At 47.3% G+C, this 139,944-nt stretch overlaps 7 protein-coding genes and 1 pseudogene across 11 annotated transcripts; 4 read left to right on the top strand and 4 right to left on the bottom strand.

Moving 5' to 3' along the window:
- Positions 1-11,819: 11,819 nt before the first annotated feature.
- On the top strand, positions 11,820-16,641 carry Dbndd2 (dysbindin domain containing 2). 4 transcript variants are annotated; one of them, XM_076849212.2, is made up of 4 exons: positions 11,820-11,894; positions 14,114-14,260; positions 14,448-14,585; positions 15,971-16,641. In XM_076849212.2, the coding sequence occupies exons 2-4, from the start codon at positions 14,122-14,124 to the stop codon at positions 16,174-16,176; spliced, it is 483 nt and encodes a 160-aa protein (XP_076705327.1). In that variant the 5' UTR covers positions 11,820-11,894; positions 14,114-14,121; the 3' UTR covers positions 16,177-16,641. The 4 variants fall into 4 exon arrangements, with proteins under 4 accessions (XP_076705327.1, XP_076705329.1, XP_076705326.1 ...); XM_076849214.2 differs by lacking the exon at positions 11,820-11,894 and adding an exon at positions 12,285-12,568; XM_076849211.2 differs by lacking the exon at positions 11,820-11,894 and adding an exon at positions 12,418-12,499.
- A 7,553-nt stretch (positions 16,642-24,194) lies between these two features.
- Pigt (phosphatidylinositol glycan anchor biosynthesis class T) lies at positions 24,195-33,836 on the top strand. 2 transcript variants are annotated; one of them, XM_076852045.1, is made up of 12 exons: positions 24,195-24,416; positions 24,593-24,770; positions 26,956-27,083; positions 27,382-27,482; positions 27,643-27,729; positions 28,271-28,358; positions 28,467-28,564; positions 28,655-28,820; positions 29,793-29,993; positions 31,800-31,965; positions 32,078-32,161; positions 32,978-33,836. In XM_076852045.1, exons 1-12 carry the CDS (start codon positions 24,230-24,232, stop codon positions 33,228-33,230), a joined length of 1,737 nt encoding a protein of 578 aa, XP_076708160.1. In that variant the 5' UTR covers positions 24,195-24,229; the 3' UTR covers positions 33,231-33,836. The 2 variants fall into 2 exon arrangements, with proteins under 2 accessions (XP_076708160.1, XP_076708159.1); XM_076852044.1 differs by having other exon boundaries at positions 32,960-33,836.
- Positions 33,837-79,847: 46,011 nt separating this feature from the next.
- Wfdc2 (WAP four-disulfide core domain 2) lies at positions 79,848-85,492 on the top strand. The gene is made up of 4 exons (XM_076849209.1): positions 79,848-79,926; positions 80,503-80,643; positions 83,708-83,854; positions 85,358-85,492. The coding sequence occupies exons 1-3, from the start codon at positions 79,848-79,850 to the stop codon at positions 83,851-83,853; spliced, it is 366 nt and encodes a 121-aa protein (XP_076705324.1). The 3' UTR covers position 83,854; positions 85,358-85,492.
- A 1,416-nt stretch (positions 85,493-86,908) lies between these two features.
- On the bottom strand, positions 86,909-88,864 carry Spint3 (serine peptidase inhibitor, Kunitz type 3). Its single transcript, XM_077109096.1, has 2 exons — positions 88,792-88,864; positions 86,909-87,084 (listed from the first exon to the last, which is right to left on the bottom strand). Exons 1-2 carry the CDS (start codon positions 88,862-88,864, stop codon positions 86,909-86,911), a joined length of 249 nt encoding a protein of 82 aa, XP_076965211.1.
- Positions 88,865-97,279: 8,415 nt separating this feature from the next.
- On the top strand, positions 97,280-98,538 carry LOC143394937 (CCA tRNA nucleotidyltransferase 1, mitochondrial-like; annotated as a pseudogene).
- Positions 98,539-102,677: 4,139 nt separating this feature from the next.
- On the bottom strand, positions 102,678-107,364 carry LOC143394936 (WAP four-disulfide core domain protein 6A-like). The gene is made up of 4 exons (XM_076849502.2): positions 107,274-107,364; positions 105,988-106,119; positions 103,297-103,464; positions 102,678-102,682 (listed from the first exon to the last, which is right to left on the bottom strand). Exons 1-4 carry the CDS (start codon positions 107,362-107,364, stop codon positions 102,678-102,680), a joined length of 396 nt encoding a protein of 131 aa, XP_076705617.1.
- A 2,600-nt stretch (positions 107,365-109,964) lies between these two features.
- Positions 109,965-115,349, bottom strand: LOC143394521 (eppin-like). The gene is made up of 4 exons (XM_076849208.1): positions 115,259-115,349; positions 113,820-113,951; positions 110,521-110,689; positions 109,965-110,013 (listed from the first exon to the last, which is right to left on the bottom strand). The coding sequence occupies exons 1-4, from the start codon at positions 115,347-115,349 to the stop codon at positions 109,992-109,994; spliced, it is 414 nt and encodes a 137-aa protein (XP_076705323.1). The 3' UTR covers positions 109,965-109,991.
- Positions 115,350-120,708: 5,359 nt separating this feature from the next.
- Positions 120,709-136,588, bottom strand: Wfdc8 (WAP four-disulfide core domain 8). The gene is made up of 6 exons (XM_076849501.2): positions 136,491-136,588; positions 129,097-129,272; positions 125,017-125,157; positions 123,586-123,753; positions 121,721-121,861; positions 120,709-120,848 (listed from the first exon to the last, which is right to left on the bottom strand). Exons 1-6 carry the CDS (start codon positions 136,586-136,588, stop codon positions 120,709-120,711), a joined length of 864 nt encoding a protein of 287 aa, XP_076705616.2.
- Positions 136,589-139,944: the final 3,356 nt, after the last annotated feature.

The following is a 139,944-nucleotide window of genomic DNA, read 5'->3' as shown; positions in this document are numbered from 1 at the left end:
TAAGTTAAATTATCGGTCATTCTGGTAGCATGAAGACCAGGTGCTGTCGGGTTCCATCTGCACAGAATGAATCATCCCTTTGTCCAGCATATTTACACTGTGTATGTTTTCTGTTCCTTAGTCACCTAGTAGCCATCTCAGGTATCAATAAGATCAACTATCTTGGTATTGCTTGTGTTCAGGTAACTTATTTTACTTAATAATGGCCCCATAGCACAAGAGTTGTGATGCTGGCAGTTCAGATCTGTCTATTTTGAGAAGAGAGAAGGGGAGAGAGAGAGAACAGATATACAACATTTATTGTAGCATATTATATTTTATTAGTTATTGTTAATCTCTTATTTTGCCTAATTTATAAATTAAACTTTATCACTGGCATCTATGTATAGAAAAAAATATAGTCTATATACAGTTTCAGGCATCCATTGTGGGGGGGATGTCTTAGAATACATCCTCCACAGATAAGAGGGGACTACTGTATTCTGTTGAAGATTTTTGTGGGCTATTTTTATGAGAGCTATGGGTCCCTGTTATATGGTACCTTTGAAATGGCATAGTTCTATATAAGAGTGGATTTAAATTAGTAATAAATGTATATTGCAAACTCTAGGACAACCATTTAAAATTTTTAAAAACAAGTGTAGTTGCAAGCTGAGAGAGAAAACAGAATTATGTAAAAAATGCTCAATTTTAGCTGGGTGAGGTGCTGGCACATGCCTTGTAATCCCAGTGACTTGGATCCCAAGTTCAAGGCCAGACTCAGCAATTTAGTGAATTGACTCAAAAATCAAATGAAACAGCTGGGGATTAACTCCCAGGTACATGCCCCTGGGTTCAATCCCCAGTACTAAGAGGGAAAAAAGCTCAATTGAAACTAGAGAAAAAGGCAGAAAAGTGGGAAGGAAGAAAAAAGAACCAAAGAACAAGTGCAGCAAATAGAAAAGTTCCAAACCTGGTAAATATTAAGCCAGTTATATGAACAGCTCTATGCTCTGGAATTCCACAACCTGGATGACATGTATCTATAAAGTGTTTTGTTACATTTTATTTTGGAACTACCTTCAACTGGTTTGGTATCAAGGTAATACTGGCGGTTTCCTCATAAACCCTCTCCTCTTCTGTTTTCTGAAAGATATTGTATAGAGCAGCCTAGCTATACCAGTTAAAAGATCAGGATTGTTAGAGAATATTAAAGAAAAAAAAAAAAACAAGACCCAACTAACTATATGTTACCTAAAAAGCCTACTTTAAACACTAATCATAAGAAACCTGGAGTGATTATATTACTCTCAGAGAAAGCAGACTTAATTTTTTTTTTTAGTTGTACATGGACACAATACCTTTATTTTACTTATTTATTTTTATGTGCTGCTGAGGATCGAACCTAGTGCCTCACACATGCTAGGTAAGGGTACTACCACTGAGCTACAACCACAGCCCTGCAAAGCAGACTTTAGAACAAGGAACATCAGTAGGGATGAAGTCATTAAATGATAATAAAGGGATCCATTCTCTTAGAAGACATAACAATCTTCCATGCATAAGCCCTTATCAATAGAGTGCCAAAATGTATGAGGCAAAAGTGGGTAGAGTTCCAGGGGAGAAAGAGAAATCCTACTCTAGTGGGAGACTTCAACAACCTTCTTTATAACTGATAAATCAAACAGGCAGAAAATCAGTAAGAACATAGATGCCTGATGCTACCATCAATCAACTTGATCTAACAGGCATTTGTAGAGTAATTTAACCAATAATAGCAGAATATACATTCTTATCAAGCTCACATGGAACATTCTAGAGAACATATTCTGGACCATAAAATATACCGGAACAAATGTGAAAGAATAGAAATCATACAATGTATGTTCTCAAGTCACAATGGAATCAAACTAAAAACCAAGATATTTGTAGATTAAACACCACACCAGTAAATTATACATAGATCAAAGAAGAAATTGCAAGAGATATTTTTAAATATTTTAAACTAAATGCAAATGACACTATAGTTTATCCAATATGTGGGATGCAGAATAAACTATGCTCAGAGGAAATTTGGTATTAAATGCATATATGTTAGAAAAGAAGAAAGATCTAAAACTGATCTGAGCTTTCAACCTTCGGAGATTAAAAAAATAAGAACAATTTAAGCCTAAAGAAAGAAAAAGACAATAAAGAATTAAAAAGTAGAGGACTGGCTGGATGGCCCACACCTGTAATCCAGCGGCTCCTGAGGCTGAGGCAGGAGGATCTCAAGTTCAAAGCCAACTTCAGCAATGGTGAGGCACTAAGCAACTCAGTGAGACCCTGTCTCTAAACAAAATACAAAATAGTGCTGTGGATGTGACTCAGTGGTTGAGTGCCCGAGTTCAATCCCTGGTACAAAAAAAAAAAAAAAGTAGTGCAAACTGGGTGTGGTGGTGCACACCTATAGTCCTGGATACTTGGGAGGCTAAGAAAGAAGGATCACTCCACGCCTGGGGAACAGAATGAGAACCTGTTACTAAATAAATAAAGTAGAACATAAATCAATGAAATTAAAAACAGGATGACCATAGAGAAATCAGTGAAACCAAAAATTGATTATTTGAAAGATAAATAAAATTTACAGACCTTTAGCCAGGGTAACCAAGAAAAAAAGAAAGAAATCACAATCTATTATTAATATTAGAAATGAAAGAAGAGTCATTATTACTGATCCCATGGACAATCAATAGGATAATAAAGGAATATTTTGGACAATTATATGTTCTCAAATTTGACAACTTAGATGATATGTGTCTATTGTGTTTCATTATGTATTTTTTTTTGGTACGGCCTTAACTGGTTTCGATATCAAGGTAATACTGGTCTCATAAAACAAGTTAGGAGGTATTCCCTCCTCTTCGGTTTTCTGAAAGACATTGAATAAAGTTGTCATTAATTCTGCTATAAAAGTTGGAAAGAATTCTCTAGTGATACCGTCTAGGCCTGAAGATTTTTCTTTCAAGAGTTGTATGTTGCTGCATGTGGTGGTGCACACCTGTAATCACCGCAACGCAGGAAGCTGAGGCAGGAGGATCACAAGTTCAAGGCTAGCCTCAGCAATTAAAGAGAGGCCCTAAGCAACTTAGCAAGACCCTGCCTCAAAATAAAAGCATAAAAATGGGCTAGGAATGTAGCTCAGTAGTAAAGTGCCCCTGGGTTCAATCCCCAGGATACTCTCCACCAAAAAGAATTAATTTTTTTAAAAAGACTTGTTTGGGTTTTTTTAAAACTATAAATTTCATTTTTTTTCATAGTTATGCGGCTACTTAAATTACCTATTTCATACTGGGTGAGTTTTGGGAATTTGTGCTTTTCAAGGAATTGGTCCTTTTCAACAAAATTGTCAAATTGACGTGTATAGAGCTGTTCCTAATCATCCTTTTTCATCTTTTAACATCTGGGGGAGTCTGTAGGATATACTGTTTCATTCCTGATATTCATAATTGGGGTCTTCTCTCCTTGTTCTTCGTCAATCTTTTTTTTTTTTGGGGGGGCGGTGTTTTATAAGTGTTCCAGTCCAGAATCAGAAATCTTCTTTTAACTTTTAATCCCTTTATCCCTATTTATTATCCCTTTCTGATAATAAACCTTTTTAAAATGTGCGGATCACTTTGGGTATTATTGAACCTCACTGTCTTACACCAACTTGAGACAAGCCTTTCTCCACCTTAGGTTTCTGCTGAGATGGCCAAGTGACAACAAACGCCTTCAGGCTTCCTAAGGATCCCTGTTGTTCAATTCAGAGGGTCTGTGGGGAGTCCTTCAAATTTGTTGGAGCTCTTTATCTGACTGAATCTTACTCTGGGGCACTGCCTTAAATCTTTCTGAGATGTTAACAAAAGATTTAATTGTTATATTCTCAACAGGGTTTCCGGCAGTGCCCTGGATTTGAACTTTGCTAGGAAGCTCTTTCTTACTTTGCTGTCATTTGCTGCTGGGGAGGAATTTTCTAAACCATGAAGCTCTCTCATGTTTAACAGTCCTTCCTTTTAATTCGCAGCTTCTCAACCTCAGCACTGTGGACATCTTTGTGTGTGTACAGTGGGGACGGGTGGTTGTTTGAGAGGGGCTCCTCTGTGCATGGTGGTATGTTCAGTAGCATCCCTGGCCTCTACTAATTAGATGGCAGTAGCAACCTCCCCAGCTTTGACAACTAAAACTGTCTCCAGACATTGCCAGCTCTCCCCTGGGATAGTTCTGTCTTCTGAAAACTGTTGCTTTAGTTTCTCTCTCCATCTGCACTTTACTATAAGCAGCAAGAAACCAGGTGGTTCCTTCAATGCTTTGCTAGGAAATATTCTCATCTAGATCACCCATTCGTTAGCACATTTTGTGTTTTCCATTTTACTGCAGGTAACAGGATTGCTAAACTTTGTGCTTCAACATAGTTTCCTATAGTATTTACCTGGCTTTTCTGCCTGTCCCTACTGTAATTGTATCAAAGGCCGAGGCTTGTGTTTACAGCTTCTTCCAAGCACTTGAGGCTCACTGTATTATTCTGAAAGACCACTCTCCAGTTCCTGTGCCACGACACAATTTAGAGTACTGGGACTAGCAGCACCCAACTCCAGTACCAACATCTCTATGTTGTCAATTGCTGCATAGCAAATGAACCCCAAATTTAGCAGGTTAAAAGAACCTGCTTTTTTGTATCTCAAAGTGTTTGAGCATCGGGTATCCAGAAGTGGTTTATCTGAGTAATGGCTCTGCCTCCAGTCTCTCAGATTTCAGTCAAGCTAACTTGCCAGGGTTGCGGTCATCTCAAGGTTCTTAGGGTGACTGTTTTTAGAGTCACTCCTGGATGATGGCAAGCCTTAATTTGTCACTGGCTGGTGACTAGAAGCTTCTGTTCCTTGCCATGTGGGCCTCTATAGGGTTGCTGACAGTAGAGCAGCTTGCTTGCCTTAGAGTGAGTGTCAAGCAATAAAGTGTGCACCTGAGACAGAGGCTGCACTTTTTAAAGCCTGGATTTTAGAGGTAACATACCATTAATTCTGCAATACTGGTTGGTTACCCAGCATAACCATGATATAGTAAAGGAGAGAACTGCAGAGGGAATGAACACTGAGAACTGTTTGGGGGGCTAACTGCTGCATTTTAGTTTTATTCAATTCAAGATTTTTTTTTTCTAATTTCCCTCTGGACTTTGTCTGATTCATGTTTTCTTTCTTTCTTCTTCTTCTTTTGGTGCCAGGGATTGAACCCAGGGGTGTTTAACCACTGAACCATATCCCCAGCTCTTTTTTCTTTTCTTTTCTTTTTTTTTTTTTTTTTTTATTTTATTTGAGACAGAATCTTGCTAAGTTGCTGAGACTGGCTTTGAACTTGCCATCCTCTTACCTCAACCTCCTGAGTCACCAGGATTACAGGTAGGTGCCACCAGGCCAGGCTGACTCATGTTTTATTTCTAAGGACTAGGGGTATTTTTCAGATATCTTTGTTATTATTTTTATTTTAACTCTGTTTAATTCTTCTAAATTTGTTGAGGGTTGTTTTTATGTCTCAGAATATGATAGGTATCATTAAATGTGAATATGCAGTTGAAATGAAGATTTATTCTGTTATTGTTGGGCAAGGTGTTATGAAAATGTAAATCAGGACAAGTTAGTGATGCTGTTAAGGTTTTCTTCTTTTAGACTGCTTATTTTATTGATTACTGAGAGAAAAGTGTTGCATTCTCTAAGCATTGAATTCTCTGGATTTTTCTATTTCTTTTTTCAAGTCTAGTGGTTTTTACTTTGTCTTTTTGAAGCTCTGTTATTAGGTGTGTATGTACTTATGATTATTAAGATTTCTTGGTGAACTGAACATTTATCTTTTTATAATTTCCTTCTTCATCCTGGAAATATTCCTTCTTCTGACACCTACTTTGTCTGATATCAATATTGTGACTCTGAACCTGTCTGATATTAACATTGCCACCTGTAATACCAATGACTTGGAAGGTGGAGATAGGAGGATTGCAAGTTCAAGACTAATCTTAGCAGATCAGTGAGGGCCCTAAGCAACTTAGCAAGCCCCTGTCTCAAAATAAAAAATAAATTTAAAAAGGGCTGGGGATTTTGCTCAGTGGTAAAGCACACCTGGCCTAAATCCTGAGTACCCCTGCTCCCCAAAATCACATATATATATATATATATTGCCACTCCAGCTGCTTTGACTCCATTGGTATGGTTTATCTTATTCCGTCCATATACTTTTTTTGTAGTATTGGGAATTGAACCTAGGACCTCATGTATGCCAGGAAAGTGTTCTTGCCTGAACCACATCCCAAGCCCTTCACTCGTTTACTTTTTAAAAATATATATATATATTTCAGTTGTTGATGGGCCTTTATTTTTTTTCTTAATTTATATGCAGTGCTGAGAATCAAACTTGGTGCCTCACACATGCTAGGTAAGCGCTCTACCATGAGCCACAACCCCAGGCCCACCCATCCATTTACTTTCTTTCTTTCTTTTTTTTTTTAAATATCTTTATTTTATTTTTATGTGGTGCTGAGAATCAAACCCAGCGCCCCGCACATGCCAGGCAAGCATGCTACCGCTTGAACCACATCCTCAGCCCCCCATCCATTTACTTTCAACTCATATAGATTTCTTTATGTGTAAAGTGCTCTTATAAACAACATATTATTGCCTCTTATTTTTTCCTAATCTAATTTCTTCTAATTGGTTGTCTTTTTATTAATACACTTGGATTAAAATTCAAGTCCATCTTGCTATTTGTTTTTATCTTTTCATTCTGTGTTTTTTTCTTTTTACCTTCTTTACCAAATTTGGGTTGATTGATTATATTTTGTCATTGCATTGAGCAGTTTATTATTCATAGCACAACAGACAACATGAACATCAGAATACTTGCATGGGTTCCCCTGGCCCCGCGTGCCTCGGGTGCTGCAGTGGGTACAGATGTATGGCACATACACATGGTACACAGGTGGGGGAGTGCTGTAGCTCAAGAACTTGCTGTTTCTTGCCAAGTCATAAGCAAGTCTTCCTTGGTCTAGGAAAGACATTCTCATCTCACAAAATTTCCAGCTGTATTATATAATTTTGAGCAAGGACCCAGGTGAAAAAGATGACCTTGGCATCTCAACAGATTCAGCTAGGCACACTGAACACAAGAGGCCCAGGTAGGGCAGGGGATGTGGCTCAAGCGGTAGCGTGCTCGCCAGGCATGCATGCGGCCGGGTTCGATTCTCAGCACCACATACAAACAAAGATGTTGTGTCCGCCGAGAACTAAAAAATAAATATTAAAAAATTCTCTCTCTCTCTCTCTCTCTCCCACTCTCTCTTAAAAAATAAATAAATAAATAAATAAATAAAATTCTCTCTCTCTCTCTCTCTCTCTCTCTCTCTCTCTCTCTCTCTCTCTCTCCCCATCTCTCACTCTCTCTTTAAAAAAAAAAAAAAAGAGGCCCAGGTAGAATGCCTCCCAACATTTATTATTATGTAATATTTATTTATATAATTACTTACTTTTTCACAGTCATTAATTTTTTTGAAATGAATTTTATTGTGTATTATATACTTAAGGTATACAACCTGTAGATAGTAAAATGGTTACTACTGTGAAGCAATTAACATGTCTATCACTCATTATGGTTATACATTTTAACATTTTTATGGTTGTATGTTATCTGTTCATCATTGGCTTATTACTTAAGACTTTAAAAAATTTTAGTGGTCACCTTTGCATTTATTATATATACCTATATATATGTACATATGTATAACATACAAATTTTTTTTAGACAGATTCTTAGTTGGTGAGGCTGGCCTCAAACTTGAGAGTCTCCTGCCTCAGCCTTGTAAGTCACTGAGATTGCAGGAGAGTGCCACTGTACCCAGCTATAATATATATGTATCTTTAATCAGTTTATTTTCCAATAATATTATACTACTTCTTATGTAAGATAAAGGCTCTTCAATAGCATATTTTCAATTCTCAAACCTATCATTTTTATATTGTTTTTGCCATACATTTTACTTTTACAATATATGTGCTATAAACCCACAATGCCTTGCTATTTTTTTTTAGTTCTACATGGACACAATATTTTTATTTTGTTTACTGATTTTTATGTGATGCTGAGGATCCAACCCAGTGCCTCACATGTGTGAGGCAAACGCTCTGCCACTGAGCCAGAACCCCAGCCCATGCCTTGTTACTCTTGCTTAAGACAAGCAATTATCTTTTAAGGTGATTAAAAATAAGAAAAATATCTCTTATATTTACTTTTATCTACTCATTTACAAGGACCTTCACTTCTTTATTTAGATTCAGATTACTCTCTGATACTTTATTCCTTCTACAGAACTTCCTTTACCATTTCTTCCAATGCTAATTTGCTGGCAATTAATTTCCTGTTACTGTTTACCAGAAAAAGTGTATCTCCTTAAAAATTTTCACTTGGCTATGAGCCAAAGCTCAGGAGTATGTGCCCTTTGTCTCTATAGTCGTCCCTGACTGTCTTGTTGGTATTTACTCTTTTTTGGATTCTTTGAGTTTCTTAGCTCTGTGGTTTAATATCTTTCGTTATTTTTGGGAAATTCCTGGTTATTATATCTACATATATATTTTTTTCTCTGTCTCTTCTTCTGGAATCAGAATTACTTACATTTTAGCTCTTAGAGTTAGTTCTGGTTTGGTTTCACTTTTCTCTTTCTGTTTCAGCTTCAGTCTTCTGATTTGATCTGTCTTTAAGTTCACCAGTTCTTTCCTTAGCTGTGTTGAGTTTACTGACCAGTCTGTCAAAAGTGTCCTTCAAACCTCTGGGGTATGTGGGTTTATTTCTAGCATTGCTGTATGACTCTTCCCCCTACCCCCTTAGTACTAAGGATTGAACCTAGGGGCACTTTACAACTAAGCTACATCCCCAACCCTTTTTATTTGAGTGAGGATCTCTCTAAGAGGCTTAGGGCCTCACTAATTTGCTGGGACTGACCTGGAACCTGTGATCCTCCTGCCTCAGCCTCCTAAGCCACTGGGATTACGGGCATGTGCCACCATGCCCAGCCACATGACTCCTTTTTATAGTTTCCATATCTCTGTTAAAATTCCTCTTCTGTTCATTTATATTATCTACATTTTCATGTTAGGTAGATATCATCTTACACTCTGTCAGGTAACTACAATATCTGGGTTTTGCATCTGGTCCTGCTGATTGTTTTGTCTCTTGACAGAAGGGTTTTTTTTTGTAGTTGTAGATGGACAGCATGCCTTTATTTTGATTTGTTAATTTTTATGTGGTGCTAAGAATCATACCCAGTGCCTCACACGTGCTAGGCAAGCACTCCACCACTCAGCCACAGCCACAGCCCAAGGTTTTTTGTTTTTAATGTGTATGTGTGTAGTGATTTTTTTTTTTTTTTTACTGATTTCTGGACATATAGTACATAGAACAGTAAAAACTGAGTACAGTTGAGTATAGCATTATTTATGCCTGGAAATTGTCCTGTCTCTTCTGTTGGGCCATTAGTGTGAGGAATTAAGTCAGTCTTGTGAGGAGTTGAATTAAGTTTGGGTTTTGTTGTTTCTCTCATTATTTCATTGTCTGCAATTCCCATGGGTTTTTTGCTTTCAAGTTAGCTGAAATGGGCTAACTGGGCATTTAGCAATTCAGTGAAAATGTTAGTGAACTCTTCTTACCCTCCTGCATAGAGACTTCAACTCCTGCTTTACAAGGATCTAGTGCCTATATCCCATCTCTTCTTGGAGGTTCCTGTTCCCGCTTTGAAATTCAGGTTAATTGTTCACTCTGCAACCTCAACTCTGATGGTTTTGACAGCAGTTATGATTTTGTAGATTACTCAACACGCCTTAACAATTGTTATTAGTGTGTTAACAATGCTCTTCCCAGCTTTCTGCATCCTGGATGGGAGCCAGAGTATCAAGCCATCTACTCTTCTGCTCTTTTCAACTCCTTTGGCCACCAGCTCCTGGCCTGCTGCCTGGGTCTTTCTCTTGAGAGACGCACTTCCAGCTTAGCAGCCTGAATTACTTTCAGCTTGGATGCCCCCTGCCTCTGACTATTCTTGTGGCAAACAACTGACAAAGAGAAGGAGCGGAGGTTCCTGATCTTTCATCATCTTGAGTTCAAAATAATCCATGGAGTCCTGTTCCCAGGGAGAACATGGGAAAGGTGACTTTGGGAGCTGAGCTCCATCTACTGTATTCCTGGCTTGATTCCATTCTTCTGTGCTAGAAAATGGACCACATATCTCTTCATCTATCCATTAATGAGAAATAGGAATCAAAGTTATTAAAATATTTCTTGGAAGATAAAAATTACAGCAGGGTAAAAAAGAAATAGGCTAGGCTAGTGGTTACAAGCAGTCTCTGGGTTGAAATTCCAGCTCCATCGAGTTGTAGGACCCTGAACATGCTCCTTTACCTCCCTGTATCTCAGTTTCTGTACTGGTAAAGTAATGATAGCAATTATCTCATAGGAGTGTTAAGAGAGTTAATATATGTGAGCACTTATACTAGTAGTAACTGGCACATAATAAGCTCTGTAGCAGTGCTAGTTAGGACTCCCTTTCTATAATTTCAGAATTTGGTGGCAGAGCGCAGTTCCTCTCCTTTTCCAGAACCTATTACAATCAAAACAGCTAAGGTTCATTGAGTATCTCTGAAGCGTCCAAGTCCTGTACAATGCATTTTGTATGAATTATCTCGTAAAAGGTAGGGTTTGATTATTCCTGGTTCATAAGAAAGAAAATCAAGGATCAGAGAAGTTAAATGCTTTCCCAGCTGGACAGAGACTGCAGTAGGTTCACAACCCAAAATGGGTTGACTACAGTGGTGGAGCTCTTAACTACTTAATTTGTCACCTCCCACAACCTAATTTCCATTCTGGTAGACTAGTGGGAGAGCTGCTTGCTGTATTTATCTCACGGGGTTGTTTGGAGGTCCTAAAACATAATAGAAGAGGCAGTAACTTAGTATTTGTAGCACGCTGTTCCCCTGACAGGAAAACCTGATATGGTTTTTCACACTCCTGGCCATCTCTTTACACATGCCCCTCTCCCTTTCTGTTGGTTGAACTCATTTCTTCAAGACTCCGTGTCTGGATTTTTGTCTAACAATGGAGGGATTTGAGCTGAGGGTGGCACAACATCCATGTGCTCTGAAGTGACAGTTGACTGTTGTGTGGGGAATGGAGTGTGACAGGGCCAAAGTGCACAGAAAAAATAGATAGAAGCTACTATAGTGGAGGGCCAAGAGAGGAATGGTGGATTGGAAAGTTACTTAGGAAAAAGATTCGTCAGGAAATGGAGGTGCATTTTAATGTGGGCGGTGAGCGAGAGGGAGGTGCTAGTTTCTCTTGTTTGTTGAATGAATTATCGAGTGATTCCCCCAACCCAGAGTCATCTCGGACGGACATCTCCTCACACACAGCCCCGGCGCTGGCCGTTCCCCATCACAGCTCCGGAGCTCAGGCGACAAGGGAATGGGTGCCAACGGAGGAGGAAGGAAATGGGAACACAGACTAGGTCCAGGAGCTGCTAGATTGGAAACTGCTAGCACTCCTCTGAGCCGGGATGTGCTGCGAAGGGGGAAAGCATTTTTCCTCCGCCCGCAGTTTCCTCCTGGCACCTCCATTCCTGCCAAACCGGAGGTCCAGCAACCCCCTTAGCACCGAGGAGGTGTTGGCTCTTTGCCGGCGTCTAGGGGCGCGGCACAGCTGCACACCCCCTCCAGGCCTGATCCGCCCAATCCCGGGTCCACCCCACCCAATGAACTGGTAGCTAGGGCGGCGGCTCTGCCTTCTCCGGAAACCAGGAATCAGGGGCAACAGGGTGAATTCCCGGGTCAGGGGCTCGTCCCCTGCGACGCACCTGCCTCACTGGGCTGCACAGGGTCAGTGCCCCTACCCCCTTCTGCAGGTCCCCATCCTGCGTTCTTCAGCGTGCGCCGGCCCGACAAGTGCGCGCATAAGCGTGGCAAGTGCGGCTGAGGGTGCCGCGAGTTGGGGAACGGGTGCGTGCGCGTAGTGGTTGCGTGGGCGCTGCCCGGGAGTCGGAGAGCACAAGATGCGTGGGCAGGGAGCCGGCGCGGGTGCCCGCTGCGGGTCTGCGTTGGGCGGGGGCGCCGCAAGAGCAGTGCAGCTGGCGCAGATCGTGCGCGGCGTCGGTGGCGAGGTGGTGCGCGGAGGAGTGCGGCTGGTAGGAGGGAGGAAGGATGCGTGCCGGTAACTTTCTGCCGGCCCTGCAAGTGCGAGTAGTCGCGCTCCACGGAGCTGCCTCCGGCCGCCGGGCGAGCGCAGAGCGAGTGTGCCCGCCGCTGCCCCTCCCCCACTTCCGCCTCCCGCCTCTTCCTCGTTCCCGGCTCCCAGGGCTGTCGGTCCCCGGGGAGACCCGGAGGCGCAGCCCCACCCCGGCCGGCGCGGCTCGCTCCCACGCCCCCGCCGCCGCCGCCTAGCTGGAGAAGACAGACTGAGTCAGCGGGGGCGCCGGGCGCTGCAGGTAGGGCGGTGGGCGCAGGTGACTCCAGGGACAACGGAGGGGACCCGAGCACCAGTGGAAGTGCCGGGGGTGGGTAGCGCCCTCCTTTGACCCCTCCCTTCCCCCCGCGGACGCGGCGTGTCCCTTTTTGGGGAATTCTTCTTCTGCTTACTCTAGTGCGGGTGGGGCTGAGACAGAGAGGGAGTTCTCCATTTCACTGCTCCTGCCTGGTCCCCTGGCAGCCTCCTGCCCCAAATCTCTTCACTCTTTCCCCAGCACCTGTGGTCGCGTAAACAACTCCCTTGCTCCAGTCACGGCTCTGTGGCCCCAGGTGGGCAGCCCGTTCAATCTGGTGAAAGCAATGGGGTCAGGGGGAGGGGAAAGAGAGGGGGCGTCCCGGAGCCCCCGTCCTGTCAGTTCCCCCTGGGTTTCTCCCTCCCCTTCCCCCCTGCAAGCGCAGACGGCCCCAGGGGCCCTGGATATTTTTAGCGTTGTGACCTGGGCGGCAGCTCTAAGAGCCTTTCCCAGGAATCGGCGTCAGCGCCTCCCTTCTCCGTGGCCGAATCGAATCGCGGCCACACTGGCTCCCCGTCGTAGCACTCCCTGGCCTGCTCGGGTTTGGATCTGTCTTGGGCTGGCCCCAGAGCCTTTGGAGCAGGCCCGAGCCTGGGATAGACTGAGTCCAGATGAGATGGCCGTGGAGGATGCGGATGCGGATGTAGTCCCAAGCTGGAAACTACCCTGCCCTGGTGATGGGTTCAGAGCAGAATGCTAGGAATGAGATTGAATGAATGGAAGTGAATGCACAGGGTCTGGACTGGCCTGGAACTTTTGGTATTCTGGAAAGCTCTCAGCCCTGGGAGTCAAGAGGCCTGGCCTGAATTGGACCCACGATCTGCCTTTCCAATTCCTACTCATTGGCCAGTAGGGAGATAAGATGGTGAGATGTGTCAGAAGAGGGGAACAAATAAAGAACTGTTGGAGTTCATAGACAAGATGGTGGTTCTCTAAATAGCTCACCTTCACAAGCCGTGTTTTCAGGAAGGTAGGACCACTGTACCTTTTCAGATGGGGAGACTGCGAAAGATATTTTCCTTAGGGCATCCAAGTCTGAAAGATAGGTGACTTCAAAGCAAGAGTTTGGAGGTGATGGGGACGATGTGTGCGTGTTTAAGTAAAGAGGGGAGAGAAGAGGGGTTGCACTAGTGGAAGAGGACCTTCTACCCTACCATCTCCATCCTATCCTCTTCCCTGGCCTTCTGAAGGGACTTGGGTCTATTAAATGGAGAAAATATCATTTGGGCTGGACTAGCCTCCCCAACCCAGTCAGAAGGGCATACTATGAGAGTTGGCCTTTGGCTGCCTTCCCTGAATACAGAGAGCCTTTTCTGGTGCCTGGAACTGGCATCCCCTTTGTAGAGCTGGGGCAAGCTCTGCCTCTACATAGGACTTGAAGCTTGTAGGAAGGACTTTGTTTCAGAGCAGGGGAAAGAGTAGCTGAGGCCAGAGTCGTCCAGCTGGAACCAGAAACCCCACTGCTGGGATGCTGGCTGCTGTGGGGTTCCTGAGGCCCAGGTCCCACTGTTGTTTTTCTCAACTTCACAGCTGTACTTGTCTTGCTTATTATCTTTCCAGGGGCTGACATGGACCCAAATCCTCGGGCAGCCCTGGAGCGGCAACAGCTCCGCCTTCGGGAGAGGCAGAAATTCTTCGAGGACATTTTACAGCCAGAGACAGAATTTGTCTTCCCTCTGTCCCACCTGCATCTTGAGTCACAGAGGCGTAAGTTCCATGTCCTGAGGTGCAGTTTTGGGGTAGTGTGAGGAGGGTGTCCAGGGGGTCCTGCATCTCTGGGGCCATATCCCTCTTGTGTTCTTAGCTGGATGAACTTGTAATCTGATGGGTAACTCTGAGCATCCTGTCAGCTTCATCCTAGGTCCTCCTGACTTATCCCCTTTTTGATCCATAGCCCCCATAGGTAGTATCTCATCCATGGAAGTGAATGTAGACACACTGGAGCAAGTAGAACTTATTGATCTCGGGGATCAGGATGGAACAGATGTGTTCTTGCCTTGTGAAGATCCTCCACCAACGCCCCAGACTTCTGGTATGCCTCTGCTTTAGGGACTTGGGAACCAGTTTACTGGAGCTGAATATTGAGGCTGCACAGCTGAACTGGGGAAGAATTCAAGTAGGGACTGGAAGTGGGTGTCTGCCAGTGAAATAGCTTTCAGTTCTGATTTTAAGGAAGTTGACCCTGAGGGGAAACTGGGTTATAAATTCCTAGGCCAAAATTCTAGGATTGGCCAACCTCCTTAGCTTTTTTAATTTTGTATTTGTGAAACTAATGTAATTACTGCAATAAAAATAATGTAAAAATATAATTTTTAATTAGACTAGTGATTTTAGTCATTATTTACTGAGCACTTTACTAGGTTCCTAATACTGTGGTAACATCCTTTATATATAAGTTATTTCAATACTTAAAATTTCCTATCAGGGCAGGTATATAATCTCCATTTATTTTCTTTCTTTCTCTCTTTCTCTTTCTTTCTTTCTTTCTTTCTTTCTTTCTCTCTCTTTCTCTCTTTCTCTCTCTCTCTCTTTCTTTCTTTCTTTCTCTCTCTCTCTCTCTTTCTCTCTTTCTCTCTTTCTCCCTTTCTCCCTTCTTCCTTCCCTCCCTCCCTCCCTCCCTCCCCCCCATTCCTTCCTTCCTTCCTTCCCCCAGAAGAATGGAAATAGTCTCCATTTGGGGGCGTGGGGTACTAGGGATTGAAACCAGGGTGCCTAACCACTGAGCCACATCCCCAGCCCTTTTTATATTTTATTTAGTGACAGGGTCTCACAAGTTGCTTAGGGCCTTGCTAAGTTGCTAAGGCTGGTTTTGAACACACCATTTTCCTACCTCAGCCACTGCACCTGGCAATACTCCATTTTATAAGAAGGAAATAAGGCTCAGAGAAGTTCAGTTACACTGTAGCCAGAAAGTGGAAAAAAGGATCACCTGATTCCACGGCCAGTGTGCTTAACTTTAAGATACTCTCTTATTTAAACCTGCTCCTGTTCCCTGATGGCCTGCTATACCAGGTATTGTTTAAGCATTCTCAGGTTTTATTCTCAAAACCTTTTTGGAATGTAGGTAACCTCCCCCCTTTATTTATTTATTTATTTGTTTGTTTGTTTGTTTGTTTATTTATTTTTACATAGGAAGAGTAGAGTCCTTAGGAGGGAAAGTGACTTGTCCAAGTGAATGATGTACATAGAACTTGAACTCTTTCATTAACTGACCTGACTCAAGCCCAGACACGGTGTAATGATGTGGAAGGACCTGGGAGCCAGGAGATGAAGGTCCTAATCCTGGTTCTTCACCAGACTGGCAGATGATTTTGGACAAGTACCTGCCCTCTCTGGGGTTCAGTTTCTCTGGCCAAATAGCTCTTAAGAGTCCTCTGAAACCATTTGTGGTTCTAACCAGTTCTTCTCTCTGGGCAGGGGTGGATGACCATCTAGAGGAGCTGAGCCTGCCATTGCCGGCGCCAGATAGGACTACATCCCGGACCTCCTCCTTGTCTTCTGACTCTTCCACCAACCTGCATAGTCCAAATCCAAGTGATGGTGGAGCAGATACACCCTTGGCACAGTCTGATGAGGAGGAAGATGGGGGTGATAGAGGAGCAGAGCCTGGAACCTGTAGCTAGCAGCGGCCCCCTGCTGCAGACTGACCAAGCTGGCTATTCTCCAAGTGGGACCCTAGGCCCAGCCAGAGCTCTTCAGAAGACCAGACGCTACGCTTACAGTCAGCACCAAAAGGAGGGGAGGATGGTGGGATAGTGTACCTCTCTGAGCGTTAACCCTCTCCTGCTTTTCTGCTAACCTTTTCCCGCTGCAACCCTTCCACCAGTTTTTGGCTTACTTCTGAGGTAGGACTTTTAAATATGGGGAGTTGGAAGATGAGGAAGGACAAGATGCTATTGCTTTTCTTAGCACTCCTCCCTCCCTCAAATTATCCTGTAGTTTTCCAGTAGAGCCTCCTGAACCAGTGTCTCTAAGTGGATGTGAACTCCTTAGCACTCCATATGAGGTGGAACGCCAGTTATCCTGCCTCCTTACATCCTTTTTGGAACAAGACACAGTATAAATAATAAACAAAAATAATATACCAACCATTCCACTTCATTTTTCACATCATAGAGATATCCAACCCACTCTATGTCTACTTTCTCACCAACATCATATCCCCATCACTCATTGACTCCATTTTGGGGGGGAGGGGCCGGGTACCAGGGATTGAACTCAGGGGCACTCCACCATATCCCCAGCCCTATTTTGTATTTTATTACAGACAGGGTCTCACTGAGTTGCTTAGTGCCTCACTAAATTGCTGAGGCTGGCTTTGAACTTGGGATCCTCCTGCCTCTGCTTCTCAAGCTTCTGGGATTATAGATGTGCGCCACCATGTCTAGCAACCCTATTTTTTTTTTTAAGAAATATTGATTGAATACCTGCTAGGTGTGTGGAATGCAGTTCTGAGCAAGACAAGCTATATCTCTGCCTTCATGGACACAGAAGGGAAAATTCACAGTGTATTAAGTAGCAAGATGAAGTACTACTCTGGTAACAGAAAATAGAAGCATTTTAACCTAACTTGGTTGATAATTGAAGAGTTGAGGTTTTAGCAGAGATGTGAAGGATGCTTAGGAATTAGGCCAGGCAGGGGCAAGGGCTAGGCAAGCAGCAGGAGCAGCTTGTAGAGACTTTAAATGGGGAGAATGTATCCTTGAGGACCTGAAAAGCATTTGGTTTGGCTAAATTGTTGGATTTGAAGACAAAATGGGAAAGGGAAAGATTGACAAAGGTACCAGTTGTGTTGTGTGTGCCTATAATCCCAGCTTGGGATGCTGAGGCAGGAAGATTTCAAGAATGAGGCCAGACTGGGCAACTTAGACCCTGTCTCAAAAAATACAAAGGTCTAGAGGGATATAGCTTAGTAGTAGTGCACCTCTGGGTTTAATCTCCAGTACTGGGGGGAAAAAAGATTGATAAAGGTCAGGTGCTTTGAAGCCTGTTCCAGGTTTCAATTGGACTGCCAGTGAAGATCATGACTTAAGATATAAATATATTTCCTCATATGAAAGAAGTTCAGGGGCTGAGTTGTGGCTCAGTGGGAGGCACTGGGTTTGATTCTCAGCACCACATTAAATAAATAATAAAGGTTAAGGAAAAAAAAAGTCCAAGGATGCAGGGCTGTAGCTGTACGGAAGCTCTGTCACTGAGAACTGGGCTCCTTTTTGGTTTTTTGCTCAATTGTTCAGGACACATGATTTTCATTCTTATGGATACTTCATGTATAGGATGGCTGCCAAAGCCCCAGCCATCATGACTTTGAAACTGACAGCAGAAGAAATGGATTTAGGCAAAGAGGGCATAGCCTGATGTCTTTTCTCAATTTATGAAGCATTTTTCGAAGTTCTGAGCAATCACATCTATTTTCGTCTCATTGGCCTGAACTTGGTAACACAGGAAATGTTTCATTTGTGGATATTTTATAGACAGGGACACAGCATTAACTAAAAGAAAGGAAATTCTGGGTTTTGGAAATAAAATAACCCTTTCAAGTTCCTGAATTACCAATGCATCTGATTTTTGTACTTCCTGTCATCTCTGAGAAATATCCTGGCTGGTGGAGAGCTGGAATAGTCCTTTGACAGGGTACTCTGCTGTCTTGACAGAATCAGGGTTTTGTTACTAGGAACAAGAGGACAGTAGTCATTGGGTAGGTAATGAGCAGTTTACATGTTAAGAGCTGAACTTTATTGGGAGTCATGAAGGATTATAAGTGGCTGGATTTGCATATTTAAAAGCTAATTCCGACAGCAGTATAGAGAGTATTGGAGGACACGCTCAAGACAGATAACCTGTGTGTGTGAGAGAGAGTGGTGGCCCTGAAGACAGCAGTGATGATTAGCTTACTTGGGTTGAATTGGGGTGTAAACAAGTGATATTATTCATTGAACAGATATTAACTTTTGGGATTTAGCATGTGCAAGACACTGAGCATGACCTTATAGATGGGGTTGGGATGGTTGGGTGGACATAGTCTCTGCTGTCATGAAGTTATTGTCTAGAGGGGGCCCAAATGTAAAGGTGTAACTATGACAAATTCTAGGAAGGAGTTGGCCTATTCAGAGAGGTCCCTAGGGTATTTCCCTTGAGGAAATGGCACTTGAGCTAAGATTTGCTTGAAGAGTAGGAATAAATGAGGGAAGAATGGCTGGAAGGTCTCTTGTGGAATAAAGATTCAAGGAGTTCAGAAGGAATCCCTGGAAACCAGAAGATGATCACAGCCATTCAGCCAAGAGATAAGGCGCTAAGGTGGAGAAAAGTGGAATGAAAGAAGATTCAGGGGGCAAATTCCAAAAATTTAAAGGGTGAATGTGAAAAGAAGGAGGAGTCAAAAGTGCCACCATTATTTCTGCCTCCTACATCAGGATGGGTTGGAGTGCTCTTTACCAAGATGGGAGTTTAGGAGAGAACCTTGTTTGGGAAGGTTATCAGTTTGTTTTAGACATGTTGAGTGGGAACCTGGATCCATGCATGTGGAATTTGGGTGAGAGGATTGGGCTGGAAGAATAAATAGATAAGTTACCAGTGTACAGGTGGTAAGTGAAGCCAGGGAGTGTCGAATGAAAGGGGGACCTGGCCTCAAGGAACATCAGTTCATGTCTCACGTTCTAAAAAGTCATTCCACTTCTCTTCATATATCAAACACCAGCCATGGATCAGTGACCTTCAGCCTAAAATCCTAAAGTTCTTTGTGTTTTCCAGTCTGAGTGACAGGGCCTCCATCTTCCTATTGTCTCATCCTGCTTCTACCCCTTTGGGAGGCCATTATAAATTACCATTCCTAAGTGCTTTTCCTAAAGAGAGAAACTCGTGCGAGCTCCAGGGATGTAGGCATGTCCATTAGTGTTTCCCTGTCTCTAGGAAGCTTGTGGAATGAGTACCTTTTTGTCCAAAAGTCTCTGGGTCCATGTTGAGATCATTCACTAAACTGGGCCAAGGCCCAGTCTCATAATAACCTTGGGGATTTTTCTGGGTTGCTTATGACTTTTCTGGACTCAGAAGAGTCTTTGTCCTCTGGTGCCTTCTCATGTCCTGACCCTTTCTTTAGCAAGGCTCTACCTCCTATCTGACTGGCCAAGCCTTCTCTTGGGCTCTGGATATGCAGTACTTCCCAGATCTGGAATCAACCCCTTCCCCTCCAGGGTGAATGATGGGAATCTGTACTGGTTTGGTGGCTGTCAACATTCCAATAAATTTTTTAGTACCCCAAGCGCACAATGCTAAGATTGTGGGGTTTGGGACAGGGATCCTGACTGGAGAGACAGCTGCAGGCCTCTTGAGGAGCGGAATTGTTTGTGAGTCTATGGGAAGCCTTCATTTACTACTATGAGCCCAGGCTCTGTCTGGAAAAGTCTAGGGTCAACTGAGACCACAGGACCACTTCCTGGTTAAGACAATGACCTCTCCTCCTGCCAAACCACAGCCAGTTGGCTGGCCTTCAGAGGCATCATCTCCAGCTGACTGTTTTATTGAGGCCACAAAGTGCCCTTGGAGATGGGATGATTTGGAGCCAATTCCAATTCAAGGAGCCTAGCTTTCAGTCTCCAAGCCATAGTGTGGCTTCTTTCTGTTGCTTAGACCTATGACTGGGTGGACATCCTGACAGACTCTGGAGAGGAGGGAAGAAGACAAGTCATCATCATAGAACTCTATATTTTGGAGGAAATTCGAGGGACTACAGCTCAGAAGATTCCCTTGAAAGCTCATTGTAGCAATCCTCAGGAGAACTTGACTCTCAAAACAGCATGGCAATGTGGGGGAAAAGACAGGACTGTGGGGATGTTGTCTTGCTCCTTTGCTCATTCAGTGTTGAGTACACTGCTGGGTGCTAGTCACTTGCACAGGCAACCAAAATACTAAGGTGACCAAGAACTCTTCTAGGAACAGATACAGCCACAGACTATGGAAATATAAGGTGATGAGTGCTAGAGCAGAAGTACCCCAGGAACTGTAGCCCACTAGTGGGCAGAGTCTTCATTGGAGGTGGCTGGGTCATGAATGATGGGGACAGTTCATTTCAAAGAGAAACAGTAGAGCACAGAAATACAAACTATCAATGATGGCAGCTGCCTTTAAAAAAAAAAAAAAAAGTTATTTTGCAGGCTGGGGTTGTGGCTCAGTGGTGGAGCACTTGCCCAACATGTGTGAGGCACTGGGTTCGATTTTCAGCACTCATATAAATAAATGAATAAAATAAAGGTCCATAAACATCTAAAATTTTTTTTAAAAAAAATTATTTTGAAGTTGGTAATGTAGACTCTGGTTCCACCACTTACTGCAATCAAAATGGAGATAATACCTACCTGATAAGAAAATGGTATTATTACATTCCAGATCCTACACGTACATAATTTCTAATCCTAACAGTGACTCTGAAAGTATGTTTCTCCATTTTGCAGATGAGGAAGTAACACTGGGGTTGCTTTTGCTCATATGGATTAAAGGCTGGTAGGGATTTGGCCTTCCTACTATTCCAGGAACAGTAAATGCAGGCAGAAATGAGGACATGAGATAAGGACATCTTTTTGACACTTCCTTCCTCATTGGTTGGGATATATCTTGGCAGACTTGCCAGATACCAAGTTTGGATCTTGATAGAAAATATGGCTGTTTACCTAAAGACCATTTAAAAACTCCTTCATGAATATATTTCCCATAGGGCATATTAAATTCCAAAGAGGAATGGTATTAAATTCCTCTTCAGAATTTAACATTGGAACTCCTACAACTCGACAATAAAAAGGAAAACAAAGCCAGGCATGGTGGGCTGTAATCCCAGTCACTCAGGATGCTGAGGCAGGAGGATCACAAGTTTGAGGCCAGATTCTGCTACTTAGTGAGACCCCGTCCCAAAATATAAAAGAAGTCTGGAAATGTGGCTCTGTGGCAGTGCCCCTGCGATCAATGTCCAGTGCCCCTCACAGACACAAACACCAGAAGGCAGGCCAGTAAAAAAAAAAAAAGAAGAAGAAGAAAAAATGGGTTGGGCACAAAAGATTTTTAACAGACTCTTTCACAACAGACGCTATCTGAACAGTAATAAGCACATGTATAGATGCCCAGCATCCTTGTTACCAGGGAAATACAAATTAAAACCACAGTGAGATAACACTACATGTATATCCAAGTAGATGAAATTAAAAGATCCCCAAAATTAAAAACATGAAATGTTGACCAGGATGTGGAACAACCAGAACTCTCACATTATTGTTGGTGGGAGAATAAAAGGATACATTTTGAAGAAAGATCTGAGTTTCTTTTTTTCCCCTTTTATTTTCTCCCCCCTTCATTTTTTCCCCACTGACCCGCATCCCCATCCCTTTTTTATATTTTATTTAGACACAGGGTCTCACTGAGTTGCTTATGGCCTCTCTAAATTCCAGAGGCTGGTTTTGAACTCGTGATCTCCTGCCTTGGCCTCCTGAGCTACTGAGATTACATGGTGTGGGCCATTGTGCTTGATAGCCCTTTTCATTTTTTATTTTGAGACAGGGTCTCACAAAGTTGCCCAGGCTAACCTTGAATTTGCAATCTTCCTGTCCAGCATCCTAAGTAGCTGGGATTTCAGGCATGTGCCACCAAGCCAAACCCAACAGTTTCTTATAAAATTAAACATACTCCTTTTTTTTTTTTTTTTTTAATGGTACCAGAGAGTGAATCCAGGGGCATTTAACCACTGAGCCACATCCCCAGCCCTATTTTGTATTTTATTTGGAGACAGGGTCTCGCTGAGTTGCTTAGGGCCTTGCTAAAATGCTGAGGCTGGCTTTGAACTCACAATCCTTCTGCCTCAGCCTCCCAAGCTGCTGGGATTACAGGTGTGCCCTGCTCATACTCCTCCTCTTTGACCCACACTTCCACTCGTAAATATTTGCCCAAGTGATGTGATAAACACATCTACAAAGCAACTTGTATACATAATAGCCTGGTTCCTAATATCCCCAAACTTCAAAGAACTCAGATGCCTATCAACAGAATAGATAAATTATGGCTTATTTATACAATGTAATACTGCACAGCAATTAACAGTAAAATCTGCTGATACAAGAACATGGATGAGTCTCAAAAATGTTCGCCCCATAAAAAAAGCCTTACCCCCAAAATATATGTGATAATTTCATTTATATTCAGTTCTAGAATATATTACTATGGGGAGAAAATCACAACATTGTTTACCTCTGGATTGTAGAGTAGGGATTGTGTAAGAATAGGAATTAGCCAATTTTCTGGGGTTTGGGGGAAAATTCTGTATTTGGATAGGAGTTAGGATTACACAGGTACATATATTGGTCAAAACTCAACGTGGGGGCTGGGAGTATATACTCAGTTGGTAGAGTGCTTGCCTTGCACGCACAGGGCCCTGGGTTCAATCTCTAGCACCACCAAAAAAAAAAAAAAAAAAAAAACTCAATGTGCACTTCAGACATGCACATCTCACTGTATGTGAGCTTTTTTGTTTTGTTTGGGTTCTAGGGATTGAACCCAGGAGCACTTATTTTATTCCAGATCCTGCATGTACATAATTTCTAACCCCAGCAATGACTTTGAAAGTAGGTCTATTTTGCAGAGGAAAAGGAAAAATCTACATCCCAATTTTTATTTATTTATTTGAGACAGGGTTTCCAGGGCCTGGCCAAATTGCTGAGGCTGGCTCCCAATTTGCCATCCTCCTGCCTCCAATGTCACTGGGATTGCAGACATGATTCCCTCAAACCCAGACACATACACACCATCCACCCCTGCTGCCCACTGCCACCCACCGCCACTGGCCCTGTAGGTGAGCTTTACATCAAAAGAAAAATGTACATGGCTGGCTGGGGATATAGCTCAGTGGTCTAGTGCTTCCTACTAGCTGGAGGCTCTGACTTCAACCCCCATTCGTGTATGTGTGTGTGTGTGTGTGTGAGAGAGAGAGAGAGAGAGAGAGAGAGAGAGAGAGAGCTGGAGAAGGAAAAATGTGAATACTGAACTCATTAATGTTATGCATTCTGAACTATTTAGATAGAAATATACTAATGTCTGGTTATTTTAAAACGCATTAAAACCAGATGGATTAATGGATTCTAGAAGGTTATGTGATCAAGTACAAGAATGGTAAAATGTTAATAGTGTCGTCTAGGTGAGGGGGAAACAGGTGCTCATTCTTTCAATTTTGCTGTAGGTTAGAAACTTTTCATACCAAATAACCAGTTAGTTATTTGGGGATTTTGCAGCAAAACTGTCCTACGAGGAGGTAGGTTTGGATCAAGCAAGTCCAGACAATCTGAAGCCGGCCTTTCGTGGGGCTTGCAAAAATAATGGACCTTTTTCACCGTTTCCTTAACTATCAAGCGGCAAGGCCGCGCTCCGTATTATTAAGCACTTTCTGGTGGGTGGAAACACCTCGAAGTGGACGGGTCCTCAAGCCAGCCCCTAGCCCCGACATCTGCCCATCCACTCCCGCGTCCTCTCGGTCCCGGACACCCCTCGGCCCAGGAGGAAATCACTTTGACTCTCGGGGCGGTAGCTGTAGCAACCGTACCCCAGCTTCCGGGACTGAACCGGAAGTCACTTCTCACACGCTCTTCTTATTGGTCGCCGGCCTTTCGTGGGAGCGGGCGCCGCTGGGAGGCGGAAGCGGCCCCGGGCATGGCGGCCGCCGTGCCGCTGGGTTTGCTTGTGCTGCTGCTCCTGGGGCCTGGCGGTTGGGGCCATGCAGAGCCCCCACGCGACAGCTTGCGGGAGGAGCTCGTCATCACCCCGCTGCCCTCCGGGGATGTAGCCGCTACGTTCCAGTTCCGCACACGCTGGGATTCGGAGCTGCAGCGGGAAGGAGGTGAGAGGGTGAGGTCTGCCCGGAGAAAGGTTTCTGTGGCGCCTGCTCTGTTGGGAAGGGGGGCTCATCCCTCGGTGGAGTTCTGGACCCTGGGTGTGGGCCCTATGCATGGGCCACACAGGTAAGGCTCTCGATTAGGCGAGGGGCTCACCACTCACCTGCTTTCTCTCCCCCAGTGTCTCATTACCGGCTCTTCCCCAAAGCCTTGGGGCAGCTGATCTCCAAGTATTCTCTGAGGGAGCTGCATCTGTCATTCACGCAAGGCTTTTGGAGAACCCGCTACTGGGGGCCACCGTACCTGCAGGCCCCATCAGGTGCAGAGCTCTGGGTCTGGTTCCAAGACACTGTCACTGAGTGAGTGTCTACTTTGCGTCCTATTGCATACCATGGAATGTGGCAGGGAAAGATGTTTCATTCTGCCACTGCTTGGGCATAACAGTTCCAGTGGACTGCGACTCATGGGACTGGAGCTGGCTTTGCAAGTAACAAATGGGATTATCTTTGAGTGGCCTGCTTTACTTTGCTGAATAAACTTATTTCTCCTAATTCTTTCAGACTTGAGGTAGCACATATATATCCTTACAGAGGCAATAAATGACTGGTGCTTTTTGGATGTAAGTCTGTAGAAACCTGGCGAACTGATTACCTTTTTAAAAGGTGTTCATATTTTCATATTCATATTCAAGTACCATCAAAATAATAAGGCCAAACAAAACATGTTTGTGGGCTAGAATTGACCTTCAGGATGCTAGATCTTTGTGTTAGAGGAATTGCTGTTTGCTGGGGTTGGGGGAGCACAGGCACATCCAATGACTGCTGTGGCAGTTCTGATAAGAGTACAGCCTTTTTTGGTTGCAGAGATTGCATGCTATGCATGGGCCACACAGATAAGTAAATTGGTAAAGGTATAAAAACATTGATAGAGCCAGGCACTGTGGCACATGCCTGTAATCTCAGTGTCACTGAAGGCTGAGGCAGGAGGATTGCAAGTTCAGATTCAGCCTCAGCAACTTTGAGAGGCCCTAAGCAACTTAGTGAGACCCTTTGTTCTGAAAACAAAACACCCAAACAAACAAACAAGGGCTGGGGATGTGGCTCAGTAGTTAAGCACCCTTGGGAGCTTGCAGACAGGAACACTTTGAATTTTCCTTGGTACTCCCCCCCAAAAAATTGGTAGAAGCATAGGAATGAGAATTATAAAATGAGTATGGCAGACCTAAGAGCTTGTGTGACAATCTGAAAAGGACAGCCATCACCTATGATTTGTTGCCATGTAGCAATAGAGGCTTAATGTGGTCAGACTCATTAAGCAAGAGATACCAGAATTTAATGTGAAAACTGACATATTTAAATATCAAAAAGTAATTTAAAATTTTTAATAATGCTATGTGGGTCAGTGTTGTGCACTTTCAATAAAGCATGGTTAAGGAGAGTTTGGATAAAGCTTTCAGGCTTCAAGGATTGGAGTAATGGAAAAGTACTGAACAAAGGATTATCAAAAACTTCAGTTGGTAGAATGCTTGCCTCAAATGCACAGGCCCCAGCACCACAAAACAACAAAACTCCACTACAGCATCAAAGCAATCTTAGACAAGCAGCAAGCAGTGATAGCCCCCATCCCCCACCCCACACCCAATTGGCCAAAGTTTTTGCTCTTGCCTTGACTCTGGCTCCCTTGCCTTTACTTTCTGTCTGCTCTGTTGTCACTGTCTACCCTCGGTGATAATTGCCTATGATATTGAGCTGAAGTTCAGAATTCTAGTGCTTATTGAATGTTATGCTTTTTATTTTTTATCTAGAGAATAAATCTCTTAATATTTCTATAAGAAAAGATACCCAATTTAATAGGAATAGTTGTTTTCCCCTTGTTCAAGGAGATTTTTGGATATAAGACTTCCCACCTGAGGAGAGGACCAGGACTTACCTTCCTGCCCCTAGTATTCACAGGGCAGACTCTTGCTTTGCCGGCCGAGCACACTCGGGGAGGCTCAGTGAGCTGATGTCTGCTCTGAAGTAATAGAACACTCTGCATGGTGACTGTGGAAAGTGCAAAGATGACCCACACTAGTTCTTGTCAAATTGCACACTGCCTCGTTGAGGGGAAAAGGTACTTAGGACAAGATACTACTGATAACCAGGCCGTCTCCCAGAGTGGACCTTGGATGCTCAGAACTACAGCAGCACAGAGGAGGCTATGCTTAAGGAAGGCGGGAAAGGCTTCCCGGATGAGGGGCCAGGACGCCGAACCTGAAAGATGGGCAGAGAAGAGTGAGGAGGGCAGTCCTAGGCAGGAATCCACCTGAGCAGAGATCCATGGCGATGAGGGCTGTCCAGAGGAGAGAGGACGGAGAGGCTGAGCACAGTGAGGCCAAGAAGTGGCTGAGCCGGGCAGGGATGTTGCTCTGACTCTATCCTCTGGCCTGTCTAATGATTGAGAATCCAGCCTCCTTTTACCAAGGGTTTGGAGGCTTGCTGCAGGCTCTGGGTAAGGGAGCCAAGGCAGCCCTGTGACAGTGATTGGGTTTGTGTCTCCATCCAGTGTGGATAAGTCCTGGAAGGAGCTCAGTAATGTCCTCTCAGGAATCTTCTGCGCCTCTCTCAACTTCATTGACTCCACCAACACAGTCACCCCCACAGCCTCCTTCAAACCCCTGGGGCTGGCCAATGGTGAGATAGTCCCTGCAGTCCTCCTTCCTGGAACCTCTGCCCAACCTTCTCCTCCTTTCCCCTCAGTTTCTTCCCTCCTCAGCCTGGGCTTGATCTAAAATCCCTCCAATGTGCAGGCCTCCGGAAACCCTGCTCTCTCTGTCCCTACGTTGCTCCCGGCTGCCCCAGGGGTCAGTGAGACTGTTTGGATGGTGGTGCTAGAGAGGGGTGTAGAGAGCAGGGGTGGTCTCCCCGGTCTCTGGAGTGGGTCCTGAGGGGCAGGGCCCCAGGCCTCCCTGACAGTATCTATTTCCCTCAGATACTGACCACTACTTTCTGCGATATGCTGTGCTGCCGCGGGAGGTGGTCTGCACTGAGAACCTCACCCCATGGAAGAAGCTCTTGCCCTGTAGTTCCAAGGTGAGGCCGGGGTGGTCTTAGTGTGGGTGGGAGCCCCAGAGAGGGGACAGAATTGGCCCGTTTGCAGCCTGGTAGCCAGGGGGCATTTAAGAGAACTGGTGCCCCATGCCAGGTGCTCCATGTAGGTCTCTGACCTTTCATCTCTTCTTGCCTTGTCTAGGCAGGCCTCTCTGTGCTGCTGAAGGCTGACCGCTTGTTCCACACCAGCTACCACTCCCAGGCAGTGCACATCCGCCCTGTCTGCCGAGTAAGTCATTGGAGGAAGAGGGTGACCACCATATGGGGGCTCTGAGAGAAGGTGTAGGTACAGATGTGGCCCATTGTCTGGCTCTGGTTGAATGAGAAGTAAGTGGCAGATATGATAATAGTTATGTGGGGCATTATCCATGCACCAAGGAAACTGCGTGGTTGCCAGGCGAGTACTCAGTAAATCTTAATCATGGAGCATTGTGGTTAGGAACAGAGCTGTGTGAGTACAACTGCTAGCCCCGTGCCTTGCCAGCTGGCATGACCTTGAGTGAGTCATTCTGTTTCCCTGAGCCTCGTTCTCTTCTCTGTGAGAATGGTAGGAGAATCAGCTCCTGGGCTGCTGTGACAGTTCATCAAAGTGATGCACAGAAAGTCATCAGGGTCTGACTCAGGGTCAAGTGCTCAGTAGTGAATGGGAACAGATCATAGATGTGAATATGCATGCACAGATGAGGGTTGTGTCCGATTCAGAGTCCTTGAGGCTGTGTGGTTGGATGAGAGTGAGGCCCCTCACTCCTGCCATCTGGCCCCTGTGGTAGAATGCGCGCTGTACCAGCATCTCCTGGGAGCTGAGGCAGACCCTTACGGTTGTGTTTGACGCCTTCATCACAGGGCAGGGGAAAAAAGGTAAGCTGCCCTGGCAACTTGCCTCCACCTGCCCACCCATCCCTACCCTGCCTTATCTGTGTGGCCACCCTTACTAGGCCCTGCTCAGCCCTGCTTTCTGATCCTCAGACTGGTCCCTCTTCCGGATGTTCTCCCGAACCCTCACAGAGCCCTGCCCCCTGGCTTCAGAGAGCCGAGTCTATGTGGATGTCACTAGCTACAACCAGGTATCGAGGCCTCCAGCTACACCCCCTCTCCTCAGGGCCAGCCTGCCCCTCTGCTGGTTTCTCAGCCCTTTGTGGCTTTTGTATTCCCAGGACAATGAGACACTGGAGGTGAACCCACCCCCCACCACCACATACCAAGACGTCATCCTTGGCACCCGGAAGACCTATGCTGTCTATGACTTGCTTGACACAGCCATGATCAATAACTCCCGCAACCTCAACCTTCAGCTCAAGTGGAAGAGACCCCCGGAGAATGGTGAGTGGGCACGTGAGCAGGCCATCAGGGCCCCCAAAGGCTAGAGGAATTCTTTCTCCTAGGGAAACACTCACTGTCCTGTCTTTGCTAGAAGATCTTAGGGCAGGCAGGGGGCGAAGAAGGGAGGACAAGAGGTGGAAGGTAGACATGATCAACGCATGACATATGTGTTGGAAGTGCTGCAGCAGAACCTCTCAATTTGTATAATTAATGACTTTATATAATCATTTTTAGAAGTCATAGGGTTGCTGGGCATTGTGGCACCTTCCTATAATCCCAGCATTCCAAGAGGCTGAGACAGGATTGCAAGTTTGAGACTAGCTTCAGCAACTTAGTGAGACCCTGTCTCAAAAATAAAAAGGACTGGGATGTGGCTCAGTGATCCAGGGCCTGTGGGTTTAATCCCTAGTACCCCAAACAAAAACAGAAACCCATTAAGACCAGATCTCTGGGGTCATGTGTTCCTGTTCTGACTGCAGCTCTTCCAAGCTGTGTGACTTTGGGCAGTTCCTAACCCTGTATTCAACTGCAAAACAGGGACAGTAGTACCTGGTGGATTGGATGTGATACTTAATGTGAAATGTGGCGTTCATTCATGTATTCATAGGTATTTTTGAATTTGTGCCATGTGCCTAGATATAGAATGGTAAAAAAGAGGATGCTGCATTCAAGAAACAATAGGTATGGGACAAGGGAGGCATCAGTTCCTTCGGACCCTGTGCAGTATTACCCAGGGAACCGGCAGGATGTCCTGAGCACACCTGGTTTGGGTTGGAAGGGGGCTCAATGTTGGGCGCATGAGCACTTTGTAGATAATAGTAATCCGGTTGTCCTCTCTTGGGGGCCCAGGCAAGAGGGGTGATTCCAGAGCCCAGGTTTTCTAGTTCTAATGGCAGAATTTTTCCCCATCTGCTCCCTGACTTAGCCCTGACCTTGTCTTTAGGAGCTAACAGGTGCTCCTTTTCTCTGCAGAAGCCCCACCAGTGCCCTTCCTCCACGCCCAGCGCTACGTGAGCGGCTATGGGCTGCAGAAGGGGGAGCTGAGCACGCTGCTCTACAACAACCACCCCTACCGGGCCTTCCCGGTGCTGCTGCTGGACACTGTGCCCTGGTACCTACGGCTGTATGTGCACACCCTCACCATCACCTCCAAGGGCAAGGAGAACAAACCAAGTGAGGAGCTGAGTCCCAGCCAGACCCCCCAGCTCATTCTCTCTCCAGGACCCCCCAGACTCTCATTTTTCAGGGTAGTTCCTGAAATACCTCTGAAGGCCTGCACAGGCATGAAGAGTTAGGAATCATTTGGAAAATGGAGCAGAAAGCCTCAGTGTGTCGTATTTGGAAGTTGCTTATAAAGCAATACAATGAAAACACACAGCACTGGTGATTCTTGATAGCACAGTCTGAGGGCAGCAGCTTCTGATCTTTTCACTGACTTTCTCTTCCTGGAGCCTTGGGCACATCCTGTGACTCACAGCCTCATTAAGATAAGAAAGAGATGGCAAGAGAAATAGGTCTTGGAAGCTAAGAAGGTGGCAGAGTTCAGGGAGATGGCTTTCACCTCTTGGGAGGGTAAAGAGGTGCAGATTTAAAATTTAGTTTTTACTTTCTGAGGAGATGTTGGTATGTGCTGAGTGCTTTCTGTCAAGTGTCCAGCACAGGCTCCAATGCCCTGTTTTTCCTTCATGTTGGGGGAGATTGATTTAGGAACAGGCTGTATCGTGTCCCAATGAAAAACTAAAAATCTTTAAATAGCTCTGTTGCCTCCCATAATTTCAAACCTCTTTTTGCTTATTTTCAGCATCATTATTTGTGCCATCTTCACAATATCAATTTCAATCATCCTCCCCAGATATTTTGTTTGGGGTTTTGCCTTTTACTTTGGAGAACTTCAAACACATACTGCTAGTGTGACAAACCCCTCTGCCCATCACCCAGCTTCTGTGGTCCCCAGCTGCCTGGCATTTATATTCATCTTTCTCCTCTTTTTAATCTTTTTTTAAAAATATCTTTATTTTGTTTATTTGTTTTTATGTGGTACTAAGGATCAAATCTAGTGCCTCACTCTGACACTGAGCCATAACCCAGCCCTCTTTTTTTTTGTAATAAGTTGGTTTGGTTATTTTTTTGCTGACACTTGTTAAATAAATCTTAGATGTCGTGTCAACTCATCTTTAAGTATTCAGAAAAAGGACTTTCAAAAACCATAACTGTATCATTATCACTCCTGCTTTCCCCTCTGGTCTTAAACATAACCTTGTATAGTTGTTCATTTGAATTGGGATCTAAACAAGGTTCTTGCATCACATTCGCTTGATGGGTCTCTTAAATGTCTCATTTTTTTTAAAATAAACTTTGAGAGTTTTAGGTTTAGAGAAAAATCGAGCAGAAAGTGCAGAGTTCCCCTCCTCCTCTCCTTCTCGATTTCCCTTCTTATTCCCGTCTTGTGTTTGGTGTGGCACACTTAAGTCTCTCTAATCTCGAGCAGTTTGCTTGGCTCTCTCTTTTTTCCCTCCAGTGCTGTGTGTTTGTTGGAGGAATGAGGTCATTTGTGGTTCAGAATGTTCTACATTCTGGATTTGTCCTTGTACTGGTGTTCAACATGTCCCTCCATCCCCTACATTTCTTGTGCATTGGTGATTAGATTTAGAAACTTGATTAGATTTTTGTCCCATATTTTTGACAAGAATCCCCAGGTGGTCCTGTGAACTTCCTTACATCAGCATTAGGTGTCTGCACCCCAGTTTTAGGGATGTGGAGAGTGGGTAGCAGCCTGCAGCATTCCTGACCCATCCAGGACTGCTTCCTGGGAATGTGCTCTCCCTCTCTTGAGACCTTGCTTCCTTCCCTACCTACCTGGCTTCCGTGATCCAAAACCCACCTCTTAGGCATCCAGATTGTGGCCCTCAGGCAAATGGTAGAAACAGGTGTGGGTAGGAGTCTGACCCAGGAGTGAGGGATGGTGGACCTTTGTCTCAGGTTACATCCACTATGAGCCTGCCCAGGACCGGCTGCAGCCCCACCTCCTGGAGATGCTGATCCAGCTCCCGGCCAACTCAGTCACCAAGGTCTCCATCCAGTTTGAGCGGGCACTGCTCAAGTGGACTGAGTACACCCCGGACCCCAACCACGGCTTCTATGTCAGGTGAGATCCATCCCCACAGGCTGTCCCCCACCTTCCTGATCTGCCCTATGCCACTTACCCCTTTGTCAGGGAATCAGTGAGGAAAATGAGCCATGTCTCTGCTTTTCTGCAGCCCATCTGTCCTCAGCGCCCTTGTGCCCAGCATGGTGGCAGCCAAACCAGTGGATTGGGAAGGGAGCCCCCTCTTCAACACCCTGTAAGTGACCAGGCCCTTCTGATGCACTGCCCTCAGCTGCCTGCTGGGCATTGCGCAGGTTCCTGCGGGGTAGGTTGGTGCAGATGTTACCTCTTCCAAAGTAACGTGTGGGTTCCACCCAGTGCTAGTGAAAATCCCAGCAGTCCCTGGTTCTTGTAAAGACTTTATAAAATGATCCTGAAGTGCTTCTAGAAGAGAAAGTAGGTGACAGTGGCAGTGCTTCAGCCCTCATTTCCTCCCTGACTCTCTTGAATGGCTGTCTAATGGAGCACCTCCCAGCTGTTTCAGAGCACATCAGGGAAACAACAGCGAAGAAATCAGCCTTGTTCCTCTCCTCCCTGTGCCACAGTCAGAGCGGAGGCTGTTCTGGAAGGGATAGATGGAGGGGTTTGGAGAGCAGCCTGTTGGGTTATTTAGGAACTTCTTTAAGGAGCATCATTTAGGCTGAGGCTGGGCTCAGAGAGGCAGCCGCGCACCGCCAGGCCCAGGCCCAGGCCCAGGCCCTTTCCTCCCTGGCAGCACCTGGCGGCTCTCCTTTGATGAGGCTTAGGTATTGGCTGTCCTGTAAGGTGCCTTCTGTTGAAAGATTTTGAGGCTCAGCAATTTAGCGAGACCCTGTCTCAAAATAAAAGATTTTTTAAAAAGGGGGCTGGGGATGTGGTTCAGGGGTTAAGCACTGCTGAGTTCAATCCCTGGTATTAAAAAAAAAAAAAAGATTTCAAGGCTGAGAGAACCTTGGTACACTGGCCACCAAGGCTGCGGAATGACCCTGAGGGGAAGCACCCCGTCCTGCTTCAGCACTCCTGCCCTGCCCAGGTTCCCAGTCTCTGATGGCTCCAGCTACTTCATACGTCTCTACACCGAGCCGCTGCTGGTGAGCCTGCCGACGCCCGACTTCAGCATGCCCTACAACGTGATCTGCCTCACGTGCACCGTGGTGGCCGTGTGCTACGGCTCCTTCTACAACCTCCTCACCAGAACCTTCCACATCGAGGAGCCCCGCACTGGCGGCCTGGCTAAGCGCCTGGCCAACCTCATCCGCCGTGCCCGCGGGGTCCCCCCACTCTGAGACGTGCCCCCAGCAACTGCAGCTGCCGTTTGTCTCTGGGATGGGTGGTGGTGACCCCAGGGTTCTTCCTGTCACTTGCTCTCCTCAGAGTTGGCTTTTGAACCAAACTGCCCTGGACCAGGCCAGGGTCTAGAGCTGTGCTGTCCAGTATAATAGCCATGAGCCATATGTGGCATTTAAATTTAAATTAAACTAAAAATGTGTTCACTCAGCTGTGGTAGCCACACTTCAAGTGCTCGGTAGCCAAAAGGGTTAGTGCCACTGCATTGGACGGTACAGAACAGTGTTTCCGTCATTGCAGAAAGTTTGGTTAGGGAACCAGGCGTGGTGGCATGTACCTGTGATCCCAGTGACTTGGGAGACTGAGGCAGGAGAATTGCACGTTTGAGGCCAACTGTGCAATTTAGCAAGACCCTGTTTCACAGTACAAAATAAAAAGGACTGGGAATGTGGCTCAGTGGTAGCATGCCCCTGGGCTCAGTCCCCAGTACTGCGCACGCGCACACAGTGCGGTACTGGCTTGGGTAGTAGAGTGTGCTGGAGAGTTTGTATCACTGTGGTGGTGGGATTTACTGACTGTGGAATAAAGATGGCTACTCTTCTGGTTCTTTGCCTCCTCTCCTTAAGGCCCCGGATGAGTTAGGGACTAGGGCTTGTATGCTGGGTGACCCAACAGGACCTCCTACCTCCCCCACCCCACTGTCACCAGAATGCCGCTGTCTCGTCATCTGCTCCTGCTTCTTGCCTGTCTCTCTGATGTGATTCCCAGAACTCCCCGGGCTTGGCTGTTAGTATTTCTATAAGCATAATCCCTGACTGAGTCATTCTGTCCTTGGTTGGGGGCGGGATGGAGGGGTCGGGGGTCTTAAGAACCAGTCCTGTCACCTGGGTAGAGGGTAGAGGCAGGAGTGGCGCTCCCACCTTGGTGTGCCTCAGAATCACTGGGGTGCTTGCAAAGTAATGTGGCCCAGGCTTGGAATATTTACAGGATCCTCAGGAGCTTGTGCTGTGGGTGGTCCTTAGACCACCCACCGGGTGTGAAGCCTGCCCTGCCCCCTCCTTATGCAACCAAATCCCTGTAAAACACGTCCCTGGGCAGCGGCCTCCCCTGCTCTGCCTTCTCTCTCCCTCTGACATGTAGGCGTCATCCTGACAGGAAGCTTGGGGTTCCCCTCCACCCCAACCACTGAGTTCCCCTGGGTGGCAGTTTGGCCTAGGATGCCCTGTTCCCCCGACGACCACCAGCCCCTCGGCTGCCTGTTTGCTTTTACAAAGCCAGATGGCACCTTGCTGCTTCTGGGAAGTTCCCTCCCGCTGCTGCCTGCAGCCAGAGCCTCTGCTCCCGGAGCCCCACCTGCCCTCTGCACCCTCCTATCACCTGGCTTCCCTTACTTGGCTTCCTGGGCTTCCCGGAAGCTCAGGGCTGTTCTTCCTCAAGTACAATCAACCCGCAGTGGCACAGGCCAACAATGGTGCCTGTCATTTACTATGGTCATAATAAAATAAAAGAGGGCTGGGAGTGTACCCCATGGTAGAGACCCCGGGTTCAATTCCCAGGACTACGAAAAAGAAAGAAAGAAGGCTTCGTGGAAGGAGACAGCTCTGGGCCACCTGGGAGGGAACAGCACTGGCCATGCAGGGAAGCTGGGAATGGGGCCCTCCCTCCTGCCTCTTCCCAGCACTTCTTGCTCCAGACGGGGCTCTGTTCTTCCACCCTGTCCTCAGTGCCTGGCCATCCCTGCCCACTGCAGGGGAGAAGCCTGGGGCCAGGGCCCTCCCAGATCCTGCTTTAGGGGGTGTGGGAAGGGGCCCTGCTGCTTCCTGGGGCCCCCAGTCTCAGAGCCCCGGTGGGGAGGTTGCGGGGGGGGGGGGGGGGGGGGGCGGGGGATCCTAACACCACCAGGGGGTAGTTGTGGCCAAGTCACAGGGGACTCAGCTCAGTGGTAAACACTCCTGGGTTCAATCCCTGGGAAAAGAAAATAATAATAGGCTGGGAAGGTAGCAGTAGAGTGCCCCTGGGTGGTCCAGTCCCCAGGGCCACAGAAATAAATAAATGCAGATAAATATAAACACACACACACACACACACAGGCTTTCACTGAGTCAAGAAACCTGCCAGGCCAGACTGGCCGCATCCCAGTTCCCTCAAGATGGAGGAATGGACAGGGGCTGGGGATGTGGCTCAAGAGGTAGCAGGCTCACCTGGCATGCGCGAGGCGCTGGGTTCGATCCTCAGGACCACATACAAATAAAAAATAAAGATGTTGTGTCCACCAAAAACTAAAAAATAAATATTAAAAAAAAGACAACCCAGATAATCCTGGATTGAGAAAAAAGTGTTTTTTAAAAAAAAAAAAAGATTGAGGAATGGACAAAAGCCGGGGTGGGGTGGTCAGGAGGGTGTAGACTGAGACTCTCACATCTGCCTGTAGATGCCCAATGTGTGGCTAAAAGCAGGATTAAAAACTTGGCGTCTCTGCCTCCATTTTGTGTCCACCTTCTTTTCTCTGAGTCACCTTGGATTCCCAGAACCAGGTCGAGGTCGCACCCAATTAATAGCTTGTGCTGAGTGGAAACGACTCCCCCAGGCAGGAGCAGTTGTCTTATCTGGGACAAACCCCGCCTGGCCAATCCTGAGATAACCACAGCCAAATCAAGCTGATCCATATCCTCTGTCCGGCAGCTGTAAAAAGCCACCAGTTTTGTGACCCCCAACCCTTGTCCTTACTCCCCTTTCTATGGACCCTTTCAAGGCCTTCCTGGGGCAGCTGTGCTGGCCGAAGTTCCTGTCCTGCTTTCCGCCATGGCCTCTCCTGCGTGGTTTTGGGTGAGAGACCCGAGTCAGGCCTCCGCTGAGGACCCCCTGACAGTCTTAGGTGATCTAGATGGGCCCCTGGCAAACCGCGGAGATAGCAGGACACCTGAAGGTCGCGGGTGGGAAGGGCATTTCAAGGACACCAGTGACAAGCTGGGGGATGTGGCTCAGCAGCAAAAAAAAAAAAAGAGGGAGGGAAAAAGTCACCTAGGACATTGCCAAGGACAGCAGTGTCACGGATATGACAGTCTGGAGAGTCCCTGCTTGTGGCTTCTAGTATTGCTGCTTCCTTTTCAGCAAGGGGACATGGTTGCTGGTGTAGGCTCAGAGGACTGGGTTTGGGGGGAGATGAGCACAGTAGTTGGGCCAGTCCCCAGCTAGGGTTATATAACAACGACACGTTGTTCAGTCTGAAAAAGAAGAAAACCCACACAGAGATGAACCGTGAGGACCTGAGTTCACTCTGGGTGCGGGGGAGTCCACCTGGGCATGCCAGGGCTCCCTGAACTGCCCCTTCCCTCGCACACCCCTCTAGAACCTGTTTCCCGCTGGGCAGGAAGAGCCTCCCAGGGCTTGAGCTGTAACCAGGTGGCACAGAGCAGCAGGCCAGGCCCTGGGGACAGACTGCAGGCTTCCAAGGTGGATACCGAGGGCCTAGAGGGTCAGGGTGAGGGCTGAGCAGGTTCAATTACCCATCCTGACCCCTGAGAGCTGCGGTACCTGCAAAAAGTTTTGCAGGACAGACCCAAGGTCGTTGCGGGAAGCTGCAGGTACTGCAGCTTTAAGAGCTTCCAGGGCCAGTCCAAGAAGGTTAGAGGTGGCTCCAGAAGAGGCCCTGGGCGGGGACGGAGGCAGAGCCAGCTATAGGGTCCAGGACTGTGCAGGCGTCGTCTTCCGGTGCTCTTGACCTTGGTCTAATGGAGGGGACACTCGGCCCCCTTTGTGGATGGTCTACTGGTGGCCCCGGAGCCAGCGTCAGCTGAATTGTTCACCCAACCCCCAACACCTAGGTCCTGCAGGCCTCCTGGTCACTGTCACCGCCCGGTGATCACTGCCACCCTGACTTCCACCATCTCTGCCACCACAGCCATCCCCAGTGATCCTCTCATTACCATCTCAGCCCGGGCCACCACCACCACCACATATTTTATTTATTCATCATTTATTTCTTGTGGTGCTGGGGATTGAACCCAGGGCCTTGCACATGCTGGACAAGTGTCCTACCACTGACGGCATCCCCAGTCGCATCACCACAGATTCTAAAGGCCTCCCTGGGTAACTCATCCTACTGTCTTTCTTTTTGATACCAAGGATTGAACCCAGAGGCACTCTACCACTGAGCTCCATTCCCAGCCTTTTTTTACTTTCTTATTTTGAAATAGGGCCTAAGTTGATGAGGCTGGCCTCAAGCTTGTTACAAACACGCGCACCCCAGTCCAGCATGGGTACAGTGTTCTGAGGTACCACTTGACCTCTGAGTCACATCCCCAGCCCTTTTTAGTTTTTATTTTGAGACAAGATCTTGCTCAGTTGCTTAGGGCCTCTCTAAATTGCTCAGGCTGACTTTGAACTTGTGATCCTCCTGCCTCAGCCTCCCGAGCACTGGGATTACAGGGGTTCACCACTCACTGACCCAACTTTCTTCCTACCTCCACACCACCACTCCCCATAGCCTTGCTCCCCATACACCTCCAGCACCCTTGTCACCACTGTCCCAGGTCACACGTTGCTCATTTCCATCACTGCGATCACTCCCGTATTAACATGATCATCTGTGTCATCGTCACCACCCTCACCAACTCGCCTCACAGCGGGTCATCCTGTCACCACTGTTAATCTTCCTGCTCTACAGGAGACTTTCTCTATGGGGAGTCCTGTTGATCAATAGCCAGGTGCAAGCCCAGTGACCAGGAGGCTGAGGCAGGGGGATCCCAAGTTCAAAGCCAGCCTGAGTAATGTAGTAAGACCCTGACCTAACATAAAAGATAATGGGGGTGTGGCTCCGGGTGAAGCCTCCCTGGCCAATCCCCAGTGCAGGCCTCCAGCCTCTCTGTGGTGGCCACCCTGCCGATCACTAGAGCCACAGCGCTCCCCTACTCACTGCGTTGACATTGGAGACACGTTGGTGGGCCACATGACAGAAGGGAGCAAGAGGGGACATCTGGGTAGCTTCTGCTCTCTTGAGATTGGCTACAAGGGTAAGGAAGGACAAGGAGTTCTGTTATGTGGCCTTTTAATGAGCTGGTGTAGCCCTTTTTTCTGAACCCTCTTCTCCCTAAGCGCTGGCCTAGATGTTGGCACACTTTGCGTTATCTCAACAATCCACAGGGAGGGCTTTGCTGCCTTCACTCCACAAAGGAGAAAACCGAGGCTCGGAGAGGTGATTCTCCAAAAATCCTAAAACCTATAAGTTGGGGGCTGGGGTTTGAATCCAGATCCAATTCCTACCCCCACCCCAGCACCCTTGAGGTCTTTTCTGAAACTGCCAGGCCCACTGGGCAGAGGCAGGGCAGGGAGCAAGTTGGCTGCTGAGCCCCACAATGCCCCACAGGGCTAGGAGGCTGGACTCCGTCTGCTGCCTGGAAGGACATTCTGCTCCCCTGGGCTGGGGAGTGACTTGGTTTTCATTTCTTGGTGAGGAAGCATCTGGGCAAGTGTGAGCTTGGGGTAATTGGACTTCTGGTCTGGAGGGACTGTGCACCTTGGAGGGGTCGCTGGGGCTGCTGAGTGAGTCCCCTAGGACTTTGTCCTCCTCTGGAATACCTGTCTTCAGCCTCGTCATGGCCGACTTGAGTCCAGAGGCCTTTTTAAGTGACCCTCTGAGGCCTCCATTTCCCCATATGTACAGTCAGTGGGTACGAGGATGGCCTTAGGCCTTAGCCTAAGCAACTCCATTTTAAAATCTCCACTTTGAAACCTGCAGTCTCACCAGGCACGCCTACGGAGCCCTCCAATAAGATCATCAGGCAGAGCCCTGACATAAAAAGTCACTTCTCCCGACCCTGACAGCTCAGAGTGAAGTCTCTCTGTCCTTGCCGCGATAAGGAGAAGAGGCAAGAAAATCAGGTGGGGACCAGCAGAGGATGCTTTAACCCCAGGGCAAATGACATCACTGAGCAATTCAGTAGCAGCTGATAAGGACTGAAAGGGTGGTCAGAAGGCCCAAAATTTAGTATAAATGATGAGGCAGATGAACAGGTGTTCGGCCAGCAGCCACTGAGCCCTCCCGCTGAGAGCCTGGTGAGGACCTGGACTGACATCCCAATTCTTCTCATCATTTGCTGATCCTCTGCACCTTCCTCACCGCTCTCAAACTCTACAGCCACACCTTGACCTGGTGAGAGCCAGGACTTCTCCCTATGACCCTCTCCTCAGCCGGCTGTCAGCCCCACGCCAGGAGAAGCCTGCCTTGGCTCCTGACCTGGTCACCACGGTCTGAGTGAGTGGGCACCTACTGGACTCAGAGCCTAAGGCTGGAGACTTCTGATAGGACACTTGAGCTTAGCACGCAGAGGGAATGTCGTCCTTAGCCTGTCATGAGTACGTGTGTTTGCAGTGCCTACAATGAATCTAGCATTGTCGGCTGTGATTGATCATGTCTAGCTCAGTGCCCAGCATTAAGGATTGTCCTTTTCTTGATTAAGAACCTATAGAGTGAAGTTGTAGTGAGTGATTTGAGTGAATAAAGCATTGGAGCAGGCAGAAGTGCTGGACAGTCTTTATCTGTCCCCTCGACTGCCTGAGTCGCACCTTTGCCCAGCGCCACAGTGGGCAGGACAAGCTGGTCCTCAACAGAACAGCGCGACAGCTCTCCACTCAGCTGATGTTGGCGTCCACCCAGGGCCTCCTGCTAGTTGCCTCAACATCCCAGGAGGGAAAACAGCGCTTTGTCTATTGATTTATTTATTTTATTTTGAAATAATGAGTTTATTGTTTTATATGAATATTCAGACCCATTTTAAGAGATCAAGCTGCACTGAGTCGCAGAAACCAGGAGCACTAACAGCTCAACGATTCCCCCCCCTTGTTCCTGCTCAGTGTGGGCAGCTCTGCCCTGGCCTTTGCTTTATCCCAACGACGTCAATCTATACTCTTTCATGTTCCCCTTACTGTGTGGGAGAGCTGTCATATAATTTAAAAAAAAAAATTGGTAATTGTAGGTGGACAGAATGCCTTTATTTTCCTTATTGATTTGATTGATTTGATTGATTTTAGTTGTAGATGGACACAATACCTCTATTTTTTAATGTGGTGCCAGGAATCGAACCCAGTGCCTCACACATGGTAGGCAAGTGCTCTATCACTGAGCCACAACCCCAGCCCCTCATTTATTTATTTTTATGGGTGCAAAAGATCCAGCCCAGGGCCTCACGTATGCTAGGCAAGCGCTCTGCCGCTGAGCCCCAGCCCCAGCGCAGTCTGTCATTACTTTATCCTGAGCCCCGTGAGGCTTGCTTGTCCAGGCTTCCTGGTACCCGGCACAGGTGGGCTGAGGGAGGAAGGGACGCCCCGGAAGGCCCATCTACCCCCCGGCAGCCCGGACGCAGCTTTCTCCCTCTTCTAGAAATCTTAAGGGCATGTTTTATGGCCTTTCTCTGTTCAGCAGCAGGACTTTTGATAATCTTAAGTGTTTCTCTGTGTTTCGGGCACAGGGGCCCCGAATTGAGAGGGCCTGTCTCAAAAAATCTGCTGCAATTTAAAAACATGTCTGCATGGGCTGGGGATGTAGCTCAGTAGGGCAGTTCTTTTTAAAATTATTATTATTATTTTAGTTGTCAATAGACCTTTATTTTCTTCAATTTATTTTTTTGTGGTATTTTTTTGTGGAACCCAGTGTCCCACACCTGCCAGTCAAGAGCTCTGCCACTGAGACACAGCCCCAGCCCTGGTGATAGAGTTCTTGCTTAGCATGTGCAAGGTCCTGGGTTCTATTCCCAACACCACACACACACACACACACACACACACACACGCACGCACACACATAAACGTAGAATAAGATTCTGCAAATCTTAAAAAAATTACGAACTCTTTGACATTCATCCCACTGAGAATTGCGGTCATTCCCCTCCCCTTGAATCTGGCTGGCCTGCTGACTGCATCACCGTCAATAGGATGCACTGGAAGAGGTGCTGGGATCTCTGGGACTTCCACAGGTGCTTGCTCTGGGGAAGGCTGGTCACCTGGAGAGAAGTCTGAGACCTCCGTATGGAAAGGACACCCCAGGAGACACTCTGGCCAACAGCACTAGCTGAGCTCAGCCTTCAGCCATCTGCCAAGGCCCGAGACATGGGAGAAGAGCCATCCTGCGCACTCCAGCCAGCCCAGTCACCAACTGGTGACCACTGGTCACCTTCAGATGACACCATGAGGAACCAAAGAATTGCTTTTTGACTGATCCTAAATCTCTTCCTCCCCTCACCTGGCCCTTTCTCCTCCTTCTCCTTCATTTTCTTCCTGTCTTCCTATTCTTTTTCTCCTCCTCCTTGTCCTCTTCCTTCCTCTTCTTTCTTTCTTTCTTTTTTTTCCTTTCTTTCTTTCTTTCTTTTTTTTTTTTTTGTTGTTGTTGTTGTTTCTGGGGATTGAAACCAAGGGTGCTGTACAACTAAACCTCATTTCCAGCCCTTTTCATTTTCTTATTTTGAGACAGAGTCTCATCAAATCTGAGGCTGGCCTCCACCAAATTAGAGTCACTGTGTCAACCGCCAACAAGATGGCGCTGGGAGACCAGGGGCTGGAGCTGACCCTGCTGCCTGGGATGGGAACTATGCGGGGAATCCCTCCAGTTGCAGGAGTCCAGGTGAGGCCCTGGCAGGATTCCAGATAAGCCTCTTGCCCAGGGACACTGGCCTGACACCTGCTGCCTCTGGCAAGTGGGTTCACCCCCATTCCTGCAGCAAGGCCCTGTGATCAGTGGTGAAGGGATCCCCCTCCCACTGTCTTGACAGGGTCACAGTGAGGATAAACGCTGGCAAAGCCTCTCTGGCTGGTGGGTGACCGAAACCATGAGACTCTTTTTTATGTAATTGGGACTTTTCATTTTCATGTTCATGTTCCTGGCAGGAGGCGTGAGTATGTTAAATGCCTCACCGGATTAAACTTCAGATGGCTAGAACACAGCAGGTAGTCATGCCTTGAAGGCTGTTCCGCTACCCCTCAGCATATCGAGGACAAAGTAGAAGGCTGCTCCTCTATCTCAGCACATTGAGGACAAAATTGATAATGGACAACAATCATTCTCCGAAAGGCCAGAATTTCAGGCACCACATTGATTATCTCAACCAAGAACCCAGGCCCATATCTCCGGCCTCTTAGAAAGCCTAATCATCATGCTTATTCACAAAGCCCACCTTATGTAGTTTCATCCTCAATTGAGGAAAGTTATGTTAGACACTTAGGAAAGTTAAGACATATAAGGATACATTCTCCTCTTTTCTATAAACCCTCTTTTACTTCACATAAGGATTTATAATGAGCATAGTTAATATCGGCGGTAGTGGACTGATGTTTAGAAATTACTTTTTACTGAGAGAGATAACAAAGATATAAAAAGGAGTGCACTTGACTAAGAAACAAAGAACCTCTTTGAGAGAGCAGTTCAACCAGTTTTGTGAGAATAAATGTTCGAATTAATTAAAGTAGCTCTATAAGACACATTTTTAGAATAATGTTACAAATATTATTCTATTTAGATTCTTGGGCTTAGAATTCTTAAGTTTTTAGTTATAATGGATTTCTGATATGCCTTAAGAATGGTTTATAAACTTTAGGATATTTTAAGTATAAGACTTAAGGAACTTTTTTATTTTTTAATTTTTTAATATATATTTTTAATATTTATTCTTAAGTTTTAGGTGGACACGATATCATTATTTTACATTTATGTGGTGCTGAGGATCAAATCAAGGGGACTTTTTTAGATGGAAATTTTACATTAAAAATAAAGTGCAGGTGTACTTTAAACTTAAAGGTCAATGATAGGCTAGGAGACTTTGAGTCTGGTTACGTAGTTTGGCATCAGTTAATAAGAAAATAATATATCTTGGGGAAAATACTACATCTTGGGAAAATCTGAAAAAGGTTACATCCTGGATCAATGTAAATTGATGTTACACTTTTCTATGCCCCCTAATGATGGTTAAGGAAATGTCACGTCTTGGCAAAGTTTTGAAATCGTACGATCAGTGACGTATTCTGAATCCATAATGATAACAATGGCAATAAAAGATGACCCAGAGCAAGCTGCAGGAGAGCCCTCTCTCAACGAAGGACTCCTGTCTCATCTTTTCCGCCGACGCCACTCATCCTTCAGGACTCCCTGGACCCCGCTAGGGCAGGACCCCAGCAGAGCAAGGTAGCTTCATCTTTTCTAACTTTATCTTCTTTTTCCTTATCTATCTTGTGGTGCTGGGATGGAACCCAGGGCCCCACGCCTGCTCCCTGCTCACACTGGGCTCACACTGGGCTCCATGCTCAGCCCCAGACAGCTCGGTCTTGAACAGACTTCTCCAGGTGCCACAGAGAGCCTGCACGTCCCTGGTGGCAACCCCCTGCTGTTCCTCAGGAAACCAACTCTTGGCTCTGGAGGGGCCTCCCTGTCACTCATTTCAGGTTGACAGGTGACACTGGTGCTCCTGTCACCTGGTACCTGGTGCACCTGGCTTCCTCACCACTTGAGGCCACGCTGGCCCTCTGGCGGTGGCTTGTGTCACCTCTCCCCTGCTGACCAGCTCTGGACACAGGCAGCTTCCTCCACCCCTGGGACCTGTCCCCTCTCAGAGCTGTCCCTCCCCCTGGCCCCTCTCCCCTCACCTTCCTGCCTGCTGATGCTGCAGCTTAAAGGTCACCTCCTCTCAGGCTGCACCTGAGCCCCAATCTAAGTTGGAACCCGTGAGTCCTCTCTGAGGACCTTCTTTTTATCTTTTAAATGCCATGATTTGTATTTGTATGAGGGTCAGGCATTGTTGTTTGATGAATGACCTCCCCAGCTGGACTCCAAATCCCACAGAGCTGGGGCTCTATCTGGCTCATTCAGGATCCTATCCCAGTGCCTACCACAGCATCCAACAAAAAAGTCTAATACCTGTGGTTTGTCTTAATTAGTAAAAAATACTTTGGTGGGAAGGATTCCAACAACGTAGGGACCAAAAAAAAAAAAAAAAAAAAGTAAAGCTATGTTAAAGGAAGGAAATATAAATTATTAAAAGTTATGATATTAGTGTAGTAAGACCATGGATCTCGTTTGTTATTTTTTATTTTAGCTTGTTTAATCGTTTATGATTTAAAAAAATAAAAAACATTTAAAACAAATTTGTACTATATAAAGTAGAGCTTTCATTTGAAAAATCTTAGCTGGGCCCAGGTCGCAGGCCTATAATCCCAATGTCTCAGGAGGCTGAGGTAAGAGGATCACAAGTTCAAGGTTGGCCTCAGCAACTTAGTGAGACCCTGTCTCAAAATAAAAAATAAAAACGGCCGTGGCTGTAGCTCAGTGACAGAACACCATTGAGTTCAATGCCCAAGGCCACACACATACACACACACACGCACACGCACACGCACATGCACACGCACACGCACACACGAACCGTAGAAGAAAAAACAGCAAAGAAAAGAAAGCAGTCCCCACTGTATGGTCTTATTTACTCAAAAAGCATATAAAGAGGCAAATACCTGGAAGAAGAGAACTGTTCCTCTGGGAGTCTGGAGTGAGTGTCCAGTGAGGGGTGCCCTTGGGGTGCCCTTGGGGTGCTGTTGATGGTCTGCAGAGTCACTGAGATATAGATTTATGCACACTCTTCTGTATACATATTATATTATGTGTCAGTAAATATGGGGGCAGCGGGGAAATTGATCCTGTCTCCTGCGGCATTGGAATCTTCTATCTTCTGACCTCCAACCCCACCCGTGTGTGTGTGTGTGTGTGTGTGTGTGTGTGTGTGTGTGTGTGCGCGTGCTGGGGATGAAACCCAGGGGCACTGGACAACTGAGCTACTTTTTAAACATTTATTCCTTAGTTGTAGGTGGACACAGACACAATACCTTTATTTAGTTTTTGGGTGGTGCTGAGGATCGAACCCAGGGCCTCACGCATGCTAGGCAACACTTTTCCTCTGAGCCACAGCCCCAGCCCCTTTAGCCTCTTTAAATTTTTTTTTTAAATTTTTTAGAAGTCGTTGGACACGATCCTTTATTTTATTTACTTATTTTTATGTGGTGCTGAGGATCAAACCCAGGGCCTCGCACATGCTAGAGGAGAGCTCTACTGCTGAGCACAACCCCGGCCCTAGCCTCTTTTTATTTTGTGTTTTAGGGCAGGGTCTCACTAAGTTGTCCAGACTGGGGATCCTCCTGCCTCAGCATCCCATGTCTCGGGGGTACTGGGTCTGCCATCTCCCCTGCTTCTATGGCTCTTTTTTTTTCTTTCTTTTCTTTTTTCTTTCTTTTTTTTTTTTTTTGGTACCAGGGGTTGAACACAGGGTGCTTTACCACTGACCTATATCCCAGCCCTTTCTATATTTTATTTTGAGACAGAGTCTCACTGAATTGCTCTTCAAACTGTGGAGCTGTGGAGGCTGGCCTCAAACTTGTGGTCCTCCTGTTTCAGCCTCTGGAGTGACTAGGATCACAGGTGGACACTGCCATGCCTGATTTTTTTTTTTTTTTAAAGAGAGAGTGAGAGAGGAGAGAGAGAGAGAATTTTTTTTTAATATTTATTTTTTAGTTATTGGTGGATACAACATCTTTGTATGTGGTGCTGAGGATCGAACCCGGGCCGCACGCATGCTGGGTGAGCGTGCTACCGCTTGAGCCACATCCCCAGCCCCACCATGCCTGATTTAAGGGATTAAATATGCTATAATAAAAAGAGGAAAATGCCATGATTTTACTAGACTAATATAACAATTCAAATATTTTATCTTCCCTTCCTCCAACATATCTTTTTTGCTTGTCCATTTGCTGACTAGCTTCCTCCCAAAGTACTTTTTACTAACCAAGGCACACACAAGCATTAGTTTTGTTGGATGCTGTGGTAGGAAACTGGGATAGGATCCTGAATGAGCCAGATAGAGCCCCAGCTCTGTGGGATTTGGAGTCCAGCTGGGGAGGTCATTCATCAAACAACAATGCCTGACCCTCATACAAATACAAATCATGGCATTTAAAAGATAAAAAGAAGATCCTCAGAGAGGACTCATGGGGTTACAACTTAGATTGGGGCTCAGGTGCAGCCTGAGAGGAGGTGACCTTTAAGCTGCAGCATCAGCAGGCAGGAAGGTGGAGGGGCCAGGGGCCAGGGGGAGGGACAGCTCTGAGAGGGGACAGGTCCCAGGGGTGGAGGAAGCTGCCTGTGTCCAGAGCTGGTCAGCAGGGGAGAGGTGACACAAGCCACCGCCAGAGGGCCAGCGTGGCCTCAAGTGGTGAGGAAGCCAGGTGCACCAGGTACCAGGTGACAGGAGCACCAGTGTCACCTGTCAACCTGAAATGAGTGACAGGGAGGCCCCTCCAGAGCCAAGAGTTGGTTTCCTGAGGAACAGCAGGGGGTTGCCACCAGGGACGTGCAGGCTCTCTGTGGCACCTGGAGAAGTCTGTTCAAGACCGAGCTGTCTGGGGCTGAGCATGGAGCCCAGTGTGAGCCCAGTGTGAGCAGGGAGCAGGCGTGGGGCCCTGGGTTCCATCCCAGCACCACAAGATAGATAAGGAAAAAGAAGATAAAGTTAGAAAAGATGAAGCTACCTTGATCACAGGGCCTTGCTGCAGGAATGGGGGTGAACCCACTTGCCAGAGGCAGCAGGTGTCAGGCCAGTGTCCCTGGGCAAGAGGCTTATCTGGAATCCTGCCTGGGCCTCACCTGGACTCCTGCAACTGGGAGGGATTCCCCGCATAGTTCCCATCCCAGGCAGCAGGGTCAGCCCCAGCCCCTGGTCTCCCAGCGCCATCTTGTTGGCGGTTGACACAGTGACTGATATGATACTTTCACACATTTTAAGAAGGATGCAGCCGGGGGCAGTGGCACATGCCTGTAATCCCAGCCACCTTGGGGGCGGAGGCAGGAGAATCACAAGTTTGAGCCTGGATAATTTATAGAGATCCTGTGTCAAAAAAAAAATAAATAAAAATAAAAGGGGACTAGAATTACAACTCATGACACAGTGCCCCTGGGTTCCTTCCCTAGCACTAAAGGAAAATAAGAAAAGAGAAGAATCATCAGATCCCACAGGAGACACGGTTAATTTGGCTTCCTTCTCCCTGTGCTTACTGAAGTAGAATGTCACACGTGTGTGGCAGAGTATGCATAAATGTGTAACTCAATGAATTTTGCAGACTGTCACCAGCGCCCTAACAGTACCCTATTCATTGGACTTTCACCTCAGACTCCCAGAGGAACACTTTTCTTCTTTTAAATGTCTGTCATTTTAAATGATTTTGAGTAAATGAAATCATACAATGGAAACTGCTTTCTTTTCTTTCTTTTTTTTTCTTTTACTCTGTGTGCGTGTGTGCATGCGTGTGTATGTGTGTGTGTGTGTGTATCTGTGCGTGTGCCTGTGCTGTGCACCTCTAGGGACTGAACCCAGTGGTACTCTATAATTAAGTGACATCCAGGCCTTTTTACTTTTTATTTTTTGAGACAGCTTCTCTGTAAATCTCTCAAGCTGGCCTTCAACTTGGGATCCTCCTGCCTCAGTCGCCCAAGGGGCTGGGATTACAGACACGTACACCCCAGTCCAGCATGGGTACAATTTTCTGAGGTACCAGGGATTAAACCCAGGGGCATTTAACCACTGAGTCACATCCCCAGCCCTTTTTAGTTTTTATTTTGAGACAAGATCTTGCTAAGTTGCTTAGGGCCTCTCTAAATTGCTCAGGCTGGCTTTGAACTTGGGATCCTTCTGCCTCAGTCTCTTGAGTTGCTGGGATCAGGTTTACTTTTTTAGAAGATCACTCTGGTTGTAGCATGAAGAATGAGCAACTGGAATTCAAGCAAAATATTAAACATCTAAGAAGTGAAATAAAATTCAAGCTCTCCCCCCAACCCCTTTAACTTTGGATTGTATCTGGGGACTTTCTATCTCAGAGTTCAACCCTAGCCCTTTTTATTTTATTTATTTTGAGGCAGGTTCTTTATAAATTGCTGAGGCTTTGAGAATTTAAAATGCTCCCGTTGCCACTTCCTGAATTGCTGGGATTACAGGTGTGCTCCACCATACCTGATATCAGGCCAATTTTATTTATTTATTTGGTACTGGGAATGGAACCATTGAGCTACATGCCCTTCCCCCTATTTAATGTATTTGACATATTATACATACATGGAGCATAGCTTCTCATTCTTGTGGTTATACCTGATGTGGAGTTACACTGGTCATGTATTCATATATGGACGTAGGAAATTTCCCCACCAGTTTCTATCTTTTTATTTTGAGTCAGGGTCTCAGGAAGTTGTTTAGGGCCTCGCTGAATTGCTGAGGCTGATGTGGACATCCTTCTGTCTCAGCCGAGTCGCTGGAATTACAGGCGAGAGCCACGGCTCCTGGCATCAAGCCAGTAAACACACACACACACACACACACACACACACACACACACACATTTGTAAATATATTTAATTGTTGATGGACCTTTATTTCATTCATTTATTTATATGCGGTGCTGAGAGTTAACTCGGTGCCTCACACGTGCTTGGCAAGTGCTGTATCACTGAGCCCCAGCCCCAGCCCTCAAGCCAATTTTAAAAGAATGCAGACGAAGAGACTTTTGCAGACTCGGTCCTGGAATGCCGTGTTCCTTATCGTATCTTCAAGATCTTTCCATTCCGCACCTGGCCCATGCAGGCGCAGTGATTTCCCAGTTAATCACGGTTTTCGTTTCCATTGCAATGAATTGAAACAAGCTCGAGAAGGCAACGCGGGTGCCCAGGTGCAGGGGCTCTTAAAACTATTCCACGTGTCCCCATCCCCGCCCTTGGGGAGGCGACCTTCCGGTGGGAGAGTAGCAGCTCTTGGAACACGTGCTCAGCACCGCACGCTCCAGCGGGGAACGCGGCCCAGCCACCAGCACTTGGGGATGGGGGAAGGGGCTTCCAGTGTACGCTCCCTTGGAGCCGCGGGAGGTCCGGACCCCAGGGGCTCAGAGAGCAGACTCTCCCGGTCTCCAGGGTCAGGCCAGGCCCCAGCCTAGGGGGCGGTGCAACTCCAGGTGGGGTCTTTCCGCCCCCCGGGTCGGACCGGGTCGGCAGCTTCTCCAACTGGAGCTGGACACTCCCCTGGGGCGCCGCGCGGTCCGCCAGTGTGGGCTTGCGCTGGCCGCGCCTCTTCCCTAAGGTCCCCGTCTGTGTCCGGAGAACCCCCTGCCCGTTCCCTGTGGCTGATCCACTGGCTGATGATAGTAGTAGGTAGAAAAGGATGGTGCGTCTCAGCTCTGGGGGCTGCTGTGGGGTCTGGCTTCCAACTACCCCCGGCCTCTTCCTGGGCGTACATCTACCCTCCATCAGGCCTGAGTCAGGCCCAGGCTTTTCTGCTGGGAACTGGTGTAAGTCATGGTGAAATGTGAATTACGGAGCTTGGACTACCCAGAGCATTCTCCGTTCCTTAGTCTCAAATGCTCGTCATAACTTTCCTAAGAAATAGGTGTTGATTTTGAAAGCAACCTCGTTTTACGTACGAGGGAATGGAGGCCCCCAGACAGTCATTTGTCAAACCCAGGTCCACTTTACTGTGAATGAAATATGTGCTCTTCAACCCGGGCAGGCCCTGCGTGATACTTTTTTTCTAGCATAAGCTAGGAATTAAGGCATTTCTCTCCCAAGAGTGTTGGGGATTAATCAGTGGGTCTGGGTGGTTCAGATGCAGACCTGAAGGATCTTGAAGGTGGCTGGGTGGGAGTAACATTGTAATGACCATTTAACCTGGGCGCAGCACAGGTGTGCAATCCAGGTACAGTGAAATCTACACAGTTGCTTAATTCCCTGAGGAGGTAGGGGCTAGCTCCTTCATTGTTGCAAAAGAAGTCGAGTGACTTGCACTGAGGTTTCCAAGAAGCAGGGTAAAGGTTCAGGCAGAGGGGCGTTTCAGTGGGAGAGAGAGATTCTGGGGTTCCTTTGTGACCCATCTCTTCCTGATCTTGCCTCCTCTTCCACTTTCCCCAGGTTCCTCCAGGGTCCTGCAGTTTTCCAAAATGTGGGAAAGGCACCTTCTCTCTTTTTGGGGGGGATGATGTGTACTGGGGATTGAACCAGGGACACCTTACCATTGAGCTACATCCCCAGCCCTTTTTTTTTTTTTTTTTTTGAGATGGGGTCTCACTAAGTTGCTTCGGGCCTCACTAAATTGCTGAGGCTGGCCTGAAACTTGCAATCCTCCCACCTCAGCCTTCAGAGTTGCTGCCTGGAAAGCACCTTCTCTCTGTCCACTCCTTTGCCCACCTCTGGTCTCTTGCTCCTCAAAAGTACCGCCCAGCAGCTGATTTCTTCCTTCCTTCCTTCCTTTCCTTTCCTTTCCTTTCTTTCCTTTCCTTTCCTTTCGTTGTAGTTGGACACAATACCTTTGTTTTATTTATTCATTTTTATGTGGTGCTGAGGATCGAACCCAGGGCCTTGCACACCATAGGCAAGCGTTCTGCCGCTGAGCCCCAGCCCCAGCCCCAGCCCTCCCCCCAGCCCCAGCGCCCTGGCCCCATCAGCAGCTGATTTCATAGGAGAGGAAACTGTGGTTTCTGAGGCACCTGTGGGGAGGGTAGCAGCTCAGGCCTAGCCCAGAGGTTGCACTTGAAGGAAATGCCAGGCGACTCACCCTGGTACTGTGTGCAAAAGCATGATTGTTGAGCCTTTTGGGGAAGCAGGCGAGGCAGGAATGCTGGGCAGGTGGGAGATAAGGCAATGGGTGGGTGGGACCCCAGCTCCTCCCCCTTCTGCTCTCCTCCCATCACATGAGTTCCCACCCCTCAGCTTGAGTATGAAAAGCTGCCAGTCCCTAGGGTCCCACAGCAGCCTCCCTCCTTCTCAGGAAGATGAACCGGCTCTGTCTCTCTGCGGCTCTCCTGGTCCTCCTGGCCATCTTGGTGATGGGCACCAGTTCCCAAGGTAAGTCCTGGCTCACCTCTCCTAGGAGGTCCGTAGGAGAGCCTGAAGGAGCAGGTGTGTGTGTGTGTGTGTGTGTGTGTGTAGAGTCAGATCTCTCTGGATTGTTCTTGGGGAATTAGGATGTTTTAAACCCATTTTGTCCCAGATGTGGAATACCTATAAAAACAAATTGAGCAACAGATATACCACTTATGGTAACTCTGAAATAATTATTATATTCTTAGAGGACTATTCTGTTTTTTTTTTTTTTTTTTCCTTTTTGTACTGGGGATTCAACAAGGGGCACTTAACCACTGAGCCACATTTCCAGCCTTTTAAAATATTTTATTTAGGGACAGAGTCTTGCTGAGTTGCTTAGGGCCTTGCTAAGTTGCTGAGGCTGGCTTTGAGTTTGCAATCCTCCTGCCTCAGCCTCTGGAGCCATTGGAATTAAGGTGTGCACCACCGTACCCAGCCAGGCCATTCTTTGGAGAAAAGTAATAGGTGAATGATTAGAGTGTTTGAAAATACTTTTAAATCCATGTGAAAATGGCATAGATTTTGCTGCAAAAGTTACTTGTAGATGTTCAAAGGAACAAACTAGTACGTACATAGTGGACATGGAATACATAAGATTTATTCATGAAAGTGTTCTCTTGGTTTTCAACTTGATTTCAAGGAATTGTATTTATTTTTGTTGTTTTGTTTTTGTTTTATTTTTGGTATCTAGGGTGGAACCCAGGGATGCTTTACATCTGAGCCACATCCCCAGTCCTTTTTATTTTTTATTTTGAGATAGGGTCTGCTAAATTGCTTATAGTCTAGCAAAATTGCTGAGGCTGGTCTGAAACTTTCGATCCTCCTGCCTCAGCCTCTTGAGTTGCTGGGTGTGCAACAGTGCCTGGTTCTTTATATTCACTGGGATAACATACAGTAATGTAGCTAGGGGTGGGTGGTCCAAGCCTGGAATCCCAGTTGCTCTGGAGGCTAAAACAGGAGGATCATAAGTTCAAAGCCAGCCTTAGCACTTTACTGAGACCCTGTCTCAAAATAAAAGAGTAACAAGGGCCAGGGATATAGTTCAGTGGTTAAGCACCCCTGGGTTCAATCTCTCATACCCCCCACCACAAAAAAAATAAATAAATAAATAAAAAATCCATATATGGGGCTGGGATTGTGGCTCAGCGGTAGAGTGCTCGCCTCGCATGTGCAAAGCCCTGGGTTCAATCCTCAGCACCACATAAAAATAAATAAATAAATTAAGGGTATTGTGTCAACTACAACTAAAAAAAAATATTTTTTAAAAATTCATATATATGTGTATAAATATATATATATAATTCCCCCCACACTCAATACCAGTTATTGAACCCAGGGGTGCTTTACTGTCACTAAAGTGCTGAGACTGGCCTTGAACCTCCCCCCTCAGCTCCACAGTCGTGGGATTCCAGGTGTGCACCACTGTGCTGGGTTCCATCCTATGTTGATGCATTTGTGTTCAAATGTTTGTAGAATTGAAAATGTAGGACTAATGGGTTTTAACTCCAGGGTTTTAACATCATGACTCTAAAAAGTTTACCAGGGCTGCTGGGCACGGAGGCACACGCCTGTAATCTCAGCGACAGGGGAGCTGAGGCAGGAGGATTGCAAGTTCAAGTCCAGTCTCAACAATTTAGTAAGACCCTCAGCAACACAGAGAGACCCTGATTCAAAAAGAAAGGGCTGTGGATATAGCTCAGTGGTAAAGCACCCGTAGGTTCAATCCCCAGTTTTAAAAAAAAAAAGTTTATCATAGCAAATGCTTATCAGATCCTGGACCCCTCTCTGAGAAATTGTCTGTTCCTGGTCTTTACCCTCCCCGGCCTCGGCCCCTTCCCTGAAACTCCCTGTGGTATAGAAGAGTAAATATTTAGTTTCAGTTCCCAGTTCCTGGCATGTGCCCCTGGAACTCTTGGCATTTACCGTCCTGTGTGCCACTGGGTGACTGAAGGGAGACCCTCCTCCCCCGCGGGGTTCCAGACCAACTTGGAGGTCAGAGAGCCTGAAGTTTCAGCCCTACCCCTGATCTCCTGGGAGGCCAGGGGGCTCCGAGATTGAGTGAGGTCACCAAGGGCTGATGGTCAAATCCATCATGCTGCAGTAACGGTGAATAGACCCATAAGGATGGATTTGGGGAGCTTCCAGGTGGGTGAACACTTCCATGCGCTGGGCGGGAGGCGCGCCCTGGGGAGGGCATGGAAGCCCTCACCCCCCACAGATCTCTTCCTTTGGGCTGTCCCCGAGTTGTGTCTTTCATAATAAACTGTGACAGTAAACAAAGGGCCTTCCTGAGTTCTGTGAACTGTTCTAGAGTATTGTCAAAACTGAGATGGGCTGTGGGGCCCCAGGTTGTCTAGCCGGTTGGTGGGTCAGTAGTATGATCAGCCCCAGGAACTCAACTGGTGTCGGGGACGGACCGCTGGCTCAGGACGGTTAACTTTATTACCTGGGGTCACACAGCCCTTGAGTGGCACCTTAGAGAACATGTAGTCTGGGGGTTCCCATGTTGCTTCCAAGCCCTACGGTGTACCCAGAAGGGAAGGGGAGGGACAAATGGGGGCGGGGGCTAGTGAGAACGCTGAGGAAGGGGCTCTGGAGCCCACGTCCATGGACCTTCCAGACAACTTTCTTGTGGTCAAAGCTCATTTAAAAGTGAAGTTTGCTGCTAAAAGGGTTGACTGCCACACTCAGCGTCGGCTCCACTCCTCACCAACACAGGATGTCACCGCACACAGTGTTTTTCTCAGTCCAAAGTACACTGCCACCATTTTCCACTGTCAATAAATAGTCTCCCAGAATATTATTTATTTATTAGTTTACAAAGCTTGTAATATATTTTGTAATATTTACTTTTTGAATTATAAAAAGAATATAGACTCATCATAATAGTGGAAGAGAGTAAGATAAAAAGAATTTTTTTTTTTTTAAACTGGGGATTGATTCCAAGAGTGCTGTACTACTGAGCCACATCCCCAGCCCTTTTGATTTTAGGTTTTGGTACCAGGAACTGAACCCAGGGGTGCTTAACCACTGAGTTACATCCCTAGCCCTTTTTAATATTTTATTTAGAGACAGGGTCTCGCTAAGTTGCTTAGGACCCTCACTGAGTTGCAGAGGCTGACTTTAAATTTGTGATCCTCCTGCCTCAGCCTCCTGGGCTTCTGGGATAACAGGCATGCACTACTGCACCGGGCTCTTTTAAAACTTTTAATTTTATTTGTGTACTGGGGATTGAACTCAGGGGCACTCAACCACTGAGCCACACCCCCAGCCCTATTTTGTATTTTATTTAGAGACAGGGTTCTCACTGAGTTGCTTAGAGCCTCACTTTTGCTGAGGCTGGCTTTGAACTCGCAGTCCTCCTGCCTCAGCTTCCGGAGCTGATGGGATTATAGGTGTGCATCGCTGCGACTGGCTAAAACTTTTTAAATGAAACAAACATGAGTAAAAGTAAAGAGAATAGTATGATAAACCTTTATGAACCCATTATTCAGCTCAAATAATTGACATACAAAGAATACTGTTTATATATTTTCTCCTTTTTTCCTATATTTTCTGGAGTTTTTAATAATAAAATCTCAGGGTTTTTTGCGGGGGCGGGTATCAGGGATTGAACCCAGGGATGCTTAACCACTGAGCCACATCCCCAGTCCTTTTTAAAAAAATATATTTTTTTTATTTAGAGACAGGGTCTCACTGAGTTGTTTAGGGTCTTGCTAAGTTGCCGAGGCTGGCTTTGACTCAATCCTCCTGCCTCAGCTTCCCAGGCTGCTGGATTTACAGGCCTGCGCCACTGCGCCCAGCTCAGGCATCATTCGAATTAATCAGCAAATGCTTCCCTGAGGACGTATGGTTTATTTTACATTATCACCATCTCATTGCCACACCCAACAGGGTCAATAATAACGTCCCAGGAAGCAGGTTGTCGCATTTCTACCCTTCCCCCATCCCTGTTGCTGGACTTGCCAGGTTTCCATCACTTGCTGTGTGCCTGTTGCTGTGTGACCGTCCTTCCTAGCTGACCGAGGGCCTTCTCTGTTCCTGCAGATGCGCCGCCGGCCTTCTGCCTGGAGCCTCCCTACACGGGCCCCTGCAGGGCCTCGATGAGGATGTTCTTCTACAATGCCAACTCGGGACACTGCGAGACCTTTGTGTACGGTGGCTGCAGGAGGAAGAAGAACTCCTTCCTGATGGAGGAGGAGTGCATGCGTGTCTGTGGGGGACATGGCCGCAGCGCTGGTGAGGCTCGCGATGGCCTGAAGGCGGGGTCTGGGGAAGGAGGTGGATGGGGGACCCCACATGCCCCACAGCTGCTCAGCGACTCTCAGCCTCCGGGGCTCTCCTGCCCTTGGAGGAGGAGGTGGCGACCTGCCTGTGAACCACAGACTGGCACGTCCTCCTCAGTCCGCTGGGCAGAAGGTCACTGCCAGAAGTGCCTCGACAGAATCCCCACCACCTCACCTGCTCCCCTGTCCCTGCTCAGTGGCTCTGCGCCTTCCCTACCCCGGCTTGGAGGATTGCTCCCTTCTTGTGGGTCCCCTGGTGGGCGAGCACCTGCATGGCTCATTTCTGAGGTGGCCTCGACCTGTCAGGTGCAAGGATCTGTTCAGGATCCTTCGCGCAGAACCCCTGTCCTCTCCCCAGGGGCTCACTGTTTCAATGCTGTCGTATCCAGTAGGTTCTAAGCACCCGATAAGAACCCTGTGCCTCTGTGTTCTTGATCCCTCTGTTCCCAGCACGGTCCCAGGCACAGAGGAGACAGTCCCTAAGTATTTGTGCAGTGGATGAGTGAGTGAGCATGTCTCCTGACAGGACACTACAGGGCCAGGGGTTTGCCTGCAGGCCCCAGCCCTAACCTTACGCTCACCTCTTCCCCAGATGGCATCCAGCTCTGAGCGTCAGCCATGGCGAGCGGTGGTGGCCCGGGCATCTTCCAGAAAGAGATCTTCTAACCCCTGTGATGTGGGACATATTTGCTGTCTTTGTGACTTTAGATGCTCTGGCCTTATATTAAACCAACTGCAATGGATTCTGTTGTTTGGTGCTTTAATCAATGGGCAATCTGCAAAAATGGTGGTGTTGCCCGTTGTTCTGCTGAGCCCTGCCAGTTGTGGGAAGCAAACCCCATATAGTGTCATCTGCTTCTTAATAGAATTCTGTGCTACATAAAAACCTGGGTGATGCTTCAACATTAAAGCTTTATTTTATTGAACCCAGGTTGCTGAATCACTGAGTCACCTCCCCAGTCCTTTTTATTTTGAAACAAGGTCTCCTTAAGTTGCTTAGGGCCTTGCTAAATTGCTGAGGCTGGCCTCAAACTCGTGATCCTCCTGCCTTAGCCTCCCAAGAATCTGGGATTACAGGCATGCACCACTACACCCAGCATGGTCTCTGTTTTTGTTCCACTTATTTTTTGGTACTGGAGATTAAACCCAGGGGCACTCTTATTATGGAGCTATACCTCCAGCAACTTTTTATTTTTTATTTTGAGGCAGGGTCACTCTAAGTTGCTGAGGTTGTCCTGGAACTTGTGATCCTACCACCTCAGTCTCCCGAGTGTCTGGGATTACAGGAGTGCCATCTTGCCTGGTTTATTTTATTCATTTATTTATTTTTTAGACCGGGTCTTGCTATGTTGCCCACCTGGTCTCCAGTGATCCTCCTGCCTCAGCCTCCTAAGTAGCTAGGACCACAGGCATGCACCACTGTGCCTGGTTTCTCCTGGAATCCCTCAAGGAGAAAGGAAGGAGCCTGAGGCTCAGTTGACCCCCGCCCCTGAGCTCCCTGAGGTTGTTCCTGTGTGTGGACGGAGTAGGGGTAGTGACCCGCTGTTTAAGTCCCATCCCTCCCAGTTGCCCATGGAGCTGGGTCCGTGCTTGGCACTGACAGCCATCATTTCATTGCCTCTCTCTCTGAGGAAGGGTGTGTTTTTGTCCCTAGTTTACAGGGGTGGGTGTCCTAGTTTCCCTGCGCTGCCATCAAAAAATGCTATCAACGGAGTGGTCTAAATAACAGCGGTTTCTCCCAGGGTTCTGGAGGCCAGAAGGACAAGGTCAAGGTGTTGACAGGGCCATGTTCCTTCCGGGGGTGTGAGGGAAAGGTCTGTCCCAGGCCTGTGTCCTCGCTTCTGACTTGCGAATCTCTGCAGGATGAGAAGACACCCGGTCTGTCCCCGTTCCCCTTTCCACAAGGACACGCTGTGTTGGATGAGGGCCTGCCCCAGTGACTGCATCTCAGCCTGACTACCTCCATAGAAATGCCCATCTCCAAATAAGGCTGCATTCTGAGGGCTGGGAGCTAGAACACCACTCTGTCCTTTTTGGGGGCAAAAAATTAAACTCACAGCCGTTAAGTGGCAGAACCCAGGCTTTTGTCCTTTGGCAGGAGAAAGGCTGCAGAAGTTGAGCGCTCACGGGTCCCAGAGAGGCTGTCAGCAACCTAGTGAGACTCAAATAAAAAAAAAAAAGGGCTGAGGATGTGGCTCAGTGGTCTAGTGCCCTTGGGTTCAATCCCCGGTACTGAAAAAAGAAGAAAGAAAGAAAGAAAGAAAGAAAGAGAGAGAGAGAGAGAGAGAGAGAGAGAGAGAGAGAGAGAGAGAGAGAGGGAAAGAAAGAAAGAAAGAAAGAGAAAACAAACAAACAGCACTTTAGTGTCACCTCCTGGAAGTGCACCCCAGGAAGATCCCGTCCCCACCCCCAAGAGGGCCACAGTCTAGGTGGGTCCCAGACTTCCTTGGGGGGACCTAGTGCGTCAGTGATAGCCTCAATCGGGTCCAGTTCCTGGAAGAACCGCCCATCCCACTGCCTGGCAAATTTGTGGGGAGGTGATTCTCTTTGGGACAGATACCCCTTCTTCGGCCTTTAAAGAAAGGCACTGCCCACCCCCTTGTGGCAGCAGAGGGAAGTGCAGCTTTCGCCCTCACCCAAGCACATGCCCCGCCTACACTGGAAGGTCTCAGTCTTTGGGGAACTGCTTTCCAAAGACTTTCTTTTTTCTCAACATTGGTATTGAACCTAGGGCATTGAGCCTAGTAGGCAAGTGCTCTACTGCTGAGATATATCCCCATCATTCTCTCTTCGATAGAGAAATTGAGTTTATAAATCAAAATTCATATGAATAATTAATGTAAACTATGTATTCACCCACGGTCAACAGGACAGACAAAAACCTCTGCTCTCACAGGGTGTGGTTGCTTGCAAGAAAGCTGGTCAGCACTGAGCAGATGATGACTAATGGAGAGGCTGATTGGTAGAGGGAGCACGCAGTGGGACGGGCGAGCTGCAGGAGCTGGCTTCTGCGAGGGAGGTGGCATTGAGGGTGGGCCAGCGGGAAGATGCCCCTTCAGAGCTCCCACTGCTGAGCCCTGAGACAAGCAGAGCAGAGACGGAAACACAGCAGCCATGGGTGGAGCACAGGCACAGACGGGTGAGCAGGAAGGCGGGAGAGATGGATCAGGAGGCAGAAGTGGGGGGCAGATGGCTGGAGCCTTGGGGGACAGACCAAGGGTTTGGGGTTTATCTGAAGGAGGAGGAAGCACCTGGGCGTCCTGGAAGAATGTTTCTGGAGAGGGATGGAGGGCAGGGGTGGGCCTGAGGCACCCTGGACTCCGCAGAGGTGGGGAGGAGAGGTCAGGGGTAGAACCCATGGGCTCTGCTCAGTGATGCTCGTTGGGAGGGGGGGTGGGGAAGAGGAAGGAGTTGAGAATGGGAAATAAGCAAGTCTTTGCAGGAAGAACCAGAGTTTAGTTTTGTGTGTGTTGAGTCCCTGGTGACTGAGGAGCATCTGCTGAAGCAGTTGGGGACATTGACTGAGCCATCCCTATGTTCAGTGCATATTTATTAAAGAGAGTATTTATGTGGTGGTGATTGAAAGCACAGACCAAGCCGGGCCCACTGAGCAGGGCCCAGGGAGTGGCCTGTGATCCCAGCAACTGGGGAGGCTAAGGCAGAGGGATTGCAAGTTCGAGTCTAGCCTCAGCAACTTATGTGAGACTCTAAGTAGCTAAGTGAGACCCCGTCTCAACATAAAAAAGGAGAAGGGCTGGGGATGTGGCTTAGTGATAAAGTGCCCCTGGGTTCAACCCCTGGTACAAAAAAAAAAAAAAAGAGGCCCAGACGAGGTTCCGAGTCTTGGCGATTGTGCCAGGAAAGTGCGCTCCAGGAGGCAGAGACCCTGCCACTCCCCCGGCTCCGCTTCTCCTCATCACTTGCCTCCCCTGTAACGTGGAGTGGGGATGTGGCACTTTCCTCTTTGGTTGTTTCTGAGCCCAGGAGGGGTTCACGCGGTTCATGTCAGACTAGAATAGTGCCTGCCCCAGGGAGGACTCAGCTGAGCTGGGCATACCTGGCCGGTCCTGATTCCTAGGTCACAGGTGTGAATACGGCATCCAGGTCCCCACCCTCCTGGCTGACATTCCAGCAGGAGAGAGTCCCTGAGTAAGGGACAGTGAGTGTTTCAGAGGGACAACCGCTATGAAGAAAGTAGCGCAGGGTACGGCTTAGGCAGGAGTGAGGGAAGCAGCCAGGTTCCTGGGGGGTGCCGAAGGGAGAATGAATGCAAAGGCCCCAGGTTCCTCGTCCGGCCTGGGAGGGAAGGCAGGGAGGGCTCTGGAGCGCAGTCAGTGGCGCCCATGGTGGTTCCAGGTACAGTCAGAACCCCCCAAGGGCGGGGAGCAGGAGTAACGTGATCTGATTTGTCAAAGATCACTGACTGCCGGGGAGAGAGGGTGGACACCAAGACTGGAGCAAGTCTGGAATGGCCGCGACCTGAGGCTCACCTGTGCGCACAGCTGGGCTGGAACCCAGGAACCCAAGGTCACCTGAGATTTTCAAATTCCGTTTTACAGTCATGCTTCTCAGACAAGTTTTCGACAAGCACCAAAGATAACCCCCTAGCACTTGTTGTGAGCCTGCACTGTGCTGCCTGGGACTGGTACCTGCTCAGCCTTTGTTTAATCCCCTGTAAAAAGGGATGGTAAGATCTGTCCTCCTCCTGGCTCAGAAACCCGGGCTGTTGAGATTAGATACACCCCAGGGGAGAGAAGGCCCAGCCTCTAACCTGGTGCTGCCTTTCCAGTGTGCACTACCTGAACAATCCCAAGCTGCAGGGGTTTAAAGAGGTCCCTTAGTTGGGTCTCCAGAAACTTGGCAGAAACAAAGCATCTTGGGAGGACTTCACATTTTAGGACAGATATTCTTTTTCTCCTTCTCCTCCTTCTTGGTACTAGGGATTGAACCTTTATCACTGAGCTACGTCCCCAATTTAAAAAATAAAATTTTAAAATATTGAGACAGGGTCTTGCTAAGTTGAGGTGGTTAGTCTCGAACCTGGTCCTCCTGTCTCAACCTCCGGTCCCTGGGATGACAGGCGTGCACGACTGTGCCTAGCCCCACAGATAACCTTCGAAGGGACCTGAGTTCTCTGTCAAAAATCAGAAAACAAAAGGGAAGCGAGGTAAGATGGACAACAGGCAGCGGCCACGACAGTGGGACGAAGCCCAGGAACCCTGAAGACCTCGGAGGTGTCGCACCAAGGGGAGAGGACGGAGAGTGTCAGGGACAGACGCTGGTTAGACTAGTAAACAGCAAGGAACTAAACGCACGGAATCCAAGTCGCTGGCCCTGTCTGAAGGGAAAGGAAAGGGAACTGGCCGAGAGGCAAGGAAGGCTCCTCAGGCCCCACTGCGTCCTGACTCCAGCTCCCCGAGGGCCGCCCACGCCGGCTCCACAGGTGCTTGCCGTGTGTTGTTCTTTATATTTTCAGCATATATTTTCTCATAAATGCTGTTTTGCTGTCTACTGTTTCAGAAAACCAATAAAAACGTAGCTCGGGCTGGTTCCCTCTGATGTTGGAGCGGGTCTGCCCCCTTCCCCGTCTGGGGCTGCTCATGTTGGGTGAATACTGGAACCCACTTTCCCCCACCTTCCAGATCTGGGGAGAGGATGCCTGTCCCCCTACAGTTCCGCGTGTTTCCAGTGAGTTCATCTAGGCAGCGGGAGTCATCCTACCTGCCTCCATCCCCACCACTGGATTCCCAGAGCACTTAAAAACATTTTTTATTTCACCGCAACTGCCAGTTTCTTGGTGTCTCTGGCCCACGGAGCCATCGGGCCCCCAGGACAGGCTTATCTCTTAATCACTGCTCCATCCCTAGCGCCCAGCCCTCGGGAGGACTATACGGTACTTGTTTGGGATGGACCCCAAACCCGCTGCCTGCCCTTCCTGAATCATTAAGGGGCTCCTTTCTCCTGACTTTGGTCACACGCCAGGCCTCTGACCACACAGGGTGGGCCACCTTCCTGTTGCTGTAACCACCATGCCTGACACACACACCCGGAGGGGGGGAGATTTGTTTGGGCCGTGGTTTCAGAGGTTTGAGTCAATGATTCACTGGCTTCGAGGCAGGAGCCTTGTGGTGGAAGGGGGTGGTGGAGGAAAGCTTCTCAGCTCATGAAGACTGGGAAGGAGAGGCAGGCCTGGGACAAGATGGAGTCCCACAGGCCTGGCCCCCGTGGCCTACATCCTCCACCCATGTCCCTCCGGTTACCACCAGTTGTCCACTCCAATCAGTGACCCATCAGGTGGATCAGACTACTGATGAGGTCAGCGCCCTCCTGGTCCCACCACTTCCCCAAAGCCCCGCCTCTGGACCCTGGGGCCATGGGACCCACGCCTTCCACCAGAACATTCCAGATCCAAACCTTGACCCTGGGGTCTCCTGTGTCGCACCAAGTCACTCATTACCTGAGATGTGCGCCAGAGGCAGCAGGAGGAGTGGTTTTGAGAACAAACAGAAGGAAGAACCAACAGGGGCAGAAAGCTTCCTGTGCTCCTCAAGGTCCCTCACACCGGCCATCTTTGGCCATCCCATGGTCACTGATTCAGCCTGGCCTCCCCAGCCCCCTCCCTGCATGACACCCACCTCCTTGTTCCTGTCAACTGTCCCCGTGCTCCCAGTCGAGGAACCCACCGGAAGCCAGGTCCTGCATCATCTGCCACCACCCTGTCCCCACCCCTGTTTCATTTCTCCTCCATGGCTCTTTCCCCAGTCACACGAAGCCATTTCCACAAAATCCCCGTGAGTCTTGGCTCGCGCTCTTCTCCATTCCTCCGCTGACAAGGAGACTCCTGGCCCCTCGGGAGCCCGCCCCTCTGGAAGGCCCCGTCTGTTTCCCCTCTTGAGTACCCGACCCTGGGCCTTCTGCCCCTTCCCTGTGTGAAGTGTCTCTTCCCAGGACACAGAGCTCCTGGAGGGCAGAGCCTGTCTGGGGCAGCATGTGGGTGCCCCTAGGTACTCAAGCCTGCAGACTTGCTCTAAGGTCCAAGACAGGCAAATGCCAGTCATCGAGGGGGTCTGATTTGAGAGTGTGGGGGTTGAGAGTCATTTGGACTCAGTTCCCGTGACTTAATCCTGGTTTGGGGGAGACCACAGACCAGGTGAGAAAACAGGCACAGAAACCTAATGGCTGGTGGTCTGCTGAGCAAGGCTGCCGGGTCGGCCTCCTGGGAGCCAGGAGCCAGGCTCCGGGCTGGTGGAGAGGTGGGGGTCAGGACTGCTCCCGGGGGCACCTGTTTGCCCTCAGTGCATTAGAGAGGCTCCAGGCCGTTACCAGGAAGGGAAGCCAGGAGCGGGGCTGGCCCCGAAAATACAGCTGGGAGAGAGGCAGCGGGACGTGTTTTCAGCTGAGAACACAGGGCAATGGTCTCTGTGAGGGGCTGAATGGCCTCCCCACGTTCAGAGGTTGAAGTCCAGTACTCCAATGTGACAACAGGTCCTTATTGAGCCATAGGGACTTTACAGAGGAAATCAGGTTGAAATTTGGACATTGGGTGGGCCCTAATTTAGTACGACCAATGTCCTTGCATAAAGAGGGAATTTGGAGACCAACAGGTGTCCAAGGAGAGCAGCAGGTGAAGATGAAGGGGGAGTCAGCGATGCTCCTGCAAAGCAAGGGACGTCAAGGATCACCCCGAATGTCCAGATGCTGGAGGAAGGGCATGGGACAGTCCTGCCGACGCCTTGATTGGACTTCTGACTATCAGAACTGAGAGAGAATAAATATCTGTTGTTTAAGCCACACAGTATGTGGTATTATTATTATTATTATTATTAGCAGCTGTAGGAAAAAAATACAGTTACTGTCTGGCTATGAGTGATGGGCAATCTTTGCTCCTCACTACGTGCCCGTATTCTGGGTTCCTGGCTGGAGGTATGACATCCCCTGAGCCATGATCCTCTTTCTCATGGCAGAAAAAGGAGGTCAAGCTAAACCTTTTAAGCACAAATATAGCTCACGAATACTCTAGTGCTCTGCAGTGGAGAGTGTTGTGTCCTGCTGATGTATGTGACACATCTCAACCTGTGCGTTTTGGAGGCCAAAGCCTGTGGCCAAGCCTGTGACCTCTTTGGAGTGAGGCAGGACGGCCCAAGGAACAAGAATGTGATCTGCACTGGGGGCTGTTGGCCCAGGAATTGAAAACGTGACAAAGTCGTTGTAAAGGAATCACAGAATATGTGGTAAGTCATGAATTACTTCCTTGCCCTCTGTTTCACAAATAGAGTGTAAATTTAAAGTAATGTTTGAGTGGTTGCATTTGAAGGAGTGTTGGAGATCTGAGGTGTGAGGGGAGGACCCTGCGTTCAGACCCTCAGCAGACTGGTGAGACCTGGCTGCTCCGTGGGGGGCAGTTGTTTGGAAGTGCTGTAGTCCCCAGGCTTCTCCACAGGGTTACGCTGGATACTGTGGGAGATGGAGGCTGCGTCAGGGAGACCAGCCGGGTGGTGGGTGCTGGGTGGGGTACTGGGTGATGGGTGCTGGGGGGGTACGGGGAAGCAGCAGGGTGGAGTCGGGCCTGAGCAGGGGCCTCCCCCAGCCCTCTCCAAGGCTCCGCCTTAGAAAAGAATCTGTGGGGATACAGGTATTCCGAGCAGCAGGAAGTCTGGGGTCAAGTTCAGCCAGCACAAGGGGATCCTGGGAAGTCCTGCTGCTGGAAACCCGGCCAAGGTCATACCTAGGGACCACTCCACGAGGCTGTCCCTGGCTGCCATGAGGAAGTCCTCCATCACCTGCAAAGAGGAAGGGTGAGCCTCGGCTGTGTGCTCCTTCTGTAGCCTCCAGAATGTGAGAAAGAGGCCCTCTGGCTCCTGTAGCTCTGGGCGAGGCAGGGCCAGGCCAAGACCCAGCGACAGAGGGTTTGCCCACGAAGGAGGGGTGCCCCGAGTGTCCAGTCACAGAAGCACCTGCTGCCCCTCCTTGGCTATCTGACATGCACCTTCTTCCCAAGCTCATCTCAAAAGTAAGTCTCCCAGCGGCGCCCACCCGAGCCTTACCACCCCACGGCCGCACCCCTCCCTGAGGGCGAGAGGCACCCCATGGCTCTGCGGATGACGTCCTCGACTCCTGGTCCAGGCGTTTGGGATGTCTCTTCCTCCTCGGTTTTTCTTGGTTCTCTATATTTTCAAGGATGTAGGATTAAAGCGAACGGCTACACCATGCCCTCCAAAGTGTGGCCCAAGGACCCCAGGGGTCTGCGAGGTCCTTGCCCAACTACACATCTGGGGAGGCCATGCAAGAGACCCATGCAGAAGCCAACGTGGGGACACAGGGCATCCCGTGAAGCCAGACACTAAAGGTCTGCGAGTGTGGGACACGAGGCCACTCTCCACTCACTTTGTTTTGTTTTGAAAAATAGAGTCATTTTTGACTTTTTAAAAAAAGTTAACAGATTTATTGTTTTTAAATGAATCAGTACTTTTTGAAGTTATTGGTTTTAATTTCTATCGTGGTAAATGTTGATATAACTAAAAGAAAAAATCTGTGGATTAAGTTCAAAAGGGGTCTAAGCTGGGCATGGTGGTGCATGTCTATAATTTCAGCAACTTAGGAGGCTGAGGCAGGAGGATTGCAAGTTTCAGGCCAGCCTCGGCAACTTAATGAGGCCCTAGGCAACTTAGTAAGACCATGTCTCAAAATAAAATATAAAAAGCACTGAGAATATGACTCATTGGTAAAGTGCCTCTGGGTTTAATTCCCAGTTTTAAAAAAATTAAAAAATAAAACAAAAATAAAAAGTGTCTAACAGCCTGTGGACAAAACCTTCTGTAGTAGGTGGTCCCTGTCTGGCATATTCTCATGATGCCACCGGGGGCTTTGCAGGTCTCCAGGTCATAAGGATCTTGTGCTCATGCTTGTTACCGAATGTTCACATGAATGTTCACAAAGACGGCTCTTGTCTCCCTGGGCATCCCGTCTCCATTCTCAATTTTAAAAAAGGGGAAAACCCCTTTTTAAAATTTTTCTTTCTTTGAGTTTTATATTTTTATTTGAACACAGAGATGCTCAGCAGAAACCTCAGCCTGTGTGCCGTGGGTAGATCTGTGTCTCCTGACCACTCTTAGCTGCAAGGGAGCTGGCAGAGCCCGTACTTTAGCAGAGTATTTGTTACTGCACACAATATTAGGCTTTCTTTTTGGTGAGGGTCTTGGTCGATTTTCTGTGGCTAAAATAGACATCTGAGGTTTAATAATTGATAAAGAAGCTTGTTTTGCTGCACAGTTCTGGAAGCTGGAAAACCCACTATCAAGGCAGTTGTCTCTGGTGAGGGCCACACGGGCTTCTGTTCATGATGGGAAAATGGAAGGGGAGCAGGAGCACAGGAGAGGCAGAGCCCCGGGCAGCCTGGCTGTGTGACGGCTGCTCTCCGAGGGAGATCCCACCCATGAGAAGGGCGTCACTCCTTTGTAAAGACCTGACTGCACCTTAAAGGCTCCGCCTCCTGTGTGTACTGAAACAAGGTTCCAACACAAGAACTTTTGGGGACACATTCCAACTGTCAGAGTTATGGTTTAGACGTGTGTCCCTCAAAAACCTGGTCAGTGAACTGATCCCCGATGGGATTGACTGAGTGGCCCTGGAGGCCTGTGGGGTGGGCTGGAGGAAGAGGCTCCTGGGGGCGGCTGTGGGGCATATGTCTGTATCTGGCAGGTGAAGACCTCCTCTGCTTTCTGATCACCACGTGAGCCCTTCCCTCTGCCTCACTCCTCTGCCGTGATGTCCTGCCTCACCTTGAGCCCGAGGAATGGAGTCGGCTGTCCACGGACTTAGATCTCTGAAAGCGTGAGCCCCCAATAACCCTCCCCTCCTCTGTAGTTGTGCTGGTCGGCAGTGGAAAGGCTGATAAAGCAATCAGAGAGGAGGAGGATGGTGTCTGCAGCCTCCCTCGGGGAGGTTAGGAGGCAGAGAAAAATTATTTGGGGCATCATGAGCTGGCGGGAGTGAGTGAGGAAGGTCCAGGCCCGAGTCTGCTGAGCAGGCCCTGGAGCCGGGGGTGGTTAGATTGGGGTCTGGACTGTTCTGCTAAGGCCCGTGTGTTGAAGGCCTGCTCAGCGGCGCAGCAGGTTCAGGGTGGGAAAGTGGCTGCATCCTGGGGCTCTGGCTGCCAGTGGGCTCCGCCTTTGAAACCTGCATGGACCGCGAGAAGGTGAGACGTGCTGGAGGAGGCAGGCGTCTGCCCCGGGAGGTGGGTCTCCTGGCCCCTTCCCCTCTCTGCGTCCCAGTTGCCATGACCTGGACAACTTCCCTCCACCCTTCATGCCCCTCTGCCACCAAGTTCTGCTTCTTCTCAGGCCCAAAGCAAGGCAGCCAGCTGCGGACTGACCCTCAGAAACTGTGAGTCAAAACGTGTTTTTCCTCTAATATTTTGATTTTCTTGGGCTCATTGGAAGGACATGAAAGGCATCTTTCTTCCCATTTCTTGAGGACTTGCTCCAAATGCAGAGGTTTTCTGGCCTCAGGGTGCCCAAGAATTCACAGAGAAGCTGGCTGCCGAGATAGACCTCTGGGTCCTGCCCCTGGTTCTCAGATGAGGAAGCTACAGCTCAGAGAAGTTTAACAAATTGCCCAAGGTCACACAGCCAGTGAGTGGCTGAAGTGGACTTTGAGTGCAGGCACTGAGCTAGAGAGTCTATTCTTGGTTCTGTGCCCTGCTGCCTCAGGAAAAAATCAGAAGAGTACTGACACATGAACTGAAGCTGGAATCCTTTCTAATTAGCTTGGACCTAATTAATCCTGGCATGCTTCAAAGATGCACGGGAAGGGAGGACTTTGCAAGGGGACCTTGACTGACTTCATTGTTGTACCCCTGGGGGCGTGACTTGATTTGGAAAAGTTAGAAAAAAGCGGGGTGGGGGGCATCTGTGGCATCCCAGGACTTCTACAGCAGTCCACACCTGTGGCCCCAGCAAGAATGTCCAAGTCACCTGACTGCATTTTGATATGCTTCCTTTTTTTTAAATTTAAGTTTTTGAAGAACTGCAAGAATATATTTGCATAGTCTGAAAATCAAAACAATACAACCGTGTTCATTTTTGGGGGTGGGTATCAGGGATTGAACCCAGGGGCGTTCCCACTGAGCCACATCCCCAGCCCTTTATTGTATTTTATTTAGTGACAGGGTCTCACTGAGTTACTCAGGGCCTCACTAAATTGCTGAGGCTGGCTTTGAACTCGAGATCCTCCTGCCTCAGCCTCCCAAGCCAAGCCACTGGGATTACAAGTGTGTGCACCACCGCGTCCAGCTAACATTTACATTTTTTTTTCTTAAAGGGCAGAAACTGCATGAGCTTTTCTGAGCTGGCCTCAGAAGTCATGGAATATTACTTGTTCTCTAGTGAAGCACTCACAAACCTGCCGAGATTCAAGAGAAGGAGACAGGGAGCCCATCTCTCAGTTGGAGGAGGGCCAAAACATTTGTGGTCATGTTTCAAAGCTGCCACCACACTCGTGGCTATAGGGTGAGAAAATCTCATGGCTCCCAGCAACTTCCCTTTGGGATGGATGTGGCTTCAGGATAATTACAGGGAAGCCCATCTTTCCAATCCATTGGAAAGGAATGGCCAGAGTCGGGGTGGGGAGATTGGCATCCTGCTAACAGTGAATCAGTGACCCTCAGCTCCCAGTGACTGTGCCTTAGGGTGGCAAGTCTGATAAACCACACCTGTCTTCCAGACTGACCAGCACCAAGGGATTCATCATCCTCTGATGAATCAAAGGAGCCATTACTGTCAATCCTTTGCTAAGGCAACGGCAAAATTTCCCCTCCTATGATTCCAATCTTCATGACTGCCCTCTTATAATCTGTTCTTCAGAGCAGCTGGAGTGGTTTTCGAGGATGATCAAGAGATGATTTCATACCCAGCCTCCCAGCTCAAGTTAACCTTCCACCTCCATTGTTCCTGGAAGACATTGTGCTGCTCGTCATTGCCTTCGGCCAGACACACAACCTTGTCCCTGCTCAGCTCTTTGATTTCATTTCCTTTCACTGGGTTCCAGCTACACTGGTTTTCCTACTGTTCTTGGAATTCACCAGCCTTGTTCCTGCCTTGAAGCCTGGGGACTCCTGAAACCCTGGCCCCCAGGTGACTGTATGCAAGGACCTCTCACCCCACCCTTTCCTGGATCCCTTACCCCCAACTTACAATAATGTGACCTTGCTTCATTTTCGTTATAGCAGCATCCTGTCTGCAACTTTTTTTTTTTTTTTTTTTTTTTTTTTTTTTGGTACTGGAGATTGAACCCAGAGGCACTCAATCACTGAGCCACATCCCAGCCTTTTTAAAATAGTTTATTTAGAGACAGGGACTTGCTGGGTTGCTTGGGGACTTGCTGAGTTGCTGGGGCTGACTTTGAATTCACAATCCTCCTCAGTCTCCTGAGCTGCTGAGATTACAAGTGTGCACCACTGTGTCCAGCCCCATCTCTTTAATTAAAAAAAAAAATTGAGATAGGGTCTTGCTGGGGCTGACCTCAAACTTGTGATCTTCCTGCCTCAGTCTTCTAAGTTACTGGGATTACAGGTGTGCACCACCACTCCCAGCTGATATTTTCCATTTAGAAATTTTTTGTTTATTTTCTTCACTAGAGAGTTTGGTTTATGAGAGTAGAGATTTTTTTATTTTATTTTATTTTTACGCAGTGCTGAGGATTGAACCCAGTGCCTCACATGTGCTAGGCAAGTGCTCTACCACCGAGCTACCCCCCACCCCAGCCTGAGATTTTTTATTTTTGATTTATCACTGTCTTGGTCATCTATTGATGTGTAAGGAAACACCCCAAACCTTAGTAGCTTAAAACAACAATTCATCACTATTATTTCTAGCTGGATTTGTCTCTTTGATTCCTTTGGTCATCTCTCCAGAGTTAACGACTTCTGTTGCGGGTGATATAATGTATAAGGCATTGCTTAAAATGTTGGCATTGCTGTGAGCCTGGTCTCTCGCTTACTAGAACTCAGAATTAAAGCTCTGGCTGTTGCTTGTCTCAAGCAGCCTTCTGTTTCCCAGGAGAGGTCCTACCCAGGCTCTCGCTCCTCCAGATCAGGGTAAGTGTGTGTTAAGCTAAGAGACATGCTCTCAAACGGGTTTAAGTGAATTTCATTTTTTGGACAACATACGTGGCATGTTCTGCCCCTGAAAACCGATGCCGCCACTTCAAGGAAATCATGGTCAAAAGAAACAAGGAGCTCGAGATGACATTGGTGCCCTTTGCACTAAGTCCCTGTGTGGCATGATAACAAGCAGCAACCAGCGTGGTGACAGGTAACACGTCCACAGGGATTGCCAAATCGGTTAATGTTTCCCATTTCTAAACCCTCCTTAAAGAAAGTCAGATTCAGGGGTCACAATGTCCTCTGCGTCATCCAGCAGAGCAAGCGTGTCACCTGGGTTCACGTTCTCATCAACAAAGATCTGGTCCTTTTTGAAATCAGCAAGGACGTGATGGATCTGCTCGGCAGCTTGTCAATAGCAGGTGTCACCCTTGGGCCTTGGGCCTTCAGTTCTGCTCTGGTAGATTTCCTGCAGTTTCCCAAGTATTTCTTTCTTTTAGCTGTAGTGGACACGACACCTTTATTTTATTTTTATGGGTGCTGAGGGTGGAGCCCAGAGCCTCAGGTGTGCTAGGCGAGCGCTCTGCCCCTGAGCCCCAGCCCCAGCCCGTTTTCCATGCATTCCGTACAGGCTTCTTCTGGGAGGCTGCTTTCTCGTAAGAGATGGTGGTGACGGTATCAACACCAGTGGTCACTGTGTTTTGTACCTTGTTCTGGGGGACTCTCAGCAGAGGCTGCTCCAGCCGCGAGTGCGTCCTGTGTGTTGCTGTCCGTCCTATGTGTTGTTGTCGTCCTGCTGGCCAAACCCCTCTGTCTCCAGGATCACCCTTTGTGGTCCTCTGGACCATGTAAGTGTCAGAGAACACATCATGCTGTGAGGTCCAGGCAGATGACCATGACGGCTGCAGGGAGCCACTGTGGTCAGACAGCAGGAACCAGAGCTCCGAGCTCCGAGCCGGCTCCGTGCACCCGAGCAGTACTGAGGGGGCAAGGAGGGGCAGGAAAGGGAGGATTTATGACCTCTCCTGGTCCCGTGGTTCCCTGGATTGTGGGGGAAGTTCCACTTAGGTTCTCTCAGGAGTCGGAAGGTGGCTGGGGCTATGTCACCTGAAGGCTTGATGGGGCTTGAACCCCCAGCCGACTCCCTCGTGAGATGAGCATTGGCTGTTGGTGGGAAGCTCAGTTGGGACTGTCACCAAGGAGCACCTGGTGAGCTCGGGCATCTCCCAGGATGGTGGCTGGATTCTGAGAGGGATGTCCCTAAAGCTGTGCATGCCCCCAAAGCTGGTGTCCCAAGAGGCAGGAAACGGGAACTACCAGGCTAGTGAAGGCACACCGCACAACTGGCACATGTTACTTCTGCAATGATCAGTGGATGGAAGCACTCAGAGCACGTGCTGGACTTAAGTGAGTGGAGCCGGGAGGGCTAGGGAATGTGCAGAGGAGGTACGAGATGAGAGACTGTGTCACCACAGTCTTTAGAAAATGTGATCTGCCACGTTGTCGTTTCAACACCCTCTACGGCATCGGATGTGGAGGGCACAGTAAATATTTGTTTAATGAGTGAATTAAATGGGAGGGGTCAAATCTTGTACAAAAGAAAATTCCCAGTCCACAGGTGGAAACTGACTTACCTTCTTGTGTCTTAGCCTTCAGGGTGAGACCACAAAAACCAGAACTTACCTGCTGCATATTGCATAGATTCTGCCCCACGATGGACTTTTCCTCCACACTCGGGGGAAATCTGACTGTAAGTTCCTATGTATTGGCTGCTGGAGGCTGTTAGGAAAGAAGACTCTGGGGTTGGCTCCATTAAGGAACATTTTTTTTTAATATATTTTTTTTTTTAAAAAAGAGAGAGTGAGAGAGAGACAGAGAGGGAGAGAGAGAGAGAATTTTAATATTTATTTATTTTTTTAGTTCTCGGCAGACACAACATCTTTCTTTGTATGTGGTGCTGAGGATCGAACCCCAGCCGCACGCATGCCAGGCGAGCGCACTACCGCTTGAACCACATCCCCAGCCCATTAAGGAACATTTGATGGGACAATGAACCCCCAGGGAAGTCTGTGCAGGACAGAGCAAGGGATATGGCTGGAAGTAAAAATTGGACTCCCATAAAAAGTCGGGCTAACGGTTCACGTGTGATGGCTCACCAGTGACTTGGGAGGCTGAGGTAGGAGGATCACAAGTTTGAGGCCAGCCTCAGCAACTCAGTGAGGCCATAAGCAACTTAGTAAGACTCTGTCTCAAAATAAAGAGGTAAAAAGGGTTGGGAATATGGCTCCATGGTTAGGCACCTTCTCAGGCTAAGGAGATTGGTCTGTCCTGTAGGCGGTGGAGAGCCTGTCAAGTTCACCGTCAGGGAGTTCCTGTGGACAGAACAGGGCCCTAGGAGACGGTTTGGCCTGGGGTGGAATCAACATGATGTCTTTAAAAGTCTCATAGGTACAGAACTAGTTTTGCATCCTAGCTCAGTCACCCGGTCATGCCTGAGTCCTGGGCGAAGGCTGTGACCTCTGGGTTTTCCTGAACCTGGCAGGTAAACATAGCCACCTGGAAGACTTGTTCTCTGGTTTAAGAGAGATGATCAATATCTAGTGGCAGATCAGAGGAGGAACTTGGTAAGATGAGTGTTATTTTTAGACTGAGTTTATTCCATTTATTCATCCAACAAATATTTATTGAGTGTTTGCTACCAGGAAGTGCTAGACACAGGGGCTAGGGACACGGCAGAGAACTGAACAGCGTTCCTATTGGCACAGAGTTAAGATTCTAGCAGGGAGGGAACAGTGAATCCACAGCTATGTGCTGTGACAGCCAGCAGGAGCACTTTGGAGGAAATGAAGCAGAGTAGCCAGCGGAGTCCTCTTGAGGAAATGCTATTTCAGCAGAGACTGGAATAAAGGGAGGAGGTCCAGGCTAGTGATCTCTCTGGTGGAGAAGAATTCGGGCAGAGAGAACAGCGAGTGCAAAGGCCCTGTCGGGGACATGCTTGTGATGTCAAGGAAGAGTGTGGGGACCCACAGAGCTGGAGTGCGAGTGAAGGGGAGAGGACCGAGAAACAGTGAGGGAGATAGAAGCCGGTGTGTGTGTGTGTGGGTGTGTGTGTGTGGGTGTGTGTATGTGTGAGAGTGTGTGTGTGTGTATCTGTGTGTGTGTGTGTGTGTGTGTGTATCTGTGTGTGTGTGTGTGGGTATGTGTGGGTGTGTGTATGTGTGTGAGAGTGTGTGTGTGTATCTGTGTGGGTGTGTGTGTGTGTATGTGTGAGAGTGTGTGTGTGTGTATCTGTGTGTGTATGTGTGTGAGAGTGTGTGTGTGTGGGTGTGTGTATGTGTGTGAGAGTGTGTGTGTGTATCTGTGTGGGTGTGTGTGTGTGTATGTGTGAGAGTGTGTGTGTGTGTATCTGTGTGGGTGTGTGTGTATCTGTGTGGGTGTGTGTGTGTATCTGTGTGTGTGTGTGTGTGTGTGGGTGTGTGTGTATCTGTGTGGGTATGTGTGTGTGTGTGTGTGGGTGTGTGTGTATCTGTGTGGGTATGTGTGTGTGTGTGTGTGGGTGTGTGTGTGTATCTGTGTGTGGGTGTGTGTATCTGTGTGGGTGTGTGTGTGTATGTGTGAGAGTGTGTGTGTGTATCTGTGTGTGTGTGTGTGTATGTGTGTGTATCTGTGTGTGTGGGTGTGTGTATGTGTGTGAGAGTGTGTGTGTGTGTATCTGTGTGTGTGTGTGTGTGTGTATGTGTGAGAGTGTGTGTGTGTGTATCTGTGTGGGTGTGTGTGTGGCGCTCAGGGCAGGACTTGGGATTTGGTCCCACATGCCATGAGCTGTCCCTGGAGGAGCCAAACTGTACATAACCTGACAGTAGCCTGCAGCTGCCCTGTGGAAAACCAACCCCGAGGATATGATATTTACTCTTTCTTTCCAGGTACCAAGTCCTCCTCCAGGGCCCTCCTAGGATCTGGGATGTAGCCAGGAACAAAATGAAACCAGTCCTCAGCCCTCAAGGACCGTTTATCCCACAGTGCGACTCAGTCAGATAAACAGATAGTAAAATAAGATGTTCCCTCCGATGGTAATAGAGCTACGGAGGAAACGGAACACAGAGAGGAAATACAGAGGCTGTCCTTTAAAATTGGATCATCAAAAACAAAAGGCTTGGGGCTGGGGATGTGGCTGAAGCGACAGCGTGCTCGCCTGGCATGTGTGCGGCCCGGGTTCGATCCTCAGCACCACATACAAAGATGTTGTGTCCGCCGAGAACTAAATAAATAAATAAATATTAAAAAATTCTCTCTCTCTCTCTCTCTCTTAAAAATAAACGAATGAATAAATAAAAGGCTTTATTGAGGATGTCTGAGCGGCTTTTGGGGGGAGGGGACAGGAGGGTTTCAGGCAGCTGGAGACCAGCAGGGACAAAGCGTGAGGCGGATTTCAGGAGGAGTGAGGGGCCAGTCTGGCTGGACAGTGGAATGAGGACAAGAGGCTGTGGATGAGGCTGGTCAGTTGGATGGGCCATCGTGGCCCGGGAATGAGACGGGAGCCACAGTGGGGGGGTGGCACAGAGGAGCACCAGGGTCCGGCCTGCGGGTGACAGCACTGCTCTGGAGGCAGCAGAGGGAGGGTTAGAAGGAAGGCGGGGGAAGGGAGAGGTGCTTGGACCAGATGGGATGGCGGAGGCAGTGGATTCTGGAAGGATTCGCAGAACTGAAGGCAGAGCCAGCAGGGCTGCCCACACTGCTCTGGGGAAGAGAGAGGGAGTAGCCGAGGACAGGACGGCCGTCAGCCTTTCTGGCCTGAGCACCCGGGAAACAGGGTTGTCGTTTACTGAGATGGAAGAAGCAGGTGAAGGCGGTGACGGAACAGAGAATGTGACCTTGAAGGTGCTGAGCTGGGGCAGACAGGACGCCTGAGCGGAAATGCTCCAACAGTGGCAAAACCGCCACTGAGGCAGAAAGAGGAGAAGGGAAAAGACACCGCGTGCCCAGACTCAGAGAAGGGGTTGGGCATGGAAATCGACACAGACTGAGCACCTACTATGTGCCAGGTACATTGCTGGTGCTTTATATCATGATCACAAACAGCTCTTTAAAGGTGCCCACATTTTACATATGTGGAAACAGGCCAGAGGAGGTGAGGGGATTGCTGGATACCACAGAGGGCAGAGTGACGTCCCTGTCCTCTGGTGGAGGTGGAAGTCAGGAGTGGAGAGAATCCCTGAGGGTAGCGAGGTGTGACCCAGGGACACCCATGACCACTTACTGAGTCGCGGCACAGGGATCTTCCTGAAGCCGGAGCTCAGAGGGCTAAACTCTTCTCCAAGGTCACCTAGCCTACGATGGCAGGAGTTGACAACTCAAGACTCTGACTGCAAAGCTGTCCTCCAAACAAGAGGGTTTAAAACTGTCCTTAAAGGCCCTGGAGAGCCACAAGAGGAGACTCAAGACACTTCAAATAACAAAGCTCTCTGCTCCTCATGGATTTTTGCACTGAAATCATATGAAACAACTTTTTTTTTTTTTTTTTAATAAAGGATTCGGTTTGAACATTGTTACATTTATTCCGTATTCCACAAAGGCCTTACTGTGAGGTAGAGGAGGATGGAGGCTGGAGAAAAAGCCACTGAATTTAGAAATGGGGAGCCTAATGGTGGCCTGGGTATAGGGGGTCAGCACACTTTGGTTGCTAGCAACAGAAACCAACTGGCTATAGTAAGCCGAGACGGTATTGAAATTCACCATGAAAGCAACATTGAAGGAGCTTTTCGAAATGCACTCAGGAGGCCATTAGGAAGCCGTCCCTGTGGGCTTTTCAAACTGGTGCTAGGAATGTGAACTTTGGTTACCCTTGCCCTCCGACTGCAGGCATCTTGAACAGGCGATTGCATTGTGCCCAGAGACTCAACGTACCTATCGGGAGGTCTCAGGACTTTTGCTTTATGGACAGTTTTAACTAAGCATAAACATTCTTTTCTTTATCTTCCCTGGGTTACGCTAGCCTCTGTTATTCAGTACCGGATCTTTCTCAATTTCAATAGAATTCCCTACAGAGAGATTCTACCTCTTTTTACTGTTTGCCCATTTAAGCCCTGACTTCTTTGGAATATTGACTCAGAGCTCTCTGAACCTGTGTCTCCTGAGTTACAATTACGAAGGCTCAAATAAACACCTCTTTACTTCTGCAGTTGCTAAGTTCGCACTGATCAACAAAGAAACTTATGACAATGGTGCGGAGATGTACTGGGTATCCATTCTGTCTTCCTAACAGCTCCTTTAAGTTAGCTAGGGCTGAATTCGAGTACTTGCAACCAATAGCACTAACTGATTTGGGTTAGCTCACAGAACTGAAGGGAAACCTAAAAAACCTGGTTTTGAAAGGATGGTAAACAAGGAAGAACTGAGGCCTTCCCCGGGCACCTCTGAAAGAGCTCAGGTCTTTTGTCCTTCCTTGTTCAAAATGAAAATTCCAGGGACAACATCTGATCAGCTATTCTGTGGGGACAGGTCAGGCACTTTGATTGACAGCCCCCCCTGCCCTACTATCCTGGTAGACAAAGTTTCACTTTGCCAAACCCAAATCAGGGCACTTTATCAGAAAAAGGATAAACAGATGGTAGGAACAAAACAAAATAGCCAATATCCCCAGAAAGAGAGGAGAGAGGGAGGTTTCCATAAAATGAAATTTGATTGAGTCCAACAGTTCAAGAGGACAAGGCTCCATTGTATAGTTAAAGACAGCTGCTAGTTCCTGGGAATTTCTCAAATCTTCACCATTAACTTGTTTACGGTCACTTTAGAGTAGGCGTGGCTACAGGTGACTAACATTGCCTCCCTTTATAAACTTTTCCTTCTTTCCTTTACTATTTCCTTCCTCTTCTTCCTTGATAAATATTGCTTTACACTCATGAAGTCATGTCCAAAGTTTTGGATGTATCATCTATTTTAACCTTGGATAGTTCTGTGTGTGGAAATGTGTTTGTTTGTGTGATACTGAAATAACTGGGATTGCATGAGCAAAAAGTATTGCTATCTTCCTTCTGATTTACTGGCTGTGTTCCCTTCGGTCAGTCACTTTGTCTACCTGAATCTCCACTTCTTTACCTGTAAGATACTCCATGAGATTTTTACATACATGCAAGCTTACTGAGCACTTACTACATGCTCATCTACAGGTTACAAGGTAAATGCCCTCACTGGACAAGCAGGTAATATCAACTGAAGTAGCTGGGGGCAGGGCATGTGAGACAATAAGGAACAGTGGGGATAATGGGGAAATGGAAAGAATGCTTCTTTCATAAAGAGAGTGGCTTCATTTAACTCTAGGTCACAACATTCATAGTGTGGTCTCTTAACTAGCGGTATCACCTGGAAACCTCTCAAATGCCCGTTTCTATCCCAGGCCTATTGAATCAAAACTCAGGGGAGTGCCAGGCACAGCGGTGCACATCTATAATCCCAGTGACTCTGGAGGCTGAGGCAGGATGATTGTAAGTTTGAGGCCAGCCTCAGAAATTTAGCAAGATTCGGCAATTTACCAAGACCCTGTCTTAAAATAAAAAATACAAAGGAATGGGGACTCAGCTCAGTGGTAAAGCACCCCTGGGTTCTAACTCCAGTATCAAAAATAAAAACAGAAACCAAAAAACTGCAAAACCTCTGGGGGTGGGGTGGGGTGCTGCAACCAGTGTTTGAACAAGCCCTCCAAGTGATTCTGACACAGGCTGCTCTGAGACCCACACTGTAACTGAGGGCTGCTATGTACAGGCTGCAGGACCAGGCTGCCAGGTCTTGTACTTTTTCCAAGAGAAAAAAGAGGTTTATTTTTATGTGAAATTCCCCACGTTTAAATCTTGGCAACTAATTTAAATTTTAAAAATGTACTGTGTGGGCTAACAATACATGCGCTATAGCTGGATTTGCCGCCTCTGGTCTCTGCTCTTCCCTTTAATCCTTAGAATAATCTTATGAGATGTCATGATGATGCTCATTTTGTGGAGGAAGACGTAGGTCCTAAAAGTGAAGTGCTCCTCAAAGTTACAGCCAGAAAATGGCTAACCCCGACGTGAGACCGGGATGCATTTGGTTTTAAAGTCTCTGCTCTTTTTACTTATGCAAAAGAGAAAACAATATGACTTTTCATATTGTGGCTCTGACACCGCAAAAACTAAACATCTGATGCCATCGACCTATGAAATGTTCTTTCCATCCTTCTACCACCCCACCCCACTTCCTGAGCCTCACACTAATCCGCATTCTTTTAAGAGTGAGCCAGTCAGCAAGGGGGGGGGGGGCTCGAAGAGGTGGGAGGGGCGAGGCTGGCGGTTTCCTGGCCAGGGGGTGCTGGATAGGTCCTGGACAATCAGCTGGCAGCCTGCTGGGCCACAGGCTGAACCCAGGGGCTCACCACAGTGTCCTCTGCCGTGCCCTGAGTGTCGGGAGTTTGCCCAGGGCTGCGTCTCCCCCTGGCTCTCGCCCTCCTGGCTGTTGACTGTTCTGAGCTCAGAGCAAATAGTCCTGGCCCCTCCCTACAACGGCATGTGTCCAGGGCTGAGGCTGGGCCTGGGAAGCTGGGGGAGACATTCTCAGACTCTTTCATGGACACCCATCATGGGAACGGTGGCTCATTGTACCCACATCAGCAAACTACTCACCCGTCCTCCTGATTTTCATTGTTCCTGACCCCTCTAGCCACCAGCAGCAAAGACTTCCCTGGGTTTCCAGAACCTCAGATTACTGGAGCAAGAAAAATGTTTGAAGGCACTTCTTTCTAACTCCCTTGGCAACTGTTTTGACATTTACCACCCTGGATTCTAAAGCTCAGTATATACAGTTGTCCCTAAGTATCCCGGATCCCTGTGAATATCCACCCACAGATGCTCAAATCCTGCATATAAAAAGGAGCAATATTTGTATGTAGCCTGGGAGCATTTCACATAAACTCTAAATCCTGTATAGATTGCTTAGAATACCTACTGCAATGTAAATGCTATGGAAGTCGGTGTATACTGTATTGTTTCGGGAATAATGGAAAGAAACAAGTGTGTACACATTCAGTACAGGTGCATTTTTTTCCCAAGTGTTTTTCATCCAATGTTGGTTGAATGCAAGATCATGGAAGCCATAGATGTGGAGGGAGGGGAGGGGAGGCTGTACTAAACAGTCTCCTTACCTGTTACTGAGCACTAGAGGCCACTTATGGAGCACCTATTGTGTGCCAGGCCTGGGGTTCCTATGTCAATCAGTGTGAACTTACCTACCAGGAGTACATACGTGTTCCACGGCAGGTACATTAATGTTGTAGATGAATGTTTATGTTATAGATGACAAAATGGTCGTTCTGAACGGAGAAGTAAGTCACTTGAAGACCCTCGGGTGGAAAGTGATAGAGGTGTGTCAAACCTAGAAACCAGAGCTCAGTGATTCCTATGGACTACTTTCTCTATCCAAGTGCCCATGTGTGTATGCACCTGGCGAATATTTATGATGGAGTGAGAAAAAAAGCCCCCAAACAAGGCCTGTAGGGAGAGATCTGGGGTGAAATAGCTTGGTGAGGGGGGGGGCGGTCCTAAACCTCTGTACATCACTTTATCATATCCAGTTGGCAAGAATAACCCTCTTGTCAAAGGCTGCTGGGAAGATCCATGAGCTCAGGAGCACGGTACCTGGTGGCAGTCGACCCGGATTGAGTGGTTGACTCAATAGAAATGCACCCAGCATGGCTGGAAATTGCTGACAGTCTTCCACCTCCACGGGCCTGTTCCTTGTCAGATGGGTTCATTTATCACCGACAGGCGCCATTTCTACAGCCTGTACCACCCAGCCCTCCACCACCAATCCTTAAACAGGGATCTGCACTCTGATCCCACTGACCCCAAGTCCAATCACTTAATCCTCAGGGTCTCTTGCCTCCCTGTGGCCTTGCCCTTTCCCCCTCCAACCCTCAGCCTTGGACATTCCAGGGAGGACTCCAGTGGAGCCCTGGGCTTGGACTGCGCTGGCTTCCCGCTGCCCTACCCTGCCCTCAGGCCCCAGGAGGGAGGAAAGGAGGGGGGAGTGGACAAGGGTCCGGCTGCAGCTGGTCGAGCTGCTCCTGGCCTGGAAGCTGCTTAGGTTCCTGGTTCCCACCGGGGCCAAGAGTGACACCTGATCCCGGGGGATTGTGAAATGGCGTGAGGTGGCAGTGCTCCCGCTGTGCCCATTGGGCTCTTAGGCCCCCACCGCACCCCCTAGCTCGGCCCCGCCCCTGCCCCCCGCCCCCCGCGCGCGCGGTTAAATCCCCCCACCCGGCTGCAGCTGCACCTGCACCCCGCCCCGGCGCAGCACCATGCCTGTCCCTCGCCTCTGCGCGCTGGCCGCCGCCCTCCTCCTTGGACTGCTGCTGCTGGGCCTCCCTCCGGCTACAGGTGAGTGGGGCGGGGAAAGGCCGGGTGCCCAAAGGGCCGAGCCACCTGCGCAAGACGGAGTCAGACAGAGGTGTAGCCTCGCTGGAGGCTGGGGAAGTGGGGATTCTTGGGGCGGAAGTGGGGACACCCATGAAAACTAAGATTTGGTGATCTCTGGGGCCTAAAGCTAGTGACCCTTGGAGCTCGGGGTGTGCAGCCAAGGTCCTGGGGGTGGCGAGACTACCAGGGGCTAAAATTTGGAGGGGCGGGGCGGGTGCAGAGGGCGGAGACGGTGGCTGCCCTGGAGCGGGGAGCCGTCTAGACGCAGGAGGCTCCCAGGCGCTCAGGCGTGCCGTCCCCTGAGGACTGAGATTTGAGGATTTGAAGCCACGCCTGGGGACCTCCTGTACTCCCAGGGCTGGGGAACCCCTGGGATGGTGTGGGCCCTCTGGGAGCTTTTAGAGGGCGCCCAGGGCCGGAAAGTGAGAATGCCAAGGAACTGAGGTTTGGGGGTCCTTAGAGTAGGAAGCGGGCATCCTCTGGGACTGGGGCCCGGGCCCCCCGACTGACCCTCCTCCTGACCTCGCCCGTCCGCAGGCGCGGGGGAGAGGGCGGGCGTGTGCCCGCAGCTGCCGGCGGACGTGAACTGCACCAAGGAGTGCCTCTCGGACAGCGACTGCGCCGACTACCGCAAGTGCTGCCAGGCCGGCTGCGGCACCGTGTGCTCCATTCCCAACGGTAACCCCGCGGCGACCCAGGGTGACCCAGCGGTGACCCAGCGGGGACGGGGCGGGGCCGCGGAGGATGCGGGAGGCGGGAGCGCCGCGTTCTGGGAAGGGGGGCGCCCCTACCCCCGGGGACCTCGGAAGATCCAGGCGGGTGAACCAGATCCGTCCAGCCCGTCCTCCCCGCGTGGGCGGCCGGGCGACGAAGCGTCCCCGAAGCCAGGCGGAGGGCCAGGGCGGTCCCCTCACCCTGGCTGGATTCGGTTCTCTGGTGCATGACGGCTTCCGGGCACGCGCAGCGGGACATTGTTCCTGGCAGCCTGGGGACCCGCTGCGGTTTCCTTCCCGGCCGGCCCGCGCCTGCGGGAATCCCGGGCGGCCTCCGAGCTGGGCGGGAGGTCCGGCGCCGGCTCTCAGCTGTGCCCCCCTGGGCCTCCCCACCCTGGGGAAGAGGGCTGGCAGCCCGGGCCGGCGAGACTCGCAGGTTCCTCCCTCTGAAACTTCCCAGATTAGAGGAGCCCACATCTTGACCTGTAGACGCGAGCCATGGAGGAGCCACGGTCCTGCCTAAGGTCGCATTGCCATCCCGTGGCTGAGAGTTCAAGTTTTTAAAATTTATTTTTTTATTTTTTTTGTGTTTGCTATTTGCTGGCCGAGAGGTTTGAAGAATGCCAGGACCTCTCCCTGGGACCTTATCCTCCTTCTTAATCTTTAATTTATCTCTCTTCCATCCTAAGTACCCAGAAAGGGTGCCGAGGGGCTCCGTCGGGGTGCTCGCCGGGGCGCTGCCCTCTGCACCAGGCTGTGAACTCTGATCTGGGCGAGATGTGGCCTTGGCATGGAATCCAGGCTTCTCATTTCCCAAAGGGAAAAACACGAAAAGCAGGGATACCATCTGGGGGAAGGGGCACGCGTGGGAGGGCGACGTGGGAGACCAAGGTTCTGTAATTACTGGTCTTTATCCAGAATACAGCCTCTGCGATTTTTCCTCTTGGTTATTTCCCCATCCAAATGCCAGCCGAAGCTGGGAACTGGGAGACCCTGGACCCTGTGAGGAGGGCAGCGGGGGTGGGGGGTGGGGGGTGGTGGGGGGGTGGAGGCGGGCTTGCCCACTAGGGGGCAGCATCTCGGTGTGGAGACCTCTAGTGTGGACCTGAGAGGGAGGACCTGAAGACACGAGGACTGGGAGTGGGGGTCAGAGGCAGAGCCAGGTGGAGGGGCCAGGGGTGTTGTTGGGTGGATAAGGAGGACAGGCCAGAGAGCTGCCTGGGTCGGGGAGAAGCCCGGAGGCTGGGATCCCAGCCCTGGCCTTTCCAGGTGTGTGATCTTGAGCAAGGTGCTTTATCTCTGAGCTTCTGCTTTCTTGTTTGCACAGTGGGATTGATGTGAGGGCTAAATGAAGTGGACCTCGAAGTGTCCCAGTTCACGGGGACATTCTGTGTACTTAACAGAGCTCTTCCCTGTTTATGCCCTTTTAGTCCCAAGGCCACCTGTTATTGAGAGCTTCTGCCCTTTTCAAGGGAATGGGTTTCTTTGTAAGGGAGTCAGGACTCTGTCAACCAGGCTTGAGGTCACCTGCAGCTGATCAACAAGTCCTGGGCCTAACTTTACATTTGGCTGATCCTGGCTTCCTTCTCCCTGACCCAGAAGCAGAGTGGGGTGTGTGTGTGTGTATTATAGAAGGCTGGGCTCAGGTCTTAGTTTACTCCTGAGCAGCAGGGTGCTACTGGGTGGCACCTCTCTAGGCCACGTTTTTCTCATGCATGATATAAATAGGGTTAGAAATATCCCCTATGGCTGGGTGTGATGGCCCATGCCTATAACCCCAGTGACTTGGGAGGCTGTGGTAGGAGGATTGCCAGTTCGAGGCCAGCCATAGCAACTTAGCAAGACCCTAAGCAATTTAGCAAGACTCTGACTCAAAAGAAAAAAAAAATATATCTTTGTGTGTGTGTGTATATATATATATGTATGTGTATATTTTATATATATATATATATATATATATATATATATATATATATATATGAAGGCTGGGGTGTGGTTCAGTGGTAAAGTGCCTCTGAGTTTAATTCCTTTTACCAAATAAATAAATAAATAAATAAAAGAAAAAGAAAGGAGAAAGAAAAAAAGGAATATCCCCTACAATGGAAATGGAATGGCTCATGTGAAGATTAAAGGAGATAACAGGTTTCCATAGAGAGCACACAGCACATCTCTGCAGTGTTTGCTCTAGTGTGCATGTGTGTAAGGATGTGTGGTTTTATCTGTGCATTAAGTATGGAGGGCCACGGTGCTGAGTGATTCTGATTGGCAGTGAGTCAGTGGAAGTGAGTGAAGAGCAGGTTGAGTGTGTAACTCCTCTCGTGTGCTCAGCCCATTGGGTGATCCTGCACTGGGTCACCAGCCATGCCAGGTGCTGGTTTTAGCAACAGGTGCCCAGGGGGCTGGCACACACACTCCGGAGCTAGATTTCCTGCGGTTCAAATCTTGCCTCAGTCCTGTGTGACCTTAGACAACTGAACCTTCCCTGTTAGGGAGGTTAACAGAGAGGGGAGGAAAGCAGGAGCATCCCCGGGGCTCTTTCTCTGCCTCAGTTTCCTCCTCTGCACAGGAGGAACTATTCACAGGCCCCTCCTCCTCTCTCAGGGGTTTTGTGAGGACCGAATGAGCTAATATGTGTCAAGTGCTTAGAACAAAGCCTGGCCCACAGCAGGGGTGAAGTCTTTTTAATAACTGCTCATTATTATTACAAAGCAGTTTGCTCTTTGGGGGGAGAAACAATGTATGTTTGCTTCCATTGCTTTTGCACCCACCCCCTGAGGCGCGTGACACTGACACCTGAGTCATGAGGGATTTCTGGCCCCAGTCCACAGACGGCAGAGCAGGGACTCAGCTGGGGGCTTATGATTCTGAAGCCATCTGGGCGCAGAAGGACGGAATTGCCCCCAAAATCAGAATTCCAAGGCAGCTCCGCAGTCTATGAGTCAGGGTGAGGGGCCGTGGTGGATCCTGCTCTGGCCGTCACCTCTCTGCCCCCCTTTGACCTGCCTCCTCTTACTCCTTTTTCTACCCAGAGAAGCCAGGTTCCTGCCCCAATGTGGACTTACCCCAGCTTGGCATCTGCCAGGACCAGTGCCAGGAGGACAGCCAGTGTACTGGCCCCATGAAATGCTGCCGTAATGGCTGCGGAAAGGTGTCCTGTGTCACACCCGACCCCTGAGGTAGGTGAGCAGAGAGGAAGGTCATGCATTGAAATCCAAGGACAAAGGTGCCCTCAGCAGGTTGAAGAAGGAGACCTGTGCACATGCTCTGGAGCTCACGCGTTGGACTATTTATTTACTTTAGTTCATTCACAGTTACTGATTGAGTCGTGTGCTCTGACCACTCTGGGGCTCTGGGGATGCTCCATGAGTGAACAAATTGACAAAAATGTCTCTCGGGTGGGGTTTACAGTCCAGTGGGTGATAAACCAAATAAGTCAGCAAGCAGATTTTGCAGCATGTTACAAGGAGAAAGGGCCCAGGGGCGGGGAAGACAGGGGACAGCGAGTGAAGGCCTCACCAAGAAAGTGGGAAGAGAGGGAGGACACTGTGGGGATGTCCAGGGAGCGTCAGGTACAGGGAGCAGTGGGTGCTAAGGCAGGAGCATCCCTGGGGTGGATCAGGGTGCAGGCAGGGCAGAGAGGTGGCTGGGATGGAATGTGGTGAAGGCAGGTGGGACAGAAACAAACCAAACGCTTGGTTGGCCCATTGGGTGACCCTGCCCTGTGTCACCAGCCATGCCAGGTGCTGGGACGCAAAAGTGACCATTGCCCATCCCCAGAGCTTGAAGCCCAGGAGCTGAGGCGGATGGGTGGATGACATGCCCAGTGCCCATAGTCAGCTCCTGGTGCCGCGGGAAACAGAGGAGGAAACATAACACAGACAGGTGGGGGCGGTGGACAGATGGAGCAGACCAATGGGGGGAGGCTTCCCGGGGCGGTGACCTGAGCCACAACTAAAAGGTGAGTAAAAGGTAGGTGGCCCTGTGCAGTGCAGTGGGGCAGTCGTCGCAGGCAGAGGGAACAAGAGGAACTTGGAAGTGCCCTTTGGTTGAACACAATTTCAGCAAAGGAACCTGAAGGTCACGGATGAAAGCCATTGAGTGTGCAGAGGAGAGACCGAAGCCTTGAGAGGGAGGACCTGTCCCAGGTCCTGCTGTGTCAAAATGTGCTCTTTAGTGGTTAAGAGGGAGCCGTGGTTTCCCCAGGGCCCAGAGCTCTCCTATGGTGCCAGCCACATGGGTGGGTTTTGCAGGCAGGAAGACCCAGGTTCAAATTTCAGCTCTGACATGTAACTGGCCTTTTCACCTCCCCGAGCCACAACTGTTTTGCTTCTAGAATGTGAATAAATGAGATCTATTTGATCAGCTCATCTCAGCTTAGTGTGTGCAATGACACGCAATGGCAGTTCCTGGTGGTAGAGGGATTCCTAGCGGGGTGAATGCCCACCGTCCCTCAGGAAGGCCACAGTGGGACAGGATATTCCCAGGTGCGTCCTGGGGATGATGGGAAGCAGAAGAGATGAATCTAGAACCTTCAGAAAATTGCAAGCAGTTGAAACTTTGCTGTGTATGAGTGGGATGGTGGGTTGGGAGGAGTCGGTCCAGGATTTATGTGGCTGCTACTCCTGTCCAGTGTGATGGATGTCATTTTTGATGCTATTGTTATGATTTTCTTCCTCCAGCTCCAGCCACCACCAGCCTGAGGAGTGGGGAGGGGAAGCTTCTGCCTAGACACACATCCGGCCCCCTCATGGCCACCCTCCCTTCTTGGTAGCCTCTGCACTCCTTCCTGGGCTGACCATGGCTTCTCCCTTCTCCTGCCAATAAAGTGACTGCTTTCAGCATTGGTGGCGTCATAGCTTCTGTTCTTATCATCCTGTCTCTGTTTCCCGTCACTTGGGTTGAGGTGGGTGGGGCAACCAGATCGTCCAGGCATGAAGTCCAGGGAGGGCTTAGCTCTGACCCCTGGATTCAGGCCTTGACTCCACATGGTGAATGCGTGCACCTGTCCTGTGAGGTTGGTCATTGTCCTCCAAAGGTGATGAATGAGAAAAGAGGTCAGAGAAGAGATGGAGTGCCTCCAAAGTCACTCCGATTCACAGCTGGGCATCTGATGATAGCAGCAGCATGGGCCATGTGCCAAACACACTTGGCTTGTGAGGTCTCCTGGCTTCTCAGAATCCTCAGAATAATTAATAACCATCCCAAGTTACAGACTGGGACTCCAAGAGGTTACTTAGCCAAGACCACACAGAAAGAAGGTGGTGCCGCTGGAGGTCAGATCTGATTTTCAGAGTGACTCTGAGGTCTGTATGTGCTGCTCATACAGAGCACCGCACAGTGCCTGGCAGGATGTATGACGGTGAGTGCTCCTTGGACAGTGGGTAACGGCTCGGGTGGGCTTAAAGAGAGCCCTTGAATGAGCCTGGCAGGTGAAGGGGATGCCCAGGTGAACATGCCTGCTTCCATCCTGCCCTCCAGCCCTGAGGACAGGGGAGTCTGAGGGAATGATGGGGAGAGCTTCACGGTGCGTGGGAAGGGACACTTTGGGATTAGGGGTGTCCCCATCTTGGGGTCTCATTGATTCCTCTCGAAATAAATGAAAAGAGAACCTCATGTTTTTCTCCTCTCCCTCCAACTAGTAGCCATTGTCCTTGCTTAAGGCAAACCAAGGCACCCTAGGACCAGGCTTTGTAGTCCTCTCCCGTGTGGCGGGAAGGTGTGGCATGGCCTAGTGGACAGGGGCTTTCACACAAACTCACTCATTTTCACTTAAAAGTGGTCTCAAATTCCTTCAAGCCCTCCCTTCTCTCCCTTCCTTTCCCAGTTTGTGTTTCCTTTATCCGTGTCACAAGACTCCAGAAACCCTTTCCTTATCTAATTTAAGCCCTTTAAATACCAGGTTTCCACATCCACTCCCCTCCCCCTTCCAAAGCTTCATCTTCCAATGGGTGAAGCAGTGATTCACAGGAAGCTGAGAATGGCTCTCTAGAATTCTGTGCCTGTGTGTGTGTGTGTGTGTGTGTGTGTGTGTGTGTTACAAAGAAACTCTTGAGACTTTAAACAGGATGTCCACATTTGTATTATTTCAGGCCCAGAGATGAGATGATCTTAGGAACACGTGGGGACAATGAATTTGGGGGTGGGAGAAGGGATCTCTCATGGTGAAGGGGGTTTGAAATGCCTCTAACAGCCCTGGCGCAATCCTGACTCCGTGGCGGGCTGTGAGGAAGTCACGTGGTTTTGCAGGCTTCCTCACACAGAATTTTCTCCCTAAACCTGTTGTCATTTCCTTCGCAGCCCCCGTAGAGAAACGGCTCACACTGGTTTTCCTCCATTTTGTAATACCATCTGAACAAGCCCGCGCGACAGGAACCCTTCTCCAGAGGCAGATTGCATATGCTCGGATCTACAGAGAGAAAGCAGTTGAGGGCCGCCAGACCTTCCCCTTCCCTTGGTCCAAGCCCCTTTGTCAGGGGTTGAGATGACCCAGAGCCCAAGAGTGAGGCTGCCCGTGGCAGCTGTGCCCCGTCCCTCTCCTTTCCAGCCCACGGAAGTTGAAGATTCCATTTCTAGAAGTTGCCTGAAGGAGTGCAAATCCCACACTTTATTATCATTATTTTTCCCCCAATCGACCCACGTGGTTTTATTCTAGCTCAAACTTCCCTTTAGGCACCCTGTAAAACTGTGATCACCAAGGGGCCAAGTGACTTTTCCAAATCGCTTCACCACTTGGGGCCAATCTCATCCTAGAGGTTGCAGCTCACGTGTACATTTGTTTGTTTGTAATGTTAAGAAGTCGAACTGGGGCTGGGGTTGTGGCTCAGGGGAAGGGGGGACTGGGGTTGTGGCTCAGCGGGAGAGTGCTCCCCTAGCATGCAGGAGGCCCTGGGTTCAATCCTCAACACCACATTAAAAAAATAAATAAATAAATAAACAAAATAAAGGTATTGTGTCTAACCAAAAAATAAATAAATAAATAAATAAATAAATAAAAAGAAGTTGAACTTCACATCTCCTGGTGCCTTTCAAGATCTGATTTCCTAGAGCAAGCTTTCCCAGGCTTCCGTCTCTCTCATGGTCAGTTCTAGAACAGACAGCCCCTGGGGAAAAAGTAGGTTTTGAACCTGAGAGCAGGGTTTAGACTTGACTCAGTAACTTTCTAGCTGGGTGACCTTGGAAAAATGAGCTATCGTTCATTTTCTTTCACTGTAAAATGGGTCTCTAATATCCACACTGGAGGCTTTTTGAGAGGTTAGAGATAACCAATAAAAATCACTGATAAACAGTGGCTGTTCTTAGATGGTTTCTTAGTCAAAAAAGCCCTTGAGCCCAGGAATGTCATCCGGCTGTTTCTGCGGTCCTAGTGCCTAACGGGGGCCTGGCTCTTAGTTCTCAGTAAATATTTGTCTTCAGAGAACAATAACTAGGAACGCATCTGGGGCTGTGTCATAAGTTCCTTTGTACTCTCCTTGTCACCATCTGAGTGGCTTTATCCTTGTATTTACGCTTCACACAGCTATTATGACTTCCAGTGTTACATGAAGAAACTAAGGTCAGGGAGATCAAGTGCCTGTCCTGACATCCTGCTGGGAAGCGGGGGACCTAGAATCAAAGCCGGCATAGACCAGCTGCACAGGTGTGCGGGGACTCCAGCCACCTTTGTTGTGATAGCATTTCAGACAGCAGCCCTGGAGGGAAAGGTTCAGCTCTGCCTCCTCCCCCACTGCAGGCTGATGGAGGGTGAGGGGTAATGGAAACTCAGGAGGGAGCCCTTCCTGTAAGGAAAGCTGATTCAACAAATCTCTCACCTTTAAATCTGGGCCACCACGAGCCCAGACTTTGGAGCCCCCTTTCCCGGCTATACTTTTCCTGTGACGCCTTATCACCTACATGTTATTATGTGTGATAGATACTCTGTGCCTCTCTCCCACTAGAATAGGAACTCCACAAAGGCAGGACCTTTGGCTTCCAGCTTCAACCCCAGCACCCAGGACGGTGGCTGTACGTCACACAAGCTCAGCATACATTTGAGTGTGAGGTGAGGAACGGATTCGGTACAGCTGCGCCTCTGTCCTAGTCCCGTCCACTCTGAGATCCCATGTTCCACACTCACCTTTTTCTGACTGAGTCTGAAGCTCTTGGCAGGTGAGAACCAGGAGAAGTAAGAGAGACGCCTGGAAGCCCATGTTCTCGCCCAGCCGTGGCCCAGCCTAGCACTGCCTTTTTAGAGAGAAAGGGGACCAAAAAGGGGTGGGGATGACCCCATATTTTGCTTATTCACTCCTAATTCCTGCTTTTCACGGGGGTAGCTGCCTCTGGAACAGAGTGTCCCGAGCACAGTTCTGCCTTTCTCCTCCTAACTTATCTGATCTGGCCACCAAAGCCAATTTGCTACCACTGCAGGGTGAAAAGCCCTTTTACCAATTCTAAATCATGCACCAGATGCCTTTCTTTTCCAGGAACCATGGAAAAACCTCTTTCTAAAAAAATTTCTAATTTGTGTGTGTGTGTTTTTTTTTTTTTTGTAAATTGAAATATGCTTTCCACATTGTCTCTCTAATCTACATAGGAAATCCTTGAGACTTAGGACCCCAAGCTATGGTTTGGATATGGGTTGAGTGTGTTGCTTAAGGTTTGAATGGGGTCCCCAGTGAGGTGAGGTCGAGAGGTGGGGGAGCCTTGACGGACGGGCTTAACGGTCAGGAGGTGAGGTCACAGGTGCTGCCCTTGGAAGAGGTCCAGGACTATCTCGGGAGACCCCCGCTCCCTTGACAGCAGGTTTTTCCGGAGAGAGGACACCTGGCCCCTCAGTTGCCCAGGCGTCCTCTCTTACCAGGCACATGCCCCCTGTGCCCTCTCCCATGTACTCCTGCCGAGACACTATCTGCCACATTGGACACAGCCAAGAAGGTGCTCACCAGAGGCCAAACGGAGAGGGCCACCTCATCTTGAAAGACTTCAGCCTCCAAAACTGTGAACTAAAATAAACCCCTTATAAAATAGGTTACCCAGCTGGGCACAGCGGTGCACACCTTGCACACCTGTAGTCCCAGAGACTCAGAGGCAGAAGGATCACACGTTTGAGGTCAACCTGGGCAAGACCCTGTCTCAAAACAAACAAACAAACAAAAAAAAAATAAAAAGGGTTGGGAATGTAGCTCAGTAGTAGAGCACCCTTGGCTTTAATCCTCAGTACAAAAAAAAAAAAATTAAAATAAGTTACATAGACTTGGACCTTGCTATAACAAAGGAAAATGAACTGATATGCCCAGTTTTGTAGATGAGGAGAGGTTGAACTACCCTGACCATTGATAGCAAGTTTCAGAACCAGGCCTGAGACCCAAGTTTGCCCACTCAGATGCTTTTGTGTCTCATTCAACCCACAGATATTCATCAAGTGCCCTCAGTGCACTGGGCAGAGTGTCAGGTGCAGCCTCTGTACTATCCGGATGCTCCAAGGGAATTATGGAAGCAGCAAACATACATGGTATGAGGTCAGAAATGGCTACCCCCTTGGAAAAACAGCAGACTTAGTATATTTAAAAAGAAATGTAAAAGCTCAGGGTGAAAGGAGAGCCCAGCTTTGGGTGGTTCAGGGTGTCATTCTGTCTGGAGACACATCCAGCCCTGAGTCCAGGGTCCAGCACATGTCCCACCTGACTCCTCTCCTGGATCCAGTTGTTTTTGAAAGGCAAAGCTGGCATGGCTTTGTGGGACTTAATGAACCTTGGGTTTGAAATCTGAAGTTGTCCTTGAATTCAGCTACTCTTCTTCTTCTTTTTTTTTTTTTTTTATCATCATCATATTTCTTTTGTTACTATTATTTATTTATTTATTTTTGCAGTATTGGAGATTGAACCCAGGAAAGCTAGGCAAGCACTCTGTTACTGAACTAAATCCCCAGTCCCTATTTATTTATATTAAAAATATTTTTTTTCCTGTGGTCGTAGATGGACAGCATGACTTTATTTTATTTACTTATTTTTATGTGGTGCTGAGGATCGAACCCAGTGTCTCACATGTGCTAGCGAGAGCTCTACCACTGAGCTACAGCTACAGCCCCCTCACCTATTTTTTAATTGACAAAAATTGGGTATATGTGACCTGACTAACATGCTACTTAACATATGCATTATCTCACAGGCCTATCACTGTGTGTGAGTGTGTGTGTGAGTGTGTGAGCATACTTGCACTTGCAGTGAGAACACTTAAAGCCTATTAGCAGTTTTCAGGTGTACAACACATTGTTAGTAACTATAGTCATCACGTTGTGCATTAGATCTCCACAACTTATTTCTCTTATCCGACTGATATTTTGTATCCTTTGGCAAATGGGTCTCCAATCTCCCTCCCCAGATCTGGTAATCACCACTCTACTCTCTGCTTTGAGTTCAGTCTTTTTAGATTATGTAATAAGTGAGATCATGCTGTATTTGTCTTTCTGTACTCCTTATATTTCCCTTGGCGTAATGTCCCCAGGTTCATCTGTGTTGTCACAAACGACAGAAAGTCTTTCTCTTTAAAGACTGAGCAGTGATCGTTGAGCTTCCATGTTTTCTTTATCCAGTCCGTCTCTGATGGGCACATTAGTTGATTCTAGTACGGTTACTCTTGACCTTGGGCTAGTCATTTATCTTCTCTGAGCCTCAGTGTTTTCTTTTTTTTAAGCTATAAATCCAGATTAATTATGCTAATTTAGTATACTTCCTAGAATTGGTGCAAAAATTCAATGAATATTTAAATGCTCTGTACGTATGAGATGCATGCACAGGTATGTGCCATTTGTGAGTGTGTGTGGCGTGATGCTTTTTTGCAGCTAAGCGTGCTGACTGGGTCAGCTCCATATTCGAGTCCTACAGCAATGTGTTCCCACCTTTGCACATGAAACCCCCTGAAGCCATGATGCTTACTCCTTGGCCACTGCCTCTTCCAACTACAGTCCACGTGCTTCTTGGTCAAGCCTCTCATCATATGTTGATCTTTACTATTCAGGAAAAGGAAAGGCAGGGGTGCCTATGGGTGCTTCTTGGTGGGGAGCTCACCATCGAGCTCTCTCTTCTGGAGCAGCTAGCTGGGGAGCAAAGAGCTGCCTTTAACACACTATTCAGCCCAGGGACAGTTGCAATGTCTAGAGACGGTTTTAGATGGTCACAAGTTGAGGATGAGGAACACCTACCTGTATTAGTGGAATGGGTAGAGGCAAGGGATCCTCCTAAACATCCTCCAATGCTCAGGACCCCCCCCCCCCCCCGACCCAACAACAAAGAGTTATCTCCCAAGTGTTAATTGTGCTAAGGTTAGTACACCCCACAGAAGAGTTATGGATATAAATATTTTCTAAAAATATCAAATATTTCCATCACTGGACTGGGGATGTAGCTCCATGGTAGAATGCTTGCCTAACATGCATGAGGCCCTGGGTTGGATCCCCAGCACTAAAAAAATTTTTTTTCATCATTAACATTGTGTTAACGTCTCAGGACAGTGGGAGGCAGTGCTCGATGAGGGGTGCCTGTACTTATTTAGTCAAATGAGCCTTGCGAGTCTTTGAAAAGCAGGCATTGTGTACCCAGGTTGCCCTGGGGGAGCTGTGATCATGACTCAGTGACTTAGCCTGTCTTCAGATGATCTGTTGGCAGTGTCTTTGTCATTCCAGAAGATGGAGGCCAAGGACAACATTTATTAAAGGCACATACAGAAGCTGGCAGGCACGTCTTGCTAGTTACCTTGCATTTACCAAAGTAGTCTCACCCTATGGCAGCCACATGTACAGCATGAGTGTAAAGAATACTTAATTTTGATTGAGACCCATTGATGGTGGTGTAGGGACGGGAGAAGCAGATGAAGGTAGGATTTTAAAGAATAGTTTCCCCATTTGGGTTCTAACCTCTGTATAGCCTTCATCTTTTCTAGAAGGAGAAAGGGGACGGACATCCTATGTGCACCTACTAGATGTCAGGCTGTTTGCTGCTTTGCTGCCGCAGTCTGGCTGGGCACAAATCACGAGCCACTCACAGCTTTGTAGATTCAAATAGCAATTCTTTATTCCCGATCTCACACTGGCCGTCTACAGACACGTTCTGGGGAAATCCACATTCTCTGCCCAAATCCACACCTCCACTGGGCTTCTGTCTCCCAAAAATACTGTCTGAATCCCGTGAGAACTCAAGGGGAACTCAGGCAGCAGGATACGCCCTATTCCCAGCAGGAATAACTTTCCTAAACCTGGAACGCCCTAAACCCGGATCCGCCCTGGTCCTTGAGCAAGGTCACCTTACATGCAATGTCACTGCAAAATGTCCTATTTCCACGAGTCCTTCCACTAAGCTACATGGGGTACGCTGGCAAGGAAATTGTCATACCTACTTGGCTAATGGCTCCCAGCACTTTGCCTAAGTAAATTTTCATGAAAAGTCCTTGGACAGATATTACTGTCATCCCTATCTTATCAAACAGGAGAACAGGTTGTAGGAAGGGGCCCTGCTTGTACAGTTATCACGATCACATACATGCCAGTAGGGTCTGTTTTACTTTATATATGCTTAAAATACATGTCCAACCAGGCATGGTGGCACGGACCTGTCATCCCAGCTACTCGGAAGGTTGGGAGGAGAGGATCTTGAATTCCAGGCCAACCTGGGCAACTTATTGAGATGGTGTCTCAGAATAAAGTAAAAAGAGGTAAGGATGTAGTTCAGTGGCAGAGCACCCCTGGGCTTAATCCTCGGTATCAAAGTGAAATGAAATAAAAATAAGATAAAATAAATGTTCAGAGTGGAAAAATAGGGCTGGCCACTTTAAGAATAGATTCAATTCGTGCTTTCAGAAATTCAAGTGGAATTTTTAGCATAGGATAAATTTTAACATTCTATGACTAATGGCTTGAATGACTAATGCTCTACTCCAGAGTAGGGCAGACAATGTCTGTAGAACTCAGGAAACTGACCATAAAATATGGGGAATTCCTATCGTGGGGGGTTCAGATTGATCCTTTTCCTGGCAGCTGTGCCCCTCCAGGGTTTGCATCTCAGTGGTTGAGCATATAAAGAGGCATCTGTTGTGTGCACTGATAACAGTACTCATCCTGATTGTTACGGAACATCTTGTTCATACTGGGCAGTGTGTTATGCATGTTACATAAAGTCACCTTCTGCGATCTTGATAAACACCGTACAGCTCAAGTTTTATTGTTTCACATATTTTGAAGATGAGCAAACCAAGATCTGGGGAAGGTCTGAGACATGCCCAAGTTTACTGAGTTTGCTGGTGGCTTGACTTAGATTCAACTGGAAGTTTCTCAGACTCTAGACCTGGTTAAGTCATCACACCTAGTCCTCCCAGCCCCTTCTCCTGCAAGGGCCTCTGTCCCACAGTGTGACCCAGGCCGTTCGTCACTTTTCCTATCCCAGGCAGACCGGATTCTCCTTGATCAGCTCTTGTGAAACTTTTGGTCTTTATTCCTCCTAGAAATGGAGTCTGGTGGAAGGAGAGGAAAGAAACTCACAACATAGAGAGCAGGGTCTGGGGGGGTAGAGGGATCCTGGGCTTTGGCTACAGACAGGTGTGGGTGTGTATCATTGACACACTTCTGTATTCACCCACATATTTACCATTTCTGCTGTTCTTTATTCTTTCTTGTGAATCCAAATTACCATCTGGTAATTTCAGTCTGGTCTGGTCTGAAATAAACAGATTTTTGTTGATATGGGGAAGTCTTTATTTTCTTTCCTTGGAACTTTTAGGTGAGTAATTGTCAATCCACATGCAGTTGTAAGAAACAATGCAGAGATCCCTAGTACGTTTTATCCAATTTCCCCCCATGATACTCTTTTGTGAAACAGCTGGGATACTGACATTGAGACCATCCGCTGATTCCATCCAGATTTCCCCAGTTTTACTAGAACTCCTGTGTATGTGTGGGGGGGTGCATGTAAGGACTTAGTTCCATTAGGGTTTGTCACCTGTGTGGATCTGTGTATCCACCACCACACCCCTGACACCGAACAGGTCCCTCACGGCAACCATCTCCAACGTTGTCCTTTCGCACCATGATCTCCTCCTCCCCGCCCATCTCCTGGTCCACATAGTAGTGCCTGGAAACCACAAGCCTGGGCTTCCTTTCTAAAATTTTATCATTTAAACATTTTAAATGAATCGACTCCCACGTATTTAACCTTTGGGGATTGGCTTTTTCCCCAGCAAAATTCCCTGGGAATTTGTACAGGTTCTTCCCTCCACCAGTGCTCGTTCCTCTGTGGGGTTGGGAGTGGCCCATGGAAGCTCCGGGCTTTGTTTAGCCCCTCACCTGTTGAAGGACATCCGGGCTGTCTTCAGTTTGGGGTCATGATGAATAGTGCTGTCATGAGCATTCACGGGCAGGATTCCATGTGAACACTCGTTTTCATTTCTCTGGATAAATGCCCAGGAGTGAGATTGCTGGGTGGTATGATAAAGGAATACTTAGTTTTACAAGAAATGCACTGATTTCTGGGGAAGTGCCATTTTACATTTCTAACAGTGATCGGCTTCTCTGCATCCTTGTCCTCATTTGTTGTTATTGTCACTCTTTTTTAAAAAAAACTTAGACATTTTGATGTGCAGCAAATAGTGATATCTCATTGTGATTTTAATCCGCATCTCCCAAACGACCAATCATGTTGAATACCTTTTCATGTGTTTTTCATATGCATCTCCTTCTAGGCAAAACATCTGTTCAGATCTTTGACCCATTTTCTTATTGAATTGTTTGTGCACTATTGAGTTTTGGGAGTTCTTCGTATTTGATAGTCATTAGCTCTTGTTGTATGTATAGTATATTGCCTTTATTTTTAAAGGATATAAAGAATCATTCATTCTTTGACAGTTTTTTTTCTTTCAGCATTTTGACATTTCAATGCTTTCTGATTTCCATTTGTTTCTGATGAAAACTGAGCCATTTCAATGAGTCATTTTTCTATAGTTTTTTTCAAATATTTATTTGTTCATCCCAAGTTTGATTCTAATGTGTCTAAGTGTGGTTTTCTTTATGATTGATCTACATGGGGTCATTAAGATTCTTGAAACTGAAGTCTAACTGTCATGCAAGAATAAAAGCTTCATAATTTGCTGTTTTACTTTGGTAAATTTCCAGTGCCTTGATTTGTTTTTGATGCTTTTATTCAGTTTTACACTTGATTTCTGTAGTGAGGAATTACTTGGCGTTTTTAGGTCACCATAACTCTTCCTCAAATACAAGTGGTTCCATTACTTTCTGGAGGTGCGATATGTATAAACATGTGTTGTGTGCATCTATCCATGTGTTTCTGTACACGTGTGGCTGCTCTCTGTTGTGACTTTAAGGTGTGCATTTGTACTCAGTACTTGCTCAGGCTGCTCGCCACCCACCTGAGAACTGCTGCTCTCATTTTCCCACAGTTCACAATTGCATGAGCAAGTTAGCTAACAACAACTAGAGCCACTATCTTGAACCCACTGGTTTGGTGCCATTTTAAACAGTGCCTTCTCAGGCTCTCAGAAATGTCCTATTTGGATGATGAATTTATATATGCATTTGAATTGTCACTTTTTTTTTGCACCAGGGATTGAACCTAGGACATTTAACCACTGAGCCATATGCCTAGCCCTTTTTTGGATTTTATTTAGAGACAGAGTCTCACTGAGTTGCTTAGTCTCACAACCTTGCTTTTGCTGAGGCTGGCTTTGAACTCATGATCCTCATGCCTCAGCCTCCCGAGCTGCTGGGATTACAGGTGTGCACCACTGCACCTGACAAGTTGTCACCTACTTTGAAGGTAGGCCATCTCTCTTTCCTCACGAGCACTCATGTCCAAATGTCTCGCTTCAAAATTCAGATGTAGGGTGGGAGCTGAGAGCTAAGCATGTGATAAACTCCATTTTAATGAAAAAAATCTTGCCTATATATTTCACAGTAGGACTTTGTTTCTCATTTAGCTCCCATTTTCTCCAAAACTTGTGATCGCCCTCAGAGAAGAAGTAAGAACTCCCAGATCTAATTCCTACAAGATCTCACGCCTAGTGTGCCGCGTCATGTGGGCCCAGGGATCACCACTCGGATTCCCCTTCAGGACTGAGGCGCTCACTCCCCGAGTTGCTGGGACCGTTGGTTCCTGAAGGCTCAGAACTGAGTTTCTCTGTGAGAATCGCCCTGGGTCAGTTCCCAATATCCAATATCACCAATATCCAACAAATGGTCAAACGCCTGACCCCCGAACCCTGATTAGAGACAACCATGAAGGTTGTCTCTAATCTTGATTAAGATCTGCTCAAGATCTCCCAGTGGGTTATCATGGGAACCGTCTATTGCAATTGCTTTATTACTTGTTTATCCATCTGTACATCTCTATCCATACGTCAATCCATCTTTTTTTTCTTTCTGATGCAAGAAATGACAAGTGCCAAGTCATTGGGACTTCTAGCCTGAGTCCCTTCAGGTGGCAGGTGCCATTTCCCCCGTAGAAGTCAGGGTTTCTCCAAATGTAACTCTGGTTATTTTAAACATAAATCCATTTTTAAAAATTGGGGTATTTTGGCGTGTGGCCGTGAGGTGCGGGCTGAAGTGTGCATGGTGACTTTCTCTCCAGATGCTCAGGCACCCATGTCCTAGGCACAGCCCAGTCCTGTGCTGCCGTTGGGGTAGGCTGTGCCTTCTGAAGCGGCATCTCTTTACAATGAAGTTACAGTCTCCAGAATTCCAGTCCCCTTTCACGGAAGGATTGAAGAGTGTGACAACCTCATGAAGAAAATTTCGAAATCACCACACTACGTATGGATATCGTCACGGATGGAAGACTTGCCGAGGTAGAGTTCCCAACCGACTGGCAGAAAGATGCAGAGATCTCACTAAAATTCTCTGTTTCTAGGTTTTGATGGTACCTTATTTGATTTCTTTAATGGCTATGCAGATTTAAAAATAAGAAAGTTAGATTTATTGGAAAGGCCAAACAGAGAGTACAAGATTATCTTTGAATTTTAAGGTATTTCAGGTTTTAGGGCAGAATTGTAGGCAGACCTAGTGACCATGATCCCGAGATATTGGAGAAAATCACAGAAAATGCTAAAGGCTTGAGTGGGATATCAGGAGAGAAGATTTGGGTGGAACTGAAGAAAATCCTTACAGGTAACCACATAAACCTTTTGATTCACCATATCTACGATCTTGATGTGGCACTTACGCAGGCTTACCTGCCAACAAGGGTCTGGAAGAGTTTGACAGGTCAGTGGAAATGTGAAAGGCTTTTCACCAAAGCCAGTGACTCTCCTGGCCTCGCTATTCAGAACACAGGATGACATGACAAAGTTGGATGAGGTTTGAAGATTTCAAAAGAAGAGAAAAATCTTGGCTTATTTCTAGTTAAAAACAGGAAGGATTTAGTGAAAGCGGCAGATAACCCGGACCCCTGAAGCCCACTCAGGACTTTATTATAGATGTTAAGTAGAAATGCATGTCGGCCTCACCGCTAGAACAAGTGCTCTTGGGCTTTACTTGTTTTGATCAAAAAAAATTCAGAGTGAGGATCTTTCAGATGTGAGGGTGAAATCTTAAGCAAGTGTTCCGACACGTGACAAGACTTAACGTGTGTCTGGCACTTAGTCTAGGGAGCCTGTCACCATGGCCCACGTATGTGGACGGCTCAAGTGTCAAGGCGAGCACTGTCTCCTGTGGGAAATGCAGCGGTCAGTCCCCCCTTTGTGTGTGACCACGACATCAGGAAAGGGGGCATTTCTTCGGGAAAGGAGATCAGGGCTCTGCTGCGACAGTTATGTGAACAGTGGGGAAAAAGGTGGCCACCCGATGGAGAAAGAGGAACTTCTCAGTCACATACAGGAGACGGAAATCTGATGAGGGAGCCGCTGCTGGAAAGTGGTCGGTAAGACAGGTTTTATTCCGTTTCCCTCCTGATGAAATTGAAGAGAGGACAGCAGCTTTGGAGTGTTTGCGGGATATCTTGACAAAATTATTTTGTGATATTGTGCTTCAGGCACTAAAAGGAAGTCTACCTCCTCCTAGGTTTGCATCACTGTGCCTTAGAATTCTTTTGGAAAAGTAGGGTCGATATGTCGCCAGACGGTAATAATCTCAACACCTGGTGATTGCCTCCAACAGAAAAATGTTAATGTCTGCTGAGGAGAAAACCGGGCTGGTGTGTACAGCAATCGCCTCTGATAGGTTTCAGGTCTTATAAGAGATCCGAAATTAATGCTACCCAGTGCCTGGGAACACTCGACAATTGGATTAAAACTCCTGTATAAAGTGTAAATGGGGTGGCACCCACATAGTGACATGTATTTTACCGTGGAAGTGATATTTTTCTGTCATAAGATGTCCTAACCTTGTGTATGCTTGAGTCTGATATTTTAACCAAATATTTCCTTTTGCTTTGGTGGCACACACACAAAAGTGGGGTGACTTACAGAATCACCTGCAAGACTGAAAAAGATTAGGAGAATGGGTGGAAATGAGGAAGGCTGTGTGGCCAGGGCCACCGTCAACAGGACACTGGGCACTGGCTACCCATCTTGTACCATTGACGCCATCACCATCATCTCTGCTACGGCTGCTGCCTAGAAACAGGAGAAGACCGTCTGCTGTAGTTGCTGCCATCACAATGAATCCTCCATCATCTCTGCCTTTTTTCCTTATTAGCTTTCAATTTACTGTCTGATTCAGGTGTATCTGATTGACAGCCTAAGTCCAGTGCCCAATTCCTAGCTGCAAGGGAGGCTGGGAAAGTGAACATGCTGGTGACTCATTTGCTGACCTCAGCTCCAAGCCCAACCTTCCGTACTCTTTTTCGTGATGCTGGGAGTGGAACTCAGCCCACTAGGTTTCTCCTTATCTTTTCCTAGTTGGCTTCAAGCTGGACTCAGAATGGAAGCCACTGAGAGGACAGTGATGGGTGAAATAAGGTGACAATGGGCTTTCATCCATCCAGTTTCTGGCTCCTACCAATTTCTATCCAGCAGCAGAAAGCTGTTACACCTACAGTCTCTGGATCCTTCTGGCACTCTCCAAATCAGCTGAACTGCAAATCCTCCCTCTTACCCCCACCAAAGTTAGTACCAGCTCACTGTGCCTCCCCACCCAGTGGGCCAAGTACCATTCAGCCCTCAGAGGTCTGAACACCAGGTGCAGCACAGGAGAGGAAACAGGGTCCAGCCCCATAGCTGCTGCCTCTCTGTCCTCGCCAGAGGTGTCAGCCAGCTGTACCTGGGTCCCTTCCATTAACTCTAGCTTCTCCCAATAATAATCTCTTATTCTCCTAAATCTAGGAGTGATGGATGACTCAGCTTCTCCTTTTTCCTTTCACCCTCCCAGGACTCCTACAACCAGTTCTCAATGTTGATCCCTCCCTGTTTGGAATGCTGGTGTGGGTTCCGTGTTCCTTACTGGACCCCGACGGAGAGCCTGGCCCTTTCAGCTCTATACTGAAATACTCCCCCCATAGGGAATCCTTCAACTGCAGGAATGAGACGCAGATGCTGAATATTAAAAAGCAAGATGACAAACAGCCCTGGTTTCCAGATTCTGGTTTCGGGATCTGGCAACACCTGGCCATGCTTCAGACCCGGATTTTAATTCCCGTTTTGCCACCAATGTTCTGTGTGGTCACGGACACGTCCGGTCCCCATTAGAAATTGCCCTGGGCCTGGTGGAGCTCTCCAGGCCTCTCAGCTCAGGATGCCTTGGATCTCCATCTGGGCTTCCCCTCGGCATTTCTGATTTTGGAGGCAGCTCTGAGGAGAGAAGGAGGAGAGGAAGATGAGGGGCCTGGGTCTGCACTGCACTTTGGGAAACACCTACAGGGTCCACTTGACATATCTTCCGGGGTCTAAAGGGAAAAGTGACACCCCAACAGTCAGCACTGAGAACCGGACCCTCTAGCTCCACTGAGGTGTCCCCTTCAGCAGGTGCTCTGAGTTCACCCCTGAGCAGAACAGGTGAGCAGATACCATCAGCCCCGAGACGCTCTGGCCATTTCGAAGGGCCTCTTGGGTTCACAGGCTCCTGGGACAGAGCAGTTTATTCTAGTCATTCATGTGTGTCAACTCCAATCGGGGACTGGAGGGTGCTCAGGTGCTTATCAGATTTGGCAGAATTCCTCTGCTGTCCCAGGTTTTTGAACTTCTAAGTCCCTTTTAACATCACCAGCCCACCGCCTTCAACCCAGATGGGAAATGTGTTCCTCCACCCTACCCAGTCTGGGCCCGCCTCTCGGGACAGCAGTTTAGCAGATCTGAAGGCTCCACATCTTGAACCCCTCCCTCTCCTGAGTGGCTCTCGTGTGATGTTTTTTAATGGCATTTTCAGAAATCGTTAATCATTGACTATGGTGGCGCTTCTGCATCACACTGTGAAACTGTCCCCTTTACTGAAGCCGTAGAAAACAAGTCCTTGAGCCCTTTTAGAGACAGATGGCCATGAGATGGATGGAGCTCAAGCCTCGGGGTTCCTCACTTGAGCAAGCCTCTTCTACGATTCCGAGGGTGGCTCTAGCTGTCCATTGACGTTGTCAAATGATTGGTGACATCATTCTGGCCGTCACCAACCAGGCTGCCTTTCCTCGCCACTCTGACTCGTGTCACACTTCTCCTGGCCAGGTGGTGTTGGAATGGCTGCAGAGTACTCCCCTTGTTCCCCTGTCAATTCCCCTTGCGGTCCCGACACTATGTCCTGGGACTTTGAGGTGGCATTCTGGTATGAATGTACCTGGCCCTAGAAGGCTGTGAGTTGAGGAGGAGAAACAAATTTTGACATGTATTGAGCCAGAAAAACAAGTGTCTGGAAAATTCTCCCAAATATCAGGTGCATAAAATTACAAATAGAAAAAAAAAATGGTTTTTATGGAAGCCTGTTCAAAGTTCTTTACTAGTAAGAGCATCCTTGCTAATTCGGTATTCTATCATGAATATTTTCTTTAATTTTTTAAAATATTTTATTTTTAATTGTAGTTGGACACAATAACTTTATTTCATTTATTTATTTTTATGTGGTGCTGAGGATGGAACCAGGCCTCACACGTGCTAGGCGAATGTGCTACGGCTGAGCCACAATCCCAGCCCATGAATATTTTCTTTTTTGATGGGATTACACAAACAAGAATTCATTAAAATTCTTGTGTTTTTAGCACCCAAGCCTGTAAAGAGAACTACAAATATTAAGGGTGACTTAGCCAAGCACAGGGTCTATGCATCCCAACTATCATCCAAACAAAAATATATCCATGTTTGATCAGTCGTGTTGAGTGAAAGACTGACTTATCTTTCCATGCTCTCTCTAGAAATTGGGTTTTGTTAAAGAAATTGATGTCAGGAAGGTAAAACATCAATAGATAATTGATTTCTATGGATTCTGTGCAATTTGTGGTATTTTTAAAATTTGCAGTTGCTTGTGAGTTCCTTTTCCCTGTGAATGATCTTCTCTTTTCATTTCACTTATATTTGGCTTTTTAAGGACTCCTAGTTCATCAGTTTTAGATCATACAAACCCAGATCTCTCAGGCTCTCTGCTTCAGCATCTTAGGGCCATTTTACCAGGTGACAGTGTCACAGAGGTCTCAGTTTTTCAGATTTTCATTCTCTTCTCTCCTTTTGATGTTACTGGAAAAAACCCCAAACCTCTTGTTCTCTGAAACTGCGTACACCGAGAGGTGAGTATACGTGAAGACCTGCAGGTTGCAATGGAATCATTCAGACCAGGCTACGGGGTCTCAGACACTTTAATAGGGGAAACTGGAGGCTTCATAGGAATAAATGGGGATCCTGAAAGTTGAAGAGATCTCACACTGAGGAAGGCCCCAAGGGTGAAGGCCACCATGTTTGAAGAGAAGCCGAGGAGAGAAAAGGGAGGGAGCAAGTCCTGGGGCTCAGTTTTGGAGTGGCTGAAGGTGACCGTGGAAGCCAATGTGAAGCCTGGGTCAGGCCCACGTGGAGACTCTTGCAAAGCAAACCCCGAAGGTGCTTCAGCTCCTCCTCCTCCTGTCAGTCTGCAAGACAGCAGAAGAAAGGGTGGGCTGCTTGGAAGCGGGAAAGAGGAGCGGGGTCACTTTTACATCTTTTGGCAGGAAGTGAAACCAAAGCGAGTTGAGGTTAGGGTCCCACAGAGTGGATCGCGTCTTCTGATCTGCCCAGCAGAGCCCCAGTTTATCATGTTGTCACAGGGTGATACAATAGTTCATGGCCACCCTAGGTGTTCCCAAAGTGTCTCGTGTGGACAAGAAAGGACCTCAGGTTGCCTTGGCCTTCAATCATCTTTTGAAGGAAGAGGAGCTGTGAGGGGTTTTGATGAGAAGTGGCCCTGCCATGACTGGGTCAGGAATGACGCCCAGTGCTTGGTGGCCTTCTGAATCTGTTTGCCTCCGCCCCCTTTCCCACCTCATCACCCGACTCCCTTTGCCTACAGGCTTCCTTCCTAACCTCTTTTTCTCAAATCTTCTTTTTACTTGCACTCCCACAAGACGTGCCCGTATCTCCTGATTGGCCCTGGTTCTGTCAGCCCCGGGCCTGCGGCAGCCTTGAAAACACCAGCACCCAGATCTCTCAGGTGCTCGGTGGAGCGTGGGAGTCTGAGACGCCCCCCACCCCCACCCCCAGGACTTACAATTTTTTTGGCAGACGACCATGCAGATAGCCTCACTTTGAAAGTTGTTGTTGTTCCCTTGGCAACCACCGTAGATGAACCTGGAGCAGACCTCGGTCTCTTTGTTATACCACCAGCGCGGGAGGTAGGCCATGCAGGGCCCCACCTCCTTGGGCATGCTGCAGATGTCTGCAGGGAGATCATGGAGCAGGGCAGGGGGGATGCTGGTCTCCTGGGCAAGGTCCACCTCCCTGCCTCCGGCCACTGCTCTCTTTGTCCCTACTGTGAGGCATATTTATCTCGGACTCGGCTCCCAATTCAGTGTGAACCTTGGCCACTTGCTTTAACCTCTCTCGTTCTTGGCTTCCTGTACATCCTCGGAAATCAGTTTAAAAGGATAACTATGGGTAGAGGCCAAGGGATCAGTGGAGGGAAGGGAACAAGGTGGGGAAGGAGAGGGGAGGCACAGGGTCTGAACTAGAACAGGACATGTTCCTTGCTTGCACAGTTATATCAAATGGATTCTACTGTCATGGATCACCAAAAAGAACCAATGAAATAGTGAAAACAGAACATGAGAATACAAAACGCCACCCTGCTCCTCTTACAGGGCTGTGGTACGAGCAGATGTGACAAGGCCACATGGACCCTTCTGCTGTGCCTCCTCCACATCTGAGCAACGAAGAGTTCCGGGGTTTTGAGAGTAAATAGCGTCCCTTTCTCTCCCTTTCTACCATTTTATTAATCCAAGCATCATTATCTTTTCCCAGGACTGTCCTGAAAGGCCACTGACTGATCTGTGCATTTCTCCCATCTGCTCCACACGGTTTCCAGAGAACTGATCCACAGGGGTGGGGGCAAAGTGCCACCCAGAAGGACTCCGGAACCCATTTCCTGGGCTGGGATACAGCCAAGGGGCAGAGGGCCTGCCTTGCCGGCATGAGCCCTGGGTTTGATCCCCTGCACCCCATCCCCCCAAAAGAAGTCTCTCTCAGACCCTCTTTCTGGCTTTATCTCATTGCTGCCCCTCACACTCACCGGGTTTAACTTCCTGCTCTAAGAACAGCATGGTCATATCCACCTCTGCCTTTGCCCTGCCCAAATATCGGACCCCCTCTCACCAACTAGACGCACTCCTATTTATCCTTCAAAACCCTTCCAGGTATCAGATCTTTGTGATGCCCTACCTCAATTCATTCTTTATTCCTTGCTTTTTATTTTATTGCTTCTAAATCTTGCACATTTATCACTTTTGTGACACACATTTACACTTCAGTGTAATTGTTTATTCACATTTTCTGACTCCTCTATGAAAATGTAAGGTTTTCTAGAGTGGGTGTTGTGTCTTATGCCAGCTTGGTGCAGCCGTTCTAGCAGATTTGGCATAGAGAGGATGTTTCAGGAGTATTCACAGTCTAAACAAGTGTATCCTGAATATAAAGAAGCTTTTATTTTTGGGGGGGGGGTAATGGGAATTGAACTCAGGGGCACTTGGCCACTGAGGCACATCCCCATCGGGGTCTCACTGAGTTGCTTAGTGCCTCGATAAATTGCTGAGCTGTGTTTGAACTCACAATCCTCCTGCAACTGGGATTACAGGCATGTGCCACCATGCCCTGCCTATAAAGAATAAGGATTAATAAGCAATTGTTTTTGTCCATTGTGCTCTGAGGTACAAACACAGTCCTTTAGCACTTCCGGTCTAGACCACATCAAAAACAATTTTAGCATTTATTAAAATGTCAGTCATATTCTTAGCATTTAATATATGTTAACATTTAATATTATGTAGCTATCCCTCTTACTGCTCTCACTATAAAGATAACAAAAGTGAAGCCAGGTAAATGATAAGGGATTCAGATGTAGACAATCCCCCCTTCCTAGGATCAAGACCAGACCCCTGTGCTCCTTGCTGGCCAGCACTATCTGTCTCATCTCTCATCCTCTCAGGCTTTCTCGGCTCTCTGACTTTTCAAGGCCTGAGCATGATGCTTCCTAACACAGGGCCTTTGCTTGTACTGTTATCTGTGCCCGGAAAATTCCCTCCAATTTTTGCCTGCATACCACCCATCTTTCAGAACCATGAATCCCAGTCACAGAAAAATCTTTCCTGCCCTCCCTAGCCACAACAAGCAAGTGCAGCCCATCATGGGTGACAGAGGACCTCTCAAATATCTGTTGAATGAATAAATGAATGCACAGTGTTTGATGGTCTTCTTTAGAGCCCAGTGATATGGGGCAGAGAGGAAAGAGTGCAGGAGGCCAAAGGTGAGCACAGAAAGCTTCCTGGATTGATACACACAGGGAGGCCTGGGGACAAATGCCAGGAAATGCCAGCCATCCACCTGTCTCTTATGCTGGTCACATAAACTGATGCGACGTTGGCATCTCACCGGACTTTGGTGGCTACTTGGCATTTCAGATCACCAAACAGGAGCCCAGAGACCATGTGGTTCAGTACCCATAAGTAACTTGTGGAAAAGGAAACTGAGGTGCAGAAAGGGAAAGCCACATTGCTCACAGCACATACAACACAGGGGCAGGATATGGTCGGGGTCTCCCAAGTCTGGCACTGACGGGACTTTTGTCAAGGAGAAGATGCATCAGGACTTGTTCAGGCTCCGGCCCTCAGTGACCCAGGGAAGGGGCTGGACAATGCCAGTGTGGGAGGGGGGAAAGAGGGCTGCATTCATTCAGGGGAGGCATAGGTACCTTTTCTCATGTCTAAACATTTCTTTCCGCAGCTGAACATGCAACACTTCATATTATTTGGGCACTGCCTGTGCCTCGTACATAGGTTTCTTTCTTCGATTTCGCATTTTACTCTGACTTTGGGACACGACTCTGGAGAGGAGAAGAGATGCTTCCTTGAGGCCTGGAAGTGGGTGTCTCTCCCCCTTCCCAGGCGTAGGGCACCTCTGCAGAGTTGGGGAAGCTTGATTCCCTTCTCCTGCCCCAGGAGGACAGTAACTCTCAGGGGGATCAGGATTCTCACAACACTAGCCACAGCCCGGACCCGGTGACTCATCACCTAATCCCTAAGCCCACTCCCAACCCTTCTCCCACCACCTGTATAAGGCTCCTGGGAGGAGAACATGCTCCTCTAGGAGGTTCCCCTAGGGGGCGCTGTAGCTCCTGCTAATTGAGATCTGCACTTGAGCCTCTGGTGGCTGGGCTTCAAAATTCTGTACAGCCTTTCCTATGGCAGGCACCCTGTCTGAACCTTCCTTTCCTCATTTGCCTAGAGGGTCCTTCCAAAGACGGATGCAACAAAGTTTGAAAAGCCATCATCCGGCTGCCTGGGACCATATAATAATGTAGTGATGAAGTACTTACTATGCACCTGAACTTTTCTCTTTAATCCTCATTCCAAATACCTCGGTAAGTACTATTAATACTCACATCTAATAAGCAGGAATCTGAAGTATAGGGAGGCTATATAAACTCATCCAGGGTCACACGACTATTAAGGATGCAGTCAGGATTGGAACCTGTAGCATGTGGCTCCTGAGAACTCACTGCCAACCGCAGCTTTTCCAGTGTTCAGTATATTTAGCTACTAATCCTGGAATCTTTGTATTTCAATACTGCAAGGGACTTTGGGAGACAATTCTTTACCACAAAGGCAAGGATCCTTTGTGGGTGTGGGTGGGGGAGTAGGGAAACTTATTTTGGGGCTTCAGTGGAGAAATTTGGAAGTCGGTGCAGGTGCTGCTAGGGAGTGTGGTGGGCTCAGGGAAAAGTCCCTCTGGCTATCTAGTTCCTCAAGTACACTTTATGGGGGGGTCCAGGCACGTACAGGAAGAACCCCTCGGGATGAGTGGGGGTGGGGGTGGGGAGCTGCCAGGAAGGGGGAAATAAAGACTCCAAATACCGCCCCTCTGTCCCGCCCAGGGTCCAGGCTGAAGTGGGGAAAGCATTCCTCGATGCTCTTCTTTGTCCTTCGTCCCCTTCAAATTCTCTCTGTACATTAGAGGGACTGTGTCCCCAATACTTACTGAAAAATAACCCCTCAACCAGCCCAGGTTCCTGGACACCCCCCAGGAGGATGAACGGTACCAGGAATAGTAGAAGTCCCAAGAGTCCCATTTTAGGAAGTGCTGGCGGATGTCACCCCAACTAGGTACGCTGCTCTCTGCACTGCCTCTGAGTGTTGGCCGCCCAGCACAGCCCAACACTCCAAGCAACAAGCCTGGAGGCAAGCCAGCCACTCCCTCCCCCAGGCCTGGCGATCCTAGGCTCTCTCCACCAGGGGGAGGGGTCACTCCCCCTGGACATTCCAGATGCCCCCAGTAGAAGGCGTGGACAGCTCCAGAACCTTCCTTTTCTCAGGGGCAATGTACAGGCTGAATGCATTCTCATCTTTCTGATTTTGCTCTTCTCCCGGTACCTCTATTAGCGTTTTATTTTTCTCACTGTTTCTCTTTTTCTTCTCTGTGTCCCTTTGTGTTTTTTCCTTGCTCCTGTCCCCCCCCCCCCGCCCGCTCCTTTTCTTTCTTTTTTTAAAAATATTTATTTTATTATTATTATTATTATTATTATTATTATTTTTTAGTTTTCGGCAGACACAACATCTTTGTTTGTATGTGGTACTGAGGATGGAACCCGGGCCGCACGCATGCCAGGCGAGTGCGCTACCACTTGAGCCACATCCCCAGCCCCTGCCCCCCACCCCCGTCCCCCCCTCCTTTTCAAAGTTTCTCTTTCACTGTCCGATCACTTCTCTTCTTTTCCCCTCTCTGTTTTCTTGGGTCCATTTTTTCTTTTCTTTGCAGTCCTGGGGGAGCAAACCCAGGGGTGCTTAACCACTGAGCTACGTCCCCAGCCCTTTTCATTTTTATTTTGAGGGAGGATCTTGCTTAATTGCCCAAGTTGGCCTAGAACCTGGGATCCTCCTGCCTCAGCCTCCCCACCCCCTTACACACCTGCCATCTCCCACGTTGCTGGGGTTACCGGTGTCTGCAGCTGTGTCCGCTTACCCCTTTTCTTGAGCTGTTGTCAAGGAGCAAAGATATTGCTGTGAGTAAGTGTGGGGAGGAAAGATGAATTCCAGGTTGAACTGAGTCCACAGAGAAAGGCTGTCCAGAAAAGATTTTGAAAGCAGAAAAGAAGACGAGAGCTCCCAGAGACCTTCTAATGTCAGATGCAAATTAGAGTAAGAGATCCAAGAAAATCCTGCAGTTGTACCTTCAGAAAACCAGTGCAGCAGCAGGGCCCTTGTCCCGCTGCTAGTTCCTGAACTGTCCCGTTGACCTAAGTCTTGAAGCATCAGAAGAGAGCATTAGCAGGCGCTGCAGAGGGGAAGGCCTTGCTCCATCCCAACACACTCTGGGCTGACCTTCAGTCTCACCTGCAACTTGGAGAGACAGTCGGTCCCAGAGAACATTTTGTCTTAATCTATTTTTTAAATCGAGGTAGAATCCACATCATGTAAAATCGACCATGTCAAGGGGAAGAATCCAGTGGCTTCTTTTTTTTTTTTTTTTTTTTTTTTTTTAGCACATTCACAAAGTTGTGTGACCACTCCCTCCATTAATCCCCAAACATTTTTTCTTTCTTTAAATTAAAACCCTGGACCTGTGAGCAGTCACTCCTTAGTTGTCCCCCTCCCTGCCTACTCCAACCCCGGCAGCTCTTCCTATGTCTATAGATTAACCTATTCTGGATACTTGACATAAATGGACTCACCTGTCATTCTGGGCTCCTGTCCCATAGCGGAATGTTTTCGAGGTTCATCCACGGTGTAGTGTGTATTGGTGTGGCGTTCCTTCTTGTGGCCAAATAACATCCGGGGCACAATGAGTCACCCATTTCAAAATATCAGAGTTCCTACTTCTCTCCTCAGGTTTTCTCGGGCTCCTCAGGAGCTTCTTTGCTGCATGTGGAACTACCGGGTAGAGTGAGGGATTTGATGCCCCAGAATCCAGTGGGGATCCGTGGATCAGCACCTCAGCTTCCCCAGCACTAGCGACAGATGAAGCTTTGGAGGTATGTTCTGTGTGGTTCACAGGATTCCTGGGAGGGCATCTGGCAGGACTGAGTTACTGTTTCCCTCAGTGGCAACCAACTCATGATCGACTCCTCTCCTTCCCACCTTGTGCTTGGGACATCTCCTAGATCAGATATGTGCACCCCGCCCTTGTCCCAAGGTCAGTTTCTGGGGCATTCAAGTTAAGGCAATGTCCCTGGACCCTTGTCTTATGAGTTTTTTTATTATTATTATATTATCATTTTTTTTTTTAAAGAAATGGAGGAGGATAACAGTATCCCTGGAGCTCTCAACTCTCAAGGTTCTCATTGTCCTCACTTGCTCAGATGGGGTCACTGGAAGCTTCACAATCTCTTATTGTCTGCAAAGTGTAATATGCCAGACAGATGTGAATTACTCCACCTCAGAGGCACAGGAAGAAACCAAGCACTTTATTGAAAAAAAATTGGGAGCTGCATAGGAGCAAACAGAGATTTCTGGAAGTTAGAGATGATGGGGTGAGGCAGAGATGGAATCCATGAGGAAGGAATTATGCATAAAAACAGGTGGCCACAGAGGAAGAGGGAGGAGGCAGATCCTGGGGTTCGCAGTTGGGAAGCTCTAAGGCCTTGCAGCCCTGAGCGGAGCGGAACAGTTGGGGGCTGAGCTGTGGGGGTCAACCTGGAGCATCCTCAGGTGCACAGAGCTGGAGCTGGAGCCAAACCCTGGCGGTTGTCCCCATGTATCTTTATCCGTTCAGGAATCCAAGCCTGTTGAGGACATAGGTATAAAACGTAGCTGGCTTTGAACTTGAGGTTGTGTTTAACACCTTTCTACAGGAGGAGATTCACACTGGGCTTGCACTGGGAGCTGTCAGTTTCTTTCAAGGAACAATGAATGAGATTGGATTGAGGCAAAGACCTCTGATGAGAAAACCCATGGCAAGGTACGACGGGCTGGTCAGCGTGACCGGTGCCAGGTGGGTGCTCTGTGGCCTTTCTATTGGTTTCTGAAATTGCACCACCTCTGTCCTTCCTTCAGGCTGCCTGAATCCCCTGGCATTTGCTGGCTTTGATTGGCCTCCATGTCCCTCCTCACCCTCGGTTCCCGGGAAGCCCCAACTCCCCTCTGCAAGGTGCAGTCTTCTCCCCTGGTTGGAGCGGGTTCTGTTGGCACTGGTCTGCCAAGGACACAGCTCCCTTGGAACGGATCATTCAACACCCAGACCTCCCAGCGTGGCTCTGGTGACAAGGGGAAACCGGGGCCCCAGGACTCACGTTTTTTGTTGGCAGGCATTTTGGCAGATGCTCTTGGTCTGGAAGTTGTTGTTGTTTCCCTGGCAGCCGCCATACACGAAGCCATAGCAGGTGTTATTGTTCTTACTGTACCACCAACGACGGAACAGAGCCATGCAGGGCCCGCTTTCTTTTGGCAGAGTGCATATGTCTGCAGAGAGACCTCAGAGTTGAGAACTCAGCAGCTCAGCTTGGAACAAAACAGCTGCCATGTTCTCCTGCGCAACCACCCTGGAACGTGCTCCTTTTCCCTGACCCACTTGGGAGCCGGCTCTGTGGACATATTACATGCATTTGCAAAGAGATCCCAGAACAGGTGCCTGAGTCCCTGGAGACAGGATCGTTGCAGACGTAATCAGTTAAGAGGATGTCATATTGGAGTAGGGTGGATCTTACTCCATATGATCGGCAGCTTTATAGAAAGGGGTAGATCTGGACACAGGCACATGCACAGGAAGAAGACCACTGGAACATGAAGCAGAGATCAGAGTGATGTGTCTACAAACCAAGGGACACCAAAGATGGCGAGAAAAATAGAGGCATGGAACAGAATTCTCCCCCACAATCCTGAGAAGGAATCAGCCCTGCTGATACTTGGCCTTGGCCTTCAAACCTGCAGAACTGTAAGGCAGTACTGTTGGTTAGGCCATCCACCCATGCTACTTTGTTTTAGCAACCCTAGCAAGAATACAGGTCCCCACCAAACTATGAATTCAATGAAGGCAAATCTTCACAGCTGAGCCATTAAGTCTTGTTTGTTTCTACCACCTAATAGCTCACTTCTCACCAGTTCCTTGAACTTAAGCCCCAGAATCTCACACGGGGCTACTGAGCTATCCTCGAGTGGAGGCTATCCCTGCCTCCAGTCTTGGCCCCTCCAATCCTTCATGCCAGGGAGAAGGAACTGATGGATCTGAAGTTCAAGCCAAGGTAAGACCTACCTTGACTTTATGACAAATTCTTCCCGTCACCCACAAGGCCCTTCATTCTCTGGCTCCCACTCCTGGCTCAGGCCTCTCCCCCTGCCTCAGGCCCCCTTGATCTACATGCTTCAGCCTCACTCAGCATACCAGGGTCCCTCCTGACTCCATTCTGTATCCCAGGTGCCTGAACCCGGTCAGCATCTCTTCACCCTGTTTCTGAATCTTGTGTGTACACCTATCATCTGTTCGTATCTTCAGGCTCATTCCTGACACAGTAAGTTTCTGGGCTGAACAGGGATTGAGTCTGATTGCATCTTGGAATTCCAATGACTAGCAGGTGGCCTGGCACGGTTTAGAACTTTATGGAATGTTGGGGGTGGAACCAAATGCCTCCCGCCCTGAACTGTGTCCTTGGGCACTTTAGCCCTGTGTGCCAACACTTTAAGGGACAACGACAAGGCACAGTCCCTACGGCGTAGGGGTTCCCAGTCAAGAAAGACAAGTGAGTTAAGTCAGTAGGTGTTGGGTGGCTGCCATGTGCCTCCATGTTCCTGTGGCCTTCTTCCTGTGCGGGTGCCTACGTTCAGATCGACCCTTTTTATAAGGATGTCAATCATTGCTCTAAGCACTTTGGGAGCATCAATCTATCTGATCCTCAAAGTAATCTTTATTATCTGAAGAAATTGAGGCAGAAAAAAGGGGAAATTTGTTGATTTGCTCCAGATAAAAAATCTGGTCCAACCTGGGGCTCAGCTAGTAACTCCGAAGCTCTCACCTGCAGGCGTCTGGGCAGCGCGTCATGCGTGCGTGTGGCCCACGTGCCTCCCAGTGTCTTCCCAGCACATCTCTACACCCAGCTTCTCCTAGTTCAAGTCACCCTTTTCTCTCCTCCGAGTCCCTTTAGCACGCCCCACTCCTCCGCTTTCCCTATCCCACTCTGCAGGCACCCCACGAACCTGGGAGGCCGCTGTCCTTACTCAGGGTGTTTCCATGGCTCTTAGGATCAGGATGAGACTATAATCTGGCCCCCAGACCTGAATTGCTGGATCTTTTCTCTGTGTGCCGTGATCTGGTTCATTTCCTGCTTTTCTGAGTCTTTGTGTGTGCTGTTCCCTGTGCCTGGAAAACCCTCCCACCCTCTTTTTGTCTAAATCACTGCCCTTCATTTGGATCTCAACTCCAGGCCTGCTGTCCAGAGAAGCCCCTCCTATCCTCCCTGACCACCCTGAGCAGGTCAGATCCTTTATGGGTGCTGTGGGTTGAACATGGTTTAAGTGTGTGCCCCCGGGGTCCATTTGTTGGTGTCTTGTTCCCCAAGGTAGTGGTATCAGGAGGTGAGGCCTAGGGGTAGGTCCTTGGGTCAATTGAGGGTGTGACCTTGAAGGGACTGTGGGAGCTCAGTCTCTATTTGGGCCTCTGTTGGTGATGTGAACTCTCTCTCTCTCTCTCTCTCTTAGGTGCCCCCCACCTGCCATGGGGTTCTTGCTAGAGCCTGTGCCATGATGTTTGGACTCAGCCTCCAAGACTGTGAGCTAAATAGACCTCTTTTATTTATAAAGTCAGCCTGCCTCAGGCATTTCATTAGAGTGATTTGAAAATGGACTAAAATGGAAACCTCTTAGAGGCACTCAGTAAATATTAGCTAAATGAATGACAAAAGAATCCTTCATAGTCTTTTCTGGAGCCCAGGGAGATGGAAAGGAAACCCCCTCTGGTCTGGAGAAGTCAGGGGAGCTTTCCTGGTGCAAAGTTGGATTTACATAGGCCAAGAGGGAGTCGGTCAGAAGCAAAAACAGGGAAGAAAATTGCTTAATTCAGCCAGGGATGGTGACACACTCCTGTAATCCCAGCAACTCAGGAGGCTGAGGTGGGAGGATTGCAAGTTTGAGGTCAACCTGTGCAATTTAGCAAGACCCTGTCTCAGAAAAGGAACGGGGGAGCTGGGAACGTATTTCAGTGGTGGAGTGCCCCTAGCTTCAATGCTCAATAGTAGGGGGGCGGAGAAAGAAAATTTTTGTCACTTGCAACAACAAACAGCATCAGTATATATTAGGGCAACAAGGACCATCTGAGGACTCAGAAAATCATAAGGGTGAAAAGTGGTCAAGAAGCCGGCTGATTGAGTCTCACTGCTGTACCCATCATTTGTCTGGGGAAACTGAGGCCCAGACGCTACCTGACAGGATCAGGACATTATTCATGTTGTACAACATGTTAGGAGCAGTAATAAATCTAAATCCCAGTCCTCCCACATCCAGCAGTCCTGCCTGGAGACCAGCCCTCCGTGAACCAGGGACAACCCAGCCCAAGTGGCAGGGGGCGAGGGCGTGGGTGAAGTGTTCCCGGCTCTGAAGGTACCTTGCTGGAGGTCAATGCACTTTTTCCCGCAGTTGAAGACGCAGCACTTCTGGTTGTGCGGGCACTGCCTGTCTTTGGTACACAGGTCCCTCTCTCTGAATTCACACTGCTCTCGGATTCTGGGACATTTTTCTGGGGGAGGAGCAGATTTACAAGTGTGAGCCTTGGAGGGACCCTGCCCACCCTCTTCCAACCCCGTTCTGGGCAGACGGGAAGTTTGCTCTCCTTCTGTCACCAGGAGTCTTCCTCAGGGTCCCCTGGGTATCTCCCAGCCTGACCGACACGTCCCCCTGTTGACTACCCCTCATCTCTACCTTCCCACCTGGTCCTTCGTCCCACTTCCTGCCCCAGTCCCTCTAAGGCAGAATTTCTCAGCCACTGGTGACATCTGGGCTGGGGAGTTCTTTGTTGGCAGTGGGGTCTTCCTGCTCAGGTGACATTTAGCAGTATCTCTGGCTTCAATTTATTAGATGCGGGTGGCACCCCTCCCTGTTGTGACAACCCAATGTCTTCAGACATTGCAAATGCCCGGGGCGGGGGGCGGGGGGGCAAACTGCCACGACAGGTGTGTGACATCATGCAGTGATTGGTAGCCCCCTGGAGTCAGTGTGGGCTTTGAATTCTAACACTGTTCTGTCACTTTCCCTGAAGCTACTCTCTTCCTTTGTAAGGTGGTTTTGGCCTTAGGGAGTTGTGAGGAAGAAGTGAGTGTAAAGCTCCAATCTGAGTAAGGAGGCACAGTTATGGTAAGTATTTGCCATAAGCCACTCACTCATTTAAGTATTTAAAATGTTACCACCTCATTTAACCTCCCTAGCAGCTCTATGAGGTCAGTTCCATGATCAGTCCCATTTTACAGATCAGGGAAGCACATGGAATCTATATAAAGGTTATATGGCTGTCAGGATTTAACCCCTCTGTATGACTCCAGAATGCTTTTTTTTTTTTTTTATTTTTAAATCTCTACTCAGAAATCCCTATTTTTTGATTGTTCAGAAAATGCTAACAATTACTATTATCACTTATATATTCCTGGAGTATTAGTGTCTTACATTGAAAGGCGCTCCCAGATAGTCTTCTTACTCCAAAGTCAAAACCCTCTGGGGACTTCATAGGATTACATTGGAAAAAAACAGGAGAAGATTGAGGTGATATCCTGAGAAAAGGATCTAATTTTCTTGTGGGGTGGGAGGAGGACCCTCAGTCTGCCCAGCTATCTATAGCCCCTCACATAATTGCCAAATCCATTAATCGCCCCCTGCTGCCCCAAACTGCCCAGGTCTGGGATCCTGCCCTCACAGAACAGATCTCTCTCCCTCCTCTCCCAGCCCAGGCACGGCTGAGATGGGGGAAGCTACCCAGATCTGAGGGACTGTTCCTGGTCCCCCCTCCCAGCAAACTCCCCTCTGCCCAGGGCAAGACAGAGGCCCAATACTTACTGGGAAAGAACCGGTCGCTTAGACCAGGTCCCTGGACATTCACGAAGAGGATGAAGAGCACCAGGACTCTCAGAAGTCCACAAGGCTCCATTCTGAGGAGAGATGGTTCCAGAACATGGAAATGCGGGCTGTTTAGCCAGCCTGTCCCTTCAGGGCCTCTACCTTGGAGTCGAGAGCTGGAGAAGAGCCAGCCACCCCCTTTCTTGTCAGGAACACCAAGTTCCCAAGGCCATAAAATGGGACTGACTGGCTGGGCTGGGCCCTCTGCTCCAGCAGGGCCAGTGTGCAGAGCTTGGCTCACACTTTCCAGGCTACCTTGGGAGTGAATGCCACTTCCCAGGTCTTATCTTGGAAACTCTGGGAGTGTGCCTGGCCTCTTTCTGTCCCCCACACACACTAGCCACTGGCCCCTTCCGCTCCCCGCTGACAATGTCTCCTTTCATCTCTTGCTATCTGTCTCTTTGTGCCTCTCTGTTCCTAGCTTTTTCTCTTCTTTTCTGAAGGCCCCCCAGGGCCTGGGTGTCCGGTTCTCCCTCCCACTGTGTCTTCCCACCATCCTCCCTCTCCTCTTGTCTTTGGGTCACTCATGTTTGACTACAGCCAAAGAGTAAAGATGTTGCCCCACAGCGGGTGCTGGCAAGGCTCAGGCTGATAACAGTCCCCAGATGGTGCTGGTCACAGCGCGTTGCTTGGAGAGCAGGGGCTTGTTGGGAGTCTCTGTCACATCTGATGCAAACTAGAAAACTAGAAAACTACAAAACGAACAGAACTTCCTGAGAGACTCTGGTTCAGTGACCCGCAGAGTTGCTGACTGCTCACTGAGCGACTGGACAAGGGTGCTGCAGAACTGGAGCTGCACACCCACAGCCATTTAGCCAGGCTGCTGGCGGGGCAGAGGCTCTCTTCAGAGAGTGAGTTATCTGTAGGTTCCCATTTTCTTTCCTGACTAGGAGTTGCCTTATTGTGCCAACCATCGTTCTCAAAAGTCTCTTATGTGACAGAGAAAAGTCAGAAAAAGCCAGCCTCATCATCAGTGAGTTACTATTATGGTCACAAAATCTAGGAGATCACAGCAGAGCTCCCGTGGGAATCCACCCCACCAACTCTGCAGGCTCACTTAAGGAGGCTGGGGAATGCAATTTCTAGTGAGCCATCAAGATGTCCTGGGCAGGGCGGCCCTCCTTCTGCTTCTACCAAGCTCAGCCCAGGGGAGAGGAACACATGGAATACCTAGGTGGCAGGGCTCTGAGGGACCACCACGTGCCACTGCTTTGTTTTACAGTTTGGAATCTTAAGGGCCAGAGAAGTGAGGATGCTGCTGAATGTCATCCAGCACGTGAGTGTCTGAGATGAGGACAAGAGGGAGCTGAGCATGAACGTCCTTGCCAGAGGCCATTAGGGAATTTCTGATGAAGTGTGGGTGTGATATCTGACTGTGGACTTGGAGGTAAAGAATGGAGTCCAAGGGAATGAATGAGATCATTAGAAGAGACAGAAGCTGAAGAATCAGCATCAGCAAATCTCCCCGTGGCTCCCAGGGACCCCAGTTAAGGCTTCTTTCTTCTCTGAATTTTCTTGAAAATAAATTAAAACTCAGTTTGTTCTATCACATTCTGTCTCATCTAATTTCCCGGCCAACCCGTGGGTCTCACTTTTTAAGCAGGGAACATGAAACGGGTGTCTTTGAGTTTTGGAATGAATCATGGTTTGGGCCCCTGCTAGCGTCTGCTTTCTTGGAGAAAGCTGGGTAGGGACCCACCTGGGCCCTTGCCTCCTCCTTCATCTACCCTCATTGAGGGCCATGGCCCTAACTCTGCCCCGGTCTGGCTTCTGCATGATTTCCAACTTCATGAATGTGAGCTCCAGGGAGAGCCAGAGCACATTGGCCTCTACCTGGCCTCTCCTGCTTTTTCAATGGACCAAGACCTGTCTCCTGGGCTGATTTCCTGTCAGGTTCTTTCGGTATTGTTCCACGTGCCTCTAGTTGAATTGCCAAGTTGCATGTGTAAGAAGCTCTGAGGTCCATTTAATGGGCCTGGGTCTAGAACCTAGTGCGTAGAACACGAAGAGGCCCAGAATAAATACTCGGTGCATTCTTCGGGATGGGCGAGGTAGGTGGGGGATGGCAGTGTGTAGAAAGGTAGGCAGACGTGTGTCCACCAACGGACAGCCTATCGTGAATAGAGGAGGATACGTTGAGATTGGTGAGTGTGTGGATAGTGAGTGGGTTGGTGGGTGGATGGAGGAGATCAGTGTAGGAAGGATGGATGTGTGTGTTGATGTGTGTCCCTCAGGGGACAACATATCACCAGGTTGGCTAGAGGAGTAGGAAGAGGTGAGGAAAGCATGGCTATCTGGGTGCGAGAATGCAAGGATTGTGGGTGGATGGAAGAATGGGTGAAGTGGGTTGGACTGGATATAAGGTTAGTGATCGGGTGGGTAGGTCTGTTGATGGAAGTTGTTTGATTGGATGGTGGGATGGACAGACAGAGGGAAGATCAGGTAGTGGGATAAGTATGTTGATATACATGAATGAGTGTGTGTGTGTGTGTGTGTGTGCGCGCGCGCTCACACGAGAAAGAAGAAGAGAGAGGTAAATAATAAGCAGATGGATTAAAGGTTGGACATAAAATACATAAAATAGACAACTAGGTTGGCGAAAGTCAGATGAGAAAGAAGGGTAAGAGGATGGATATAGGGGTGAATAGATGGTGGGCAAAGGAATACGTTGAAAGGTATGTCAACAGAGGGATGGTAAGTGGGGATGGGTACCTGGATGCACCGTGAGAGGATGGGCAGGTGAATAAAAGGACTGAATGGTTGGCAGGTAGATGGGTGGGTGGAAACATTAACCAAATCTAATGATATGAAAATAATTATGTAGGAAAATATGAGACTCAAATTCACAGATGAGGAGGTAGAGAACCTGCACAAATTAAAAGGTGAAGTATTTAAAAATTGCTAAAATAGAGCACTGTGGAAGAAACATGGTCTAGATGTACTGGCTTCAGTCTTCAAAGAATGGAGAACTTATGTATTATCAAAAAATTTCAGATTTCAGAAATAGTATGTAAGTTTTCTAACCAAGTTTCTATTCTTATTTTGTTTTTCAGCAACTATAATCTTTAATAAACATCATAGGTCAAGTTGTAAAACTTTTTATTGGTGCATTATAATTATGTGTAATGGTGGTGTTCATTGCGACATTCATACATGCACATAACAGAATTTCATTTTCTAGTACCTCCCCTTTCCCTACCTCCCGATCCCTTTCCTGTAACTCGACTGATTTCCCTTCTATTTTTTTAAACTGGTGCATAATAACTATGCAGAGCAGTGGGATCATCGTGATGTGTTTGTACATGCACATACATAGTTTGTTCCTCTTGATGCTCGATTTCCTCCCCGTTCTCTTTGCTCCCTTCCCTTCCTCTATTCTACTGTTTTTGTGAGATCCTTTTTTAAAAATTATTCTTTTCTTCTCTCTAGCTCTGCATGTGAGAGAAAATATTCAACCCTTGACTTTTTGAGTCTGGCTTTTTTCACTTATCATGACGTCCCCCAGTTCCATCCATTTGCCAGCAAATGACATCATTTCATTCTTTGTGGCTCTATGAGACTCCATTGTGTATCCATACCACATTTTCTCAATCCATTCATCTGTTGATGTTCCATAACTTGGCTATTGTGAATTTTGCTGCTGTAAACTTTGGTGTGCAGGAATGGCTATATAGGATTCTGATGTTAGTTCTTTTGGATAAATACTAAGGAGTGGGATTGCCGAGTCATGTGGTGTTTCTACTTCTAGTCTTTTATTTTATTTTTTTTAAAGAGAGAGAGAGAATTTTAATATTTACTTTTTAGTTTTCAGCGGACACAACATCTTTGTTTGTATGTGGTGCTGAGGATCGAACCCAGGCCACATGCATGCCAAGCGAGCGCGCTACCACTTGAGCCACATCCCCAGCCCCTCTACTTCTAGTATTTTGAGGAATCTCCATACTGATATCCACAGTGATTGTACTAATTGGTAATCCTACCAAAAATGTGTAAGTATACCTTGCATCCTCACCGGTATTTGTATTTGTTACCATTCTAATTAGGATGAGAAGAAATCTCAGTGTAGTTTGGATTTGCATTTTTTCTGCTCACTTGATATATTCTTTGGCAATCTGTATTTCTTCTTTCAAGAAATGTCTGTGTAGTACATTTGCCTGTGCATTGATTGGGCTATTTGTTTTTTGGTGTTGAGTTTTTTTATGTTCTTTATATATTCTAGCTATTAATCTTCTGCCCAAAGACTAGCTGTCAAAGATTTCCTCCCATTCTGTAAGCTTTTTATTCTTATTCTGAATTGTTTCCTGTGCTGTGCAGAAGCTTTTTCATTTGATGCCATCCCACTTAATGATTCTTGGTTTTATTTATTGAGCTTTAGGAGTCTTATTATGGAAGTTGATTCCTACACCTATATGTTGGTGTCTGGATTCTACATTTTCTTTTAGTTGCGAAGTTTCTAGCCTAATTCCTAGATCTTTGATCCACTTCAAGTTGATTTTTGCCCATGCAAGTTTTTTGAAAGTACCATGACCCAAACAGCAACAAACAAACGAACACTTACTTTTATTTTGACTATAGAAGTGAAAATTTTAAACAAACTCTTTGCCAAAAAAAGCCATAGTAAATGAATACAAATATACTAACAATTTGATTAAAGTTATTCTAAGAATGCAAGGTGGTTCAACATATGACAATTTAATAAGTTGTTATGCCAACAAATCAGAAGAAAACAGTCATTATATGAGCAGATGCTTGAAAGGTATTTGATAAAATTCAGCAGTCATTTCTAGTAGCAGCTGAAAATGGAGAAGAAAAAAACCTTAAAAAAGGAAATAAGTGCCATAAAACCTATTTATCTTTCACACACACACACACATACACACACACACACACACACCAGTAGCCACTGACTTTAAAATAAGGAACTAGACACTATTGCTTTTATTTTTATTTTTTATTTTTTTATGGAAAAATGATTATTTTAATAAGTGTATACCAAGGCTGATCATTTTATTTTTATTTTTTTGGTGGTGGGATTGATGGCAGGACCTTGTGCATGCTAACTACATGCTCTGCCATGGAGCTGCACCTCAGGTCCTCGTTGCCTTTATTTTCAAGATTATTTTAGAACTTCTACAATAGAAGACAAGATAACAAAGCCATGAAGTTGGAGAAAAGAAGAGCCAAGTTTATCATTATTTTACGATGATATGATTATATATAAATTGATTATATATAAAAACCCTACATGATAGGATACATATAATAACCCTATAAATATTGTTACCCTTAATAACAGTCTGGTAAGGTAGTTAGTCCAAGACAAACAAAAGAGCTCTTCATTATGCTTACTCATAATTACTCTTCCCATGAGAATATTTTCCACTTACTGTTCATTTCTGGGGTGCCAAGCACATCAGTCCACAGCGTGAACAGCACTTCTCCCCCTCTGGACAATCGCTATCCTGCAGGCACATTGGTTTACTAATCTTGTTACACATCTGAGGCATACGTGGGCAAAAACCTGGTTTGACTTTATGGAGTAAAAATAAGACACTTGACCTGAAACACTCCATCATAATTAGACACACATTTGGGGAATCTTAGGAAACCCATAAAGGATTTTGTTCTAATCAAGCCTCTTCCCTTCCCAGCACTGAGTGGGGGAGGCACTCTACGGCTAGTAACCTGAAGAGCATCATCCCAGACTTGTCCAACCTGATAAGATTCCTGTATTCCCTATGGAATTAATGGGTTGGGGTGGACCCAGAACATCCTTGTCTTAGAAATTATAGGAAGTGAGGATCATATAGGGGGCAGTGAGTTGGCCAAGTCGCACACACAGCCTCTGAAAAAGTTGAAGTCAGTTGAAAAAGCTTTGCCTCTTGCAACCTCACCACGGGTATCTCCAGGCACTACCAATCCCTGGGTCTACGTGGGGAAATTGGTACCTCCAGCCTTAGGAGTGGGAGAGTTGGCTTCTACCCCCAAAGCATTTGCTAGCAGTCTTCCCCGAATCCTCTTATAGAATGTGAATCATCAGGAATGTACTTAGTGTTAAGAATCTGTATGCATGTGAATCCATGGACATTGTCACTTTGAAAGTCATGGAAGAATGAGATCATAACAAATAAATTTTCTTGGGGAAGAATGGAGAGTGATTACCAAGTGTGGTAATGACTTTGAAGAGTAGCACAGTAGTGTCCAGAGGCCAGGAGGTCAACATGAGAGCACTGGTTGGGCATTGAAAGGTGAAATCTCCTCAGATACCTCCAAGGTCAATCCAAGGGGCAGTTGAGGTTCGAGAGACTCTCATTTCATGGGATATCATGGCATCCTTGATCCGTGCCCAGTGGACTTTGGGAGTTATATCTTCCCAAAGTCCTTACCATCCCTGGTCCTTACCTTGCCAGAGGTTGGCACAAACAAAACCACACCTGGAGTCACAGCATTTTTCTGTCATAAGGCAATCCATGTCACTCTTACATGGCTTTGGACACTCCATTCGAGAGGTGTAAGGGAAGAGTGGGCACTGTCCTTTCTTGACTAAAACAAGAGCAGATGTGAGTACCTGCAGACCCCGCCATCCTACCACCCTTCAAACAGATTTTCTTTCTCTTCTAAAGTAGAATCCCTGCAACTTGGTTCACTTTACCCTGTCCACTCTCTCACTGCATTCTGGAATGTGGTAGAAAGAATGCTGAGCTCAGCATCTGAAGCCCCAACATAAAGTCTCAGTCCGGTCACTAAATAAGTGACAGCATCCTTCTGTATAAAATAGGGCTAATGATGTCCGGTTCACACAGATCAAGTTAAGCCCTTTGAAGGGGTTTGGTTTTATTTTGAGTGAAATGGGAAGTTCTCAATAGAGGATGTCACGATGGCTCATGTTTTGAAAGGACTGTCGTGGCCGCTGTGCTGATAGTGATTATAAAAAGAAGGTGAATATCGAGTGGGGAGACCCTGGGGCAGGCTGTTGCAGCACCCCGACTGAGAAGGTGACACCTTGTTAGTGGGGCAGCAGCTCTCAGATTTGGGCTGGAGATACAACTTTGTAGTCATTAGGACCTAGATGGCATTTAAATCAATTCTTTAGGATTTTATGTGGGTCTCCTGTTCTCATCTGGCTGCCAAGTCTATGAGGGTAGATTTTTTTTTTTCCTTCTGTCTCCGGTCAGACTGACGATAATGCGTTCAACTCTTAGAGGTACAAGTTACCTCTGAGCATGGACCTAAGTTTCCCATAAACCAGCCCAAACCCATTTCCATGGCCTCTTCTTGCTGCTCTGGGGAGAAAAGACCAAGCCCTTGTCGGTAGACCCATGATTCCTCAGATCCTCCCACTCAGGGAATGCTTGGTTCTGATTCCATCCAGACAGATCCCAAGATCGCATTGGCCATTGAGGCACATGGGGTGTGGGGAATTAAAATCACTCTACTCCTGACTGATTGTGGGTTCTTAGACAGCTAGCTACCTCTCTGTGTTGGTGATGATGGTGTGAGGTTGAAATTCTGGTGCTGCCTTGTAAATCACACTGTGCCACCTCCTGATGAATGGTCACCATCTCTCTCACTTGGTACCATTTAGTGGGCCCATGCCACTGGACAAGCTGCCATGTCAAGGTTTGGTGTCTTTGAACACATGTCATCCTGCCAAAAATTTGGTGAGGTGTTGGCTACTGTAACAATATTATAGAGGAGAAAACGGAAGCTCCCACAGGCCAAAACATCTGCACCAAGTGGGACAAGCAGGGTTTGAGTCCAGCTCATAAATTCAGTAGGACTCTGTCCCCCAACATTGCTAATGATGATCACTCCACTAAAGAAGGAACCCCCAGCTCTCACCTTCACCGCACCCTATTCTCTACCCTCAGTGTCTCACGTACTCCCTGGGACTCCAGGCTGGCCTGTCCAAGCCTCCTTCTTGGGTGAGTCCTCCAGGTGATGCTCAATAGGTTGATGTGATGAGAAAATATCTTTCTCCAAGAAAGTAGGCCTGGTTCCCATGAGCCAAGATTTGTGAGCACTTTATGGGTACTACGTCGTTTTGAGGTACAACTCCATTCGATAAATACTATTACCATCCCCATTTTGTACACAAGAAAATAGATTCAGCAAGGCAGGCAATTGGCCCCAGACCTCCCAGCCAGTAAGTGACAGAGCTGTGGCTTGAACCCAGGTAGTTCCACCTCCAACTCTGAGCTCTAACCTTGCTGGTATTCTGTTTCTGGGTAAACCAAGCCCTCCCCTTGCAGGGGTGTGGGTCTCACCAATTAACATGCAGGCCTTCTTGCAGTCATCCAGCCTGAGGAAGTTGTTGGCGTTCCCTTGGCAGCCATGATAGATAAAGGTTCGACACTGATGTTTTTTAAAGTCATAATACCAACGCTGCAGTCTCATCCTGCAGTCTCCTCCTTTAAAGGGTAGCATGCAGGGTTCTGAGGTCAGGGTGTAAAAAGGGAAGAGCATAAAAGGCAGAGGTAAAAAGAAGGGATAAGATCCCCCCGACTGTCATAGTTGATGGTGTTATCATCCAAGTCAGAAAAAGCCACACTCAAAAAAAGTAGGTTCTGGCCCTAGATCCACGACTACTATTGTCCACTGAATTCTCCTAACATCACCTCTGTTTCACAAAGGTGATTTTGAAGGGCATCTGAAGATACTTTGGAGTTGATCTTCTCCACTGCTTTGAGCTTTGAGAGGCCAGGACCTGTTCAGGAACTGTATCCAAAGGGCCCAACAAAGCACCTGGTACATAGGAAGGAAAAAATAGTCCCTGATGTCTGAAAACCCATCAGTAAGCTGTTGTGTTCCCCTGTTGACATAAAACATCTCATGGGACATCTGCATCAAATGAAGTCGCTCTAAGACCACGACAACGTGAGACAGAAAGCAAGATATCTGTGAGATTCATAAAATACCAAACACTTCCCTGTTCCAACGTGAGTGACTTGAGTGTCTCTGCCAGTTTCAGCTCCCTCACTCTGCCTGCTCCCTCTGTGGATGAGATCCCCTGAGGAGCCAAGCTGTGGCTTTGCCCCCCCCCACTTCCTGACAGTACAGATTCTAAAGCCCTCCCCCAAATCATCCAAAGACCAAATCCTGTAATACATTCTAGCAGCTGCTCACTGAGATGTCACATGGTTATCTACAGTGGACACTCTCCCTCCCTGTAATCAGTAATAAATCCAACTTGTTCAGCTCCAGGTATGTTCCTGGTAGTCTTGGCCAAATGGCACCGACCAAAGATACCAGTTGGATAAATGAATGAACGAACGAATGAATCTCTGTTAAACATACACACTTTTATAAGATGTGCATAGGAATACTTATGAGTTCCCAGAAAACCTCCTTGAAAAGACCAAGAGTCTGAAAGGAACCCAGCACCTAAGTTAACTGAGATTTGATTTTGTCACAGGGCCAACCACAGTTTCTCAGCACACAGTGAGCACACCAGAGTATTGTTTATGAAAGATTGAATGTTGGGCCCAAGAAGGCAAACATCAGTATTGCCTAGTTGATGGCCACCATGCCTAGACTCATGGCTTACACTTAAGGGTGAGAGTTAAATCGGATAGTGAGAAAAATGCAAACTTGGGACTCTTTGTCCTGCTATCAAAAGGAATTGTTCAGCCATTGCTGAATGGAGTAAGAAGTGGGGAACCTCAAAAGTCACCCGCCCTCAGCCTGAATGCCACTACCTTCATATGGATCCATGCACTTCTTCCCACAGGCAAAAGTGCAGCACTTCATGTAAGCGGGGCAGTTGAAATCCGATTTGCATAAATCCGGCATCATGATGTCACAGAAGAGCCGCTCTCTGGGGCACTCTCCAGGTTTCACTGCAAGGAAGAATTGTCCAAACTCACATTCCAGGAGTTTAAGCTCTTCTCCTACCAGGGAAACGGTGAATGATGAAAATGTCCCAGTCCTATCCTGTACCTTCAATTCCCAGTTCTCATTCTGCTTACATGTAGGATCCATGGCTGTCTCTCTCACCGCTTTTGGCCCATTTAGAAGGAGGTGAATCCGGAATTTGTGCCCAGGTAGAACTGAAGGAAAAGCATCTTAGATCCCAAGGGCAGGTGATTCAGTAAGGACAAAGGCCCTTGCTTTAAATTAAGGAGCTCCCCAATCTTCTTGAAACCTGATATTTTAAGCTTAACTCCTCTGTCTCCAACATCTGAGGCAATAGAAGAAATTAGTCAAGAGTCATGGAAACATCATGGAAATAGGAGTCAGGAGTCCTGACTTTGGTCCCTTGACTTCTTGTGAATTCAAGACCAATCTGAGTTCAACGGCGTGAATTCTGACTTACATCTAAGACAGGAAGAAATGGTGGAGTGGGAGGAGCATCGTTGGCAGACTGACTGCAACTCTAACTAGCTAAATAATCTTGGGACAGTGTCTTCCTTTGTCTGAGTCATCAATGTCCTCTCTGTAAAATGAGAATGGCAATCCTTACTGTACAGGTCAGTTAGAATTAAATGGGATGACGTTCATGATACACTAATCACAGAGCCTGCTAAGAGTTCTGCAGCTATGTGGTTGCTTACTCCCTTTTTAGGAGTAAGTATGGATGCTGATTTAAGTGCTTGCAATAGACAGGTTTCCAAAGTTGCACCCCTAAGATTCCAGTCCTCTGGTTACTGAACCAAACATTAATGCAGGTACTGCTGTGAAAGGATTCTGCATGTGTAGGTGAAGTTCAAAGTTAGTTGACCTTAAGAGACAGAGATTACCCAAGTGGGTCAGACCCAGTCAGTTGGGTCCTTTAAAAGAAGAAGGTTGGGAGGGAAGAGGTCACAGAGATTGAGACTGTGAGGAGGAGCCATCCTACTATTGCTAGCTCTTACCCATCACATCTCTCTAAATGCACCCCCCAAGGATGGCTCAAAGCTAAGAAGAGTACATGGTTCCTGATCTGGAGTGCGCATCAAAACTCTCTGTGTATCTTTAAGTAAATAAGGACTTTGGACTGAAATCAAAATCTCTAGAAAGTAAGGCCTACTGACCCTAATTTTTCCCCTTTTTTTTTTAAAAAAAAAATTTAATCTAATTTGTCATATATGACAGCTGAATGCATTTTAATTCAAATTACACACATAGAGCATGATTTTCCATGTCTCCAGCTGTACACAAAGTAGAGTCAAACCGTTCGTGTCTTCATACATGTGCTTGGGTAATGATGATGTCCATCTCATTCCACTGTCTTTTCTACCCCCCTTCCCCCTCCCTTCCCCTCCCTCCCCTCTGCCCTAGCTAAAGTTCCTCCATTCCTCCCATGCTCCCCCCATCCCCATTATAGATCAGCATCCTCATATCAAAGAAAATATATTTGGCATTTGGTTTTTTGGGATTGGCTTACTTCACTTAGCATAATATTCTTCACTACATCCATAAATGATTTTATTCTCTTTTAATGCTGAGTAATATTCCATTGTATATATGTACTACAGTTTCTTTATCCATTCATCTACTGAAGGGCATATAGGTTGGTCCCACAATTTATCTATTTTTAAAAGTTTTTTTAAAATTTTTGTTTTAATTAATTATACATGACAGTAGAATGCATTTTTGCATTTTGATATATCATACATAGATGGGATATAATTTCTCATTTTTCTGAGTGTACATGTTGTAGAATCACATTGGTCATGCAGTCACATATGTACACAAGCAATAATGTCTGCTTCATTCTACTGTCTTTCCTATCCCCACATCCCCTCCCTCCCCTCCCATCACTTCCCTCTACCTAACCTAAGGTAACACTATTCTTCCCTAGTGCCCTCCCCCACCTTATTGTGAATTAGCATCCACATATTAGAGAAAACATTTATCGGCCTTTGGTTTTGTGGGATTGGATTATTTTAGCATGATATTCTCCAACTCCAACCATTTACTGACAAATGCCATAATTTCACTCTTCTTTAAAGCTGAGTAATATTCTATTGAGTAGACATACCACAATTTCTGTATCCATTCATCTATTGGTTACACAGTTTAGCTATTGTGAATTGAACTGCTATATAAACATTGATGTGGCTGCGTCCCTGTAGTATGCTGTTTTTAAGTCCTTTGGCTATAAACCAAGGAGTGGAACAGCCGCTGACCCCAATTTTTAGAAAGCCCCCTGGGTAATCCTAAGGCAAGTTGGTAGGCACCATGGGATAAGCTACCACTTGGGGACCATTGCTCAAGATTTGGGCACAGAAAGAGTTTGGCAAATTAAACATGGAGACCTCAAAAGGGTAAAGAGAAGTAGAAAGGGAAACCTTGGGATCAGGAGGTAAAGCCAATAATCTCACTAGAGTTGATTCTCCGGCTTCCAGCAACCATTTAAACCTTTGCTTGGGTTTTGGACATCTCCTCATTATCAGCTTGAGTTCTTTACATAGAATAGAATCCCCTCCCTCCCTGGCCAGCTCTTCTTAATCACTTACTGCCCCGACACACGACTAATCAGTCAGGGTCACTCCAGGAGAACTGCGCTGGCACGAAATAATCACACAAAGACAGAGAAATACCTTTTTCTTTGGGTTCTGGGACGCCCCTCTAACCCAGCTCCCACAAAGGAGGCAAGGCAGGCGATAAAGAGACATGCCTTGAACCTGGGTTTCATTGGGGAGGCTGTTCGAAAGAACATTCATCCAAAAAAGGGCCAAATGTGTAGGATTACCAAGGAACAAGGGGCGGCTTCCTCCAGTCGGGTAATGCCCAATCCCAGAGCTACACCTTGCTATCTGAGCGGAGGCAAGTCCCCTTGCCCTGCAGGGTGCAATGCCAGTCCAGTATCTTTATTCAGGACTTAACGGGTGTGTGCATAGCTCCTGCTCAGGGTGGTCCCCAACACCTCACCCTGGGTGCATACCTCCTGGTACACCCCCTGGAGTTCTGCATTTGCCAGAGATGTTCCCCAGAGTCCTGCTCTCATGTCATTACTAGAATGTACTTCCTGGGTGATCACATCCATTCCCACAATCCTGACTGATTCCCATCTCTCACTCCAGATCCATCCTGTTCCTTTTATTCAACTGCCTGGGAAAAATTATTCAGGCAGACTCATGGGTAACTCTGTTCTAACGTGTTTAAGACAGAACTACTGTCTCCCCGTGCCTAAGTAGCACCTCCCCACCCCTGTTCCCCATCTTGATATTTGACATCACAATTGTTGTTAGAGTCTAGACATTTTTTCCTCCCCCATCACCCCAGCATCCTGTCCATCATGGCTTTTGGCCAATTTTGTCTCCAATCCCCTTTTTTTTTTTTTTTTTAGTGAGAGAGGGAGAGAGAGAGAATTTTTTTATTTTTATTTTTTAATTTTCAGTGGACACAACATCTTTTTATTTTATTTGTATGTGTTGCTGAGGATCGAACCCAGCGCCCCACGCATGCCAGGCGAGCGCGCTGCCACTTGAGCCACATCCCCAGCCCCCAATCTCCTTAAAATCAACCTTTTCTCCTTCTTTACCGCACTCCCTTGACTCAACCCCTGACTTCACTCTCTCTTCCCCAGGAATGCAGCCATGTCCTCACTGATCCTCTCCTCTCAGACTCATGCACAGTGACTCATGAATTTAAAAAAAACCCTGGAAGACATATTTTGGGAAAAGTTAGGGAAATAACGTGGGGAGAACAGGCAGGGGAGGATTTGGAGAGCTTAGAGTGGTGGCTCAGAATCCACAGTAGGGATGACCTCAGCCGACACTAGCTTTGCACCCAACCCTCAGCCTCCAAGAATGCCTCTCACAGGAAGATGGCGGCAGCTGTTCTGAACCCACCTTTGATCTTGTTGGACTGCGATGCAGAAGTCTGCTCCAAAGAGAGAGGGAGAAGAAGCAGGAGAGCTACATTCCTCCAAGAGAAGGTGGAGCTGTGGAGAGAAAGGCAGATGTGTGAGAGAAGAGGGATCCGAGTTAGGCATGATCCAGAGGAGGCACAAAGTGTGCAGAGGAGCCTTCCAGGGGATCCCCCAGAATCCCTTAGTTCTCACATAAGAAAAAGGAGCCCTTTGGGATGGGGGCAGGCCTAGACATTCATTCCAGAACTCTCCCCAGGTGTCTCATACTCTGTCACAGTGCTATGCCTTGTCCTACCCAGACACCTGTCCACTGTGTTTCTCCTGGGTGAAAGGCCACACCTGAGTGATTAAAGGCTTTGTTTGGAACAGTTGTGGCGTTGATTTGCACACAGTCATTCCTTGGGCAACCCCTGACACTGGTGAGCACTTCTTCTTTGCTCCATTGATGACAGAAATAGGTAATAAGAGATTTTTCTGGAAGGCCTGAACAGACCCTGCTGGGTCTTGGATCTCAGAAGTAAAAGTGATCCCAAATGGCCGTAAGTTAACAAAAAGATTCTGCTTATTCCTTCTGGGGCATTCCAAGGCTAAGCTCCCATGATACTCCTAGACAACCTGATAAGTGGATAATCTTCCCCTGCTCACTCAAACCCCCATTTTCCGTATGTCTTTTCAAGATCTAAGTGTGTTTTTTATTTTAAGATGTGAAGAACTAACAGCATCTTACTGTAGTAACTCTTGGAGAGAACACATTTCAAAATCAGAGAGAGAGAGAGAGAGAGAGACTGATCTTTATGCCATTTATTCATGTGTGCCTCATTTATACGTGGAATCAGATCTTGAGGAAGCTATGCAGAGATCTTCCAGCATCCTGAAGCCATATTATGTGGTGATTAAAGTGAAGACATGTCACCGTATCCACATTTGCTCCCTCCTCCCCAGAATTCTAATGCTGTATCTTCCCCAAATTCTACAACAGCTCCTGGACTCTTCATTAGTGGTAGTTACAACCCCAATCCAGTAATCTTGACTTTGGTCCTGGCTTGGTCACTTTAACTACAGCATATCTTGGATCCTTAGTTTCCTCATATGGAAAATGGAAATAATACAACTAACCTGGAAACTTTGCTTTTACCGTGGGGATTAAGATGAGAAAAGATGAAAATTTAACTCAGCAAAATAGGATGGTAGAAAAGCTGATGCCTGCACTTGGACCTGAGTTAACATCCCAGATCCAACCACTCCCACCCGTGGGGTCTGGCCTGTCACTTAACTTCACCAAGCCTCAGTTTTTCATAAAGGAAATAATAATAGCAAAAGCTGCCTCTTAGACATGAGGATTAATTGAACTATTGTAGCAAATCATGGTAACTGGGGTATGATCAGTGCTTGATATATGTTCAACAGGAAACAAATAACAATGAAACAGTGATTGCCCCAATACTACCCACGGCTCTTTCAGCTTTGAAGTTCCCTAGTCAGAAACTGTGCCATCTCTTCAGTTCCCTGAGAGATCAGACAAGAGGCCCTGTGTGTCTTAAGTTCTTTTGGTTTGAAATTTAACCCAGATACCTATTCACTGAGTCTTGAGAATTAGCTGGTCAGATGAGCCCACAGTCTATTAGTAGAAGCAGGGCTCCAGGGGTGGATATGGAGGGGGGACACAGATGAACAGGACTTCCAAACAATTGAGGGTATTCGGTTATAATTTTTAGTGTGTGTGAGTGAGTGTGTTGAGTGTGTGTGTGTGTGTGTGTGTGTGTGTGTGTGTGTGAATGTTTATTACACATATAGAGCACAATTTTTCATATCTCTGGTTGTATACAAAGTAGAGTCACACCATTTGTGTCTTCTTCATACATGTACTTAGGGTAATGATGTCCATCTCATTCCACCATCTTTTTTACCCCCATGCCCCCTCCCTTCCCCTCCCACCCCTCTGCCCTATCTAGAGTTTGTCTAATCCTCCCATGCTCCCCGTCCCTACCCTACTATGAATCAGCCTCCTTGTATCAGAGAAAACATTCGGCCTTTGGTTTTTTGGGATTGGCTACCTTCACTTAGCATTATATTCTCCAACTCCATCCATTTACCTGCAAATGCCAAAATTTTATTCTCTTTGAATCCTAAGAAATATTCTATTGTGTATGTATACCACATTTTCATTATCTATTCATCCACTGAAGGGCATCTAAGTTGGCTCCACAGTTTAGCTATTGTGAATTGTGCTACAATAAACGTTATTGTGACTGTGTCTCTGTTGTACTGGGTCTTTTGTGGCAACTTAAGCAGATTAGGATTGTTTTGTCTATTTCTGAAAAAATTGTCCTTGAAACTTTGATAAAGACTGAAAAATAATTTGCTAACAATTTGGATAACCTAGAGGAAATAGGTAAATTTCTAGAAACACATCAAGACTGAATCATGAAGAAATAGAAAATCTGAATAGTCCTACAATGAATAAGGAGATTAAATCAGTAAGATCAAGTCAAAGGAAATCCCAGAACCCATTAAAGAAAATTCCAGAACTCAAGGGCTCAAATGCTGAATTCCACTAAACACAGCAAAGGAGAACCGAGGACCAATCCTTCTCAAACTCTTCCAAAGAAGTTGAAATGGCAGGAGTATTTTCAAACTCATTTTATGAAGCCAGCATCACCTTGATACCAAAGCAAGGAGAAGACACTTCAAGAAAATAAAAAGCATAGTCCAATGCGCCTGACAAAAATCCTCAACAAAATATTAGGAAAGCAAATTCAGTGACACATTGAAAGAATTATCCACTGTTACTGTGAAAAAAGATTAAAAATAACAAATTCTGGTAAGGATATAGAAAAAGGAGAGCTTTTACACAATGTTGGTGGGAATGTAAATTAGTTTGTAGCCATTATGGAAAATAATATGGAGATTCTTCAGAAAACAAATGGAGGGCTGGGGATGTGGCTCAAGCGCTAGCGCGCTCGCCTGGCATGCGTGCGGCCAGGGTTCGATCCTCAGCACCACATACAAAGATGTTGTGTCTGCCGAAAACTAAATAATAAATATTAAAAAATTCTCTCTCTCTCTAAAAAAAAAAAAAAGAAAAGAAAACAAATGGAACCACCAGGTGACCCAGCAATGCCACTGCGGGGTATATGTCCACAGGAAATGAAGTCATTACATCAAAAAGAGACCTGCACACCATGTTATGGCCACACTATTCTCAATAGCCAAGTTTTAGAATCAACCAAGATATTCTTTGATAGGTGAATGGATAAAAATACTGTCATGTATAACTAATTAAAACAAAAATATGTTATATATGCACAACCCAATATTATTCAGCCATACAAAGATGAATCATGTGACTTGTGACAACATGGATAGAACTGGAGGACAGTATGTTAAGTGAAAGGACCTAATTGCAGAAAGACAAATACCACATGTTCTCATTCATTTGTAGAAGCTAAAAAAGTTGATCAAGTGGGTAAGGTGGTACATGCCTGTAATCTCAGCCACTCAGGAGGCTGAGGCAAGAGGATCACAAGTTTGAGGCCAGGCTTCACAACTTGGTGAAATCTCATCTCAAAATAAAAAAAAAATAAGAAGTGCTGAGGATGTAGCTCAGTGGTAGAGCATCCTTGGATTCAATCTCCAGCATAATCAATCAATCAATCAATCAGTAAAATAAAGTTGATCACATTAAAGTTGAATGTAGACTAGATGTCACTAGAGGTAAGGAAGAATATGGGGAGAGAAGATGGAGGGAGAGTGAATAATGGGATCAAAATACAGTTAGTAGCTTTAATGCTCTAGAGCACAGTAGGGCAACTAATATCTACAATTAATTAAACATTTAAAGATAACTAGAAAGGGGCTGGGGATGTGGCTCAAGCGGTAGCGCGCTCGTCTGGCATGCGTGTGGCCCGGGTTCGATCCTCAGCACCACATACAAACAAAGATGTTGTGTACGCTGAAAACTAAAAAATAAATATTAAAAAATTCTCTCTCTCTCTCTCTCTTTTAAAAAAAAAAAAGATAACTAGAAAGGAAGACCTTGAAGTTTCTCAACACATAGAAATGATATTAGAGGAGATAATTACTCAACCTGATTTGATCATTATACATTGTATACACATATCAAATTATAATATTATAACCATAAATAAGTACAAATATCATGTCAGTTATAAAATAAAAATTAATTTTAAAATGCATCATTCACTACAACAAAACATTAAATGTAATACACCATATTAATAGAATGCAGGGGAAAACCATGTGATAATCTCAGTGGATGTAGAAAAAGCATTTGATAAAATTCAGCATCTTTTTATGATCTCAATAGGTTCGTTAGAGAAGGAATGTACCTTAACCCAGTAGTCTACATAGCACAACGTCACAACTAGGATCATACTATCAGTGAACAGCTGGAAGCTTTTCTGTTAAGATTAGGAACAAGACAAGGAATGCCTACTCTCACCTTTTTAAAAACATGCTATAGGAAGTGCTAGCCATGGAAATTAGTAGAAATAAATAAATAAATATTATCCAAATAACAAAGGAAGAACTGAAATAATGTGTTTGCTGAGAACATGATTATTCTATAGAAAACCCTAAAGACTCTACCAAAAAAAGCTATTAGAATTCATAGATGGGGCTGGGGTTGTAGCTCAGCGGTAGAGCACTCGCCTAGCATGTACGAGGCTCCGGGTTTGATCCTCACCACCACATAAAAATAAATAAATAAAATAAAGATATTGTGTCCAATTACACCTAAAAAAGAAATATCTTTTTAAAAAAACTCATAGATGAATTCAGTAAAGTTACAGGATACAAAAACAACATGCAAAGATCAGCAGTGTTTCTATACATTAACAATAAGCTATCTGAAAAAGAAATTAATAATCTCATTTACAGTGCCACAAAAACATATTGATGAGTAACTTTAAATAAAACAGTGAAAGATCTGTGTACTGAAAACTATAAAACATTGACGTAAGACACTGAAAAACAGGAGTGAATGGAAAGATAGCCCACGTTCATGGGTTGAACGATTAGACATTGTTAAAAATCCATACCGTCCAGAACCTACCTTTTGGCCCAGACTTTCCGGATGGCAGAGGTTTCTCCGTGTAGTAAACTGAGAAGCATTTTGCAGTTGAAAGGAGCTAGGAGAGCAGTGTGAATTTCCAGGTTACGGCTTTTAGAAATTATGGGCAGAAATTACGGGTGAGGCCCCACTGATACTCTGCCAAATTCTGCTACCACTCACTGCTCCCCCACTTGGAGAACACCCAATCCCAGGCCCTGTTTTCATGGTTGAGAGCTTGTACACAACCTCTTCGTCCCAGTGGCATAGTGTGATCTGCTGCATGGCCAGTCAACCAGGAATGTGCTTTGAGCCTGAACAGAAGACCTCGAGAAGAACAGCTACTCCATAGGTCTGGCTGATAAATCTTTCCCTAAACCCATGCCAGAGCATGTGTGTAAGCTTCTCTAAAGAAATTTACCTTCTAAATAACTCCTGCACAGCTGTCTACATTCCAATAGGTAGTCTTTAAAGGCTGAGTTTGGAGCACTCCCTGTACAGTTCCATAATGTGTTGCTAAAATATTTTAAATCTCTCTAATTTTTTATCCTTTTGACTTATCCATAATTTGAGAATGTTGAGGGCTTTCAACATGACCATGGATTTCTTGAATTATGCCTATAATTGCTTCATGCTTACCATATATCCTGATTTTATTGATTTAGGTAAATACAAGTGCATTCCCGGTGAATTAAATCTTTCATTATTATCTAGAGATCCCCCATCTCTCTCTCTCTCTCAAATTGATCTTTATCTTACAGTTTTTTTGTTACCTGATATTAATCTAACTATACTTTTCTTCTTATTCACATTTGCTTAGGCTTTCTTCCCATCTTTTTGCATTCAGCCATCTCAAGTACTTATCTTTTGTCTTTTAAATAGTATCAATCTACATTTTTAAAAAATGCTGTCTGGCAATTTTTGCCTATTAATTGACATTTATTATTGGTATTTATGACATATGTGGATTCATTTCTACAATCTTGAGTTTTCTATGATCTGTTCTTCTTACTCTCAAATTCTGTACTTGCAAATTCACCTACTTGCTAAAATTTGTCACTCAGAGTCACCCAACATGCACATTCCCACCTGAAGGTGAATCCTTGGTTCAATTCAAATTTAAACCAGGGGCCCTTTTACAGCCTAGTTAGTGCTGCACTTTTCACATTTTTGTGTTTTTTATTGGTGATTTCGCTGTTCAAAATGGCCCCCAAGGGTGGTGCGGAAGTGCTAACTTGTGTTTCTAAGAGTAAGATGACTGTGATGTGCCTTACCAAGAAAACACATGTGTTAGATGAGCGTTATTCAGGCACAAGTGATAGTACTGCTGGTCACGATTCAATGTTTATAAAACAACATTTTAAAAACACAGTTCTTTAAACAGAAGCATGTGCCGAGCATGGTGGCACACACCTGTAATCCCCGGGACCAGGGAGGCTGAGGCAGGAGAATCACAGGTTCTGGGCCAACCTCAGTAATTTTGCAGGACCCTGTCTCAAAATAAAGAATAGAAAGGGCTGGGGGTGGGTAGCTCAGTGGAAGACTGCCCCAAGCCCTGGTACCATAAAATGAACCAACCAAACAGAAGCAAACATAGAACAAGGTTGTGCATCGACCAGTTTATGAAAAGGTGACTGGAGGCTTAAAGGAGGCTAAGCCTGGTATTTTCTCCGAACATAACTCCCAGAAATAATGAGCATCAACTGCACTTTTATTAGCTTTGCTTTTGTTTGGGGTACAAGTAGCTTTAAGCTCCCCAAGACTTGCCACAATATTTTTCTTGTTCAAGAAATCTCAGTTCCTGTCGTCGACTTCTCTGTTCCAGGAGGGGGCTGAAGGAGCAGCTCCTGCCTGGCTCCCCCACATGGCAGAGGGCAAGCAACAGTGGAGCTGGCAGAGACCCACCTGGGTTACATCCTGGGTTACATCCTTTTCATGCCCAGGTTACATCCATTTCATTGGCCAGAGCACAGATTACAGCCAAGTTCAAAGTCAGAGAGGCAGGGACGCCTATTCCTTTCACAGAGATTCTGGAAATCACAAGGCAACGGGCAGGACCTAATCTCCTTAAAGAAAGGATGGAATGCGCAACTATGATCAATGATATATCCCATCATTATCGCTCCCTTTTGAATTAAAAAATGATGTTTATGTATTTGTGTGTGTATATACCATATATATATATATATATATATATATATATTTTTTTTTTTTTTTTTTTTTTCTGAGAAAATATAAAACTCCCCTGTTTCAGACGACTGAACATTGGGACACTTGCCCTGCAGATGCCCAGCGCACCTTACCTGGGCTCCGACAGCCACGTTGGGTTGCTCCTTCGCATTGGTACCTCTTCAGTCTGCTCCGTCTCAGGCAGACCGATTCTTGGGGAACCTTTCCTCATTGGGTGTGACTTCTCATGGCAGGCCACCCTAACCTTTGGATGTCCTCCTTAATCTCCTTGGACTCTGAATCTTTATGTCTATCTGCCCCAGGAATGGACACCCCTTGTTACCCTGCTCAAGTTTTTTTTTTTTCTTTTAACCGTGTGCAGGGTCTTGACCTCCGCCTTCACCCCGTGGACTTCCTCCTTCACAACCAAGCCGTACCAAGCCTCTGTCCCTGACGTGGCTCCAGGGCTTGGGTTCCTCCCTGGGCTGTTTCCCTGCACGAGCACCTCCCCAGCCCACTGAGGTGGATGCCTTTCTTACCAAACTGTGCTGCTCCCCACCCCTCCACTGGGCAGTCTCCTACCTAACTCAGGTTCCAGCAGCCTTCTACAGAGATGCCCTTCTCCTGTCGTGGCTCTGACGCCCACACTGGGGCACCATGGCTTCTTTCCCCTTGGGGCAGATACCTACCTTGATCTGTCCCACCTGATGGCTTCCGGACTGACTAGTTCCATTTGTGCAAATGAAAGAAAAGAGGAAAAGATGCTTTTTCTTTTTGCAAAAGTATTATGAAAAAGATATAAAAATAAAATATGCATTGAACATTAGTATTTGATCTAACAAACTACTGTGAAGTGACCACTCATTAACTGAGGTCAAGTAAAACAAGATCTGGAACATTAGAAGTCCCTTGCTTGTTCCTTCCCAGTCACAACACTTCCCATCCTCCCGAGGCAGCTGATGATAACAAAGTCTTGCTCTTCTTTTCTGTATTTTTAGAATTGAAGTATGTATTTTAAAAATGTGCCTTTTTAAACGTCATATGCTTGTGTTTTATATAATAGGAGCCATTTGGAAAGTGTTCTTCTGGGCATAGCTTTTTGTGTTCAATGTTATGAGTTCCATCCACACTGATCCATGTAGCTGTATGTCATTACAGCTGTATCATCTGCTCTATGACTCTATGCAGCCTATCTATTTGACTGGATTGTTTCCAATTTGCAACTATTAAGAATAAGATGCTGTAGGGCTGGGTTGGGGCTCAGCAGTAGAGAGCTCGCCTAGCGCTTGCGAGGCCCTGGGTTTGATCCTCAGAACCACATAAGAATGAATAAATAAATAAAGTAAGTAAGTAAAGGTATTGTCCAACTACAATTAAAAAAATAAAAATATTTTTAAAAGATGCTATGAATATTTTGCTTGTGTTCACAGGTGCACAGGGACAGGGATTCTTGTAGGTTATGTACCTGGGATTGGAGAAGCTGGGTCACAGGGTGTGTGTCTCTTCAACTTCTTGAGCTGATGGCAAACTGTTTTCCAAAGAGTTTGAACCAATTCAGTACACTTTCTTGCACCTTTGACTTTTTTTCTGGAATGATTTTTTCTTCTCCCTAAAGGACTTTCTTTAGAAGTCCCTTTGGTGAGGATTTGTGGGTGGTTAGCATTCCCATTTTTTTTTTTTTTGCTGTCTGAAATAACTTTTGTTTGTTCCTATTCTTAAAGAGAGAGAGAGAGAGAGAGAGAGAGAGAGAGAGAGAGAGAGCGCTTCACTCTGTATTCTGAGCCAAGTTAGCAGTTGTTTTCTAAGAGCCCAATATTCTGCAGTCTTCAGGCTTCCACTGCTGTTTTCTTGAGCAATTCTTTGTTAGTCAAATAGTTTCTTTGTTTTTGCTTTCACTGCAGTTACAGGTTTAGTTTCTAGGTATTCTATCTGGCACTTTCTCAAACATTCTGGTCATTTTTATGTCCTCTTTCGCTCTAGCTATGCCTTAATGTTCTTTTTAGGTTTCTTTCCATTCATTCTAGTGATACTGATCATCTTGATTCATAAAATATTTTTATAATTGACAAAAATTTATATATATGAATTTATATTTAGTGATTATACAATGTATACATGTATCAAAGTATTATATTGTGCACGGTATATACGTAATATTTTGGTACATGCATACATTGTGAGATCACAAAATCAAGGTAATTGCCATATCCATCGCCCCACATACTTATTTTTTGTGTTGGGAACACTTAAAATCTATTCTCAGCACATTTGAAGTATTTCTATTTACTGACTATTTGCATTTACTCTCTGAGAACTGCTTATGCAGATCTTTTCGATTAAAATGTTTGTCATTTTCTCTTCAATTTGTATATTAGGGAAAATGACTTTTGGTTTGTCATATGTATTGCAAATATTTCCTTCAGTCTTCCCTTTTTCTTGAATTTAACATTTTTTATTTGTTATTTTTAGTTATACATGGTGGTGGAGTATGTTTTGACATATTATACACACATGGAGTACAACTTCCATTCTTCTGGTTGTAAGTGATGTGGAGTTACGTTGGTCTTGTGTTCACATATGAACATAGGATAGTAATGTCCGATCCTTTCTACCATCTTTCCTATTCCTATTCCCCCCTCTTCCCTCCATTCCCCTTTGTCCAATCCAAAGTCCTTCTATTCTTTCCCACCCCACCTCCTTATTGTGTGTTAACATCTGCGTATTAGAGAAGACATTTGTCCTTGGTTTTTTAGCATTGGTTCTGTGAGGAGTGGGATAACTGGGTCAGAGGGTGGTTCCATTCCAAGTGTTCTGAGGAATCTCTATACTGCGCCCCAGAGGGGTTGCACAAATTTGCAGTCCCACCAACGATGTATGAGTGAGCATTTTCCCCACATCCTCATTAACATTTATTGTTACTTTTATTCTCGATAATTTCCATTCTGTCTGGAGTGAGATGAAATCTCAGTGTAGTTTTAATTTGCATTTTTCTAACTGCTCGAGATGTGGAACATTTTTTTAATATATTTGTTGACCAGTCATATTTCTTCTGTTTAGTGCCTTTGCCCATTTTTTGATTGGGACATTTTCTTCGTGTTTTAAAAGTTCTTTGTATATCCTGGAGATTAATTCAGCCTTCCTTTATTTATTATGTATTGTTATGGTTTAGATATGAGGTATCTCCCAAAACTCATATGTGAGACAATGCAAGAAAGTTCAGAGGTGAAGTGACTGGGTTCCAAGAGCCTTAACCTAATCAGTGTATTATCAACTTGAAGGATCAACTAGGTGGAGACTGTAGGTAGGTAGGGTGATGCTGGAAAGGGTGGATCACTGGGGGTGTGCTGTTGGGGTAAATGTTTTGTCCCTGCTGAGTGTGTCTATGAGGGAGCTGCTGGGAAAGACTGGACTCTGAGTCAGTGACTGAGTACAGATCTGTTCTCACCGATGAGAGCAGGCATCCTCAAGTCTATTGAAGGCCTGAACAGGTGGAGAAAGCTCTTCCTTCTTGAGTTGGGACATCTGTCTTCTCCATTCTTTAAATATTGGAGTTTCTGGTTCTTAGGCCATTAGTCTCCAGGACTTACC

Source organism: Callospermophilus lateralis, chromosome 3 (genome assembly GCF_048772815.1).
Source record: "Callospermophilus lateralis isolate mCalLat2 chromosome 3, mCalLat2.hap1, whole genome shotgun sequence".
NCBI classification, from domain to species: domain Eukaryota; kingdom Metazoa; phylum Chordata; class Mammalia; order Rodentia; family Sciuridae; genus Callospermophilus; species Callospermophilus lateralis.
Note: the sequence above shows the minus strand (reverse complement) of the source record. Positions and strands in the feature narration are given on the sequence as shown.

What these genes read in the sequence shown, in the direction of transcription:
- LOC143394521 (XM_076849208.1), bottom strand. Translation starts at nt 115,349, where the DNA reads ATGGAGCCTTGTGGACTTCTGAGAGTCCTGGTGCTCTTCATCCTCTTC. An exon ending in AAGCGACCGGTTCTTTCCCA is followed by an intron (nt 113,952 to 115,258) that starts GTAAGTATTGGG and finishes CTCCTCCCCCAG; the next exon opens with AAAAATGTCCCAGAATCCGA. An exon ending in AATGCCTGCCAACAAAAAAC is followed by an intron (nt 110,014 to 110,520) that starts GTGAGTCCTGGG and finishes TGTCCTCAACAG; the next exon opens with GCTTGGATTCCTGAACGGAT.
- Wfdc8 (XM_076849501.2), bottom strand. Translation starts at nt 136,588, where the DNA reads ATGAGGAAAGGTTCCCCAAGAATCGGTCTGCCTGAGACGGAGCAGACT. An exon ending in GTGCATGGATCCATATGAAG is followed by an intron (nt 123,754 to 125,016) that starts GTAGTGGCATTC and finishes CCCTGACCTCAG; the next exon opens with AACCCTGCATGCTACCCTTT. An exon ending in GAAGGCCTGCATGTTAATTG is followed by an intron (nt 121,862 to 123,585) that starts GTGAGACCCACA and finishes CTCTTGTTTTAG; the next exon opens with TCAAGAAAGGACAGTGCCCA.
- LOC143394936 (XM_076849502.2), bottom strand. Translation starts at nt 107,364, where the DNA reads ATGGGACTCTTGGGACTTCTACTATTCCTGGTACCGTTCATCCTCCTG. An exon ending in GGTTGAGGGGTTATTTTTCA is followed by an intron (nt 106,120 to 107,273) that starts GTAAGTATTGGG and finishes TCTCCTCTCCAG; the next exon opens with AGTCGTGTCCCAAAGTCAGA. An exon ending in ATGTTTAGACATGAGAAAAG is followed by an intron (nt 103,465 to 105,987) that starts GTACCTATGCCT and finishes ATCTCCCTGCAG; the next exon opens with ACATCTGCAGCATGCCCAAG.
- Wfdc2 (XM_076849209.1), top strand. Translation starts at nt 79,848, where the DNA reads ATGCCTGTCCCTCGCCTCTGCGCGCTGGCCGCCGCCCTCCTCCTTGGA. An exon ending in GGGCCTCCCTCCGGCTACAG is followed by an intron (nt 79,927 to 80,502) that starts GTGAGTGGGGCG and finishes GCCCGTCCGCAG; the next exon opens with GCGCGGGGGAGAGGGCGGGC. An exon ending in CGTGTGCTCCATTCCCAACG is followed by an intron (nt 80,644 to 83,707) that starts GTAACCCCGCGG and finishes TTTTCTACCCAG; the next exon opens with AGAAGCCAGGTTCCTGCCCC.
- Pigt (XM_076852044.1), top strand. Translation starts at nt 24,230, where the DNA reads ATGGCGGCCGCCGTGCCGCTGGGTTTGCTTGTGCTGCTGCTCCTGGGG. An exon ending in TCTTGCCCTGTAGTTCCAAG is followed by an intron (nt 27,483 to 27,642) that starts GTGAGGCCGGGG and finishes TGCCTTGTCTAG; the next exon opens with GCAGGCCTCTCTGTGCTGCT. An exon ending in CACAGGGCAGGGGAAAAAAG is followed by an intron (nt 28,359 to 28,466) that starts GTAAGCTGCCCT and finishes TCTGATCCTCAG; the next exon opens with ACTGGTCCCTCTTCCGGATG.
- Dbndd2 (XM_076849212.2), top strand. Translation starts at nt 14,122, where the DNA reads ATGGACCCAAATCCTCGGGCAGCCCTGGAGCGGCAACAGCTCCGCCTT. An exon ending in GCATCTTGAGTCACAGAGGC is followed by an intron (nt 14,261 to 14,447) that starts GTAAGTTCCATG and finishes TTTGATCCATAG; the next exon opens with CCCCCATAGGTAGTATCTCA. An exon ending in ACCAACGCCCCAGACTTCTG is followed by an intron (nt 14,586 to 15,970) that starts GTATGCCTCTGC and finishes CTCTCTGGGCAG; the next exon opens with GGGTGGATGACCATCTAGAG.
- Spint3 (XM_077109096.1), bottom strand. Translation starts at nt 88,864, where the DNA reads ATGGGCTTCCAGGCGTCTCTCTTACTTCTCCTGGTTCTCACCTGCCAA. An exon ending in TCAGACTCAGTCAGAAAAAG is followed by an intron (nt 87,085 to 88,791) that starts GTGAGTGTGGAA and finishes TTCTCTCTGTAG; the next exon opens with ATCCGAGCATATGCAATCTG.